This window comes from Cheilinus undulatus, linkage group 13, assembly GCF_018320785.1.
Source record: "Cheilinus undulatus linkage group 13, ASM1832078v1, whole genome shotgun sequence".
Classification (NCBI taxonomy): domain Eukaryota; kingdom Metazoa; phylum Chordata; class Actinopteri; order Labriformes; family Labridae; genus Cheilinus; species Cheilinus undulatus.
In genome coordinates this window covers 28,237,945-28,363,643 of record NC_054877.1, presented here as the reverse complement: position 1 = coordinate 28,363,643, position 125,699 = coordinate 28,237,945, and the positions used below count along the sequence as shown (strand labels likewise).

The following is a 125,699-nucleotide window of genomic DNA, read 5'->3' as shown; positions in this document are numbered from 1 at the left end:
TCAGTTCGCTTCCTGTTCGCTCCATCGAAATCTCATCTTGGGAAGATCTTGGAGAGATTCCCAATGAACTGTTTTCATCAGTTTACACTCTAATTCCAAGATTTCTGCCACATAAGTTTATCTTGCAGTTTGAAAATTTGCATACGTAAAGTATGGACACCCAACATTGTGACTTTATATTTATGTTTTAAAAATTGGAAAAGTAAAATATCCCCTCTTTAAACTCTCTTGAGCTTATGTTAACCACAGACCTTATTCATAACCTGACATGCCATCTGGGAAAGCTTCAATAAGAAATGTCTGAGAAAAGGCAGAGGATTTGAAAAGACTCGGAGTGTGATTGGATGAACGCATTTCTACGGGCCAATAAGAGCAACAAAACACGTGACGTAGCACCTATTGAGCTGTGTGTGCGCAGCCACTGAAGAATAATGCTAAACATGGTGATTATAAACATGTAAGTACTCAGCTTTTGTAATTTTTGAAAAGAAAACAACTCAGTGCTGTTCTTTGTTCTTCTTTTAACAAAGAAATGTGGTTAAGTTCTGACAAAACTGGCGCTTTAGCAGCATCCACACTAATCTCTTCCTCCATAACTGCACCAGCTCTTGCTGCTGCTTGTTAATGTCACAACTCTGCTGCGTCTGAAAGTACTGCCCCTCGTCGCTGATTGGTCCTGTCACTTTCTAACCAGGCCCAAACAGTTCAGATGGGAGCTTTGCAAGATGGATTTGCCAGTGAGAAACAAGGAAACGGGCGTATCCATCTGCTTTACAAGGTTACTTATTTCAGGCATTTAACCAAAAACTCGACTTTCAGAGGAACCGAAAGTGCTTAAATGCTAACTTACTTCTGCATTTTAGGACTCATTCCTGCACCTCTCTATGCCCATCACTGCCTGAAACAATCTAGTGAGGCATTTAATAATTTAATATTGTAGTAATTTCACATATAGCAATAATGCACAGTTTAGTTTGATTTGATTAATTTGCTTTCTTGCTGAGATTAATATAAGAACAACCCGATCCCACTACATTACATAAAATAACCATGCTTTTCAACACAAAATTCAGTTTGTAAAAATGTTACGCTACTATCGCAGATGAAAGGTCACTGAAGTCAGTGGGGATCCATTTGTTGGTCAGATTCATATATTAAGTTTTTTCCACACTACATTTTTTTCCACACTACTCTACTACAAGCACACCATGCATTAGGGACCCATGCTTAATGGTGTAACATTAATGTTTAATATCAGGTATGTCGGCCAGGGAGCGGATTTCATCCGGCCTGCAAGGTGTTTTGAAGAGACTGTACAGTTTGAAAAATAATTACATGATATTTTAATAATTTAAAAAAATGAGCATAGTTGGGATAAAATGCTTGTCCAAATATCACTCATTTGTCATGACATGCTAAATTTGGCAGGTCAGATGAAGCCAAACTGGTACTCAGATAAAGAGCCCACTCTTTTTGCTGGGTCAAGCCGAATGATCTGGATCACTGAAAAGAGTCGGAATTATCATCACTAGGTAGTACAAGTTTTGCTTAATTTTGTAGCTTAAATATCTTAATGAAAACAGTGCAGTTAGACTCAGAATACATAAAGTGTGATTAACATTGTAGACTTCTGTTAGTATACTGTATTACAGGACACTCACATGCAGTACAGAATACTCGATCACAGCAGGTTGGTATTGTCTCAAATCATGCTATGATTACAGGGACTGATGATTTTTTGACAGCCACGGTCTTCTTCTACTCCTTTTTTACAGCATGTTGTACACAGACATTAGCTCACATGCCAGATGGAGGGTTTTATTTAGCCGTTGCATGGATATATTCCACATTCATCTGAGAAATCTCCCATAGAAAGTGTTTGGGACTTTTCAAAAAAATTCTGTGAAGGTGATTAGACAAATGTTCTGTCATTTATGACAGTGACAAGACAAAATGTGGTAGTAGACATGTGCAGCATCAATGCTAACCTGAGCTATACAGACTAGTGCTACCATAGTGTTTGAATGACGAAGCATATGGATGGCTAATATTCATGCTGAAGCATATTGGGAGACATGCAAAAACATCTTCACGGCCAAGAGAAGGTTTTGGTGTGGCTCTTTTTGCTTGTTTTAACAAAGAAATGTGGTTAAGGTCTCATTTAACTGTTGCACTAACTGCTTTATGACAGCCTGGCAAATCCATCTGCATTGGATGGTCAGTAACCCACTGCATTTGAGCATTCTTCTCAGTGCACTTCACACATTTGTGCTCACAGAATAGTAGTAGTAGTATTTAGTACAGAAATATGTAATTTGGAGCACACTAATAAAGTTTTGATAAATGCGACACTGGCTGCAGATTGTACATCTCTAATGGCCCCTCTGACAGTTCATGTGAGACGCAGTCTCTATAAAAACCCAAGTGTTGTAATTTTCCGGCACATTTTATTTTCAGTTTAAGATTTAAAAAAGAAATCAAATATATTCATAAACAAAGTATGGCCGTTACATTCATGATATAACTGCATGGCAAACATTAAATACTGATCAACATTTAATAAATAAAAAAGAGAAAAAGGTCAGAGGTCTTATCCGAGATTAAAGTAAGTATCATCTAAAGCTAACATAGCTAAGCTAGCTATGTAATTATGTTACTACATAAGTCAAAGTATTGACGTTTTCTTTAGCAACCTAAGTTTTATCGAATATGGGTAAAGCTAACATACCTATGTAGATAGCATGGTTATGTAGCAATATACAGCTGCTTCATGAGCTGAGCTTTGTTAACTATGTAAGCTACTTTATCTACGTAGATTATGTGGCTAAAGGAGCTATGTAAGATGCATTTGTTGAATTTAGTTTTCATGGAGGACAAGCTTTTTCCTGTAAACAGACTATTTACTCAGCTTTATTAAACTTTTTCTAATCAGGTTTAGCAGTACAGGTTTTTACCTCTGGTATCTTAACCCTAACCTAACCGAAAATTTAACCAAAATTTTTTAAGTTTTTGTATTCATTGCTTTTCGACACATAAGGCATCTCACATGAATGGCCTGTGAGAGGAGACATCAGAGATGTATAGTCTACAGCCAGACTCCTCTGTATACATGAACCAGGAAAGAATTCTTTAAATGCTGAGCTAAGCTAATATATCCTAGCTTATGCATGATAGAAAATGTCCTCTAACTAATATATCCTAGCTAACATATCCTCGCTTAACCTTGCAAAGCAGATGGATACACCCGTTTCCTTGTTTTTCACTGGCAAATCCATCTTGTTCCGCTCCCATCTGAACTGTTTGGGCCCAGTTAGAAGTGACAGGACCAATCAGCGACGAGATTAGCATGGATGCTGCTAAATCCCCAGTTTTATCAGAACTTGACAACATTTCTTTGTTAAAGGAAGAACAAAGAACAGCAGTGAGTTGTTTTCTTTTCAAAAACGACAAAAATCGAGTACTTAAATGTCTATAGTCACCATGTTTTGCGTTATTCCTCAGTAGCGGCGCATGCGCAGCTCGATAGCAGCTACGTCACGTTTTGTTGCTCTGATTGGCCCGTAGAGATGTGACAGACAGAACGTTCATCCAATCATACTCTGAGTTTTTTTCAAAACCTCTGCCTTTTCTCAAACGTTTCCTATTGAAACTTTTCCAGATGGATGTGTGAAACACATCCATCTGGCGCGTCAGATTAATCCTTGCTAACATATCCTACAACATATCAGCCAACCTAGTATATCCCAGTCCATATGTATCTACCCTAAGATACAGCTTTCAGGCTTTTGGCATGTGTCTACTTGGGCACAATCTTGGTGATGGGTTGCTTTGGCTCAAAATGAATTTAAGTCTATCTGGGCAGTTTATCAACAATAGAAATGTGACACAAGAGGTAGACAAAGGCTCTATGTGTGTCTGGCATAAACTGTGCAAAAAGCCTGTGAAGTACTGAAACCTTAGTTTACTAACTCATACATCCTATTTTTCTCTGTGTTACTGTAATAATGGGTGAATTAAAATTTTTTCTTAATATTCTAACTCATGTATGTTTTTGGGGGATTACAAGGCTACTCTTCCCATGGCAACAATTTAATTCCTGAAAATCTCTGGAAAGTTGCCAAAATTTCCACGTTAGGCCTATGTGAAAGTTGAGTCAAGTGGATTTGTTAAGTCCTGTGCCTTTTTTTCAGTCATATGTTTTGTCCCATTTTAGATCCAAGCTTGACATTTTTTCCCATTTAATCAATATAAATGAAGGACAGTTGGGTCACAATGTGAAGTTAAGGGGAGTGTGGTAGCCACATTTGAGAACCTCTGCCAAAGAGGACTTTATTCTAGACTACTCTATGGTACATGTAGTACTGTCAGTGTATTGGAGCTCAAGTGAAACATCCACTTGAGAAAATATGGACATAGTAGTGTTTCTCCAGGATCAGCTGAGCCGATATAGCATGCTTCACGGATCATGTGCAGCTGTGAAGCTCTTAATAAAGTCTGAAATGCATTCATACTGGTGTTATGCTGACACCAGGGAAACTCTCCCTTAGTTCTGAAATAATCATCACCTTAATTGAGAAAGAAATTATATTCTTTTTACTTTTCTCATTTCAACTCTTCATTGTAACTCTTCTTGTAATTTCAGTTTATTGTCTGATTAATTCAGAGGGGTATTAAGTGCCATTTTAAATCGAGTATAAATGCAATACATTCTGCACATTTAAAAAAAGCTCATTATAATAGTCTATTATAATGAATTAAAAACACATGTAACTGTTTGTCTTTTTCAACTTGGGACTTTGTTCATTTTTCAGCAGATTATTTTTCCATGGCCTTAGATGTAAGCAAGAACATCCAGCGTATGACCTTGGTTGTGTCAATCCTCCTTCCCACCAAGTGGTGGCCTCAGGAGGGTTTACTCGCCACTACACGCCTTGCTTCAGTCTCAATTTTGGCCTAAACATGCCTTTAAGTTCTGCACAGTACTATAGGTATCTATGATCATAGCTAATGTGTCCTAGCCAACACATCTTAACAACTCCCAGCTAACATATCCTAACTAATGTATCTAAATTATGACTCCAAGCAAACATGTAGCCAATGTATCTTATTTAAGGACTCCTTGTTATTGCTTCCTATCTAACATACTAAAGGTAACGTATCTCAATTACAATTCCAAACAAACATGTCCTAGCTAATATATACCTAATGTACCTTGATTATGACTCAAAGCAAACATGTCCTAGCTAACATATCCTAATGTATCTAAATTACGACTCTAAGCAAACACGAAGCTAATGTATCTGGATTAACAACTCCAAGCTAATGTATCTGAAGTAGCACCTCTTAATGTGTCTTAATTACGACTCCAAGCAGACAACAGTGTTGCCAACTCCTCAGTAAGGAAAGTAGCTATTGGCTGTCCTAAAAGTCGCCAGAACTTGCTAAATGACGTCATCGCCTAATATTTGCATAATTGTCCACATGCATTTAATTGTAATGGACGCTGTCGGAGAGAGAAAAAACATCATGGGAGAGACAAAGTGAGTAAAAAGACCCTTAAGATGTGTAGAACTACAAATGAACTTGCTTCTGTCGATTCTTGTCCATATAATGTTACAATTCCAACCCCTCTCCTTTATCTGAGCTTGAGACAGGTAAAAATGACTGTAGAGATACTCTGGCAGAGTTACTTTAATTTTTATTTTTAGCTTCTTATTCTATTTATTATTGAATTTTTCTTAGAAGTTTAGTTTTCTTATGTTTGGTTTAATTTTAAACCTTGTAGTCCACTTAAAAGCCTACAATAAATCCCAGTGAAACATTAACGATTTTTTTACCATAACATGTAGGTCTATAATATGTTTTTTTTTTTTTTTTGGTATACGGTCTTCATAAACAATCTAAATGGACCAGAAAGAAACAATACAAAAAACTGTCAAGGCGCCTTCATGATTAATCTGCAGTCTGGACATGGAGGGGTGAACATCTCCTGCTCTGACTGCAGCTGAGGGGGACTGCTGCTCGAGGACTAGGTGACTGGGCTGCCTGTGAGTGCTTTGGGATGGGGAGGGGCCCACAGCAGCACCTACTGCTCACTGAGAGGAGCAACAACGATGTGTGGTCTCATGCCAGAGTCTCCTGAAGTCTCCAGTAACACTAGAAAAAGTCGCTAGATTTGTCACCAGTCACTTTTTTGAAAAAGAGTCGCTAGAGGGGTCTGAAAACTCGCTAAATATAGCGACAAAGTCGCTAAGTTGGCAACACTGGCAGACAAGTCCTTGCTTATGTATCCTTAAGCTTCTTTGATCAATGCCAGTTTTGCCCTTAATATTACGATTAATTTACTATCACTTCTTGATACTTCTTACTAGTTTCCTCCTTCCTGATTTACCCATTTAACTTTAAAATAAAATCTGTATTACTGTACCATTTAGCTGATTTGACTTAATTTGTTTACTTGAAAAGGTGTAAGCTGTGTTTTGTTTTGGCCAGTAACAATAATGGTTTCTAAAGTCATCCACCCATTTAAATGTGAAAAAGAAAAGAACAGGAGCAGAGAAAATAATACCAGCATTGTCCTAAACTAAAAAAAAAAATAAAATGCACCCAATCTGGCAGCACTTGGCGTTAAGATCACTGCCCATCCAAAAGCTTGTGCCCAATCCCCCATGTCACTTTTGTCCGTCTCCAAACCCTGCGGATGCTCGGCTTGTGTAGCAGATGCACATAACCAAAGGATGTGAGGCATGAAAGCAATGGGAAATTCATTACATATTCCTACCCCCCTCCGTTCACCATAATCACCACAATTAGCAGACATCTGCAGTGACTCCAAAGCTGGGAGTGTATTCAGGCAATCAGAGCGGCTTCAGCAACAGCACTGACTGCAGCCCCCTCTGTGATGGGCCTCATCCTGAAGGGAAGCATTCCATTAGAAACTCAGTGATTAATTGAGACAGAGAATTCGCTCCTGGCATCGAGCAAGAATGAAGCCTGACGGGGAGGCATCCATGATGGCAGAGTGTAGGCAGGGTTGGTGGATATGGACCGGGGTAACCGGGGACTGTGCCGTATGGTTGATATTGTCAGAAAGGGTGCTCAAAATGGGACTTGCATTGAACAGTATGAAAATGTTTGCCAAATAGCAACTGTCTTTCTAACCCATCAAGTAAATAAAATCTGTGTGTACAGTAATGATTATCCAGATGTAATAGCATAAATATTGCATGGAAAAAGCCTTTAGTGTTAATTGCCAACTGGACTCGTTTTCTTTCGAAATCCCTTTATATCTGGATAGATTCTAAAAGCTCTACTGTCTGTTGTTAGCCTTTAAATGAATAGAATTAATATGAAACTGCTAAAACTTGTTTTATTGGAAAAGGTTTTACTACTCTTATTTAATGAGAATAAAATGGGAAACTCTTTCTGTCTCTTCTGCAAATATGGCACTGCGGCTATCAGCTAACAGTCTGTCTTAGCACGATGTGTGACACAATATGAAGCAGTACTCTTACAACTGATTAATACACTTCCTATTGCTTTTTTTTCAGAACAAGTAACATCAAAAGTGAAAGCTAACACTGAGAAGGGGCTTGATTTTTTGAACAGCCTGTAGGATTGTATGTCCACTTTTGTATGATATAAAATCACAAAATAAATAATATAAATGCTTGTTCAGTTACTACGGAGTCATTTTTGTTCCAAAATGCAAGAGCACGTTGAAAGTTTTTGACAGTATCACTTACGGACTTCAGCTCAAAATCACCTATAAGTGCTTAGATTTTTTTGTTTGTACCCAAATTGTCTACTTGCTCTAAAATATTTAGTTGCTTGCTCAAATTTAATGCTCAGTATATTCTGTCATTCAGTGTCACAAGTAAGTTGCTTGCTTGTTAAACTGCTATTCAGATTTTTCTCAGTGTGACGTACGAAACTTTCTGTGTGCACCCTGAAATGTACTTTTTGCACGTACAAAACTTTCTCTGTGCATGCTGAAAAAGAATTTTGGCACATCTGAATCTTTCTCTGTGCATGCTGAAAATGTACCTTTGGCACATCTGAAACTTTCTCCTTGCATGCTGAAAATGAATTTTGGCACATACAAAACTTTTTCTGTACATGTGCAAAAACTGTCTGGGCCTGGTCAAATATTATCTGCTTATTCACAACATGCTTTTGCTCTTGAACCTTTTTATTAACCAACCAACAGGTTGCAATTCAAGGAAACAGTTAAACTTTTTCATCATTACCTCGTTTCATGTTAAACGAATGAGATGTCGAGTGCTAGCAAAGAACAGTGCTACTCTTAAGCTGCTCTCAAACAAGCATGGGATGATGATGATGATGATATTGCCTTAATGGAGGAGGAAGTAATGCTCAATGACTCGCGTCCAGCCAGAGAAGATACTCCCGTTAAAGAGCCCAAATCCAAAAAAGTCGAAGACGACCACCATACAGGATGAAGATTCATCTAGTAATGTCATCTTAAACGCCATTCCTAACCTATCATGAAAATTTGATACTCAAAGCATTTTTTCAAGCTTTGAAATGGCAACTGAAGGAAAACACAGAAGCAATAGTGAAGGTAAAAGATTCAGTTGAAGCCAATGCATCAGCTTGAAAGGAATAATAGAAGATGTGGGCAAATTAAAACAACAAATGGCTACTCTTTAGAAGGAGAATGGAGCACTTTGTGAATCATGCTTGGAGCAGGCAAGATACAAGCAGAGATTGTGGTTAAGGCTGAATGGCTTTCCTGAAAAAGAAGGTGAAAGCATCAGAGATGAAGTGGTCAAAATCCTGGCTAAAGTTGTGCCTCTGTCAACGGAAAAACTACAAAACACGGTGGACACTGTGCACAGACTTGGACAGAAAAGGAACACAGGCAGACTAAGGCAAATCATTCTACAGTTCCCTATGTGGACTATTTGTGATCAAGTTTGGAAGATGTCTAAAAATGCGAAGATCTGCAATGAGCTGAAAATCTGGTTCAGGGAGGACTTCTGCAAAGAGGACAGAGAAGCATGTGCGCAGATCTGGCCAAAGGTGGAGGAAGTGGGGAAAAGGGGCTCAAAGCTTACCTGCGGGATAGACATGCGGTCAAAGATGGCTGTCGTGTGGCTGGGTGAAAAAAAATCATCACTGTTTCTGACAAACTGGGTTGAGGAACACATTGACTGTATTATGTTAATTTTGTTCAATTTTTACAAATGCAGAGTACGTTTGACAATCATATATTTACATTTTATAATACTCTTTACAGTTCCAGATACTCTCATCAAGATGCTGAGGTATTTCTGAGAACCATCAAAGATTGGATCCCAAAAATAGATCAGGAATTTAAAGCTACAACAGAAGCTGAACTTACCTTAGAAGAACTTGACTCCGCCATTTCAAAAATGCCAAACGGAAAGTCACCTGGCCAAGATGGTCTCACAGCTGAGTTTTATAAACATTTTTGACCAGATATCAGGGATTTGATCTATAATGCTTTAAAAGAATACATAGGTAACTCAAACCTGTCAATAACTATGAAACAAGGTTTAATAACTCTCTTACCAAAACCAAGTAAAAATAGATTATCCACAGACAAATGGAGACCTATTACACTTCTTTGTGTAGATTATAAATTTTTAGCTCATGTTTATGCTAACAGACTGAAAACAGGTTTAGGGAAAATAGTTGATGAAACTCAATCAGCATTTATTAAAGGTAGACATAAAAACAATCACACTGGCTTGGTCTTAGTTATGCTTGATTGTAATTACCTGATCCCCCAAGATATCTTTATTTTCTTTTCAGATTTCTTTAAACCTTTTGACACCCTAGAACATCCTTGTCTATTTAAAATGTTAGAAATGATTGGTCAAAATTTTGCAATATCATACAAATGCTCTACAAAGACTTGTGTAGTAGTGTATCTATTGGTAGTGGCTGTTCAGGACAGTTCCCAATTCATAGAGGTATACGGCAAGGATGTCCAATTAGTCCTTTGTCATTTATTTTAGTGGTAGAGTTGTGTGCAATTTACCTTAAAAATGACACAGACATCCAAGGCATTGAAATTTTAGAAAGGGAATTCATAATTCAATTTGCTGATGATACAGCATTGGTTTTAAAAAATCAAGACATGGTCCCAAAAGTAATTGTTAAATTGGTCTTTTTTCTAAAGCATCAGGTTTGACATTGAACCTTAAAAAATGTGAACTCTTAGCTATTCACAATAGTAATGTAAATGTTCTAGCTAATGTCCATGTTAAAGAAGAAATAAAATATCTTGGTCTTGTAATGTTAAGAAATGTGTCCAGGAGAAATGAGTCAAACATTATTCCCAGGATGAAAGATATAGAGAAAATATTAAATCATTGGTTAACACGGGACACTAAACTTCTCTCTATTTGGCCGTATTCTCTTATCTAAAACTGAAGGGTTAACTAAGCTTATTTTTCCATGCCACTCTCTGTACACCTCTAAAATGATAAGATCTTTTAACTCCATAATATTTAAGTTCATCTGGAAGAATAAAACTCACTACCTACGAAAGTCACAGCTCGTCAAAAATTATGACAATGGAGGGTTAAAAGCCCGAGAATTTGAATCGATTATAGCAGCATTTAGAATGAAATGGTTAAAAGACTGTATCACTCATCCTCTTTCTATATGGTTCCACATTCCCAGTAAAACAACAAAAACATCAGTTTGTTTTTTAAACAGAAAAACATAGGGGGTTTCAGCTCTTGCTTTGAACAAAATGATATTGAGGCCACCTTGATAAAAAAGTCTCTCTCTTTTTACCTTTTTTGCTCTATAGCTCCTACAGTAAAAGAAACAAACTTTAAAATTGCCTCTGCAATTTACCCTGTGAATTATGTTTTGAACAAGAGATTTAATTTTGAGGTGGACTTTTGTACATTTTGTTCATTAGAGATGGAAACTATTGAGCATTTATTTTTCCACTGTTCTCGAACTAAATTGTTTTGGTCTGATGTCCACAGCTGGCTATCCTTGAAAATTGATGACATAGCCTCTTTCACTTGTAACAACATAATCTACTACATGGATGGTTTAAATGTGAATATCTCAGATTTGGTTAATCTTGTTATAGTACAGGGTAAATATCCATACCTGTAAATGGAAAAGCTTCAATCCTTCTTTCTCTGCCTTTATCTTTGATTTCACCCACTACTTTAAATTATTTAAATGTGTAGAAAAATAAGTAGAAAGGCTATTAAACTGTACAACTCTATATCAAAATCCTTGCTATTCTAACATGTCATGCCTTGGCTTAATTGTGCACTTATCTGAAAACTTAGATACCTCTTTTTTGTTCTTTTTATTTGCATTCTTGTTATTTCTTTTATCCCAATTTGCATTCCACCACTGAAGTCCTTACATTCAAAGTGACTGTTGTGATTCTATCCCTTTCTTGTCATGTAAATTCCTTTTTCATTCAATAAAGAAAGAAAGAAAGAAAGAATATATATATATTTATATATTTATTTATTTATTTATTTATTTTTAAATTGCTAGCCATATTTTTTAGAAGTATCCAAGTTGGACTTGACACGAGTTAAATGCAAGACAAATTTGAGACTGCTGAATGTTTTCTACATGCTCAGCGAAAGCTTTATGTGTGCACAGACAATGTTTTATTCCCAATCAGAGAAAGTTCTGTACGTTACAGAGAAAAATCAGAGAGTAGCAACTTCCCAAGTAAGCAGACGCAAGATGAATAAGTGGAGAATGTTTGAGCACATTTTGCATGAAATGTCAGCAAGCAACCTAAAGATGAGGGCAAGCAGGCATTATGAAAATCTTAGCACAAGGAGGTTGTTTTGAGTACATGGCCAGATTATGAGCCCAAAATCAAGTCCCACTATCAAACATTAAAATGCACTCTTGAGTTTTGCAACAATGACTTTATAAGTTACATAACTTGTTGGATTACAAAGCATAGACTTGAAGCTAATCAATGGCAGTAACCATATTGGGAATGCTAGCGCAGCCTGAATTTTAGTATTACTAGAAATGGACATAAGAGTAGGAGCTGAGGAGCCTGTCAGTCAACAGAACCATGCCCATAATTATGCATCATGATAAACCCTAGACTCTATGTTTTACATACCATCAACCTGCCGGGGACTACAGATGGAAATCAGCCTATGGCTACAATCTGGCACATTTACATGTCCATGTCCATGTCCATTATTGTGCATTGTCCCATGTTACAAATAAATAAATAAATAAATAAAGACATGAAGTGTTTAGACCTACCCCATTTTTTGAAAGTTTGTAGACATGTTTTTTCTTTTGCTGCCAAAATGGACATTGTTATTAAAAATAATAATAAACTTTATTTGCAAAGCACCTTTAAAAACAGGTTCACAAAGTGTTTGACAATAAGCAGAATCACAGTTAAATGGGTGTGTAAGTGACTTGGAGGGTTTTTGGCATCCAGATTCTTGTGGACACTTGAGGAATTGCACCTTTTTTATTTTCACATTTGCATTTCCACAGTTGTTGCTTTTAAATACATTGTTAAAACATTATTTATTAAAAATTTTTAGGTCTCCCCACTATTCACTGAAACACAGTGGAAAACAATATTGCTTTTTCATAGCTATCTGAGGGATGATAGAAACACAGATGTAATCAAAATCAGCCTAACTGATGACATTATGAACACTTTTCAATTAGTATTTTTTGAATCAACATATGAATTCTAATGTAAAATGATTATATATTTTCATCATTTTTTATGTCCCTAAGAATACCATCACATTGAAAATTGATTTTATCTCAAAGGTATAAATAAAGTTTGTTGGCAGAAGACAATGATTTTCCTAGCACCTACTATAAGAATATTTGAACTTTTATCCATGATGTTTTATTTTCATCTTTCTTAAATGCTAAGGAAGTTGAAAGTCTGAACTATTTCTTTCCCTGAGCATATATGACTCATTCAGGGACTCATTTTTCACACACTTATTGCTCTTTAGTAGAGATGCTTTCAAGGTTAAGATGATCATAACATTATTTTTTATGTGGATGTTATGTGATTTGATCATGAACTTTACAGGTGCTGCAAGTGGATTGTTGTTTAACAGCTGGTTCATTTCAAGTCTCTGTGCTAAACTGCTAACTAGCTTCTTTTACACATACAGAGTATGTTGGAGCTTTTCAACTCTCAACAAGAAAGTGAACAAGCATATTTCATAAAATATCAAAATATCCTTTAAACCTTTTAGACTGGATAAAATTCCCACTGTTGAGTGGCTTCTGTAGTATGGAGCCCATCTGTAGAGGATGACAGCACGTTAGACAGCTCATTACAGAAGCAGTTGGAGATGTCACTCTTGCTAAGCACAGTATGGCATGGCCGTGATTTTAAGCCTCAGCTTAATACGTTGTCATGGAAATCAACAGTAGCACATCGGACACTTTCCACTTGTGTTGAGTCCAGGGCTGGCTCGTGCTGGATCTCTCTCACACACACATATGGACATGAGTTTAAACACACAAATCAAACTAACGTACTCAGGCAGCTACACATTTGGCTAATACTAAAAACAGCACACCAACTTAGCAGACAGATATGATTTCAGAAAGACATTTTGTGATTAATAAAACTATATTAGGGTGCACTCAAGCCTCTTTGACCATCACAGTCCAGTTTGTTTAACTAGTGTGAATGCTCTATACATTGATCAAGAACGTTGCACATCTTTTGTCTTGGTATGGCTGGAAGAGGCACAGTTGCTCGTGCACAAGCATGGGTGAACAACGTGGACATGATGTATAATCAATGCAATTTTCACATAGGACGACTGCGCCACGCACAGAAGTGCCGCGGGTTTGGTCCAACCAAAGGCAAGCGACCTCTCCCACTGAAAGTGAGTCTAGAGTGCTGCGCCACGGCGCGCAGCCCTGATCAGCAGGAAGAGATCACAGGAGATCTGCGAGATCATGCAGGAATAGTATGTCAACAGTGGACTATTTTACCGTTTGGGCTTAATTTATCATCCTTTCCGGTATAAGTCCATGATATTATTGCTTCCGCCATTGCATGAATACATTAGAGTAGTTAAAAGGTTAATGTTTGCTTAAAGGATCTGTAGTTTTATGTAAAATTCTTTGGCTAGATATCCCCAAAAGTTAACTTTTCCTCGTCCATTGTAGCTCTGTGACCCACTGAACTCTCGTTGACCATCTCATCCTGATCTCTCTCCAGGATGAGATGTAATGCTGATATATATATATATAGTGATGATTTGCAATCGGGAGTCTGTGCATTGAGTTGTATTTTGAAAGAACTGGATATTCTACGTTTGTGACTTCCTCTTCTGGAGCACTCTAATCGATGGATATTAACACAGTTTGGCAGGGGCAGGCGATGAAAATAGACCTGCAGCGTATCTCGAACGAAGCAGAGTAAAGTGTTGGTCCAGGCACGTGTCGCTGCCAGTCTGGAGTGCTGGCTGTGGAAATGCTCTGATAGACTAGAGAGGGAGCGATATGCACTGCAGTACGATTTGCCGGCGGTTCGCGGGGATTTTGCTGTATGTGGAAATTGGAGGTTAAACAGCGGCAACGAAGGGTTCATGCTGGCCTGATGCAGAGGTCACGTTTTACTTGACATAAGGGCAGATGCGTATTATGACGTGATGTTTTTACAAGAGGTTACCATGCTCAGGCTTGATGGACTTGAAGCAGTGTGAGTGCAGGCCGGTAAGGGACAGGGGAGGAGGGGCAAGGGGCAGAGAATTCACCTCTACCACTGAGTGAGGTATTTGATTGATAATTCCCAGATAGTGTATGCATTTTGGCACACTAATTCAAAGTGAGTCCTTCTTAAATAATTCAAGTCACTTCTAGGATTAGGGTTAGAGGTTAGGGTAAAATACCACCTAAATCAGAGAACTGCCACACAATTACAAAGAATAACTTGATAATTAATACCTTATTACTAAGTAAATACTAGTGTTGTGCTCAAGACCACACTATCCTTGCCTGAGACCAGAGTGCACCGAGACCAAGACCAGACCAAGACATTCAAAACGTGTTCATGAGACCAAGACTGTTCTCAAATACTACAACACTAGTAAACAATTCTTTAATAAAACATATGTCTAAGTGTTTTACTTTTACTACTTAAGTAAGTTTTAACCAAGGTAACTGTACTTTTACTTGAGTATGATAATCTTGTACTTTTGCCACCACTTGCAGATATAGGTCACCTGTGGGTCATAGAGCAAATAATCTGGTCAAAGCACAGCTGCTTGGGATGAAATTTACTGTTTTCTGGTACAAATCTCTCCATTATGATACCTTTAATGACCTGTAGGCCACTGTGGCTGAAAGACTTGGGAAATTTACCTCACAGTGAAAAAAAACAGCATGAAGCTGGCTGTTAATGTTCAGTAAAGGCAATGACATCAGCTAACAACAGACTACTGAGATGAACTGGTTGGTGATTTTATATCATAGTACATTAGGGGGGCGGGGTAGTTCCCCTATCAAGACAGGTGATGTCATGGGCTCAGCTTGGCCCTTCTTAAAATAAATCAAACCAGGAAAAAGGTGAACAACTTTCAAACTGTCTATATAAAAAGTTCAGTCACACATAGATCAGTGTTCTCACGGTTTTACAGCAACCTTATTCCAACATATCTAGTGTGTTAAGACACAAAGTTTGGATTTCACTTCACAGAGAATTGATTTTATTTATCTCCACTCTTTATGAACAATTGGTTAAGCATTTGTTATAGATCAACTTATTTTCAACATAACAATACTGATGGTTTATAACCAAATGCACTAAATGGTTTTATTAACCATCCAAAAAGTTACATCTTACAGGCCTTTCATGAGTCTGCCTTATCCGAAACTTCCACCAAAATCTTTAAAACCCTGGGAGAACCTCAGTCCTCATTTAAAATAAAAACGGCGAATCTGGAATTATAAGGTTTTCACATGATAGCAGTCACACACAAACTCCCACACGGTTAGATTTGTGAAAGAGCTGTGATTGAAGCTGCAGCTAAATTAAGAGGAAAGACAGATTAGAAGCTTAAAGGAAATCAAGCCAAGGCTGTTGCTCTCATTTGGATGTTTGAAATTAGACTCAATACTGAATAACTCTAGGTGCTATACTTCTGAGAGCATCATTCCCACCAGCTATGCAAATTAGCCTTCAAATCCACACAATAATCAGATGATGTGCCGCTTTGTATGGATGTGAGTGTGCTGTTTTATCGGTTTAATGCAGACAAGAGCTTTCAAAAAAAGAGCTAATTTGCGGTCGACTGCCTCTTGACTGTCGTAAAATTGTAGAGTCACAATGAAATGGGCGTGCTCCTCCACTTGGTGCTTCCTTCCTTCGAGTCCGAGGGGTCTGGGCCCAATAAAGGCCTATGTGGTGCGGCACAGACGGACCGCCTTTCTGCTGTGTGGAGAAATGTGTTCAATCACCATGGCTACCGGTCAGAGAAGAGCCCCCGCTGTGGTTATTAGGATTTCTGTCTGCTCACACACCAAGGTGAATCTGTGTGTTTATCAGAAGACCTGCAGGTCAAGGGGGATTTCATCCTAATCACCCCTCAACGGAGGGAATATTTGGGTTTTTAATTTAAAGCTAGATATTACCCAAAAAGGGCGGTGATGGAGTTTGCGGCCTCCTAACAGCAGCACTGATGTGAGAAGGGGAACATGAGAAAGCTTTGAGCGCTATTGATTCAGCCGAGTACTCTCGGAGCGAGTACCAGAGGATCTGAAGAGAGAATTATCCATGCACCATTTCCTCCCTTACTCCTGTGTGGAAAATTCTGCAGTTCCAGCTTTCTCATAGCCTACATACAGCAGAAACGCACACGCAGACCAGGGATGCACTGAGACACTCAGAGGCAGGGAAAACAAGACTTTCTTCAGGTTTGATATTGCAAAATAAAGGTTGTTTGGTTATTTATAGCTGCCCCCTTACATTTTTAATACCACATATAAATTTGATGTTTCTTTTCCTTTAAGATATGACAATCTTGAAACAAACAGCGATAAGATGGAATAGTCATCCACACTGGTTTAAAGTGGATGGTTTTCTCTGTGTCACATCATTTTTTCTGCCATTTTGGAGTTTTTACAGTGATCCCTGAGCCTGTAATAAACACTTTAGGCTCATCATGAGCACTAATAGCCACCACAGACACTCCAGGGTTAACATGTGCTCCAATTTAGCTGTTAGTCCATATGAAGAGATTAATGGATAAATCCTCCAATGAAATCTGAATTTCTGAGACACTGGGTATTGTCTGCATATGCCGCTTTGCCCTGAGTATCCTCCTCCTCCTCCTCCTCTTCCACTACTCCCCACCCGGTTTTTCCTGAATAATACACGACAGCGCCCCCTCCCCGCTTCGCCCTCTCGGCCAATCGCAGACGCGCAATTTTATCAAGCTATCTCCTCTGAGCCAATCCCGGCCCTCACGGTGATCCCGTGTGAACCGGAGGGCCCTCCTTCCTGCCTCTCAAACAGACGTAATGTGTGGATCAGAGCAGAGAGGCTGACGCTCAGTCGGAGGAGAGTTGGCATCGGACGGAAGAATGTGAAAATAAACCTCTTGGGCACACTTTGACGATAGTATCGGTCAAGAACAGACAGGTGACTCGACAGTGAATGCTGCCCTTGTCAAGCAGGAGGTGGAGGAAATTTCGTAAGTATATCGGATCTTCATATAACACTAGCTAAAATAAGCGGAAAGTGTTTTAAATGTTTTCGAACTAGTGCTTTGTGCAGTTAGATGTGATTTTGTAACGTTTTAATGCGCACGTGGATTTGTGACATTTTGCAACGCGCTCTGCACTCGTTACGCGTCCAAAACGAGCGCAAGTGGATCAAAAAGCGTCTCTTTCATGGCACATTTCATAAGAGCATCTGAGGGTCTCGAGGAAAAACGTGATCCTCCACCGGTGTGGCCAACCTTCCTATGCACACTGCAACTTTTATACTGCTTAGCTAGACGCATCGATGGTACACAGTGTACAGACAGACGCTTTGGTTCCGTCGCTTGGAAAGTTTGAACTGCCGGTGCAAGCCCAGAGGAATCCATAGAGAGGAGCCTCCCAAACAATATAACTTTGATTCATTTCACTCAGCACACAGTCTCCTGTTTCTTTCGGGGCTCTGAAAGTCGGCGAACACTTGATAAATGGTGGCTATTATTTTTCAGCTGAACAATGCGCACCGGCTTTGTGCGGACCATCTGTCATTGTATCGACATTACAGCAGCCCTCCTGCCCTATAAGAATCCGAGCGAGGCACCTGAAGAGTAAGAAAAAAAAAATAAAACCCACTCACAGAGACAGACAGCGATCATTCAGAGCCGCCACCCGTCTCTCATCGCTCCGTGACTCATGATGAGATCCGTCTGCGTGAGTGTGAGCGCGTGGATGATGGGTGCGTAATGTAGCCGGTGATAAATAAATCAAGCTGTTGCCATTTAAATATTTCATAAGTGATTAAGCAAAAAATAATGCATGGAGATGTATGTTTAGTTTCTGATATGCAGAAATGAACATCAAATGCAGATTGCATGCGTTGCTTTACGCATCCTGAATTCTCGGAAACAGTCTTTGCGCATCTGACTTCCTCCCGGAATTTGGGCCTCCAGCACATGGCAAATCAGCCAGACTGCCATTTTTAGGATGGGCAGCGTGAGAGGTTGACCAAATCCACACATGCTTCAGGGCCTGATGTGGCACCCAGATCTGTCTCAGCAGGTAGTTAAATGCAGCTGAGACAGGCTGCTTTTTCAGGAGACTTCAGCTGCAGCATGCAGAGCCAAGCACTTATATGCCTTAAGGTTAATGAGGCAGTCTACATAAATTCTTCTACCATTTGGTTATTTGGCTAGACACTTAGTAAAGCACTACTTTGTAGTGGTAATGGATTGTACAGAGTGTGCTGTAGTGAAAAACAAACATTTGTCTAAAGATGACAGGCATTTAAAGCTCCTGTAAGAGAATTTTAAACAGGTTTTGAAACAGACTGAAATTAATACTGATGCCTTCATGTGATGTATAAAAGCAAAAGAAATCATCAGCCTTGAGATTGATTTTTCTTTTACACTAGTTTTAATGCCCGAAACCTCTGCTGTCAGGGGGTAGGTGTTGGAAAAAAATGTGTCACTGCTAACACAGCTTTTTTTTTTTTCATTTGCTGTGGGAAAATTCTTGGTGATTAATACATTTGACATTTAAAAGAAAGCAGGCTGTCATTTTTAAAAAAAATTGAAACAAACCAAAAGCTCCTCTCAGGGGCTTTAAACCCCCATACTCTTTATTTAATTTCAAAGTAAGGCAGTTCTGATAAGAGCTGATCTGTGGTAGCTTCCATCACTTTAGTTTTGTCCCCAATGGACAGAAACAGCAGCAACCTTCTGCTCCCTTGCAGCAACATTTCTCCATATCTCATAGAGCTTTAATGCAGTTTCCATTTGCTCTCCTAGAGGAGTCATGAGTATGGGCCCAATGAATGGAGCAAAGCCACTGTCCTGTGGGCACAGGGGTATGCTGGATGTTGCCTTATCTTATCTCCTTGCTGGAACTATGATCATCATTCCTGTGCAGCTCATTATCACATGTGAGAGTTTCATCAGCTGCACCCTACCATTACCCCGAGCAGCAACCTGCTATCACAGCGGAGAGGCTCTCCACCACAGATCAACATTATTCCTCCACAGTGGCACGTCACTTCTTTTAAAGCGGAGCAGATCAAATTAAAAAATAGTGTTCCCGTAGTTTTTGTTAGTGGAAATGTGATGTTAATGTTAGCAGCGGGAAGGCTCATCATACTTCTCAAATCGCATCACTTCCAGCAGAGGCCTGATCAGTTCTCTCATCCAACGCTGAAATGCGGAGGAAGAAAAATGCTTCCACGTGTGCTTCTGCTTCATTTAAACACAAAAATGCAAAATGCTAACTTTTTAACGCATTATTTCTGAAGACATAAATAGATCACATCTAAATGTTTTTTTTTTTTCACCAATTCTTTATTGGGGCAGCTATTTTAAGTGCAGCACATACTCTGTGTTTATGCTTTACAGGTGACTGGAGTCAGGGTGAACGGGTTCACAGCAGCAGCAGGAGCCTGTGTCCATATGTGCATGTTTGTGCTTTTGTGTGTGTTAGTGTGTGAGGTTTCGGTGTAGGGTAAAAAAGCAGAGGTTAGGTAATGCACACTGCCTTAGGCACAGCGACATACTGGCCCTTCTCGATGAGTGGAGCACCTCTGACCTCTCGTCTAGCCAAAGGCTCAGGTCTGCTCGGGTCAAACCAGGTGGTTTTCAAGAGCCTATTGGCTCGCTTGGGAGCACATGACACTTGAACTCTTTCCACTTCAGAAGCAAAGGCGTTCTTTAGGATAATTAAGGAACTCTTATGGCTTGTGTGTAGAAGTGTGGGTGTTTTTAACGTTATCACTTAAAGATCAAGGTGTAGAGGTATGGGAAACCATTAAAATCCTTTAAAGTCAGGACATCTGCTCTCTGGAACAATTAGATTGTACCCTTAAGAAGGTCTGATGTTTGTCCTAACAGTCTAAGCTTCTTTACTGGGAAATTTACACAACTTTCAACTTAATAGAATCCGGAAATGATAGATAATTCAGTGTATGGTTGAAGAAATGTTAAACTGTTCTTCAGCCATAAGCTAGTTACTACAAAACTATATCTGCAACAAAAAGGTGATTTTTTTTTTGTTTGTTTTAATAGCAGCTGAAAAGGGCAAGCAAAGTCCTACATGTTGGCTAAATAGCACAGATTCATTGACTGAAATCTTGCAACCTATATGTGCAATTCCTACAATTCTCTATCTTTATTTCACTTGTGAAAGACTTTGTTGAAAATATAACTACAGATCTGCAGTATTTGAAATTATTGATACATATTTGATACCATTGATCATTACAATAACCAAGGTTTTATTGTTTCAAAGTAGCTGGTATTGAAAAAAAGGCAAACACCAGTCATACAACTTTACACAATTCAGATATTCCAGTTAAGGAGTTGTACTGCTTCAGGAATTTCAAGTTTAAGTAAGATTTTTGTGAAAATCAGACAATTTTAATACTTGTCCTGATACCATTTGTGACAGAAATACATCTTTGGTGCCAAGTATTGGCTTAAAAAGACATGCGGGCACTGTGTAATAGTACAAGTATGTTTTTAGAATAAAATGGTACATTTGGATTTTATCTATCATTGAGCTAACGGAGATTTATTATTTTTGAAATCATTTTACATTGTGCTATCTGAAAGTTCTGAAGTTTTGGGTATTTTGACTATATTGTCCAGTGACTTGTGAAAAACATAATCTGCTCATCCAGAAGTACTCCCAGCTGTTTGAGAGGCCGCTTTAATCAGACAGTAAAGTAGCTGATACGTAAGACAAAAACGTTGCATTAGTCCCAGCTGAGAGAAAACAGCCTGTCTCAATTCTGTCCCAACATGCTCTCTATTGTATCGCTGTGGAAGAAAACTCCCCATGGAAATTTTGGAATCTTTCCCATTGTTCGTAAAGGGAAAGGGGGGCTTTCATATGGAAGTGGGGAACGCCAGGAAATGACAGGCATTCTTTGTGGAGTATTTGAAAATAAACTGCGTGTTTCCATCTCAAACAGCTAAGCAGAAACCAGAAATACGAAGAAAGGATTAAGAACCCCTCAATGCTGTTTCTACCTTTTTACATTTCCTGCTGCAATTTGTCCTAAAAGTATATTTTTTTATTCGGCACACTGGAGATGTGCCATCGCAGTTTCACCAAAATAAGAAAGAGCTTTTGTCCAGGGCTTTTCATTCCTTTCTTAACAGTTTCTTCAATGGCTGCTTTCTTATTTTCCTCCGTATTTGTCCTTATTTTGCCTTATCTCCCCCCCCTGGCTTTAAGCACAAACCTGTCGCTTGAGCTGGGCTTTATGAGGTGTGACAGTGAGGTCTGGATGCCGAGGCTGGAACCTAAAAGCTTTACATTCAGCTGGCTGTGGTCAGGTTTTCTGTTTTTTTGGTGTGGACTTAAACTCACTTCACCTCTATAAGGTACCTCGTATACAGGAACTGCCTTACTTCTGCTGAGCTGGCATGAAAATGCAGAATTGGAGGGAGGGAAAAAGAACGTCAGAGGGGCTTCCTTAACCTCAGAGTTTTTTAATTGCACACATGCAGGTTTTAGTTTTTTAATAAGGAGGAGAGGAAGATTTAAAGTTGAGAAAAGTAAAAACAGGTGGTGGATTTTAGGTCTCTGACATCACTTTAAGCGTTGAAGTGAAGTTTGGTGCCAGGTGTCCGTCTTCCTCCTCCTGTCTTTCTAGGTTTAATAACAGGTTTTAATTCAAAAGGCTCTTCTGTTTTAGCCGGTCAATCCTGCCATACGTCAGTTCAACACTCACACCTTACCCCCCCCCCCCCGTCTCTCTTCCTCCTCCTCCTCCTCCTCTTGTCGTTTTTCCCACCAGGCCAGCCGTAGTTCTCAGGTATTTGACCAGTGTAGCGTAGCCGGGAGGCTGGCTGCTCTGTCCTGTGTGAGACAAAGGCAGCGTGCCTGAAGGAGAAGGGATGAAAGGAAACGGGGCTGTGCAGCCACTCCTTTTTACAATGGGAAGCCTCTTTAGTTAGGTTGTAGAGCAAATAACAACCGTCTCTCTTCCTTTTTTTAACAAGCACTCAGACTGTGACAGTGTGTCTCTATCTTTTTGTAGTGGGACGAGCAAAGCGGCTGTGTGTATAGATGTGCGTGCACAAAGAAGAGGGTGTTGTGTATATGTTTTCAGGCGCTCTGTTCCTTACACCTGCTTGAGTAGACAGATGGTGCAGCTCTTGTTTAAAATACTTCCTGTATTGGATATTTGTTTTGTTGTGGTTAAACTGTTGGAATGATTAAAGAAATCCAGTGAGGAAACCTTAGAGAAAACTTTTAATCATGAAAACTATGCTAGAATTTATAATTTAATCTTTTCTTGAGGGAATTTGCTAAATCTAAAAAACACAAGAAAGCAAATGAAGCAGTAAAATAATGTAGTTTCAATTTGGGATTTTATGATGCATCACAATCCCTATTTGTATTAGAATATGTATCACTTTTTTATTTATTTATTTATTTATTTTTAAAAAGACATGAGACATCCTTTTTATTGTAAAGTTGTATGTTGGAAAAAAAAGCATAGTGCAGATTGCACCCTCTTCTGGTCAAAAAAGCTGTTGCGGTATATATTTTTGACATATATTTAAATTGTCCATATTTGTACCCAGTATCGATACATCTTTTCTGTTAAAATCTAACTTAGATAATCTTGAATAAACAAATGATCTCTGCTGTTGAGCCAAAACATTGTTATCTCCAAATACACCCCTTTTCGGGGCAATGGAAAAAGAAGGCTGTCATTTTCTATTAATTTGACACTAAATCGTCATAGTCTGCATCTTTTAACACATTTTATTGCTTTAACACCCACTGACAGATGTAAAGGGTTAACAATAGCACTGACTAAACTAAAAATAAAAGGGAAAATGGAGATATGAGGTTTTGGCCTGATACCAGCCTCATGAAGTTAGTTAGTTGCACTTTTGATTACACAACTTGTTCATACAATACAGTATATTGATTTTCCAAATGAGCATGTAGATTTAAGTTGAGGCAACCTTTTCTAGGGGTTCAACTTAAATAGTTGGTGCAACTACTGTAGTTGAGCCAACTAAATATATATATTTGTATTGGAAATAAAATTCTGCCAACTGACAAAAAGCATAAGTAGTTTTGAGCATGTTATGCCAACTAAATGGCGACATGAACTATTAGGTTGGGCACCTCATCTCAAAAAAGCTGTGAAACTTGATAATTATTTTTTGTTGCACCTCATATTTGTTTTTACAGTGTATACAAAACTCAAAACCACATTAAAGCACACTTATGAGCTTTTCCTGTCATTTTCATGTAAAAGATTTCAGAAGAAAATCTTGTTAGAAATATTTTCCCCCTAAATGTTGAAAAGGATGAGTTAAAAATGGCACAGAATGAAATTTGAAAGTGCCATGACCCTCTGAAACACTAGATTTATAGATCTTGACATAAAGTATTGGTTATTTAATTATTTGTAAACATAGATTTAATTTAATGGAATACTTAGATTTTTATACATGAGTTAAATTTCACACTCAGCTGTATTTTTTTGTATGTCTGCCTGCTGTAACCTAGTGTCACTCAGACTTGTCTTATCATCTCGGGTGGTAGCCAGGGGGAGGGAGCAGAAGCCGCAGGAGTCTCTTTTATGGCTCCTGCTCCAGAGACAACCTGTTCTCAGGCACCTCTCTTCTTCTGGCACTTTTTTATGACATCATAAATTCCTCCATTTCCTCTGACCAGCCCTAGGTGGGTATAAAGGACATACCTGGCCAGTAATTGTCTGTCTGGCCCTCTCATCTGTCCGTCTCCTTTTGACTGTTGGTGACTTCCTCCAGAGCCAGACTCTCAGACTGCCCGAAGATACTCTCCTGTGTTGTTAGGACCAATAAAAACATGTTTATTTGATGACTGACAAGCCAAAAAGGGGGAACTCTGGAGTGTCTTCGAAACCTTTAACTGAATCTTTGGTCACTTGGGTCAGCGAGGAGAGTCGACTTAGCACCCATACATTAGCAGTGCACTTTACTTGGACAATAACAAGAATGGCCTTCTCTCAGACCTGTTGATACCTTTTGTTTGTCCAAGTCTGATGATAAAGAGCAGAAAAAAAGGATTAGAGGAAGAAAGAGGACGGTTTTTGTAGGAGGGGCTTAAAGGAGAAGCCCTCAGGAACCTTCAGCGTTCACATACAGCTCGACTCCTCGGGGAGGCTCAAACAATACACGCACCAGCACGACAACATTCCTGGGGGTTAGAAAGATCAGGGGTCACCTACAGACCCCACCCTGCCAATCAGGGCCCAAGGCTCTGAGTCTGTGCCTTTTGTTTTTGCTATATGTCTTCGCACTTGTTGAACAGACTCTGCACCTTGTGTTACAATGTGCCCTTTGCTCTCTAACAGACCAGACAGGCATGAACACTTTCACTATTTTATAACATCTGCTGAACAAAATGTTAAGTTTTAAAGCTCCAGTAAGGCATTTTTAGCTGGTTGTGAAATTGACTGAAATTGAAATTGATGACTGCTTTTGAGCTCAAAAAGCAATCAAGACCATCAGTGTTTGGAGTAACTATTTCTCTTTGGGTCTTTTTTAATGCCGAAAATTTTAATGCAGCGAGGTAGGTGTCAGAGATGGAGACATCAACAGCATATTGAGCAAAGAATAACTGTACACTTTCCACTGCAAAGATCCAAAGTGAGAAATGCATATGACAGTGAAAAGAAAGCAGGAGTATATTTTTGTAATAAAACAAAGTACAAGATCAGCAACAAGATATGATTAGCCACAGGGGGTGACAAAATCAACACAACCTGTAGATTTCTAACTGTAGCAGTCTAAAAGATGCAGTGTGTCATATTTAGCTTAGTGGCACAGAGCAAAATAAACTTGGTAAAAATGAAACATAATTTTTAAAAGTAGGCTTATCTAAATTAATGTTTGATCACTTGATTATATAAAAATGTGTTACTATTATTGGTCTCTTCTGTGGTGCCATGTGAGATGCAAAAATCCAAGTTGGCAGAGTCCATGGAGGGGGCCCTCCTATTGTATGAATGAAAGGCTTATTCTAAGGTATAAAAATAAAACAATTTTATGTATTTAGGTGATTTAACACTAAAATTAGAGAGGCCTCTTTCTAAATATTATGTAATAAACATTTTGGTTATTTCTTGAGATTCTGACCTACTTTTGTTATCTAAGGATCAAAACAGCTTCTGGTTAAAGATGGTCCGAAATTAGCTTAAGGAAAAATTAAAATAATTGTTTTGAGTTAGCCACATAAGTTAAAAACCTTAAAATAAATCCAAAGAGATAATTCAATATCACGGGAGTAATATAAAAGCTATAGATGTATGTCCTTTAGGGCCTCTCTAACCAAAAGCCCACAAATAGAAGCTGCAGAGACGTTCAAATTAAGTTAGACTCTTTGGTCAGACAATAAACTTTTTTTTTAATAATGTCTGCAGCCAATGCCTTCTATAATAACCTGGCCAGATGTTTGGCAAACCCATTTGCTCGAAAAAGAACCTCACAAAGCAGCCAAACTGTAATTACCCATGTTTTATATAAATGGCCGCTTTATAAAAAAATGAACCCACCAGGGTCAAATATTAAACCAAGGGTCCCTAAAGTCATAGTTTTCCTCCCTTATGAAAATCAGGGCTCTTTTTTTCCTTTTTTTGGAAACGACGCAGCAGCACTTCAAATAAAGTCAGAAGACTGCTATTAAAGTGGAGCATATGCATGTGTAGGCATGTGAGTGGCGTGTGAGGAGGCCCCCGCAGGCAGGCAGGCAGACTGCTGGTCTGTTAGTCATTACGACTGAATGTACAGTATACACTGGAGTGGACATGCAGCTACATTAAAGCCTCGCCCACGGCCACATCGGACCACCCCAGAGACACACCACTGGCACTTCCTCCTTCATCGCTGTGCCTTTGGGGTCGAGGTTGGGTGGAGGCAGAGGGGGTTGAGATATCCGGAGGATGCGTCAGACATTAATCGCTGCTTGATTAGGAAGTTTCTTGTGACTTTACTCAAGAGTTCTACATGAAGTTTCTTTTCATGTTTTAAGTTTCTTTTGTTTTCTGTCTCTAGGTTTCACTTTGTGCCTCCTGATGTGACTCCATGAAGATAATTTCCATCAGGTAAACTTTCTCGCTCTTCCTTTCTCAATCTGTCAGGTTCTCTTTCCTCTTCCTTGGTGCTGAAGCATCACAGAAAGAGGACTATAAACCTCCAGAATTTTCTACCCCCAGCACTAAATCGGCTTACAGTTTGAGGAAGGAGATGTCGCTCCACAGCTAGAAATGAAAGCCTATATCCTGCTGCAGCTGTGGAGGAGCTTGGAAAGATGGGGACGTTTTATTGTCAGGAACAAATAGAGGCCTTTTAATTTTGTCTAGCAGCTGACGCCTCTCCCCACCCACTCTTCCAAAAAAGAAGAAAAAAACTACTTTTGTCAGGAAAGTAGAGCAAGCGACCATGAGAGTTTCATAGCAGGAAGATGGGGGAGAAAAAAAGTGCTTGATAGGCTCGGGGAGGAGAACTGGCCCCGGCTGTTTGCCATACGATGTAATTATCTGCTATTTCAGAAGATTATCTCCCTCCATCAATATAGTGTTTAAATGTGTGCATATGTACTGTATGCGTGTCTGAGACTTGATCTCCGGGTTGTACCCCCAGTGTAATGTTGAGACTCTGTCGCCTACTGCAGCTTGGCCCCGATTTAAGCTGGGGTTAGCTATGATCTCCCCCCCTTCTAACCCCAATCCCTCCCCCCGCCATGATCCCTCCCTGCCTCCCACACACACATATATATACAGAGTCTCTCAACACAAAAGAAATATTCAGCTGTAGAGAGCGGGGGTCCCTCAGAGGGCGCGACATTGAACTGGGGGGGATTAAGAAGAAATGGCTGGCTGACACTAGGGTTGCCATGGTGAAGCCTTGCCCCTACCCCCTTTTTTTTGCTCCTCTCCCTCGACCCTGTGCCTATTTTTCATTTTAGGTCTCATTGTGGGGTGAGGCCGGCTTATGAATTTAGTCCCTTATCTCTTCAGCTTCACCCTGAGAGACTTTTGGTTCACATGCTGCAGTTCAAACGTTCAATTTAAAGCACAGAACCCTTCAAAATAAAAGCCCTTTCTTCATGATACAGCCACTTCTTAGAGCTTTGTTATTTTCTAAGTGGCTGTAAATATTTTACAACATTTTTGACTACCTATTGCTAGCACATTGCTTCTCATATGATCTGACAAATTAATTTATGTTTTTTACATATTCATAAAGCATGCCATGAAAGAATTCTGAAGCAATCATTCAAATACTTTGCATGCTAACAAGACAAAGACCAAGCTGTCTGCTTTATGACCTTCTGAATTATAGCCGCAATAATAAACGTGATGCATTACTCATCCATTGTAGCTGCCGTGTTATCATGCTGGCCTGACGTCGGCCTCCCCTCAGCAGAGTAATGGATGCAGGTCTAGTCTGCTCGATGACATCAGCAGCCTGAGTCGATGAAACGGGGGGCGATGAATGACCATAGATCAGCATTTGCCATCATGACGTCAGCCCCCCCGTCGGTGCAGCAGCGCGGGGACACTGTCTGCAGTTGTTCCCTCAGTTATTCTGACAATGGGAGCTCTCAGCCTGTGGCCCGGCGGTGTGCAGGGGTCTGAAAAGACTTGGCTGCACAGTGGGACATCGCAGCATTGTTCTCTAGGCTGGATATACTGTGACAGGCTCGAATATGCATCTGTAATATTGTTTAGAGCTTTTTTAGAGCACAAAGAGGTTTAATTTGAATGTTTTAAAACACCAATATCATGTTTTTGGAGCTTAACTGCTAAATTTTAAGTTCCCCCCAAGTTCAAAAATGTAATCCCCAAAAGTTTATCTAAATACGCAAAAATAGTTTCGGTTCATTCACCCATAGTCTTCCTTCAACCCTAAAAAGTGACGGAAGATTTTTGGAAACATTGTCATGTATTATTTAGAGCAGTGGTTCTCAACTAGTCCAGCCTTTAATCCAACACTACCTACTCAACTGAGAATTGCCACCCAATTTTTTAAAACATTCCTTTTTTTTTAATGTAATGAAGAATGCTGCAGTTTGATGGAGCAAAACATGACCACACAAGCATGTTTAAAAGAACCCTGAGAGAACATGTACATGCTGTTATTTGACCCCATTTTATGTGATAACGTGTACATGTATAATGTTTTCTCAAAAACATTATCAGCATTGTCATCCCAAGATAATGAGATAAATCAATGGAGGGCTAAAGAAAACCAAATGAACTCTATATCAGTGGAAAATGGAGTTAAATAAAATGCATGGATATAATCTGCTTTGAGCCTTCATTCCTTACAGACATTTTGCCATGATTTGTTTTTTTCCTGCCTATATTCAGGACCCTCTTAAACAGCTCCATGACCCACTTTTGGGTCCCAACCCAGCAGCTGAGAACCACTTTGGGATCTTGGTTTTGAGAGACAAGTTGCTTAAATATTAATATGTTCTTCAATGTGGTCACCACAACAAGGTTTTTAAATTGGTAACATCAGAATCTTATAGAAAAATAACCAAAAACAGAGCATACATCCAATAACATTATAAAACATCATACAACATTATGATAACACTATACGACATTATAACATAACACACTGTACGCATAACATTTAAATGCATATTATAATATTATAGCACATATGCATTTATTATTTTAACACATTATTACACATATTGTAAAATTATAACATCACACATTATAACATGATAACAGAATATAATATAAGATAACATAACAAATGTTACATTATAACACAACACATAAGAACTGTAACATTTTAACACTTGCACATATTGTAATATTACACATTATATTATATTACAATATTATTTTACACCCTTACAGATATTATAACATATTTTACCATTATAACACATTATAGCATGTTTTACAACATTATAACACATAACATATAACACAACTTGATAGCACATGTTATTACATAATGCAATATAACAATTACGACATATTACAACAGAACATGGAGAAATGGTGTTTTCAGTACTAGCCCTTTAAGGAGAAAAACGCTGGATAGTACTAATACTCACAACTTCCTTTTCATCTGTGTTTCAGATGCCATTCTGGACAACTTTGCACCAAGGATGAAAGACTAGAAATCTTCTGATTAATAAGGTGGTGGTGATAAAATAAAGCAGGTCCATTTGGTGTGTGTTCCATGTTTAAACCACTGACTGCATAAAAAGATGAACAGAGCATCTTCACCTCCTCCAGTTGTACAAAAGTGAAGCCAAATTACCTCTACAGCTGGTGACGTCATTTGGAAATATAGTGGTACTGTAGAGACTCCTGCTAACGAAAGAACACATTTAATTTAGCACCAGTAAAATAATCCCTCAGTTTGGTACAGTACACAGCAGAACAGAGTCTTTGTGTTTTTGAAGCAAACACTAATTGTGTTTCCTCTCGCCAGGGTGATTTTGAGTGAAGGAACACTGCAGGAGCTACAGTTGCTAACAGAGCTGCAAGTCATAGTGTTATTTCCTGTTTTTGAAATATAGTAATTTTCTAGTAAAGACAGAAATGATGTGTGTTTTTAATTTAAAACTTTGACCTTTCTGCCATCTGTTAACATGGAGGAGGTGGAGCTTATAACCTATACTGCAGCTAGACAGTAAGGGGAGCTTCAGATGGTTTGGCTCCACTGTCATGTCATCCATCTTTTTACAGTCAGTGATTTAAACACACAATATGATTATGCATTATGTGAAGTGAGGACAAAGGACTCACTCTTTCACTGTCCCTGTGGTCTAAGAAACGTCCTCCAATGTCATCCAGTTCATCTCCCGGTCATGGCCGCTGTCCCCTGCCAGCTTCGGTGAACATTCAACGCTGTCGGTGAGTTTGGTATGGATCTCATAAAAACCATCGACCGTTGACTGTGCCCCGCGGCTTGCTCTGACTACGTCAAGAATGAACTGCACAAAAATAAGAACAAAAGTGCACGTGGGCGCAAGCAGATCCAAAGGCGAAGACCCACACATGTAGAAAAAGTGATACTCTGTTTCCACTGTACCCAAAAGACCAAAGGTCACAATCAACATTCATTGCTGTCGCTGGGTTGGTCTGTGTAGAAAAGCTCACTGAACAATGAGTGCAACTGTGGCCCAGATCTGCCTGACTCGTGTCTCAGACAATCAGCCGACCGGATGTGAAGCACTATGATTTCTTTATTTATATACTTCTTGTTTTTCACTTCTATTTTCTCCTCTCTTCCTCCCTCCCTGGCGCTGGGAGTCTTCAGGGGGAAAGAGAGAGAGAAAGACACAAATAGACTTCTGGCTGCTTTGCTTGTCCTCATCCTCCTCTTTTCTCCTCTAATTGGTGGTTATGTGTGCAGCAAGGGGGAAGGAAGCGGAGTGAATGTGTAATCATTTGGAGTCTCTTCTCCTTTAGATGTTTCATCCCTCTCTTTTTTGTTTGTCTAATTATACACCCAGCTCAGTTAACTCTGTGTTAACTGTGCCGGCAAGAATAAGTAAGCGACAAAGAAAAGGGCATACAAGGGAAACAAAAAACATGGGGAGATGAAACCACCAGCGAGAAGATGATCTAGATTTAAGTGTGTTTTGTAAAATATTCTCTGGTGTTGCTGCAAACGTTCCGGGATATAAGGTATTTTTAAAGGCAGAGAGGAACTTCACCTCTGAGTGTCTCATTGTTTGTGTGTGAGTTTTATGAGTGTGTGTTGTTGTGCACGTACGCCATGACAGAGGGTCTGTCTGCTGATCACAGGATGCAATATATTATTTTCTTTCTGTAGTGAGGCAGACTCCTCCCTCATGGGAAAACATGCAGTCTATAACCTTGTCTGCCTTCAGACAGTCTGGGACCGGCCTTGCTGCTGCCATTTCTCATTGTACTTGCGTGTAACGACAACTGTGTGTCAAATGTAAACATAAAGCTCATTTGTATGTGAATATGTATTCATTAAGTGTTATGTCTGCTTTCTTTATTAAATCAATAAAGTTTAGACAAAATCCACCCATTTGTGTCTGATGTGATTATTCAGAGGATGCATTACACAAGAAAGTTCATAATTCACAACAAAATATGTCCCTAACTCTGTCTAAGGCCTCAGTCACTCTCCTCTAACATTATTCACTTCCTCTGTCATTTAGTAACCAAGCCCCATGTCCATGTCCCCAGTCTCTCTGTATTATTCATAGAAAAGCACTTTGTACAGTGGTGCAGAACAGTGGAGGTGATGTAATCGTAGCTGTGAGCATGGCTCCACATTATGTTGAAGAGAGAAAAACACTAATTTCTCCAATTGTTCAGCTTACAAGCTACAGTGATGAGATTTAATGTAATACACAACTAAACTTATTCTCTCTAAGATAAATGTATACTGAAATTATATATATATATATATATATATATATATATTCAATATTATATATTCTTAAAACATCCATATTATATATTTTTTAACAAATTTTTGAAATGAGCTGTGTTACAATGCTGTAGCAGAACATCCATATCATTCTGTGATCTAGATTTAGACTAAAACACTGTGAGGGAAAACCTGGTCAGCAATCAGCTCTGAACCACTGACACTAATCAAAGTTTTGCTGAGGCATTATTTTACAACACATCTTTAAAGGAATTATACCGCCACCTAGTGTTCAGACAGTTTTGTATCACTTTATGTGCAAGAATACTGTACTTTTTTTGACTGATGTAGAAATTCTATAATGAAAGAGTTAATGCCAAACAATCTGCACAATCAGGCTATTTTCTTTGTTGCTATTTTTTGTTTTAGTGATTTTTACCATTAGTTTGATATTGAACCCATAAAACTATTTGTTTACTGTTACACGCTATGTAATCTTGGCTTTAGTCTTTGTTTATACAAAGTGCTTCAAAAGAAAAGTTTTCTTTTGAACTGCTAAATTGCTAATCTGAGAAATATCTCATCTCCACATATGCATGGTTATGGAAGTACATCAACAGAAAGTCCATGCATCCCTGTGGGAGTCTCCATGATGTCCGATGTTCGGAATGTGATCCTTAAATAATTGAACTTAAGCGGTAAATATCAGAGAGACCGTATGCCATCTGCTTACTGGTTAACAGATTATAACGAGTCATATTTATCAGCTTGATATCAAATACAGTCAAAATAATCACTTTGATATATATATAATAATATAATCAATATGAAGTGCTGTAAGATTGTTTAAGGTAGTACACTGAAGTGAAAAGTTAGGAAGGAATGATTAGATTAAAAATGGGTTGTTTAACTTTAAACAAACATTTACTGGCTTGGCAAATTAGCTTAGCTTAGCTCGTTTGGCCGTTCGTATGCCCATATATGAAATACAGTAGGCTATATGCCGCTTTATCTGGTTGGCCAGCTGCTTTAACTATTTCTTGACATGCAATATTAATCAAGTTTTTTCTCATTTATTCCAGTTAACACATTTCAAGCTTCTTGATGGTGAAAAGTCAGACAATTTCATCTCCCAAGTGGCTACAGGTATTTTATCAACTTTAATCAACCTGTAAAACATGCAGTTTCTTTGGGTTAGACACTAGGAAGCATTATCTTTATATTTACGACTGTTGGACATATAACCTTACAAAGCAGATAGATATGCCCGTTTCTGTGTTTCTCACTGGTGAATCCATCTTGCAAAGCTCCCGTCTGAACTGTTTGGGCTCGATTAGAAAGTGACAGGATGAGGGGCGGGACAGAGTCGTAACGTAAGCAAGCAGCAACAAGGGGCCGGTGCAATTATGGTGGAAGACATAAGCATGGATGCTGCTATAGTGTCAGTTTTATCATAAATTAGATATATATATATATATACTATATTGATCCCGAAGGAAATTCAATAGAAAAATTGATCATATCCATGGGATATATATAAACACACAGTTAAAAACTAGACCCACCCCAGTGGCAGGAAAAGCAATAAAAAAGCAAAAAACAAGGTCTCGTAAACACGGAGCAGCTGAATGCAGCTTGTTACCACAAGCCCCGGAAGTGACTTTCACAACATGTCACAACATGTCTTTGTTAAAAGAAGAACAAAGAATAGCAGTGATTTACTTTCTTTTCAACAAAACCAAAAGTCATATACTGACATTCCTTGGTTGCTGCGCACGCACACCTCGGTCGTGGCTACGTCATGTGTTTTGTTGCTCTGATTGGCCCTTAAAGATGTGACGGACAGAACATTCATCCAATCATACTCCGAGTTTTTTTTTTTTTCAAAGCTTCTGCCCTTTCTCAAACACTTAGTATTGAAGGTTTTCCAGGGTTTGTCAGGTTATAAATTTTAAGCATTAGGGTGCTAAGGATTCATGGGGCCCTACGTGCCACAACCTGGGGCTGAAGAGGACAGGGAAGGCAGCTAGGGTCAAGATTGATAGCATCACTGGCCTTTTCACCCCTGGTGATATGACTGGAGTCTGCCAACATTTTCCAGCCCTTGGGACATCCACAGCACAACCAGGGCCTCATGGCAACACCTTACCAGCAGGGACTGTACCTTAGACCAGTGGTTCTCAACTGGTGGGTCGTGACTAGGTGTCTGAAAAAAAAAAAGGTGGCAAAAGTCCTGAAGTCCTTATTGGACATGTATCCATGCCTTTTCTTTTACCCTGTTTTACTGTGAAATTCATTAAATTTTAATATTTGATCAATATTTCAACTAATTTATCTCCTCTCTTTGCAATAAATGGCTACTTTTTCCATGATAATGAAGTAATTCCACAAGTTCTCTGGAAAATTGGCAGAAATTAACACATAATGATGGGGAAAGAGGGTATAAAATTTGTCAGCTTTGTCCCTTTTTTTGTATATATATCAGGTGTTTTGGTCCAATCATGCTCCAAACTGCAACATATTCAATTAACTAAACATGTGTTGTGAACATTTTTTGGAAACTTGGGTCGTGATCTGTGATAAGACAGACTGATGGGTCCTGAGGCTGGACCAGTTGAGAACCACTGCCCTATACCACGCTTACTCGCCACATCAACTCCTTGCTACACCCTAAAAGTGTGAACTCAACAGATTATTCTCTTGAAAGAAAGATTGAAAGATTGGGGGCTTTTAAGAATACATTTTGGGCTCTAGCCCTGTAAGCCACCCCTAGCTCCACAGAAATTCCATCACCTGATGAAAGATCATTATAGCGCTCTAAAATGTAAACAAAGCAGTATGGCTTGTTCCAACACCATGCCACTGTCAACACCTGTCAAATGTTTTATGTAAACATGATCTGTCTCATGGCTTCCTCCTGCTGATGTCACAGGACTTTCACACTTTATGACGAATTATTTGCCTAATCTTGATCACGGGAGCAAAAACTCCAGAGCTGGAGTCATGTGGAAAGGTAAATAAGGAAGTTAAGATAAAATGCTGTCAGGGAGGTGTGGAGCGCACTTTCAAGAGGAACAGGAATGTACTCATTACACCTTTCACCTACAAGCATGACCTTATGTGATGTCACAAAATAGTCAAAATCTTTGATTGAAATAGAAATTTAATGTTTTTAATAACAAAACACAACATTTTTATCAAAAAATAAAAATATATAATACAACTTTTACTGTACAAGTGAACTGTAGGCTGCATTGCGAAACTCTTTTTAGAGAAAGTAAAGGAAACTGCACATTGGAGTTTACTTAAGTAGCTATTTAACTGTGGATCATCATACACTGTACGCATGTGGATGGCAGGAGAAGCCCAGATAGTCTGTTTGCTGCAGGCGGGTTGTCGTCTCTCTTCAAACATCAGAGGGACTTTTACTCCTTGAACAATGACTCTCTGTGAACCATTTGTGCTTTAGCCCTGCAATGAGGAATGACAGAGTTTAATTTTAGTGCTTACATTTGACATTATACTCTCTGAATATAAGTAAATAATAAAATATCTTTACCTTAAACGGTTGACGTAATCCATCACCCAGTCCAAAGCAGGATCGGTGCAAACTCTGCCCTTCTTTGTGTGGAAACTGTGAATTAAAAGGAATAAAATGCTCTCACTACAATATCTTATGTTTAATGTGTTTTTTATTCTCTACTTAAGGAAAAAAATATGTCACTTACATGATGGCACTAATGGGACATAACCCTATGTCAGATTGAACCGTGTACCCCTTGATTGGACGAAAAGGAAGCTTGGTTTTCATGTAACTTCGACAGCATCCATGATATTCTGTGAAACAAAACAAAAAAAAAACTTGATTACAAACTGGAAAGGATAAAGTCAAGATTCTTTTGAACAACAAAACTTAAAGTTCTTGTAAAAAACATTTAAAAGAGCAGGAGTACAGCGTCCAAGAGACAAGAAACAACAACAACAATGGTTCACAATACGAGACACAATCCACAAAATACATTAAAGCTGACATTTAAATGCCAAAACAAACATCGAAGATTAAAACTAAGTCATGATAAAGTGCTCTAGACGACATCAATTCAAAAATGATACTCTAAAAGTGCCGAAGTGCTTATGAAGGCTCTCTAAAATAATACAGATTCCTTTTCAGTTAAAGTGCATCATCTTGTGCTAATTTGGTTAAGAAGTGCAATAGCTGCAGGTACAAAAAGTGTTCCTGTAGCATTTTGTTCTCCCTTTAGGAGCAACAAAGCGACAACCTGAGCAAAGAAGTTGGAACTCTGAATTTAAAGGGTGAGAACAGTCATATCCTCTGTCATCCTGCTGTATATTTTAACTGTGGAAAATATAAACACGGCCTCCTCTGATAACTACCCTGCTGCAGAAGTTACAAGCATTAAAAATCACAGCCAAAAAAATCATCAACCTTGGGAGTAGGTGCCTAGTGGTTAAAGGCGCCCCCCCCCCATGTATATGCAGGCGGCCCGGGTTCGAATCCAGCCTGAGGCCCTTTACCGCATGTCTCTCCCCCACTCTTGACCCTGTTTCTGACTCTATCCACTGTCCTCCTCTATCTAATAAAGGCACAAAAGTGCCCAAAAATAAATCTTAAAAAATAAATAAGTAAAAAAATCATCAGCTTTGCCATTGCTGGTCCTGTTTGCTTCTACGTCATAAAAATCAATTCAAGGCTAAAGACTCAATCCATACCTGCAGTGTCCGTGGCCAGCACACAGACAGTGAGCAGCATGACCGCCATCACCGTTGCCTTGATTGATACCATGTCTTCGTCTGTGCAGAGCTGGTGTCTCGTCCGTCCTCAGGTGGAGTCTGAGAGCTTATTCTGACAAACTGTTGATCACTGCAACCTTATATATTCCTCACAGAGACAGGAAACTTCCAGTCAGAGGAGATAAGATCTGCCTACGGCACCACAAAAAAACCCTCTCACTCCCCCGGCAAAAAATAAATAAATAAAAAAAGGAAGAAGAAGGTAGGGGATATTTCTCACACACCCTGGTAGCAACATCTTATAACAATGTCAGTAGCTTGTGGGTGTGCTTACATTACGTATTAAAATTATGATCATAGCAATTAGAAAAGCTCAGCTATGTAGAAAAGCCAGGTTACACAAACTTTGACCACACATTCAAGAGAAAGTCCAAGAGAACCAAGCCAACGTGGGAAGTTCCAAAGGTGTGGCTCCTCTCTAAGTGGCGCGTCATGCCCTTCATGATATTAAAGGCAGAGTAAATGTCATCAAAATAAGACTTTTAAACTGAAATAATAAATGTTTAGAGAGGAGGAAGTTTGTCTGAAACCTTATTTGGACCCCAGAAGTAGGCTGCTCTGAGGTTTTACAAAGACTTTTTTCTAGGTCAGAGGAACACGGAGCGTGTACCCAAGAAGCAGAAAGAAGACCGTGGTAGGCTCTGAAATGGGTCACGATATATAAGATGTCTTTCGGGTTGCACAGCACAAACTTTCCAAAAAAACCACACGCTTGAATCTCATCTCTGATTTCCTGCAATGTGAATTATAAACCCTGTCATGATCATTACATTTCATTATTCGTTTCTTTATAATCAACCAAAAAAGTGCTGTGATATTACGCGATAGACTTAACATGATAGAATCTAGTTAACCCTATTCTTTGGATCATTCTCTAATTTTTTATAGACTGCAGTCAACAAAATAGTGTTAACTAAGTTAGCTTTAGGGTTTTATTACATTACCCAATATTAAAATTTGTGCAGAGCAAGCAAGTTACTGAGCCCAACACAATCCTGCTGTAGACTGTAGATCTCAGACAACACTTTTCTCAGACTGCCGCTCTGAGATGCTGCCTCTGTAAGGACAAAGTGTCATAATTTACCAGGAAATTGTATTTCCACTCTAAAAAATTTTTCTGAAATCAGATTTATTCATAAACAAAGTCTGGCAGTTACTCATAGTATAACCACATTGCAAACATTACAGATTGAGTGTATCCATCTGCTTTGCAAGGTTAATAATTAGCTTCACTGTGTAGGTCTGGGTTTGGTTGTTTTTATAAAGCAGATAGGAGAAATTGTGACAAGTTAGCCAATTAAACAGATATTTAAAAAATGTTTGACCATGCAATTGTGAGGAATTAGAATTGATCTTTGCATAAGTTATGGCTCATGGGCTAAGAGCTAGCATCTTTATGTCTAATGCCAATACTTTGCCAGCTGAATAGAGAAGGAGACCAAGTTCTGTTTGGCAATGTAGCATTGGAGTAGCCTCACTGTATTGTATGTACCTGTGGTTGGCTGCTTTGTAACGGGATAGAGAAAATTCACACATCCAGCTGGCCAAATATACTGCTTTATTAGCATAAACACAGAAGACACCATTTTTATACATCATGTGGCAGGCGAATAATCAACTTTAGCAAACAAGCTAACATTACGAAAGTTCCCTAACAAAGTTTTAGTCTAAAGTTAGTTTAACAATGCTTCTCAATAAAAAGTTGGGTGATTGTTTTCCAGCCATTTGTTGTACTTATGTTGAAGCTGGTACTGGTCTTTTGTTGACATTAGCTAACCCTTCCAAGGTAATGTTGATAATGTTGCTCTTTGTTCAGTAGACAGGAGGTCTCTGTTTTTTTTCAGGATGAAGCCTGTTCACAAAAGAGTGATAAATTGTTTAATGTAAAGTGCTAAACATCATATCTATCTTCTAAGGTTGAAGTCTATTTGATGTTTACCAGGCGCACAGTTCTTTTGAAGTTTATAGAAATGCGAACCTATCTGTTTTATTATAGGGTTTTCCTTTTTCTTTCTTTTTTTTCTTTTATTTGTGTGAGAAAATGACACTGAGTGACACCTACTCAAAGATAGATATTTCAGTGGGAGCTATGAATTTCAAACTGTCTTTTGCACAACCCACACTATCATCAGACAAGACGGGCAAAGAGGGGGGGTAAACTAGTTTTTCAAACTTTGCAGTAACCAAAGTTCAGGATGTCTATTTAGATTATCTGTATAGCAGTTAAAAGTAAAAAAAAAGATTTATCAAATGGAAAATGATTTTACATGCTTTTTAGAAACAATAAAAGAAGTCTTTCCATGATATAGACCTGTGAGATCTTTTTCACGTTTTAACTGATAAGAGACAAAAGGAGACTGATGTCAGTGTTTCTCTTCAGTTCAAAGTCATGAGAGTGCGCTGGCATGCAGATTAAAATTTTATTAGAACTTTTCTTAGATTTTTGCTAGTCATTATTTACATCCTCCTATTCAACAATTTCTATTTTGATGCTTTTCAGTGACTTGGATCAAAAGTATAATTGTTTTTTATTCTAGGAAATACTTTTTGAAAAAATCAAATCTGAAGAGGATCGCTTGACCTGTTCCCTTTCAGGTCCCATCTGCTCTATCTTTATTGCATGATTTTTTCAAATGCAATGGTTTCTGATTCTACAGATTGACAAAAATATCTATTTTGAAATAATAATTATCTGTGAGTAGCAACACGTGATCAGACATTTCTTGCCTTCATGGCCTCATTGTGCTGTCTGCGTGCTGCAAACAGGTCAAAAGGATGAACCCCTTTTGCACCGCATGTTTCTTGTTCTCAGGTAGCCTATCTATTTGCTGATCTCAGTAAGACTTGTCTGGTGTATGAAGATTGAAATATACTACACAACTTGAAAATGCTCCATCTGAAATTCAAGTGTTACATTTAAAATATTACTGATTGATTGATTGTTTTACTCTTTTGTCTGTTTTTGTTAAGTGTTTTACTTGTTTGTTGCCTTATTAATTGTTAATTTAAATATTGAGCTGTGGGGCAAACAATGGAATTAAGTTACTGCTATTTTTTTTTTTTTTTTTTTTTGCCCAAGCCTTTTAGGTTTGGATAAATATTGTATGTAATAGATTTTGTGATAATTGAATCATATCTGTAATACCTTACTTTGCCCAATAAACACATAGTTGCAAAATAAAATATTACTGATATAAAACTGTTCAAAGAGTCTCATATAAAGCACTCATCATTATGGCTATTGTCAGTGTTGAACTTTATAATAATAAAGGCAGTTTTTTAAGGTTTTTGGAGAAGGGGCAGGTGCTTCACAACTTACAGTTGAAACCAAAAATTTACATTCACTATATAAAAGTACATAACCTTTTTATCTCACTGCCTAACAATAAATCAGACCAAAATTTTCTTGTATCAAGTCAGTTAGGCTTACCAAATTAATTTCTGATTATTTAAACTTCTGGTTTAAATGGTATCTGCAATTTAGGAATTTAGTTTATAAGCTAATTAATATTTTCAAACTACTTGTAAATTTGAAGCAGCAAGGGAACAATAACCTACTCGTCAATGTGTATGTAGATCTTTGTAATATAACAAAACATACAGTCTTGACCAACTCTTTTATTAAAAGGCATAAGATAAGTATATAAATCTGTGCTTTACAATTAAAAAATAATTGATCGATCGATTGATAGCTCAACATAGAGCTCGAAAATGTCCCATTTAGCTTTCATGAATAAATAAAGCTACACTCTGCCTTGCTTATTATATAACAGTTAAAGTTGAACAGTATGTATTCATCACCAGTTTATATCATCAAAGAAGGATCTATTTTTGAATATGGGTCACACATTTAAACCACATCTCTCGATTCTTGTGAACCTAACCTCTGTGAAGAGGGTTTTGTGCCCCTTTTGTGGGTAAAATTATGCTGTAGTCACATTTCCCACTTGGCCCAAATACAAAATTGGGGTTTCCAGCTAGTGTTCTTCTTTTGAAGTAGAACATTTCCTTTCCATTAAATACCTGTTTGAAGAAGGCTAGGCAGATAGAGGTGCCGTTGGTGGGTGAAAGCAGTAAAATGACTCCAGAATATTTCTACATTTTGGCTGTTCCTTTTCATTTTGTTCCTTTGAAAAAATATAGATGTCTGTTGTTCCCTTGTCTTAAGATTTGCTCTCACATAGAAGCTGTTAAAGCTTAAAAGGAACCCTTCATGATCAGACAAGTTCATGTTGTTGGATAGATATTTGTATCTCTCATATGTATATTGAACAAAAAAAAAAAAAACTCACTAGATATCTGCATTTTGAGTATTTTGAGTTTATAAACTTGCCAGGAGGCCACCATGTTTTGGTCCATACTGGTAGTGTGATGTCACAGTTCCGCAGCGCTCCTCGCCGTTGCTATGCAGACTGGCAGTCAGTGTTAGGGCTGCATCGCAAAACAAAGCACGTCTCATGCATGGAGAATCTAAAATTTGAGGTCTCTTTTTTTGCCTTGCACCACGAGCAGTTATCGGTCAAACTAATCAGGAAAATGATAAATACAGAGCCATAGCTATTTACATTGTTGCTGTAAATATTTACATCCACATCGGTAGAATATGTTTGAAATCCGTTTCTTGATGAACCAGATGAAGGCCACAAGCTAAAATGCATCTGTTTAATAAAGTTGTTCCCCACACTTCTACTCTTTATGAAGCTTTATGTTTCCATGGGTTCAGGTGAAGATAAACACGTACGAAAACACTTATGGTTTGCACTTTTCAAAATAAAATCTAGCTTTAGCATTTCTTTGGAGAAACTTCCTTCGTATGTACAAAGTGCTTTTATTTTGAAAGGCTCCACTATATACTGAATCCAGTCAAGTCTAGGGAGTTTTATTGAAGTAAAACTTAGGAGGAATGACAGAGCTTTGACAGCAGGGAGACAAAACCAACATGCAGCAAACTCGTGGCTGGTATGAAAGATGTTATGGCAGCAACAGCTGTGAGCAGCAACACCGTCTGAATTATGGTTACTGCATAGCAATGGTGAGGAGCGCTGCAGCACTGTGACGTCACACTACCAGTGCGGACCAAAATATGGCGGTCTCCTGGTGAGTTCATGAGCTCAAATTTACTCTAAATTGAGGATATCTAGTGAGTTTTTTAGTTCAACATACTACATACTAGGGATACAAATATCTATCCGACATGATCATGCAGTGTACCTTTTAAAGCTCCTGTGAGGGACTTTCAGGTCGTGCAGGTAAAGATGAACATGTGCGAAACATAGACTGTAGAAAGAATTGGACAAACCCTGTGTGACGTCAGCTGTCTGCTTACAATAGGTCCACTCAAACAGCTCTTGAAGCCAATCCACAGTGGCTTTCACATTGTAATCACGGCCTCAATTGAACTTTGGATCAACCTAACGGCCCACCCAGCTAGCTAGCTAGCATTCTGGTTGACAGAAACTTCCTGTGGAGCTGTCTGTCATTTAATTGAGATGTTCCAGTTAGTCCACAGTGAGGTTTTTCCTAAATATAATGTAAACCATTGTGGTACAAAAAAATTCACGCCCCGTACCGTGAGAGCACATGAAGACATTAGCTAATGAGGCACGTTTGGGTTTTTGAACCAGGCTGTAAACCAGTGTATTTCCAGTGTTCCTGCAGCCAGCCTCAAGTGGACACTCGCGATATTGCAATTTTTTGCACTTCTGCACTGGCTTCATTTTGTAGGACCGGAGGTTGCTGCTTGGTACGAAAAACCTTTCAGTTTGCGCTTTTCAAAATAAAAGCCCACTTTAGCATTTCTTTGGAGAAACTTCTTTCATACGTACAAAATGCTGTTATTTTGAAAAGCTCCTGGCACGAAAAAAATCCTGGCACGCATTCACTATACACTGGTGCCCCTACAGGTGGTAACCTCTACTCTTTGCTGGCTTACTCCTGTGCATGTTAAGTGCTGGTATAAAATCTTATCCTGCTTTCTTGCAATAGTCAAAAGTTACATTACCAAAGGTCTTTGTCAAGGAAAATTCCAAAAAGACGCTGTAAATCATGACATCTACCATGTGCATGTAGACATCAAAAAGGACCTTATAAGAATAGTCTTTTTATGATGATTGTCTCATGTGACTTTTTAGGTAAAGAAAAGACATCAGTATTAATTTCAGTTTTTTTCATAAACAGGTCAAATTTCCCTATTGGAGCTTTAACATTTGTCTCCTGAACTGTTTTGCTTGTCTCTTTAAAGAAGACATAACGCTTCAATAGACGCATTTCTAGGAAAATGTATTCTTCACAAGTCTGAATATAGTGTAAGGACAGTGGAGTTTTTAACCAAAACCTGTTTTGTGTTCAGATGCAACCCATTATGTGTTCTTAATAAAAAAAAATTTCAGCAGCAAAGAGATCACCTGTGAAAATCAACCCAAGACACATTTAAATGAAGATTTGTATCCATTTGCTTTCATTGATTTCTTCAAACGCAAGAAGAATATTTTCCAATCATTTCTGTGATTTTGTGTTTGCTAGGTGTCCTGTTATAATATTTGATAGATATTATAAGAATAATATTTTAACTAACAGTGTTTTAATGTCTGAAACTTATGTTGCATTAGACACAGTATAGTAATACACTTATTGGCCTATATACTCTACATTTGATTGCTACAAAATTACTCCAATTCATCATCTTTTTACCACAATTCCTGATTCTTATAATGTTAGACTTGCCCTCCTTTAAAGCTCCTGCTGTCAGTGGAAGTCTGCCACTATGGGAAATACAGATCAGTTATAATAAAAAAAAAGACAGAAAGCTTTTTGAGAAACATAATAAAGAGAAAACTCCATATTTGGTAAAAGACATTGTATAGTAATTTATTTTTTACTATAATGCCCATAAAAAGTATTAACCCCCTTGGATGTCAATTTTAGAAATCAATCATGTTCTATATAATTTGGCTTTTTTGACCCATAAAGTTAAAAAAACTCTTTAATATCAAGTGAAACCAGATTAATACAAAGTAATGCCAAATAAACAAAAATATTTAATGTAAAATAAGTGTCTGCAAAAATATTCACCCCCCTTCAGGTGAGTATTTAGTAGGCTGCAATCACAGCACAGAGTCTGTGTGGATAGGTCTCACTCAGGCTTGCACATCTGGACACTGTAATTTTGACCCTGTCTTCTTTGCTCAAGATGTGTCAGGTTGCATGAGAATCGTGCCTGAACAGCTCTTTTCAAGACCAGTCACAAATTCTCTATGGGATTGAGGTCTGGGTTTTGACTCGGCCACTCCACAACCTTGTTGTCTTTAAACCATATCTGTGAAGCTTTCGATGTATACTTCAGGTAAATGTCTAGCTGGAAAATAAATCATCACTCAAGCTGTAGTTCTCTTGCAGACTTGCAGATTGTCCTCCAGAGTATTCCTTTATTTCACTGTATTTATTTGACCCTCTACCTTTACAAGCCTCCCAGGGCCCGCTGCTGAGAAGCATCCCCACAGCATGATGCTGCCACCACTGTGCTTGTGTTTTTATATCCATCCCCTGTGTTGTACTTTTCAATGACGTGTATTCTGAGTCACTTGGAGTGGTCTGTTGTCTTCATGGTGTAATGGCAGCCAGAAGTACTGATTAACTAGTGACTGGACCTTCCAGACAGAGGTGTCTATATACTACAATCACTTTGAGATTCTTTCACTGCACTCAGGGTACCCCTATTTCACTAGGGTTAGCACCAATTGGCTGGACCTCTGTTGAATTTGGACAATCTTTTATTTTAGATGATATGTTTTCATTTCATTGACATTACTTTATCCAAATCTGATTTTGCTTTGACATTTTTCTGGTAAATTTTCTTTTGTCTAAAAGCCAAATTAAATGGACCTTGATTTATTTATAAAATCAATAAAAGGGTAAAACATCCAAGGGGGTAAATACTTTTTATACTCTCTTTGTAAAGCCAAAAAAATATTAGTTAGGTATTTATTTATTTCTGCCAATGCTATTAACTTTTCTTTTTCTTTTTTTTTTACAACAAGTGCAAATACTTTTTACAACATCTATTCAAAAAACGTATACAAAGTATTCAGCGAGTGTCCAGCCAACCAAGCTGGTTGCTGAACTGCACAATCACACATCTTCAACAAAACTTGAAATAAAGTTGAATAAACAATAAAAGGACAGCAGACAGAGCTGGGATGGACGTCTGCTACACTGATGTCTTGATGTGAGCCGCTCTTGCTTTTGTCCTGTAATCAGAATTGACAGAGTCAAAATTTTTTCCTTTAAAAACATGTTTTACAGTATTAAATTTGATTTTATTTTGCTCAATCTCTCAGCTTTAAATTTCTATCTTTACCTTAAACGATTGATGTAGTTCATCAACCAGCCCGAAGCAAGATTGACACATAGGTGCTTTCCCTTCTTTGTATGGAAACTACAGATGAAAAGAAAAGCAATAAAATGAAAATTCACAGTATTGACTCATGACAGACACCAAATACTCTTGTTATATTTTTTATTTTAATGCTTTTTAAAATGTGATTTAGTGTCAGTTAATCAGCTGCATGTTTATCTCTTCTTTGACTCTCAGAGACATTTCCTGGTTAAATAAAATTTAAAATAAAGAAAAAGTGAAAAATAAGACTTATTCTGTAGTTGATACTCACATGATGGCATTAATAGGACACGCTGGAGTAGTCTGGATTGAGTAACCCTTGATTGCAGCAAATGGGATTTTGGTTTTAGTGTAACTGCGGCAACACATGCGATTGTCTGTGAAAGCAGATTTAAATAGGAAAAGTTAAACAACCTATCACAGTTAGACTTGTATAAAATCCTGAAACTAACACTAAAGCCAAAAAGAAGCAGATTGAAGCTGGTTTAAAGAAAACTCAGTCCATACCTGCAGATGTAGCCTGCACACAGACAGTGATCAACATGATCACCATCACTGTAGCTCCAGTGGACACCATGTCTTCTTCTATGCTCAGCTTGTGTCTTACCTGTCCTCAGCTGGAGTTTGTGAGTTCGGTGGCAAACTGTTGATAACGGTTGATCTTTTTATTCCTTAAAGAAACCAGGAACTTGGAGAAAATGAGATCTGTTCATATGTTAGTATAACCACCGTCACAAACATCAGCATTGTAATCAAAGATAAAGAGGAAGTAGGCCTCCAGCTTTCTCCCACAAACAATGATGTGGTATTGCTTTAATCCTGCAACGAGGCATACACAAGAGTAAATGCAGTGTTTGAAATGGGGAAGTGGTGAAAGAATAAACAGAGGAAGAAAATGGCTCTTCCTGATATATTGTTCTTGATTTATGGTTAAACAGACACACATTAAAACATCATAGAAAAATCTTTTAAGTCAGTGCAAAGATAGCCCCTCTGTCTGTGACTTTTACTGTGCAGACAGTTTATAAGTGTCACTAAACACCTCAGACTTAATGTGGGCTGCAACAAGCAGTTTACTTTTAAGTTATTATGAAATTAGTCATGAAACATCATGCCGGCTATTTGAACACTGCTCACTTTACATCAAAACTGCACCATGCTTGATGTCAGACATTTAACAGTGAGAAAAAAACGTTGCTTAGACTCGTGCACAGAAATGAGTTAGTGCAGTCTGACTATCAAACTAGGCCTGAAGTGATTTGATGTCAACACAATTTTTATTTCTAACCACTATTCAATGTTGAAAATTGATGTTGAGTAAATAATGGGGTGTAATGTTAACTAGAATTTCATTTGTCATCGAGAAGCATCATCATCCCAGTGTTTGAGCTGGCTGCTGTCTACTCAGGATTTTTGTTAATTTGGCTTCCATATTGGACATTGATGTCAACCCATTCTAGATTTTGAACACAGCGAGGTTTTAACTTTCAACCATAATTTTCTGTCTGTCTGTAAGAGTCCAACATCCTCCTGATAATGTGGTGACATTCATTTTGTTAACGTGTATGAAAACATGCAGTCTTGACCGTGAGATTGATCTTTGTGTGAACCACATCTTCAAACTGTAATAGCAGCTACTGATATGATAGATCTTGCTACCTCACCTCGATGTTTTGGCATTTCATTGATTTTGAAAAACAATCATGGTCAAAATAATTTGGGTTTTCTAAAAAAAAAAAAAAAAAAAAAAAAAAACTTCTTTACTGTCAAAGAGAAAACAGATCTCTGCAGAGTAATGTCAACTAAACAAAAATAAGTAAGGTAAAATAAGTGACAGCATTAATATTCACCCCCTTTAAAGTGACTGACCAAATTCATCTGAGTTTCAGCCAATTTATGCTAGTAGTCTTACAAAAAGGGAAATTGGGATCACCTGAGTGCAGAGACTGGAGAAAGTGGCAAACAGAAATCCATTTTTGAAGAAAAATCATATTCTGTTGTAACTAGAGTTCACCAAAAAAGCATGTGGGAGACTCCATGGTCAAGTGGATGAAGTTCTTTGGTCTGATGAGACCAAAATTTTTTATTTTTTAGCCATCAGACAAGACGGACACCAAACATTGCACATCACCACAAACACACCACCCCTACTGTGAAACACAGTGGTGGCAGCATCATGCTGTGGGGATGCTTCTCAGCAGCCAGCCCTGGAAGGCTTGTAAAGGTAGAGGGTAAAATATAAAACCTTGCAAATCAGATGGATACGCCCATTTCTGTTTCTCACTGGTGAATCCATCTTTCAAAGCTCCCGTCTGAACCGTTTGGGCCCGGTTAGAAAGTAACAGGACCAATCAGCGACAAGGAGCAGGACTTTCCGGCGTGGCGGAGTCGTGACCTAAGCAAGCAGCAACAGGAGGCTGGTGCAATTGTGGCGGAAGAGATTAGCAGGGATGCTGCCAAAGCACCTGTTTCATCAGAACTTGACGACATTTCTTTGTTAGAATAAGAACAAAGAACAGCATTGAGTTGCTTTCTTTTCAAAAAACAACAAAAGCTCTGTAGCAGCTACGTCACGTGTTTTGTTGCCCTGATTGGCCCATAAAGATGTGTCAGACAGAACGTTAATCCAATGAGTTTTTTTTTCAAAGGCTCTGCCCTTTCCTAAATGCTGTCTATGAGTGGTTTACCAGATGGATGTGTGACACACATCTGTGTGTCACACATCCATCTAGTGTGCCAGGTTACAAAATTAATTGTCTCTGTTAACATTACCTGGAATTAAAGTACTATAAAGAACAATGCAGAAGTCAACCCATCACTTTATATGATGTGATTCAAAACAGGGCATGCTGATGTGGCTCACAGGTCGGAGCCTCTGTTTCATATGCAGAGGCCGAGATGAAGTCGCCTTAGCTTTTACTCTGACTTTCAGCTCTGCTGCATTCCAGCAGCAACAGAACAACACTTAAACATTTGGATCATCTTAACAATCTTAATATATTGTAGCGACCTGTTATAATGTTGTGTTGTAATTTGTTCAGTAATGTACAAGTTCTGTGAATCCTCTTTCTCTGTTAGAGAGGAGTAGGAGGACTGAGGTAGCAGTTGGTTGTTGATTGCTTTGGAGTGGCCACGGCCGATAGTGATCGTAGTGCAGTTGATAATAAATGCACGGTTTGCAAACTCCTCTTCGCCCATCCTTCAAGCACCTGTCCTTCCGGGACGTTAAAATATTAAGATTAACATGAAATAAATACACATACGTCAGAATTACATTTAACTGCAGTACTTGTATGTGCTAAGTTATGTTAGTTACATCCCGGTCTGTTCTTGTGTTTCACCATGACATACACAGAAATGAAGAGCAGGGTGAAATAAATGCACCGTGTATGCCCCTTATATCCCCAGTAGGTGGCGCCTGTGTTCAGCAGCACAGGAAGGATTCACTTTATGAATGAACGGCTGAATGTCAGAGCAGAGCGGAAGAGACTTGACGTGTTTACGTCGATGCAGCCAGCAAGATGTTTTATATATTTTTCTGTTAGTCTCCAGGGAGTCGTGCATCTTGTTATAGAAAGGGTCTTTGTAACTAGGATGTTTTTCAAATCCTGAAAAAATGACGCGACGCAGAGATGCTTCATATGTACATTACAAGCTAGCTGAAGCTAACGGTTAGCTAGCTGCTTTGTTAATGTCATGAAGGATGGAGACAACAAGGGGAGAGACAGAATAGAGAAAGGTGAGATACAGAAACTCTTGGGAAGCCTGTTATTTACCCTTACTCTATGTGTAACGTTATACTGTAGTTCTGAGCCATGATGATTATGATTTTATTGTTGTTCGTCGATGTTTTGTTGGTTAAAAGGTAAATTAATGGCAACCGTTACTTTAGTCAAACAGCAATAATGTATCATTGGTCCATCCATGGTGTCCCTTGGGATGGGGTGGATGGGTGCTGGGTATAGCATGGGTATTAGGTGTGGGTGGGACGTGATGTATTTCTTGTATTTGCTTGATCATGTTTGTATTTGTGTTGTGATGATCAAGAGTAGAGAGACAATCCTGTATAGGGTTTACCTGCTATTTCTTTGGCCTGCCATCCATCTATCCTTTGTTTAATTTATTGTTCATGAGTGCAAATAATCCTTCTCTCCTGTATATTGGTTGCTAATGTGACTCAACATAATGTTCATCCTTAATGTGGATTTCAGTAAAAATAAGACGTGTGTAGCATTTCTAAAATCTCATACTGTAACTTTATTTATTTTTAGGAGTGGTAGCAGTGTGAACTGTTCCTGGAGGCTGTGAGGATGTCAGAGCTAGTTCATGATCACACACTGACCCAGCAGGTACTATCCAGGTAGACTTGAAGTGGGAACTATGAAAGGAGAAAGCACACCAGAATGTGAAGATGAGGCTTTGTTTGAGGATCGGGACTTCCCCCCTAAGGATACATCCCTTTTCTGTGACAGATCCACGCCCATTGCTAGGCTGCAGGGAGTTGTTACCTGGTTACGCCCACAGGTGAGGCCCAGTTCCAAGAGCAAATCTGAACCATCACAGTGAATTCTTCTTGTGTTTTAAATTGAAGGTTAATAATTTAGCATTTTTTAACATTGTGTGAGTTTTCAGCTTACAAACAAGTTTAACACCTGTCAGGTTAATCTGGGATTTCCCTCATCCGGTGATGGATTTTATTACAAAAGAGAACCTACAGGTTAAATTGGGTATCAGTGATTTCCAGACAGAATAAGTCCCACTAAATAATGTTCTGGTAGTCTTGCAACAATATCAAATTAAAAAGGCCAGCACAGTCAGTTTTTAATCTCTTCTAATAACGCACTTTTACTGAGAGATTTTTACGTAAATCATCTTTTAATGGGTTTTTATCCTCTTCTTATGATATATTTTAGCCAATATTTGTTGATGTGATTTTAGTTTCTTTTCTGAATCACACACAGATTACATAGTCTTTATTTTCTGTGTTGTTCTGTTTGTTTTCTGTCCTTTTATCACTCTACACCTTTTCTAACAATTCCCATCATTTCAGGTCAGTGTATCTCTATGATCCCCTTTGTCTGTTTCTCATTTCCAGGAGATCTGCAGTACTCCTGTTCTCTTTGCTGACAACATAAACCTTAGCCATTCAAAACAAGGCTTATTAGGTGACTGCTGGTTTCTCTGTGCTTGCTCCTTCTTACTGAAGAATAGACATCTACTGAACACGGTAGCAGCTCTGGTTTTGTTGGAAATTATAACAGCTAATAAACTTGTAAACTGTAGATCCCACACTGCTGAGTTAACTTGTTGTGATTTTTCTTGTAGGTGTTTCCTCCAGAACAGCCTCAGTGGGATGACAGCAGGTACAGGGGCTCTTTCAAGTTTCGTTTTTGGCAGCAGGGACATTGGACAGATGTTACCATCGATGACCGCCTACCCTGTATCAATTCCACCCTCTGTTTCTCACGCTGCCACTCCCCCACTGCTTTTTGGGTAGCCATGCTAGAGAAGGCTTATGCCAAGTAAGTAACCTGTAGACATTTACTTTTTATTTCTTGGTCAAACTTTGATTTGGGTGATTTGGTAGTGCGTGGGTAATATTTAGCAGTGTATTTCCAACTTGTTAAGTGAAGTTTGGTGTCCCATTTTCTTTCCCTTCTGCCCTCTTAAGGCTTCATGGCTCATATGAGCGACTGTGGGCAGGGCAGGTGTCTGAGGCTCTGGTGGATTTAACTGGGGGGCTCGCAGAGTGTTGGAGTTTGGGAGACAGGGGGTCAGAAGAGGAGCATAGACCAGAACAGGACAGTGACCAGGTCAAGAGAAAAAAGCTGGACCTTAAACTTCTGCAGCAAGTGAAAGATGAATGTGCGATCAGCTGCTCCACTCACGGCAGCCCTGGAGGTCAGAATGAAAACACTAGTAGTCGATGAATAAGAAAAGTAACCTTAATTATTGAAGCACTTTTAAAATTTGATTTAAAAAGTGACTCACAAAGAGGGTTTGAAAAGAAATATGTATCATTTAAGTTTTTAAAAGAGCATTGATAAATGTATGCAAGTTCACTTACAGGTACAAGTGGTTTTGATCCAGCAATACATCACATGATGATCTCTATGATGGTTCCAGGTGCTAGTGAGCTGGGTCAGTACCATGCGCTGGCTGTCATGGAGTGGTTGGATGTGAAGACAATGACAGGAAGTGATGTGCTGCTGCTTAGAATAAAAAACCCGTGGGGACGATGCTGCTGGGAAGGAGCCTGGACAGAGAGGTATGAATGTGGGTCACCTTATAGCTTCATATTTTGTCTTAGTAGAAACATGGCATCTCAAAGTTTCACTGCATCTAAAGTCTAACCTCCAGAGTTCTGAACTTAAATCCTCTTAAACTTCCCCAGATTGCCTGGAAACAGACGGGTCATTGTTATATCACAAAGCTCCCTTAGCCTGATAATACATAGGAGAAATTATTGCATCTAGAAAGCATTGTATAAAAAATCAAATAGGAAAAGTGACTGGACAGGGAACCACCATTAAAAAGGAACTGATCAGTGATAGCAGGGCCGGAGTGGAATTCTTTTTCAGCCCTGGAGTTTCATGGCTTAAGTTTAAGAATGTAAGAAAATTTTGCTCTACTCAATGACAGCCAGTTCCCACAATTAAAAAGAGCACAAGTTAGTTTTATTTAATCATCATTTCACTGCCATTACTGTACTCTTTTTCACATTAATATTGACTGAATACTACATGTTATTTGTTGTGGCTTGTGCTTGTTAGTGGTGAAGGCTCTTTTTTTTTTAGCAGCAGCAAACTGGTGCAGGGGCTGCAGCTGCAGAGGTGATGTTTAATACTTAGTCCTTGTTACACAGCTGCTATTTGCATAGAGCTTATTTGTGTGGTGTACTTATATGTTGTTGTATAGGCTATAAAAATGAACAATTCAATGTGTGATCTCCACCTGGTGCGTTTACATCAAGTTTTGAGCTTGTAATGACTAAATAAATGTGCATATTTGGCCGTGTAAGCTGCTAAAGCTCTGTCTTTTTTGCCTTGTGTTTTTGCCAAGTGCGCTATAGTTATCACCCATCTGTCTCTCTTCATTAACACTTTTACTGTCTTGGGTCGGAGGGATTAACCAGTGACAGGGTAAACATGGAACCAATATAACAGTTTTGTATCCAGTCAGATGGACACTGACAGTCTGCTCCGCTCGACCAAGCACAGAGAGGGAAAGAGAGAGAGCGAGAGCGTGAGTGAGTGGGGGGGGGGGGGGGGGGGGTTTTTGGGGAAACGTAACTCAAACAATAATTGCTCCTACCGGTCCTGAAAGCAGCCCAGCCCACTGGGAACTCTCCTGGCTCTCCAGATTAGCCACTCCGGGCCTGAGTGATAGGAAAGCATTACATGCATTTCTGATATGCAGGGACATTTTCTTTAGGGCTTGTTTAAAGATAAATTCTATGAGCACTGGTCCCAGTCGTTAAAGTATGGACATAGAAATGAACTAGAAAGATAAAAGATAATGATTAAATTTTTCTCACTTCCTCATTTTGTTTTTTCGCTTAAGTTGTCTGATTTGCTCAATGAGCTGACACTGGGCACTTGGTTTGTATGTAAATGTGCTCTGTAATTGTCATATAAGAGACAACCCTCTTAAATTTTCCCTGGGAATGGGTTGAACTTGGATATTTATACTTTGTTTCAACTCACTTCTTCTTCTTCAGGTTATAAGGGAAGGGGCCCTTAATGGAAAGCTAACAGATCTACAGTTTGTGTTGTGGTAACAGAAACTTTAAAAATTGAGTATATTGGAAAAATAAATAAATATGAAAATAATAAAATTACAATCAATAGACAAGAGTGAAATCTGCACATAGTGTAGATTCTCTTGATGTCCATCAAAGGTCCAAAGGAGCACTAAAGCACTGTGCAGACTTCAGTAGTTGTGAATTTAGACAGGATTTAGACAGGATTGCTGGCACTGACAAGCCTGCAGGAAGTCCGGACACTTGCATTAATGAGTGTCCACATTCATTCAGTCTTTTTCTCTCTGTAGTGGTGCTGGCTGGGGTTCTATCGACCCTGTTTCGGCTTTGGAGCTTCAAGCCAGGACGGCTGAGGGTGAGTTCTGGTTGGACGAGGATGAATTCATGTCCCAGTTTGATGATGTCACTGTTGGCTATCCCATCAGTGAAGAGGGCCACCTTAAAAACATCTATACAGGTAATTCCCTTGGTTTTCCAAAACCTTCTTTACTTACAGTCACTAATTAATGCTACATCAGAGCCACTTTTAAAGCTGTTCCTCTCTGACAGGAAATCTGCTGACTCACAGCCACCAGCTGGCTGGCCGGTGGATGAAAGGTCACTGCGCAGGTGGCTGCAGAAACAGCAGCAGCTACAGCAGCAACCCAAAGTATTGGCTCAAAGTGTGTGAAAGAGGAGAGGTGCTAATATCTTTACTGCAGCATAGGAAATTGAAACATACAGAGAAATACGCACAAACGCCACTGGAGGATGGCGAGAACACGAAACACCAGCATTACCAGGCTATCGCTCTACACATGTGGAAGGTTTGGGAATTATTTGAAAATAAGAATTTAAGTAGGTATCTTGGAACTGATATGATAAAATACATCAATATTTTTATTTCAAGGTGGAGAAGAAGCGTTTTAATCTGAGCCGGATGTTGAACAGACCTCCTTGTGCTTCTACTCACTGCCATGTCTACGACAGAGAAGTAGTCCTGCACGGCCAGCTGGAGCCCGGATTCTACCTGCTGATCCCCAGCACCTACCAGCCAGGAGCGGAGGCCCGCTTTCTCATCAGGGTCTTCTCCTCCTCTTCTACATCCCTTAGGTGAGCAGTTAAATGAAGAATGAGACCACTGTCACATTTCCCAAAAAAGTAGATGAAGGAATGTTTTTTTATTGTCTAAATTTGAACTCAAATGTTTAAGAGGTTTAATTTGAATATTTTTGTGTGAGTTTTTTTTTCTTTTTTAATTCTATGGAATTATTTTTGTTCCAGAGTCTGTTGTTATTGCAGTAACTCGTGACAAAAATGGGGTTACCACTTAAAAATGGTGTACTATTCCAGATCCATAGAAATTTAAAAGAAAAAGTAATCAAGAATGAGCAAACTGTGCCAAAATAGGGTCTTGACCAATCTATTAGTTCCCACAGACTTTATGGCTTTTTTTAACAGCCATTACATAGATGATGGAGGAGCGATACAAAGACACAGTTAAATAGTGAGTAAAAACTGAACTTAAAGGTGCAGTGTGTAATATTTAGATTATTAGCATTTAGCAAAACAAGCTTGGTTAAAATGAAATATAACATTTATAAGTAGACTGATTTAAATTAGTGTTGACATCTGATAACACATTTTTTAAATTTATGTTTTAAATTAACTCAGAATAAGCCTTTTATTCATACATAGGGAGGGTCCCCTCCAAGGAAGCTGCCATCTTGGATTTTTGCATTTTACCTGTTTCTATTGCACCATAGAAGGAACCAAATAACAGTTAAGCATATATTGATTTTTAAACTTCACTGGTTCCCACAGTTATCACCAGAAAAATGAGCATCACACTCTAGAATTGGCTGTTAAATGTTATTAGTCCCATTTTTACACACTGTACCTTTAACCAAAATGAACTACAGAGTTTTAACACATTGTCAAAGGGTAATACTCGACTAAGTCTCACTAGATTATTTAAGATGTACTGTAGGTTACACTTGACCTTGCAAAGCAGATGGATATGCCCGAGATCAGCTGATGTCACGCAAGCCCTCATCAGCTAATGGCGGGCTGATTTGCTCTAAACACGCTATTGGTTCATTTCACTCATGCTGCCACATTAAAACTGCTCTAGCCTGGCTATACTTTGCTGCTCTCGCTGTAAGCTGCTCTTTGCAACCCTCCTCCACCCCAGCTCCTCATTTTATTCTATCTTACTTAATCAATGTCATTCTGTTGTCATTGATGCCTGCCCTGCTCTGGGTTTATTTCAGCTTCTCTCTCTGCCTCAGGCTTTCCTTGTAGGCACACGAAGAGCAGGAACATGTGCTGTTCCTGCTTGATGCTTTCCACATAGGCTTGTGGAAGGGTAGGGGGATACCTGAACAGCCAAACATAAATGTAGCAATAAGAGCAAATTAATAATTGCTAAGAAAGAGAAACATTTATAACTGCAAATCATGTGTTTTTCTCAACAAACTGGTCCTCCTGACTGAACTGCTTATTAATGCAAATGTCTAATCAGCCAATGGCATGGCAGCAACCAATGCATTTACTGAGCATCAGTATAGGGAAGAAAGGGGATTTAAATTAACATTTCATGTCTTTTGGAAATGTAAGAAATGTAGATTTAAACTATCATAGTAATGATTTGAAAAAAGTCAAATTACAGTTTTGCTTTGCATTCTGGCGGATAATTACAATGAGGAATTTAGGAGTTAAAGAAAATGGATAAGAGAAATATATAAAAAGCAAAGGTAAAACAACAAGAGCAATTTTTTTAGTTAAACCTGGCAAGTGTCATGGAAGAAAATAAAGTTATACTTAGAATATCTTAATAATGAAGATAGTCAAACTAAAAATATATGATAATAAAAGTAGGTTGCATTTAACATACTTTTAAAAGATGAGGAAATAATTCTGTCCCATGTTTCATTTTATAATGAATTGTATCATCTGTTTTTCTCTCTTAAACAACAATCTTTGACGATCACTTAGTCATACATTGGAAAGTCAAAACAGTGAATTACTGTTCTGTAAAATCAATAAATCAATGTTTATTATACTGTATATTATTTAAGATGTCACCATGTTTCAGTTGTATGCTTCAATTGTACAGATGCATGCATATCTCTATGATTTACCTAAAAGGCTCCATAGTAGATACATAGTGACACCTGCTGTCCGTTCTGAGAATACATTTAAGAGAACCATTGAGAAAATCATACTTTCTGTCCTTTTTAACTGCAGCAAGAACCCTTGTGGATTTCCTTTATTCCTACAATGTTGGATTTCTTTTACAAAACGTTTTGTCACTGAATAGATCATGTGTGTCATTACGTTGCTGGTGTCCCCCCCCTCAGTGCCCTGAAAAGCCCAGCACCTTCACTGCCATTAACCAGCGATGGAGAGTGGGAGACGAGTTACTTCCGGGGCTCGTGGGTGGAGGGAAGAACAGCGGGAGGAAGTAGGAACTTCCTGTCGTACTGGCAGAACCCACACTTCCCTTTCACTGTGTGTGCTGAGTCAACCGAGACGCCAGAAGTTAATGTAAAGATTACCCTGCACCAAAGCCGCCCTGACACACAGCTGCACCCTATTGGCTTTCACATTTACAAGGTTGGTCAAAATGATGGGGAATTCCAGTGTCATTTAGAGTAATAGGCTGTTTCCTTCAATGTATGTTCCCCTCAAATGTTTTTAAGACAATCTGACACTGTGTTGTCATGGCCTTTAGATATGGACTTTCTTGGTTTTTTTCATCTTACTATTTTAGGGGGAAGTTTTTCCAATTTATTCATTGGTAGAAGTGAATTCAACCTCTGTCTGTGGGATGTTTAAAATGATATATTTATTTGCAGTTATCAACAGTCTGTCCTAGTTCACAATATGGGTACTTAGGTCTTGCCTGACCAACAAACCACACAGTGTGAGCACATAAATCATGAGTGTTGGTGGTGCGTCACCAACAATTCAGTCTTGCAGTGTGAACTGATATTCTTCCGTGGCTGTTATAGAACTGGTTTGATACAGCATTGTGTACACACAACTTTAGACATTATGCTCAATTTCAATTGTTAATATACTGTAGTTTTTGTATGAAACAGCCAATAATTTACATCCTCACTCTGAATCCAGATCCCAGAAGCTACACCAGAGGCTACATTACCCAAAGACCAGGATCCTGTGGCTAGTTGTGTCCCTCACTGTTACACTCAGGATGTCAGTCTGACCTGCTGTCTCCCTGCTGGAGCTTACACCATTGTGCCGTCCACCTATCAGCCAGACTGCTCAGCAAACTTCACCCTCAGCCTTGCACGCAGAATACACAGGTGAGTTTTCATTGTACTCTTTTAATCAGCTGGAAGCAGCGGTTTGAGTTGTCGATGCCGCTTTACTTTCAGAAATAATCATGGATGTTTGTCTCTTTTAGGAAAGTGGTGAAAAGCCAGGAGATGCTAGGAAGAGCCATTCAGGAGGTCAGTTTATTTGAGTTTGTATGAATTGGGATCTATAACACAGAAACAGTCATAGAATACCATAAAAATACTAAGGTAAAATTATGTGAGTATTTGAAAATACTATTAGAAAAGCATACAATGTAAATTCAACCGCAGTCAAAACATTAACAAAAGATGGCAAGTGTAGACGTGCTGCTTTGCTCTGCCCAGCTCACAAAAGGAACCAGGAAACCCACTTTTAACAGCTTTTCACCTTCATTATGTTAAATTCAAGAACAAAAGTGGTGGTTCACTGTCTAGTAAATACACCTTGTTGAGTGCATTTTTTATTGAACAGAGCCACTAATTCAAAATTCCGTCAGCAGCAGAGGTGGGGAGATGGAGCTACATGTCTACTCTATCTGACTCTAAGGATGGAGTTAAGGGTTTTGAGAAGGAGCTTGGAGGATAAAGACCAGCTGACAGCAGATGATAATCTCTGTACAAGTATGCAGCATAAAACAGTCTTTGATTTATATCAAGCATTTCCAGAGCAATGATAAACATGTTGAGTCTATTGTGGCAGCTAGCTATGGCAGCCACCATAACAAGACATGTCCTGTTATAGCTATAAAAATCACAGATTTCAGGCTTTTGAACACTTTTGGAATTATTTAAGGCAGTGTGAGTATGTAACCAAAAGTCTATGTAACATAGGAGTAGTCATTATCTAATTAATGTTTACATTTTGGTGGGAAAATCCTACACATTGCCCCTTTAATAAGGGTTGTAAATCTACAATATGTTCCAGAAAAGTGTAAAAGAAAACCTTATCATCAAGAACATATCCTGAAACAGTTTTTTAGGTTTTAATTAGAAGATTAAAGGTCTTGGGTTTTGTACACGAATCAGAGATGTTACTTGAGACATTTTCTATTATCTTCAGTTTTGTATACAAGCCCTGGTGTTCAGTTTAGTCCAGCAAGTAACTTCCTCATCATAAAGACATGAATCTTTCTTGTCATAACTTCTAAGGCAGCACCTGTTTTCTCTTGCCTCTAACAAAGTCAAAAAATTCCTAATAGCTTCTATATTTGGAAAGTATTGTGTGGATGAGAAAGACATAGTGGTAGACTGACAGTTGATTTGGTTGCAAGAACTAAAAAAACATCCTTCATCCCAGCTTTAAGTCACTCCTCTAAGTCTGTGATGTTGGTCAGAAGATGGCAGCACTGAGCAATGTCTGTATGTCTGTTGTATCTTTCTTGGCAGCAGATCTCTCACATCTCTGTGATGCAGAGCTAGTTCTTTCGGACTGTTGCTGCTCCACTGACGCCGGCTGTGCCTCTTGGCCCGTGATGAAAGAAGCGGTTCCCCCGTCCGCCCTCACTGTGGAGGCCATGTGTGTGTTCATGTATGTGTATGTACTGTATGTGTACCGTCAGAGACTGAGGAGGCAGGCGGGCAGATTCACTGGGAATGTGTGTGTCGGGAATCCTGGAAACCTCTTTATCCCTAACCGCTGAGGCTCAGGGCTGATGGGCAGCCACACACTCATCGGGCGATTAGGACATCAGAGGTTGTCGGTGGGATGGGCTGCTAATGAAGTATGACGGGACTGGCTGGTGTAAACAAACAGCCACCATTGAAGAGGGCCGCCGCTGCTCTTGCTCATTCACTCACTGGTGCGCCTGCCGGCCTGGAACAAAGAGTCCTCTCATGAAGGTCCTCACAGAGGCACAGGGGGCAAGGGGCGAGGGGATGGTCTCCGACAGTAGAACCAACCAAACCACACCACACCATACCATACCGTGCCATGCTATACCATGCCAGAGCCATCCTGTCCCTTACCAACCCCCCTGCAGACACTCATCTCTCTACTTAACTTGCATTATCTGTCAATACCTCATCACTTTTCATGGGCTGGAGCACAAAAAGTCCACTCAGTTTCTGACTGCATCCTCGCCTCCAGGCTCCCTTTCTGTCCCCCCTGACTTGGTCCACAGCTCTGCCCGGACCTGAACAGAGCTGCAGTCTGATGTCGCCGCACGAAAGGATGACAAGCGGGCAGATGAAGGGATGAAACAAGGGATGCGGCACATCAGAGGAAGCTGGTTCATATGAAGGAGCTGCCAGTCCTTTTTGTGCTGTGGTGTGTCTGCCGGCTTGCACCCATGTCTGTGTGGGGAAGTCACAGGGTTTATGATGATTCATTGGAGCCAGAGTTGACAATACGGAAGAGGATTAGGGCCATTTTCGAAGGAGAAAATCATTTTGGGCAGGTCAAGATTAAAGTGAAAAAGACAAGAATAAAGGTGAAATTTCACGAATAATGTTGAAACACAAAAAATCAAAATGACGAGAAAAAAAGTTGAAATTTTGAGAATAAAGTTGAAACACAATTTTGAGATTGAAGTAGAAATGACGAGAAAAAAGTTGAAACTTGCTATTATTAACAGTGGATCTTAGACGCATTGTTAATGTGCTAATGAGAGAGATTCTCTTTGTTGTTTTATCCAATAATAAGGTCTGCTTTCACATATTCATGGATATGAGGCATAAGACTAACCTGACACACCAGAGGGATTTGTTCAAACATCCATCTGGAAAACCTTAATAGGAAGCGTTTGAGAAATGGCAGAAGCTTTGAAAAAAAAAAAGAACTGGGAGCGTGATTGGATGAACTTTCTGTCCATCACATCTTTACGGGCCTATCAGAGCAACAACACACGTGACATAGCCGCAACTGAGATGCGCCTGCGCAGCTACCGAGGAATAACGCGAAACATGGCCACTGTAGACATGTCAGTATATTACTTTTGATGTTTTTGAAAAGAAAGCAACTCACTGCTGTTCTTTGTTCTTCTTTTAACAAAGAAATTTCAAGTTCAGACGGGAGCTTTGCAAGATTGATTCACCAGTGAGAAACATGGTGCTTTGCAAGGTTAGCATAAGGCATGATCCATTATTATTGTATTAAATACTCATAAATCAACAGGGAGGACATAACAGCCCTCCTTTATTTTTAAATTCCATACACAAATGTAATGTACATTGTTGACATAGCGTTTTTCAGGTGACATTTTCTTTATGTATCATAAGCAATACTGTTAACTAGAGTTTCCAATTGACAACGTGTAAAGTTTTCTTTTTTGCCTTTTTTACATTTTGTCCTTTGCTGCACCTTATCCATGATCACTAAAGGAGCGATCAATCTCGCTTCCCTCTCCCATTACTGTCAGGTTGAGTCTGTCACCTGTGCGTCTGTGCAGGTGATCAGACGGAAAGGAAGAGACACGAGCGCTGTTACGTCCCCCCTTATGATTTGTGAGTATTTAAGACGATAACAGTGAATCGTGCCTTATGCCTCATATCCATGAATATGTGAAACTAGACCTCATTATTGGATAAAACAACAAAGAGATTCTCACTCATTAGCACAAACACAGTATCTAGTAAGATCCGCTGTTAGTAATAGCAAGTTTCGACTTTCTCATCATTTCTACTTTAATCTCGAAATTGTGTTTTAACTTTATTCTCGTCATTTCGACTTTAATCTCAATTTGCCCCAAATTATTTTCTCCTTCTAAAATGGTCCTAATCCTCTTCCGTATGACAGAGACTTTGACAAAGCTATAATTAACTTTACAGCAGTATGGTACTTAATTTTGTGTAGGGATCAGCTGTGAGAGATGTGATTAATAAAATATTTAAATATAACTTTTTTATGATCTGATTTTTCAAAAACATTTTTAATCATGCGTGCATAATTCATGTGAATAAAACCATCTAAATAAAACCAGCTTGTAAAAACATGTAGAAACTTCTGTGTCACCCACGGCCTCCTGCACGCTCAATCATAACTCTAAAAACACTGCGTGCGCGTACATGTGTACTGCGCGCCACCGTTCCTGCGGAATTGAGGAGGCTGTGGTTGGACTCCGAAAGGCTCCCACCTAGAAAATAATGAATAACAAATTTGACGCGTGAGTAATCATGAGTTTCTTTGCAATATCAGCCAAAGAGTGGGCTCCCCGTCGTGACTGCAAATACACGGGTGATCGTTAATGTTAGTGAAGGCTGTTGCGTGTAGAGAGAGGTGTGTCAGCTTTATTGCATGGTCCTGCATGCTCTGTGGACGTTTGGAAACCCACATGAGATTTGGGTTCACATAGACAGCCTCATATTAACCTAAGGAAAGTAATAACGTTGATTAAATAGTGTTTTATAGCGGGGAATGCGCTGTGCTGCTAGCTTTAGCTTAGCTTGGCGGAAAGCTGGACAGGGCCAGAATCCTCGGTGTATGAGTTATGGAGAGGCCGACGAAGGGGCGTCTGCTCTCGGCCCAAACAAGAATGCACTGGCCGCTAAGTTAGGGCAGATCTGTTACAGCGCGTTGTAGCTTGTTTATGGGTCGCGTTGTTTACGTATAAGTATTTACGTTTGCATTATTTACTTACTTTACCTTTTTAGCTAACAGTAAAGCACTCAGTTGTCAGTTTATTAGCAATACTTTACGGTAGCTGGAATGAATTGCAACATCCCTGCAGCTTGTCCAGATTATAAAGCTTAAGTGCCCTTAATATTATGGCAACGTATTTATGAGTTAGAATGCATTGCAATGAAAACAACTATTATTCTAGCACAAAAAGGTAAGAAGCACCAAAATTTGATATTTATGCCCTCTCTCCACCATAAAGCATTATTTTAATGTAATGCATTGTTGTATTGGACAGCATTAGTTCTGCATGAAGTTTACCTTGTCAAAAAATTATTACAGAGTGAATTTAAATGTTGCTGCATGACAGACATTTCATTCCTTCTTTTCTCAAAACGTAGTCTGAAAGATGATGACAGTGGAGACCACGACCAGGACCAAGGCTCACCGAAAGACAGTGAGAAGGAGAAAGCCGAAGACGATGAAAAGGAACAGAACACCTCCAAGAAAAAGGCAAGGCCGTTAAAGAATGACATGTGTATTTTGAACCATTCAGGTTAATCGTAGGACTCAGTCACTGTCTTCTTGTTTCTGTAGATGGTGGTTCCAGGAGCAGGAGAGCACCCTCTTCAGTACAACTACACTTTCTGGTACTCCAGGCGCACCCCAGGGAGACCAGCCAGCACTCAGAGCTATGAGCAGAACATCAAACAGATCGGCAGCTTTGCTTCAGTATGTCGATGTTTATAACTTAAGTAGAGAGGGCACACTGGAGAGAGGGAGGGGTTGCTGCTGGCTTTTGTTTATCAGCCAGACCAAGACCACATCTTTCAGTTCAAGCTAACTCCCTTTATCACACAGCTGTTGATATAAATATTTCTGTTCTTTCTAAAGGTGGAACAATTCTGGCGTTTCTATAGTCACATGATCCGACCAGGCGATCTTACTGGCCATAGTGACTTCCACCTCTTCAAGGAGGGTATTAAACCCATGTGGGAGGTGGGTACTCATACTGTAGCAAATTTGTTTTTATTATTACTGTATTTGAACAGAACGCTCACCCTGAAGCTTTGCATGTGTCATGTTCAGGATGATGCCAATAAGATGGGAGGTAAATGGATCATCCGTCTACGGAAAGGCTTGGCATCACGGTGCTGGGAGAACCTGATCCTGGCCATGCTTGGGGAGCAGTTCATGGTTGGGGAGGAGATCTGTGGGGCTGTGGTGTCAGTACGCTTCCAGGTAAACCCACACACACATACACGCACACTCTCTGGTTAGCCTTAGTTATTCACTACTTAATTGAGTATTCACTAGGAATGAGATTTTTACTTATATTCATACTCTTTGCAATATTCTTTTTTGATCTTAGTCCTTATTGCTACATTTCTGTTGTCGGATGGAAAAACAAAACGTCAGTACATTTTCAACAGAAGTGGTATGAGATGAGTAGCGCTTAAGCTAATAAGTTATAAAAGTCGTCATTCCATCTGTTTATTTATATTGCCATAAACACAAAATGATCATCCTCACAACTACATCTATAGAAGTTTCTAACCAAAAACTGAATTTCATGAGGTTACATTTGAACAAATTGTGACATTTTATTTAGAAGTGCCTCATAGGGCTTGGAAATCTACATCATGAAGCTCTCAAATTAGCAGCTCTTTGGTTTCATGCTACTCACCTGGGGAACAAACTTCGGGAATACCTGAGGTCTGCTACAACCATGAGCTCACAAATTTAGGGCTAAAAACAGTTCTGTTTATTGTGCCTTGAGGAAAAGTTTGTCAATCAAAAAAAGAAAAATTGCTGTAAAATGTTAGTTTTTTTGGTATCACATTTGTTACATTAGGCATTTTTGGCAACCGATAATCCACTGGAGGGCATTTTTATCAGATTATATTCAAAAGATTTTTAAGTGTTTTGCTGATCATGTTGTTCAGATAGAGGTCTCATAAAAGTGTGTATCAAATTTGATACAGTAGGCTTTAAAGGGCTCTAAGTGTGTTGGAACCCTGATTTTTTTACTCAGATCATGTACTCTCAGCACCTGAATGAACTCGTCTACTGCATAAGTAAAAAGAAAATGGTAATTGTCTATTTTTGAATCTTTAGGTTCATATGAAGCGATGCTACACCCTGTCAGACAACAATATCTTACCCTTACTGTGGATTCTATGAATTCAAAACGCTAGAAAAGAAAATAATGTAAACATACAGAGAAAGCTTGCTACTGCCAATATACTGCTAATGGGATTGATGAACTGCACTAGCTACCAACATTGTGGGTCTTCCAGAGAGTGTGCGGCAGGACAACACAATCCCATTCCCTTTTCATGGCCATTTGTAGCAGATGAGGAGGATAACTGTCCTCGAGGTATCACATTTTGGTCTTATTGTTAAATGATGCTGATGTGCTTTGAGCTTATGGTCCCCCTTGCAAGAAACATAGATATCTTTTTGCATTTGAGATAAAATGGCCTTGCACCACAGAACATGTGAGACTTGATCTTCGCATTGATTAGCAAAAACATTATGATTTTCAGATTTTTAAATATGCAGGACTGGGTTTCGATTTCCAGCCCTGATATTCACAGATGTGCTTTCTTGCTTCTGCAGGAGGACATCATCTCCATCTGGAACAAGACAGCCAGTGATCAGGCCACCACTGCCCGCATCAGAGATACGCTGCGCCGAGTCCTCAACCTGCCACCCAACACCATCATGGAGTACAAGACACACACAGACAGCATTAAGTATGTATGTCTCCTCGTTTTATTATTTTCTCTTTAACCTCTCTCTCTCTTCCTCACACATTCAGATATGCATGCTCACAAAGTTAAAATTTTCTCACCCAGAAAATGCAGGATAAACTGCATTTTATGAATGTCCATTCAAAAAGTATGATGTTATAAAACACTGCTAACATGTGTCATTTTATACAGTAATTGTTTTCTTATTTTGCTGAGGGAAATAATGTTATTTGCTAGTCCTTTTTACTCAGGTGGGAAAGTTTGGTGCTGTCTGTGTTTTATCTTTGTCATCCTAAAAAGCATATGTGGTGTTTTGGACTTCATATTAAAGTGTTTGAAGGGGTGACATTGTGCTCTGAGAAAATAGACATTAGTGTTTAATGAAAAAATCTATAAAAATGCCTTTTACTGATAAAAAGAAAGTTCCGTATTGTGAAATGAAGTCTTACAGCTTTGTCAGAAAAAAAGAGACAATCTTAATGTTCTTGAAAAATTCCGTCTTGATGGTGATTCTTCAATTAAGGCAAAAATAATATCCCCAAAGAGTTTTTTACTGTGAAATACTGCATCCTTCTTTGTTTGCAGAGCCTGGGAAGACTTCCATGGTCTGGTGAATGCTAGCGGCGGACGTTAGCCCCTCACACAGTAAACCTCTGCAAGGGTAAGAACTGTTTCTACATAAGCTAGAAGTTTAGAAATCCCCCTTTTTTCTGTACTTTGTCTCATTTTAACACCTTTTGTCTCTGATTGTGATGTGTAGGTGTGCGAATACGAGATGTGCTGGGGGCTGACATGTCCAGGAAGGATACCTCCGTATGGACTGGCACTGTGTGACATGAAGACACGACTAGAAGACCTTTCATTCTCTGTGTCAAATTGGAAATGAACGGAGAAGTCTGTCAACAGAACACTGAACCAAGCCGAAGAGAGAAATGCGCGTTATTTTTAATCATCCAGAGACAAACGAAGCCTCAATTTTTTTTTACTTTATTCTTTTTTAATGCAGGTTGTACCATATTGTTAACTTGGGGGAGGCCATGTTTGACTGGTGACTGCTGATCTGAACATAGCTGAAACAAAGTGTACTTGAAAAAACACAGCAATCTGTTATAATCCTAGACTTCATTGCTTAACATACCATTACTCAATTCCTGCTGTTTAAATGCATTTGTGCTAATCTGTTTCAATGGGACTCAAACAGGGTTACAGGTGGATGTTATTTTATTACAGTGCTGTATTTTAACTACAGTTCCTATGGACATTTCGAACTAGAAAGATTACTATTATTGTGTACAATATATTTGTAAATACAGTCCACTTCAAAGATCACTCAGCTGAATTGACTGTGATTCCCCATCTTTGACATGGATTCTGAATTCCAAAGGATGAAGACCATCTTGTGTTGGGCAGAAGGTTGTTTAACCTGGATCTTCAGAAAGGACTGCCAAGCTGCCTCTATCACTGTGCCTGGCCTCGAGCCTGACCCGAACCAGTTTCCTTCTGTGCTTTTCCCCATCTTGAATGAATCTGAGGGACGTGCTCTGCTTTAACCTCCTCAGCAAAAGTGTACGAGTCCTCAAACACTGACCTTCACTCCTTTTAACATTTTGTAGTAAAAGAAATGAAACTGGGGTCGGGGTCTGTTACAGTTTTTATCAATTCTTGGGGAGCAGTTTTTGGAACGGTGTAAAGAAAGACAACATTGTTGAAAAACTGTAATGCTGCGCTATTTGGTGGTGTGATGATGGGTGCAGGTGTATATCAGAAGTGAAGAAGCACTGCTGGATGTACCCCTGATGGATTATAGCAATAAATGTCAAATATGCATCTGCTGCTAAAGCTGGTTCTGTCATTTTCTTTTATAAATCTAAAAAAAAAAGCCTGTACTAGATGAAATCAACTTGACTTCTCACATTATTTGGGAACCCACCTTCTAAGGATTCATGTTTGGGATCTAGGCCCCTTATCTCCATTGAAGGGCAGTCTTAATGCTTCAGCATATCAAGACATTTGGACAATGATACGCTTCCAACTTTGAGGCAACAGTTTGGGGAAGGCCTTTTTCTATTTCAACATGACTGTGCCCTAAGGCACAAAGCAAGCAAGTTTGGTGGGGAAGAACTTTACTGAGACCTGACCTCTACCCTATCGAGCACCTTTGGGATGAACTAGAACAGAGATTGTGAGCCAGGCCTTCTTGTTCAACATCAGTACCTGACCTCATAAAAATGCTCTACAGAATGAAAGGGTTTACAGTAAATTTCCACAAAACACTCCAAAATCTTGTGGCAAGCCTTCCAAGAAGAGTGGAGGCTGTTACAGATACAAAAGGGGGCCAACTCCATATTGAGATACTTAAATACAACGTTACTACAATACCTCTTGGTGTAATATTCAGTTGGATAAATACTTTTGTCCAGATAGTGTTAATCCTGTTGTCTTATTGCTGCTTCAAACATGCTTGTTGGTAGGTGCTCTTTAAGGACTGAGTCACTGTTGAGGCAAGCCTCAAGTGGATATAGGAGGAATTGCAGGTTTTTTTCTTTTCTTTTTTTTTTTTTTTTTTTTTTTTTTTGGCATTTTGCACTTTTATCTTGTTCTTGACTGATGCTTCTTATTGATCAGCTCATTTCAAAGAACATGTGATTCTGTAAAGAAATCAGTAAAACAGTTAAGTTTATTACAGTGATTCAATCACAAGCCTGTTTTCACAGAAGGCAAAGGTTTTACAATAGGACAAGAAACTGTAAAGCCATCTCACCAACAAAAAAGTAGCAGCCAGCAGCAGCAGTTTGGTGTGTGCTTCCATATTCAGTGGCACTAGAGGAGTTACATAGATGGAAAGAAAAAACATTAGGAGTTAGTTGTCAAGGCCATCCAAAAGGGGGGAATAAAAGGGAGATCTTTCTGGGGCCCAAGCCAAATTTGGAGCCCACCGGTGTCAGCAAAATCATGGTCCATTGTAAAGTTAAGCTGTGATATCTTTATCTTTTTAACCTGAATTATAATCACTCTTATCAAAGCCAAAAATATTTTTACAAATATAATACAAATATAGCCTTAAAAACCAGAAACACCTTTTCTTATAACAGTCTTACCTTTTTATTGGTGATGTTTACAATGTGGATGCACACTGAACTAAACCATTTAGGGGAAAGGACTTTAAAAGCTAAGCCATGATGTTCGAAAAGCATCAGGATGCAGGAGAATAAAGCAGAAAAAAACTGAGACAACTTTAATGAAAATAAATAAAAGAGGCAAAAACAGTGGTCTTAAAGTGACATTAATGGGATGAAAGTGGCCAAAAAGTGTCAAAAATGGTTCAAAACTGTCAACTTAGTTGCCGACAGGTGAAAAGTTGCAGATTGGATGCATCAAAACTAGGTAAAAATTCATTAAATAATGCAAAAAAGTGGCAAAAATGGGATAAAAGTGCCAAGAATGAGCAGCAAAATGGGCATAAAAACAGCTTAATGGTTGCAAAAATGGGTAAAAAGTGTCAAACCAATTTGGCAGAATTTGGCAAAGTGGGATTAAAGTGAAAACCAAAAGTGGGAAAAAGTGGTAAAAAGAGTGCAGATTTGCCAAAATGGGTGTTAAATGGTAAATCATGGGCGAAAAGGGAGAAAACAGCAAAAATTGATGTGAAGTGGCAAAAAAAGTTAAAAGTGGCAAAACGGAAAAAACAGCAACATGGGTTAATACTCTAAAGTGGCAAAACCGTGGCAAAAATGGGCTAAAAGTAGCAAAAATTGGTTAAAAGTAGCACTAATTGGCCAAATTTAGCAAAATGGGTTAGCGCCAAATAGACATCAACAACAGGCAAAATCAGCATACAGTGGCAAATGTGTACAGAGGCAAATGAGTGGCAAAAATCGGCAGGAAAAAACAAAAATTGGCATAAAGTGGTAAAACAGTGGTAAAAACAGTGAAAAACAGCTAAAACTGATGCTAAGTGTCACAAATGAGTTCAATGTGGCAAAAAAGGACAAAACACCCAAATAGATTTGGCACAACAGTGTTGAAAATGGGCTAAAAGTAGCAAAAATGTGTTAATGTGGCAAAAAGAATGAACAAAACCACCACACATTTTCAGCTCCAAAATGAGGTAACTGTTAGCCAGGATGTTAGCACCAGTGCTACTGTTAAAACACACATGCATTTATATCGATAAATCACAGCTGGAGAGGGCCCATTCTCTGGGTTATTCAGGGACCCGGCAAATTCTGTAGGCAGTCCTGTCTACAATGACATATTAATTTAACTAGACTTTGTTTTTGCCTCTAAGCTTCAATTCCCATTTTCTTACTCACCCTCCAACCCAAAATATTCATGGTCCATGTTGTGCTCCTCATTGAAGCCTCGCCACTTCTTCCATATTGTGCCAATTTTCTCACCGACACTGGACACAATCTAAGTTTAATTAAAACCACATTCAAAAAATGATGTAGTCTTCTAGATATACCTGTTTAGTTTTTGGTTTTCTTGAATGTGTTTACCTGGAATTGCTGGTTGGAGAGGCAACGGTTTGGACAGCATGATCCCTGAATACTGATGCCAGATGCTCCATCTGAATCACACAACTCCAGCAAAGGAGTGAACATGCTCCACCTTTAAAAAACAGCCAACACACAGCTTAATATAGTTTCTTACGTAATCACGCAACAACCAACCTATCAGATCCACTGGCCAGTTCTTCACACACTAGCCCAGCCCGGCCTTGATGCTTGGTTGATCACATTTTCAGCTGTCATGATTCTGCAGCACCAAAACCATTGTTAGCTTGGTGTCGGAGGAGTTCAAATTGGGGCATGCTTTATTCGAGCACAACTGAGAGAATATTTATACCAAGTAGATCTCTGGCCACCCAAACCTCTGCCAGGTCGGCTGTAATTGGACTTCATCGAGCGTTGCTTTTGGAGAACTCTAAATTTGAAACACAAAGGCACACCATCTAACCCCAGAGTCAGATTTAGGCCACACATAGAAGGAAGTATTTTGTTTTGTCATCCCTCCCATTAGCCAACATTCCCATCAGGAAAGACAGTACATTCCTTCCCTTCAGTCCTGGGCAGCTCTGCTGGCATGTCTCTGCGCAGACAGCTGTTTTGTGTTTTCAAACTGTCCCAGGTTTAGACTACACCCGACTGGGTGGAGCAATGAAGGCTCTTAGTGCTATTTACAGATAGACCCTGGCATTTTCAGCCAGGCTAAAGGTGGCCAGGGACTTATAAAGGAAAAAAATAATTCAGTCTGAGAATGTGGGGTATTAAAATTGTTGGTACAGTACTATGTTGTTGGAAATCAAAGGATTATCAGGCTTCATATATCCATATACCAAAAAACTTAAAAACTACATGTAAAAACTAAGACAACTTTTCCATCAGAACATAATGGAACACACCAGTGTCTGATTTTTTTCTGATTCTGTAAACAATACAAGCAAAATCTGTTGTCCATCTCTGATTTAATAGCCATATATCTCAGGAAAAGGGTCTCAGAGTGATAATGCAGTTTTGATGAATGATCTTCTCAGTGCCAAAAGATTAATTGTGGTGTTCCTCAGGGTTCAGATGTTGGTACTTCATTTTTTCCCTTGTACATATAGCTACAGGGAAATCTCGTTGAAGAATCAGCAAAAACATCTGTCACTATGCTGATGACACTCATCTTTATATGACTGATGATTCTGGCCCATTAGATAGCCTGTAAGTTGCATTCAGGATAACACACAAGTCATGTACTATTACACACTAATATTAACCAGCAAATATCGACAAGTGGAAAGGGTTTGAACCTGAACGATTCTTATAAACAAGGCTTACAAAGCTAGTGATAGAAAGAGACATACTGTGTTTGAACTTTTCAGTAGCATATTGTGCAAAATACACTTTTTCTACAAAAATATTTAGTTTAAGTCAATGAAGATATTTTAAATTATTTATTAGTAAGCAGGAATTATGCATGTTAAAATACTAATTTTATAAATCCTCCATGGTCAATATAGTTTGGCTTTTATGACCAAAAAATAAATAAATAAAAAATTTCAATGTTGAAGTAAAAATAGATTTCTACGGAGTAATGGCAATAAAAAAATTTGATAAAACAGATAACTTTGACCCAGTTTCCCACAGGCTTTATCTGATTTTGCACCAAAATAGATTTTAGATCAGAAGACAGCTCAATTGAAAGTGTTAATTTTAACTCTCAGCTCATTATTAACCAGAATGCATTTCACTGTGTTTGCAAATGAACTCTTCAAATATTTATCATGTAAAATAACAACTGCATAAATATTCACCCCCTGAACGTGGTCCAGTCCTAATAAAATTGTCACTATTCTGAAACTACATCTAAGCTGACCACCACACTAGGCAGCAGTCACTGCAGTCACTTATTCCCTAACCCGAGGTCCCTTCTCTCTACAGCTGAGAGGCAGAATAGCTACAGCTGCACTGTTTTTTTGACAGATTTACCCACAATGGAGAAATATCACGGATTGAATGTTTGATGAAAACTAGAATTTAGTCTAGTTTTAGTCATCTTGACTAAAAACTAAACTTAGTTTTTGGCAGTTTAGTCATCACAGATCTATTTTTTTAGTCTTAGTCTAATTTTTGTCATGGAAAAAAGGCTATCGACGAACATTTTTAGTCATAGTTTTAGTCGACTAAATTAACACTGGTCCAAACTCAAGTTTGGTTCAGAACAAACATTGTGGATTGGACCTTTTCAAGATGGATTAGCCTGATGACAGATATGTAATCAGGGCAATTCATCGGTGTTGCAATGTTAAATTAGTTCACCGGTTGCCTTAAAGATAAACAACTGTTTGTGTCTAACAGTGGAACTAAGTCTATGTGTCTTTCCATATTCTTGCTTATTTTTACACACTTTAATGACATCTCAGATAACTTGTCTGAAATACTTTATGCAGATGACACAAATGTCTTCAACTCTTGTAAACATCTCGGCACTGTTATGAATTTGAAAAATAAAGAAGTGGGTAAATTGTCTCATTGTTTAAAGTCTGGCAAGTTATCACTGAACATCAGAGAAACTTTAAACTTATTTTGGTCTTAGTTTAGAGATTTTTTTTACAGCACATCTAATATTGTAGTAGATGACATCCTTATAACTAATGTGCTTTCTACACAATTCATTCAGTTCAATTCTGATTAATTAATCCTTATCATTGAAACACCATATATGAGCTATTAACACAAAAATAGCCAGTACTGATATTATAAGTAAATTACCTAATTTTATTAATGCTAAAGTTGCTACCATGTTATATTACTTGAGGATCTGTCCATTAGTTATTGTAACATAGCCTTTTGTTCATTCAATACATTCACCCCAGTCTCTATTTTAAAAACTGTCCTCTGTCCTCAAGTGAATCACCTCCAGACTATTTTTTTCAGAATTCTTAAAAATTCCTCCATATCCTATTTAAGTACATTACTAGGAGATTCTATCAGTCTCACCTCTGATAAACAGTGCCAATGAGATGTTTCTGAGGCACGTAGGCCTTCATTTCCATCAGGCAGCAGCCCAGGCAGCAGGCGTCCACCCTGAGAGGCCTTTCAAAATTAAAGACTGGGTGGCCTTGGCAGTCAAAGCCTTGCAAGGTGCAAGCTCGAGCTGGACCGCAGCACTGGAGGCACACACAAGAACTCTCTGACAGGAGGGAGATATCAAAGACAGATAGTGGTGAGACATCAGAAAATTATTCACTTTTTAAATATTTGATGTAGATGGGATGATGATGTGTTGCTGAACAGGGACAGGTACCTTCCACAGCCACAAATAACTGTGACCTGCTGCCTCCTGTGGCGATGCTGTAGACTCTCCTGGGAACACACTGAGGACCTACAATGATGATGCATAGTCCTGTTAGACAGGCCTAACACAGGTACACACAGAAAACAAAAAGCAAGCCATCACTTCCCAGCTCACCTTGCAGCTCTGGTCTGGCGGTGATGTGAATGTGACTGACTGTTTCCAGCACAGACAGGATGTTCGATCCTGCAGCTCCTCCAGGACGCTGCTCTTCTACTTTACCCGGTGGCTGTATGAAGAAGATGTTCTCTACTTTCCTCCCTTGATTTAGACCTGATAGCTGCTCATCCCAGGCTGGAGGTGGTGGGTGGGGTTTGGGTCCAGGTGAGTGGGTGTGGCACTGACATGAGCGCTCACAACGGTTCTGGAAAGCTCTGAAGATCATCTGGATGTGCTTTTCCCGCTCAAGTCCACTGAAGGGAAGAGGCTGATTGGTCACGGCTGACATGGTACAAAACTGAGAATGTATAATACAAACGATAAATTAATGGGTAAAACATTAGACTGTTGCAAAGGCATGTTTTACACTTGCATCTAATCATGTTTTCAGTTTCAGGTGAAATTAACTGTAAATAAAAAAGTTCTTATTTTCTTTATGAACTCAGTTCAACAAATACGTATGCTATAGATATTTAGATAAGCAGATTAAATCATTAGCAGCTAAAAAAAAGGGCTGACTTTATCCTGGTCATAACAATCTTATCTCTGCATACAGGGGAGGCAGATTTTCTATTGATGGCCAAAATGACTTATATAGGGAAGACATGAAGTTTGTGTGGATAAACAAGTTAATGATAATTATTTATTTACCCTTTATTTCTCCATTAATTATATCTGTGATCTACTTAATGAGGCTTTTAATTTATCCCTTTGGGGCTTACCAATAAGTCATTTGTGGCAACAATTTGAAAACAGAACAACAAGAATGAAAATGAAATGAAATGAAAAGGCAGGTTAAAAAGGAAAATACACTAACACTGGACTCACAGATATATTGTGTTTGGATACACCAATACCCCATTTTTTACAGAAGAATAACAACTTACATCTGTATGGAAGCCTATTTACGCCACTTTAAAAAGAAAAATGTGGAAGTTAGGCAATAAAGAAAAAGAATGTGAAGTCATACTTATGAGATTCATAGTCGAAATAATGAGATCAAAAGTCGAAATAATGAGATAAAAAGTCATAATTATGAGACAAAAAAATCATAATTATGAGATAAAAAGTCAATTATGAGGAACAAAGTCGAAATAATGAGATAATAAAGTCCTAAATATGTGATAAAAAGTCTAATTATGAGAAACGCAGTCAAAATCATGAGATAAAAAGTCAAAATTATGAGATAAAAATAATAATTATGCCTTTTTAAAAAAAATGTATCTCATAATTTCGACTTTTATCACATTATTGTGATTTTTTTATCTCTTTTTTTTTACTTTTTATTTCATATTTTTGACTTCTTATCTCAGAATTAATTTCAACTTTTTTTTCCCATAATCAAGTTTTTTTATCTCATAATTTCAACTTTATATCTCATAATTAAGACTTAGAATTTCACATTTTTTTCTTTCTTTTTTGGCAGAAATGGGCTTCCATATATCTGGCTATACAACCAATGTGGAATTAAAACTTGATCTTAATAATACTATTACAGGCTCTGAAATTATTTTTGAAAGTTTGTTTAATTTCCATCTCTCTCTTTTCAACAGTTTAGCAGTGCATTGTTTACCCTACTTGTCAATATTTATGTTAAATGCCCCATCACTTTTTGGGGAACCAGCAAGGAAGCTATGTTGTACAGTGGTGTAATGGGTACAGATTCTCCCTGGAATTGAGCAGGTTTAAGGTTAAAAATGGGCCAAGAAAGAATGCTGGCTCTACTGTACACTCTATCAAAAGTTTTTGAAGTGTTTTTTTTTTTTTCACTCAGAAAGCCTCTGTGTTTGGCACTATTTTGCAAAGCAACATTCGACTGTGTGTTCTTCTACCTCAGCAAATCACAATCTTTGACCATCTGCTGGGACATGCAGCTTCCAGTCTGCATCCAGAATTTCCTCTCTCTAAATTCTGATGTTTTACTGACCTTCTTCAACTTTTTAAAAACAAACGGTCAGAAACCAACCTGACCAGCTGAATTTGTCACTCAAATTAAGTTTATGGCTTTATTCCTTCAATTACCAAGTAGTTTAGACAACCCAACTAAACAAAACACTAAACATTGCTTTAGCCATCATGAGGGGAAAATCTGGGAACGACTTGTTTCAGCACACATTTTCTGAAAGGTAGAGAAAGAGAGGGGGGAGGGAATGGATTTTTCTAATTCTTGGGAGGACTGTGGGCAGGCCAGGGGCACATAAATCAATTAGAAAACCCTGAAAAAGTGTATTTTGCCTAATATGTGACCTTTAAACATGTCAGTTACGCTGTTGTCCTCGAAGAGGGCAGCCTGGGTTCAGATCTGACCTGTGGCTCATTTCTAGTATGTAATTCACAGCACTCTCTACCTGATATCTGACTCTATCCATTGCCCTGTATCTCCAGTAAAGGCATAAAAAAGCCTTAAAGAAATCTTAAAAAAGGAAATGAGAATTAAATATCTAGCAGGTTGTCCAGGACAGCCAGAAATGTACATGTTTTAAGGAGAAGTTTTTTCAAAAGTTAAAATCTAAAAAATAGATAAATTGATGAATTTAAAAATCTTACCTTTCAGCTAGAAACAGTGTAAAAATACAGTTTAAAAAGTCAAGTAGTTATGCTGACCATCTTGTTTTAAACGTACCAAAAATCTGCATTGGGTCAATAACATTTTTCTTGTCTTGAATAACTATTATTGAAACAATATTAATAACACTTAAATAAGATGAAAAAAACAACTTTACTTTACAGACTCCTAGCAGCAGGTGCAATTCTGTGGTAATAATACAAACATCCAATGAATTCATAAACAATGAAGATGATACAGGGTCCACAGAGACCTCACTGTTTTTTCCCACAAAGGGTTAGGGTGTGAGTGCACATTTTCAAACTTCTGCATCATTAAACCTTTCTTATAAAACCAGAACCAGCAGAGCTTAGAGAGAAAAACAGAGCAGTAAATCTTAACTTGTGCTTACCATCAGTGGTCAACCTCCATGTACGATCAGACTGGTGATCTAAGGGTGAAGAGTACAGACAACATCCACGGGAGGCTCAAAGAGCAGACATCCATACCACCTCAGTGTGTTTGTGTGAATATTCACATAACGATTCTTGGCTTTTTAAGTGTGTTTGTGTCTGGACAGCTTGCCCCTCTGCCCCCCACCCCCCTCCTGAGTCTGTCTCTGCCCCTGTCTCTGTTTCCATCCCAACCAGCCGGATCTGCCTTTTGTTGGCTTAGAAAGGCAGCGCTCAGCCATGTAATTGAAATCCCGCTTCCAGAGGTGGGGGACCAAGCAGCGGGTCTGTGTTTTGGTGGTAGCTTTGGGAGTGTTGGTGCTCTCTCTATGAGTCCAAAAAAGATTTTTTTTTTCTTTAATACAATTTTGGTATTTTAGTCAAATTGTGTTAACAATATAATCACTCCAGCAGTGAAACAGTATTCCATCAAATGAACAGGGAAAGTGATTTAATGATAATAAGTAAAATTAAGGTGTTAAATTGATGACACAAGACAGAAACGTTACAAATTCTGTTAATAGTCTTTGTTTTTATTGAACATCACCAAACTTTTATTTAAAAAACACAGATATCTCAATAAAGTCTCAGGTTTCCTTTAATAATGTACCAATCCAGATTCCAAGAAACATTTGGATGTGTTTTAAAATATGAATAAATAAAAGTACAGATATTTTCTAATTTTGTTCTGCCTACAGTGCTTAACAAATTTATTAGACCACCTGTCATATTTGTCTCAGAGACCATCCAGCATCATGAAGTGCTTTAATGCGGACTCTTTCATTTTCAGTGAGCTCTCCACCTTTTACCATTTTGAACAGGAATGAGGAATTTCAAACTGAATTCACCTTTTTATACCCAAATTTGAGCCGGCTCACTGGGCTTTTCTGAGAAGTCAGAAATTAATCAAGCATAACATTCAACCACTCAAACTCATTTTTCTGTTCAGTAATGCAAGTAAATAACTATAATTTGACATATTAGTCAAGAAATAATAATGTGCTTTACTATTTTTTCAGTTTTTTTGTAAATCAGTAAATTTGAAAATTCATGGATAACAATAATGATTATATTTTAGCATTAAAAATATCACTTGGGTTAAAGAGCTTCTACATATTGGTGTATTAACCATTGCAGAAACATAAAAAAAAGATTTTGGTGATTACCAATGCTGTTAACTTAGGGCAGCTGTGGCATAAACCTTACTTTTGGTGGGGGTCTAATAAATTTGTTAAGCACTGTATATTCAATTGAAAACAGCAGCAGTTAGTCCCCCAGTGTTGTTAGAGGAAAAGCTAATGTGCTTCAGTCCCAACCTTTTTGTAATGTGTTACTGGCATCAAATTCAAAATGTGTGTATATAATCAATTTGATCAAAATCAGTTTGAATGTTAAAAATCTTGACCTCTATGTACTCAATTTAATATATAATATATTGGAAAGGATTTGATGGAGTTGGTGGTTGGTGTCAGAACTGTTGGTGGTGAGAGCCATTTCAAACGAGACAAAGTGTGTGCAGAGCTGCAACAGAGCATTGTATAGAGCTCAGTCTTCTTTTGTTTTCACATTTTTCCTTCTTTTTGCAAGTTTTAAGCATTATATTTTTCTCGAGGCCTGTACTGTAAATACTACTGCACATTTTACATTGTAAATTAATTCACCTGGACTGCATTTTTTTTGGAGCGTTTGACTCCCTTTTGAGCCTAACCCACTGAGCCATCCTTACAATTGCCTTTAATTTAATAGAAAAAAAAAAACATTAACACAGTGACCTTGGAGCAAACAGTGAACTGTTAGAAGAAGCAGCAATGAATTTTTGTTAAACACAACATTTAAAACCTCTACCATTAGCCACAGATGATTCCTAAAAAGTGTTACCACAGAGCAAATGTGGCGTCCACACAGCCGTACAGCTGATTCTTTATCAGCCAGGTCAGGCTTTTAGTTTCTTTGTTTTATTGGGTTATTCCAAAGATCCACTTGACCAGAAGATAAAACACACAGCTGCATCTTCTCTCTGTGTGGCAAACATCCGTGAAAGATCACTGACAGATTTTCACTTGAGTTAAAGGCATTCATCTGAGGACTCTCACCACAAAAACTCTGCTCCAGTGCCCCTCTGGGTTGGGTCAGTTAGATTGTCCATGGGAGGGAGATATTTCCTAGGATCTCCAGGGAACGGCAAGAGTGGAGGGTTGTTAAAATGACCCATCAGGAAGATCCCAATGGTGCCGATGAAAAACACCAATGACATGACGATAAAACAGGCCCTGTCTATCACCCGGGCAACCAGGAACCACTCTTCATTCTCCTGGGGTGAAAAAAAATGGAGATTATAGATGCTGATTTAGACACAGTATGAAAGAATTGAAATCAAGGGAGTTTTCACAGAATTTGTTTGAAGATCTCTGCATTTAGGATTTTAGGAATATGTTGACTCAGTTTTGTCCCCTTAATGTGACCCTGATACTCCTTTGAGCTTCCTTTATCTGATGACTTTTCTATGGGACTCTAAAGCTTCTTGTAATTGGTATTATTTTTCAGTTATTCCTGTTTTGTTTTGTTTTTTTGTTTTTTTTTTAGATTTTTTTTCTTATGTTATATGGTCCCTGACATCTTGTTAAATCCAATAAAATGTAGAGAAAGCTTACATTCTGGAAGTTGTTTTGCTGCCTTGCAGTCTCAGCGATGTGTTTACAGGAGGCCACACACTGCCTCAGCTGTGGAGATGCCTTCGCCAGACTGGCAGTGATCTGCTCAGGTGTGCCCCCATCCAGCCCGTCATCTGTGAGCAAGACAGACCAGATATCTCTGGTTACAACGGCAAACACAATTTAAACTGCACTCAGCATACAGTGCAGTCAGAAAGTATTCAGACACCATTCTCTCTTTTCAATGTTGTCATGCTGCAGCCTCTTTACTCTCTGTAATCTGCACTCGGTACCTCATAATGTTTTGCAAATTTATTATTATAAAAAGAAAAAAACTGTCCCAGTCTAAGGTCCTGAGTTCTGCAAAACAGGTTTTCATCAATGATATCTCTGTACTTTCCATTGAGTTTTCCCTCAACTCTGACCAGTCTCCCAGTCCCTGCTGGTGAAAAACACCCCCACAGCATGATGCTGCCACCACCATGCTTCACTGTTGTGATGGTATTGGCAGGTGATGAGAATCCCATTCCTCACAGTCTGCAAGTCCTTCAGGTACTTTTTTTAGGTGTAAACTCCAAGTGGGCTTACACATGTTTTGCACTGAGGAGTGGCTTCTTTTGAGCCACTCTGTCGTAAGCCCAGATTGGTGGAGGGCTGCAGTGATGGTTGTCCTTCTTGAAATTGACCCATCTCCACACAGGATCTCTGGAGGAAAGTCAGACCATCAGGTTCTTGGTCACCTCTCTTACAAAGGCCCTTCTCCCCTGATTGTTCAGTTTTGCAACATAATAAAACTGAAAAAAATGAAGGGTGTCTGAACACTTCCTGAGTGCATTGTAAAAGACAGAATTAAGAATCTTACACAGCTTCTCTAACACTGTTTTCATCAGTCCATTTCTTTCTTTGAGTTTGGAGAACATGAGTTCAGACCGAGCTGTTCTCATGCAATACTCCTCTGCCTTGTTGATGAGGCTCATGGAGCTACGCCGTCTGCAGGGGACCAGAAACAAGCTGTTCCTGTCTGTAGCCTGAGGGTCACCGTTTCCTATTGATTCTGAGGTTTTGTCACTGTTTGGTGTCCACGGTTTCATCTGCATTCTCAGCATCCGAGGCAGGATGTTGAGGAGGATCTAAAGAGGACATGAGGTCAGAGGGTAATCCAGCAGCAAGCAGACCCATGTTGACTTCATATTTGTTTAATTTGGTTTGTGCTGACCAACTGCCTCACCTTTCGCACTTTGTCTGTCAATATGTGAGTGTTTGGGGTCCTGAGGGAGACGTTAAGGACGATCACGCAGTTCATCACCACCATGGTGGTCACTGACATCACAAACATCAAATACCTGTAGCCAGAAGTTCAGAAATCACATCTCTTTTTGCTCTTTGGTACAAATCTCTGATTTGAAATTTTCAGATTTCATTCACTTACTTCCCAATAAGAGGTACCGCCTTTGAAGTCTCTGGAACCTTCTTAGCAATGAGGAAGAGGAACACAGTCTGACCCAGAAGAGTGGCAATAGACATCGTGCACTTCTGACCACCAGCTGCAACATTAAAAGCAGGATTCAGACTGAGTGTGATGAGAGTGTTGAGGTATGAAAACAGATCATATTCAGACCTCATGGGACAAGTACTCTACTTTTCATGAAAGTCTGGAGAAAATTTTCATATTTTCTTTCACAGTTTGTATGGTTTACTCGATATATGTCTTACTATTAAAGATGATGGTTAGATACTCATAGAGGAGAAAAAGACCTTTAGCAGGTAAATAGAAGACAAGCAGGCAGAGGGAGGAGAAGAGCACACATGGTGCGATGATGTTAATGATGTAGAAGAGGGGCTTCCTCTGAATGATGAGGAAAAAGATGACCTCCTGATGCTCCAGCTCATCTTTAGTGAACTGACTGTTGATCACCTTCTTAGCCGGCCGGTGCTTGATGACCCACTCTCCGTTTTCTATCAACAAAACAGATACATTTCATTCAGTTTTGATTTCAGAAAGACATTATATCCAAACAATTTTAGGTGTGTTACTGTGCCTGTGAAAGCCTCTGGGTCGATATCCACCCACTCCAGTGTGTGGTTGTCCTCCTCTTTGAGAACCAGCTCAATCTCGTTGGCACTGTAAGTCCGAGAGCTGAACACAGGAGAGCACAAACAGTCCGTCACCACAACAAACACGACCATCTATTCACTTTACATGACAGCACAGTGAATAGAGACCATTCATTAAAAGCAGCTTTGTTCCTGTTTTAGAAACCATGGATTCTTTTTATAGGTTTAGAAGGAAAACACACTTTTGCCTCCCTTTTATTTTTAGCTACAATAAGCATGAACAAGACCTTATGGTTCTTTAAGACTACATCCCTACAACATTAAAATGATAGTGCTAAAATATCATGATACATTGTAGAACCATCATTGATTTCTACGTAAATGTCATGTTACTGGTTAGAGCTAGTCATGTCTGCATTCTACAGTAGATATCTCCACCATACATTTACACATTTTTGATGATTTAATTTCAGATCATTCACAGAATTTGGGGACTGAAGTTAAGAACCATAGTGTCCGATGCACTGATGTCTTGAAAGCAAGACTTCCACTCACCGGAAGATCATGGTGCAGTTTTGCCAGTCGAAGGGGAAGTAGTTGACAGTGATGGTACAAGCGCTGCGGTAGATGGCAGGAGGCAGCCAGTACACACAGCCGTCAGGAGACACCAGGGCATTGCAGAAAAGTGCAACCTCAAATTGTCCGTCCACACTGACAAAACAGAAAGTTGCCAATTAAAGTCTCTATGATCCAGAGTCTACTAAATAAATGTATGAAACGTACTGGAATATGGAAACAACATTAGAAAATCAATTACTTGATTAAAGGTGTCCCATAAGGGTTCATATTGGGTCTTATTTTACTTATTATAATTGTAATTAATTCATGTCTTTCAGCAACCCAGTGAGTCTGCTTCAAACTGACTTAAGAAGCTATTCTGCCAAAAACTAATAGATCAAGAGGGCAGTTTGCTGAAGCATATCACAGAGGTATTTTGGCTTCAGTTTTGTACACAAAGGGAGACAGGGCATGTCATCCTTGCTTATGTAGAGTGTCATGAGAAAGTATTTACCCATCCTGATTTCTATTTTTTTGCATGTGTCAAACGTAAATTTTTCAGATCATCTAACACATTTTGATATTAGACAATGATAACCTGAGTAAATACAAAATGCAGTTTTTAAATGATGATGTAATTTATTAAGTGAAAAAGCCATCCAAACCTATCTGGTCCAATGTGAAAAAGTTAAAAGTTAAATCATAAATTCCTGTGATTAACCACATTTTTTGGAAAGCTGAGTTCAGTTTCACTAACCACACCCAGACCTGATTACCGTCAGAGTTGCTGAATCAGGAAATCACCTAATAGAACCTGTCTGACAAAGTGAAATTGGCTAAAAGATCTAAAAATGCAACACATCATGACGGGATCTAAAAAAAATCAAGAACAGATGACAAACAAATACACTGAAATCCATTAGTCTGGAAATGGTAACCAAGTTGTTTCTAAGGCTTTAGGACTCCAGCTAACCATGCTGAGAGTCACTGTCCACAAATGGAGAAAACTATGAGCATCTGTGAATCTTCCCAGGAGTGGCTGACCTACCAACATTATTCCAAGAGCGCATCGACAACATCCAGGAGGTCATTAAAGAACCCAGAACAACATCCAAAGACCTGCAGGCCTCACTGGCCTCAGTTAAGGTCAGAGTTCATAAGTCAACAATAAAAAGAGATTGGGCAAAAATGGAATCCATGGGAGAATTCCAAGGCCAACATCACTGCTGACCAAAATTACACAAAGCCTCATCTCACATTTGCCAAAACTTATCTCGATGACGCCCAAGACTTCTGGGAAAATATTCTCTGGACTAACAAATACACATGTTAAACTTTTTAGAAGGTGTTTATCGTTATATCTGGTGTAAAACTAGCACAGCATTTTGTAAAAAGGACATCATACCAACAGTCAAACATGGCAGGAATAGTGCGATGGTCTACTTTGCTGCTTCAGGATCTGGACAACTTAACTGAATTGACTGAACTAATAACTCTGCTCTCGACTAGAAGATCCTGACGGAGAATGTCTGGCCATCAGTTTGTGACCTCAAGCTCATGCACACTTGAGTTATGCTGCAAGACAAAAATCAGGAATGGACAAATATTTTTTTCACAGCACTGTAGTCAATGTTTCACACTCACTTGTTCTCCAGGATGATATCTGGTAACCAGATGCTTTTAGACGGGACCCGTAACTGAGAGGTGATGTTCCCATACAGAGCAGACCTGGGCGGCTGATCCCATCTGAGCCTGTAGTCACACCATTGCTACACATACAGTAGAACTCTGTGGGTTTAGCTTTACATGTTTCTAATAAAAACCTACCAAATCATCATCAACAACATTCCAGCAGAAAAGATGTGTGAGGTTACCAATTCTATCCAGACGCTGGTTGTAAGGGCTTCCTCCTTCTCGTTCTGAGGAGAGACAGTCTGTTGGTAAATGTTATTCCTGAGACAGGATCAATTCAGCTGACTGACCCTCACTCACTCACCAGAGAGATGAGGTTGGTGAGCGTCATCTTGATGTCGACCTTAGTGATGTCACCGCTATTTTCCATTGGCCGCACATTCTTATTGTAACCTTTCATTAAATCTTTGAAAAGTTCCCCTTCAAGGTTGAGAGCCGATGCTGCAGAGGAAAAACTCAGGTCAGGAAAAGTCTCATGAAAACAGCTGACTAATGTATGCTCGTGTTTTTTTTAAAACTTCAAGCACCAATGGGGGAACTCTCTTCCCGTCCAAGTCCCCAAATGCAATCGATCAATGCTCTTCCTGTTTCGGGGTCATGGGAGGCTGGGGCCTACATCCCAGCTGTCATCAAACAAAAGTCAGGGTAAACCCTGAACTAGATGCCATTCAATCACAGGCCCAAAATACAGAGACAATTAAAGAAGTCACACTTATGGGCAATTTAGAGTCACTAGTTTATTTGAAAATAGTGCTGTTACTTGATTTAAAAAATTAATCAAGTTAATCACATCACTATGTTGTGATTAATCATGATTAATCACAGCATTTAAAAAAATTGTTTAGTATATTTTTATGTTTTTAGATTTTTAAAGGTTGTTATTGTCAAGTGTTTTATTTTTATTTTTTAAATTCTATGTACAGCATATTGAAAGTGCTGATCTGAGTCCTTATCGATACCACTGTCGATACTTTCTATAGTTTGGTGGAAAGACAAAATAAGGGCAAATAATTAAACTACAAGTGGTCTTAGCGGAGTGGTGCTTGAGTTAAAAAGCTATGAATCAGTCTGTCACATCTACTGTATATCTCTCAAATATAAACACATATTCACACTATTCATTGAAGTTCCTCATCAAAAACAAAATTTTACCATTTTTATGTGACATGTGAACATATCACAACATAGAATACAGTCGTCTAATTTACTGAGGTTACCTGAACGCATCATATTTTTCGTCTTCAGCTGGTCAAGTTCCTAATTAACTTCAATTTTTCCAATTCCATTGTGGATTTCTACACTGGGCCAATATTGTTAACAAACATGACTTGCTCAAAGTTCGAAGAAAACTGTCCTAAAGCAGATAAAGAGAGTGGTATGACCATGGCTTGATTCTGTGTTGTTGTTAGCAACAACACAGATTTTATTGACTGATGACAAAAGTAGACTCTCTAAGTCTGGTGTGATCATAATGACTGTTTGATTGTGCTAAATGTTGATTTAAAATAGTCTTGATTAACAGGACATAATTACAGTAGGGGCTATATTATCCTTAAAGCTCCTGTGGGTACTTTTTGCAGGTAAGAATATTGATAAAAAGGCATTTTCTTCAGAGTTAGACACTTGGTTTGACACCTACCCCATGGCAACACTTTCTAGAAAAAAACAAATAGATTAAAAGAAATGATCAATTTTTTCATTTATTGTCAGGTTTTGCTTTTTCAACATCATCTGTTTGCATTAATGATGGTTCAATTACATTATATATTTCCTAAATGGAGCTTTAAAATGTTTGTTCAAGTTTGAAATAATAGAGCAGTTAGACGAGTGTTGTGTATTTGCTTAAGGTAATTTATGAGGCACTAAATCAAATATAAATGTGATTATGCCCTCACACATTCAAAGCACACCATGCAAATCTCCATAACCAAACAAGCTACAGTATAATATCTGCTTTGTGAGCGAGCAATCCTACCTGTAGCAGAAATCATAACCACCCTGAAGAAGAGTGACAGGGAGAGCGGAGCTCCACAATCCATTAGTGTGTGCGTTTATGCTGCGCTGTCCGACACAAAGCTGTGATCACTAATCTGATACACATGGACACAGCTTGATGGAGCTGCTGGCACCTAGCCTGTGTTTGTGTGTCTGTGGTTGTGTGTGTGCTTCCCAGCAAAGTCAGGGCTCGGACTGACGGGAGGGTTGAGGTTTAGGGGAATGGTTGGGGGCTGGTGGTTGATGATTGTTTGAGTTAAATCCAAGAGAGTATTTCCAGTTCTGCATAGCCAGCTGTCACAATACACACATTGGGCACATGACATGCCCTTAGTTTAGGCATTGTACTCTGTGAATGGCTGCCCCTCGTATTAAATCCAACGTCAAAACACCAACTGTACTGAGAGATAGCTCAGTGCATCTGGCTGTTGTCATTCAGACAAAGAAAGTAAAAACAGAAACTCTTTGAGGGCAAAATTAGCCAGACACTGATCTATAATAAGAAAGTTTGTTCCAGTAGTTAAATGGCTCCTTTACAGTAAAAGGGGGAGAGATCAAACATCAAAACATGCACTAACACCTAAAAAGATCAGCATGTCTGCAGGTTTACGGTCAAAAGGCCATGCAGTTAAGAAAGAACAGGTGTTAAGTCTTGTTCATTTACAGCACATATCCCCCTCTGAGGACTGATCAGGCTCTGTGCATGTGTGGCACGTCATTACTTTGTGTGTGTGCTTGTCAAAAATACTTGTTCATGCCATGCTTTGGCCCCCTTCCCACACTCACATAAACACATGCCAGAGGCAGGAGTTGATGTGTCGCAACAGAAGTATGTGTTTACTCAGCTGTTTCACTCATATCCCCGTCAATCCCTCATTTAGCACTTAGACTGAGCTGAAAACTATAATAGTCTAGTGGGTACAGACTTCTAGAGATAGTTTGGCCTTATATTGACTCATTCAGCAGATCAGACTCACTTTTAAGCACAAGCTGTGACTTGGCAAGTGATGACTGAGAAAGAACAGCTTGTCAACTAGTCTTACTTCCTCTAGCAGCAGGTGTCTTTTCTAGAAGTGCTCTGACTCACAATAAGAGATTTTAAAGGTCAGCTTCCACTTTTAGGTTCACATACTGGAAATGAGGAGTGAACACAGGGTAGATGGGATGTCTTGGTCTCCAGCAGCTGTGGTGTTGACGGGAAAGATTACCACTTGAGGGGTCAAAGGGCTGGGGTCATCTTAGGGCCAAAAAAAAGGAGCCAGACAGAAACAAATCCTGACTTAAGGGAGTACAGGGTGTCCTACATTGCCAGATCAAGGCAAAAAAATGTAAGTCCCCTTAGCACATCATCTTTGAAAGCAAATGTCACAAAGGTGTGATGGTGTGAACATGATGGTTATAATGTCATCTGAGGTAGAAACAGGCATTAAAGAGAGGTTATGGTTCCGTAACAGTGCAAACATATTGTGAAATCCCACTCTGGGATGCCAATATTACACTGATTCATTACATATAGGGTTATGATGGAAGGGTTTCATGTTTGCTGACTTATAAGTGGTAAATGGACTGTTTTCACCTGAATGCTTCTATCAGTTTTAGTTAATCCCATTCAAACAGACTAACAGACTCTAGCTGGGAGCGATTCCAGTTGGATTAGCAGCAGGTTTGATAATCTCATGGATTACATTTGATTCTAAATTAATTTAGACTACCACCATCATAGCATTGATAACATTTTTATTTATATAAAGATTTTTTTTTACAAAAATACAAATGTTTTCTCTATACAAATAAATATAGTAAGAATAAGGTAAGAATATGAATAATATTTACAGTCTGTGTGCTTCACAAGAGGCTCAACCTTTGCAAAAGACAGAATGAATAACTTATCATTTGTACATATTCATAAGTTAGACAAGGCTGCGTCTTCAACCACATAAAAAAATCCTGCAGCATGATGGGTGCTTGATAGTTGGGTTGATACATTCATGGTTGTGTTTGACTTTAGAGTCTAAATCAGCCGCTCAGATCGGGGTGATACTACTTTCACTGAAAACAGCAGGTGTGTGGCTGGGTGTGCATTTATGTGCGTCTCTGTCACATGAAGAGGCTTTTCTGGTGCTTTTTAAACACATAGGTTTGAGAGTCTTTGTCCATCATCTCAGTCTTTCTTTCACTGTTCATTTCTATTTCGATTAAGTCAAGTCTTGAGCGCGTCCAGTGCCAGTGCAATGATCCTCGGCACACTGCGGTAAAAAGACTCGTTTTCCAGGCCGACCAGGCTGTAGAACGTCAGCGGCCGTCCTCCTACAACTGCTCTAACCCGCGCCTGGTAGAGTCCTCGCTCGTTCTTGGAGCTTAGATCGACTAACACCTGGAGACCCGAGAGAAAAATAAATCATACACAAGTTAACAAGGCCCCTCTTACTGGCTGACATTTGTTTCTCTGTACATCTTTGTCTTGATAATTTACCTCTTGGAAGCTCATGCGTAGGTTCTTATTTGGGATATTTAGCACCCAACTGTACGAGTCTCTGACTTGGCTGACTTGTTGTGAGGATTCTCTCACTCCAGGACAAACTACAAGAAACCAACAAAATCAGTCAATTTTAGAGAAAATGTACAAATGAGCAAATAATGCTTTTTTTTTCTAAAATTTTATATATAACTGGGTATTTGACTTACTTTTTCCAGTTGTTCCAGGTATCTGCCTTTTATGAAGCAGACTCCTGTATTTCCTATGAAGACTTTTCACAGCATGCACATTTTGTCTGGGGTCAGCAGTTGTCTCTGCATAAGTAGTGACTGGCTGAACCACAGTGGTTGACTGCTCATGAAGCGGTAACGCTGAAGATTTTAGTTCTGCCTTGTCTGCATTTTCAACAAAAGTAAAATCCTCAGACGTAGTGCTCCAGTTTTCATCAGAAGTGTCACTTTGGGAGGCATCCTCTGTCCCTGTTTCATCTTGGGAGCTTAATTTTTCCATTTCATTCATCAGGGCTGTAAGAAGGGACCAGGGCTGCTTCTGGGGCCCCTTGGATGAGGAGGAGGGATTAGGATGGTCTGGTGTTCCGGTGAAAGATGTAGGAAAAGGAGAGTTGTTTGGAGAGTCATCTTGGAGGTAGACTGTGTCCAAGTGCATGATGGGAGGAGCAGCTCTTGAGTCCAATTTGGAGCGCAGATTTGAGATAATAGATCGAAATTTTCCTTCAAGCAGATGGACTGAGGAGTCATCCGTCTGGAGATAACATTTAAAATAAAACAACAAAACATCAAGTTTAGCTTAAAAAATTAATCTCAACACAAGTTTAGTAAATTGCCATCCATTTTCCACGATTTTTATTTTTTCATAAATCAGCGCTTTTAGTTGCTCTTTACATCTGCCAGTGGGTTTCAACAAATTTTAAAGTAATAAAAGTGTCAAAAAGAAGGTAATTATGAAAATTCTGTGTCAAAATTACTTGAGAAATAGTTTTTATTCATTCCCTGAAAAGTGGTGAATTTGGAGATTGGAGGTTTTTGCCCAACGGCATGGACATGTTTTTATATATTAAGGTTAATCCTTTTTATAGGGTAGAAAAACACCAAAATAATCACCTGTAGGAAAAGTCTGTTCTCCTGTCTCGTTGGTTTGGAGGAAATGTCTGTAGAAGCATCAGAGTGTTGTTTGTCCAGCTCTTCAGCCATGTTTCTCAGGTATTTCTCCCAGTCATCCACTGACGGTCCCACCTCTCTGAACAAGGATGGGAGAGTGAGAGAAGGACCCTGCTCTGTTGGTACCACAGCTCCACCTAGCTGTTCTGAAAGTAATAAAACACCTGTTACAACACTGAACACCTCATCTCTCCACATATCAATGCACTTAAAAACTCCTTTAGTAATTCATGATTTTCATCTGTAATTACTGATGTAGTTTTTTAAGCTTGAAAAGAAGATAAAGAAAATCTTTCAGAAATCAGAAATCTTTCTATGCTGTACCTTTAATCTGAGTGAGACCATGATTTAAGTCTCTCCTCTCTCTGGTGTGAGCAAAAGCTGTGCTGTAGATGTGCTCCACCAACTGTGGAAGAGTCTGAGTGAAGAAGGTCAGGTCCACTTTGTCCCTGATGTAGTCCTCGGCCCTCTGGAGCAGGTCCAGCAGGGTCTGCAGAAAGGAGCGCAGCTCTAGGCGGCAGAGAGTGGAGAAAAGTGTCAGAAATCTCTAAGCTCAAACAAAATAAGAGCGCTCATCAACCGGGTGTTTTGAATAAGAATACTTACGGCATTTCTTGAAGCGGGTCAGGCACTTGTCCTCGGCCATTCGGTTGCAAGTGCTGACGGACTGACCAGCGGGGCAGGTCAGTGTGTAGAAGCGACAAAGAGAGCTGAACTCTGCCCTCTGCTCCTCCTCTGTCATTTCTGTTGTCTTTAGAAGCTCCGGACATGTCGGCTCCCGGCTCCCAAATGACTCTAACAATTAAAACGTAGATTTAAGTATCATAGATTCTTCATTTTTTTTTAAAACTTCTATTGTTTCTCTTTGTTGTTTTTATCATGCTTCATTGCTGTTTGAAACTCACTCTGTATCTCAGCCTGAATCCAGTCAGAGAAAGCAGACACTCGTGTGTAGACTCCAGGTTTGCCCTTCTCACCACAGCCATCCCCCCAGGAGGTGATACCGTAGAGCTGGAACCGACCAGAGATTCTGTCCTGGTAGATCAGGGGGCCTCCGGAATCTCCCTACAGATGACACAAAAAAATAGATAAATCTGTTATGTAGTGTTTTATTTTCTATGTACTTGGATTGTTCAGGAACCAAAATTCATTAAAACAGAAGATAAGATGTCTCTAACTTGAAAATGTAAGTCTACCCACCTGACAGGAGTCTATGCCTCCGGCGAGATATCCGGCACACAGCATAGTATTGGTGACCAGTTCTTTGCCAAGTGCACTCTTACAGGTACTTTGAGGCAGCAGGGGCACTTTGGCCTCCATCACCACATCAGCAGATGGGCCATCTGAAGAAAAAATGACAGGCATGTTAAATAACTTGATAGCTTTAAAATGAGCTGCCTTTGTTGATTACACATAGGCATAAAAGGAACCAAAAAGTATCCAAACATGCTCCCAGACTAGGATTAAAATACTTTTAATGTGTATCTCACTCACCCTCATAGAGGGAGCCCCAGCCTGCCACCAAACAAGGACTGCCTGTAGGAGGGTCCATGCTCGAGGGGAGACACACCGGAGTGACATGTTCAGATAAAACCACTGGAGTCGTCAGCTCAACCAGAGCTATGTCATTGTTAAAGGTCTTGGGGTTGAACTGTAGAAAGAAGGAAACATTCAGTGATGACTAACAGATTAATCTGGTGTTGAATGGCTGTCCAGAGAGGTCAAATAAGAGAGATATTAAAATTTCATCTTTGGATTGTTACCTTAGGATGAGGGATGATGCGGTTCACTTTGAGGACCTGCTCATCAGGGTCAGTCTTGGTGATATCAAACTCTCCCACCACGGCGGTCCAGTAGCTCTCACTGCGGCTGCTGCAGAGGTCAGAACCAGAAATTGTGAGTGAAAGGCCAAAAATAATACAATGATCTTCAAGCTTAACACAAATCAAAGCTCTTTTTTAACAGTAATTACCCAGCAAAGCAGTGAGCAGCAGTGACCACCCAGGAGCTGTCCACCAGGACTCCTCCGCACATCAGGCCCCCATCTAGCTGCAGGTTGACCAGCCAGGGCCAGCTGCCCAGAGGAGCAGGAGAGCCACCGACGATCCTAGAGCGGGGCTGTGTGATGTTTTGAACCCTGGTCGATCTCTGACCACACACTGCTGCTAGGACACAAAGACATTCGCAGTCAAGAAAATGAAACTTTTTGAGGACTAAAACTGAAATCTTCAAAATTATTGACTTCACAGACAATATTACCCCCTCACCCTGTGCATGTGTCTGTGTAGCAGGCTCCAGGTTCTGCATGGTGTTAAGCAGGCTGCACTGGAGGACACGAGCGCTGCAGCTCTCACCCATAATCCTGATGCAGCTCTCCTTGTCCAGTTCCCCTGCCGGGCAGCGATGCTGATAGTAAGCACAGGCCTGACTCAGAGCCCAGCTCCGCTCGGCTTCATCCTGAAGCTTCTGGGCCTTACTGATGACATCACAGCTAGGCTCTGACAACGCGTTGGAAGGAGACGCTGTTAAATCAGAGAAAGAGATCACATAACTATAAACACTGGTATGCATTGTTAATATATGAACAAAATTATCTCACTTAAGACGATTAAATGGGACAGAAACAGTATTTTTTGACTTACAACAGGAGCCGGACAGCTGTCCACAGTCCTGAAACAAACAGGGAACACAGCCTCGACATCCGGCTTCCGCTCGACTCCTCTCAGATGAAGCACGATCGAGAGCGGACAGAGCGCTGGTCATGGCTGCCTCAAGAACCACAGTGCCACGGTCAGACAGAGCTACAGGAGAGACAGGAAAAATAATCATAAAAGAAGGACAGACACTTGAAATTTGTTATTCATAGAGTTAGATGCAGACAGAGGTGTGCATTGAGGTGGTGAATGCGGGATATGTGTCTCCTAATTCATCAAAGACACAGCATCACAACTTCTTCAGAAACTTTTCCTACCAGTTTCTAGAATAGATGCTAGCTTATAAAATAGTCAGTCACAGACTTTAAAGTCAGAGGTCACAGGTGATCTCTCTTTTCAGAGCAGCAGATTTCTGACGATGGATACATCAAATAACTGCAAAATGACTTTTTTTAGGGAAAAGTTGCAAAAGACAGACTCTTGTTATGACATGGAAGCCTTTATTTGCTGTGAGAACACTATGTGAGCCTTTCCTTTGAACAGGTTCAGCTCTCTGGTATCTGTGAGAGCCGCCCCCTTTTTTCTCATGCTTCTCTTTGAGCTCATTTGCAGCATGTTATGGAAGCTAGCTCACGCTCAGCGCGCTGGTGAGGCTTCTGCAGACACACATCAATTGGACCGCCGGCCCTGCAGCCCCCCTCTGTGCCGCACCACATCACAGGATAGGCCACTAACAACAACAATGCTGATTGAAGACTTAATTAGAAGGCCAGGGCTGAGCTGGCAGAGGCTGGCGGGCAGGGACAGGCCGTAGGGGCATGGGCTGGCAGCCCTGGGGCGGCTGGGACCCCAAATCCCTTGTTCTGAACACTCGAAACACACACTGCCATCACCAGCCATTTGTATGAAGGCTCTGCTGTACTCAGTGCTGCAGCCACAGAAGGCCAGAGGTCCCTTAGGGAACTTTTCCTGCGGAATTTCACAAGGTTCTCTGACATTTATCCCTGATAAACCTGCATGGAACGTGCAAAAATTAAGATAGTGAGAGAGCCAGTGCTGTGATATTTCTTAGTTTTACTTTCTTTATAAACAGACAACAGCTGCTCATCAGCAAAAGCATAAACTATATCCCAGTAAATTGAATTGATACAAGTAGGTTGAAAACAAAAGTTTGCAGTAGCTGTTAACAAAGGTACACCAACTTGTGTTAAATAATGTGTATGACATTGAAAATCAAAGCTGTTGGGCTTTGTGATTGTAACTGAAAGTACCACCAGACATTTGTGATCACAGTCAAAGACAGTTACGGTTCTTATTAGAATGAATACTACAGGAAAAGATCAATTTAAAATTCAGTTTTTCCCCAGGTAGTTTTTGAATTATAAGCACCACACCTGGAAATGTTTGCATGCTTGAAACATAGCAAACAGCTCTCCAAACTTTAGACACTGACAGGTACTGCTGCCATTCCTGCAACACTACTAAAAAAACAGAGTAAGTTTGGTAAATTACCTTTGAGTGCACTCTGAGGCATCCTGTACACCTCTCGACCTGCTGGAGCTCCCAGCAAGCAGTCGAGTCCCATAAGCAGCAGTGATATAAGCAGCGACATGGTGTCAGAACATCAGACCTCTACTCAGCAGTGACAACAAGCAGGAAGACAGGAGACGCTCGTACAGACAGAGGAGGATGCAGAGGAGCTAGGGATGAGGGCTGCCTGCAGTGTTTCCAGGTCCTGATTGTCTGGTTTCTCTCTAACAGTCTCCCTCCTCCTGACTCTCTGGGCTCTCTCCCACACTGCCGTGCAGGGCATCTGTCTGTAAGTTTACTTAGAGGAACAATAGGTGCCTGGAGTGGTCCCTGGTATATATAGAGTCCCCAGGGGAACACCACTAAGAGGGAGGGGGGAGAGGATAGGAAAGAGAGAGAGAGGGAGGAGGGAGAGATGCTCCCATGGCCAATACACAAACAGATGAATTCATTAAGACTGTGACAGCAAATCGGGTGCAACTTGCCAAGGCTGGACATTACAAAGAGGTTTGGTTCTATGAAAGGAGACAGAGGGAGGGAGAGAGAGAGATACAGATAGGGAGGGGGGACAGTGAGAAGGCGGAGTGATTGGCTGGGCAGTAGGAAAGGGGGTGTTGTTTGAATTAATTAATGTGAGAGGAAGAAAGTTACACAGATAAGGATATGTGCCGTTGTCATACTGGACCAGTGGAATGCAGAGCCAGATAGATGTCAGCGAGCGTCTGATCCGAGGAGCTACAGCGTGATCGGAGCAAGCGGGACATGGAGCGGGATGCTGAATGACAGCGTGCGAGAGAGAGGGAGAGGGATGTGTCTGCCATTTTGCATGCCTCTCAAAGAGGGCATTGTCCCCGGTGTCCCTCTGAGGATGCCCACATCAAAGGCGTCCCCCGGGCATCACTTGGCCGCCGCTTCCATTGATCACTTACAGTCTTTTATCTTCCCCATTAAAATATTGTCAGTTCACATCACTTTTGTCTTTATCTGCTGAACTCTGCTTTTGTTACATAAAGATACAGTAAAAAAGTGCCTTTGAGTGGGGTTTATTTTTAAAGTTCAGAAAGAATCTTTCATTGAGTGAATAAAAATATTTTCATTTAGTATCTCATATCTAATATAAACCTGAAACAGAGGATGAAATGGAAAACTGACTTTCAGACGAAATCTTTCAGTCCTATTATTCCAGAGAAAATGAACATCTCCTTTGTTAAGTTGTTCATACTTACTTTCCTTAAAGAAAGGTGAAAAGGCCAAACAATGAATGGGATAAACCCTTTAACATGTCTAAAAAAACCTATTGCCATAGCTTCTTACATTAAGATTTGCAGCAGTAAGTGACAGAAAAGTTTATCAAACTGTTCAATAAATCAAAAGCACACAGATTTAATAAAACTAAACTTAAAAGGATAGAAGGGACTAAAATGTGACTACAACTAAAATGCAATTCATTTGAAGACTAAAACCAAGACTAAAATTAAAAATAGCTGTCAAAATTAACACTGGTTGCAAGACGCTGACTTGACATCATCAACAGTAAGGATGAGTGCAGATTTACATGAGGTAGATGAGATCATTTACTACAGGTAATCTGTTAAAGTTTGCATGAGAAGTAAGGAAGTTTAATATTAAATCAAATTAGTGATTAGTACAGTAAATAGATTCATTAGTGCAAATATGAGATGTGGTATTTTACCACAGAGAGCCTTCTTACAGTATTCCAGTTACAGTGAATAGATTAATTACTCATAGTATTTGAGTAGGTTCAAAAAATAAATTAGTAATTAGTAGGCTAAATGGATTGATTAGTGCAAATATGCATATGAGGTGAGGCATTTACCACAATGAGTTCCTTATCTGAGATACAGTAAAGCAGTCAGAGACAGTGCAGTATGAGACAGTATTTTACACTACACACGGCTAAGGTGATTGTTAAAGGCTCTATTTTCTGGCACTCTGTGACTTTATAATCCGTAGGGATAATGAAGGGAAAGAAAGGGAAGACACCACAAATGCAACAGTGTATTTTTGCCTGAGCACACTTTCTGAATTAGACTAATCTGCTGGGGGAAGGAAGAATTTCTGTAGTTATTTGTAACATATCTCCCCATTTATAATTCCCTAATGTTGCCTTTAACACTGTTATTGTTTCATTTTGAATTTCTGTACTGTCTTTAACTAAGTGGAATTAACTTCATGTTTGGATCCTTATATTACGGAATATAAGGAGCTTCTGTTAGATTGAAGATTAAGGCATGAACTTTAGCACTGAAAATGGGACTTGTTATGGATTTAAAAGAAAAATGGAGGAAAAAGGGAAAGGCAGACGACTTTTGGCTTGTCCACTGAGCTGTTGGTGAGTTTATTCAACTGAAATGAATTAAGGAGCAGTGGGAAACTTATTTACATCACTGTGGTTGCAAAGATGCTGCAGTGGCTTAACCAAAGTGTGCTGACAGGGACTATTGAGGATGCATTTAATTGTGATTTAATTAAAAAAAACTAGAAAAGCACATAGAGAGCGCAGACCTCCGCCATTAGCCCTATCTCCCAATAGTAAATAATCCTTTTAAAAATGCCTGGATCAGATGGTGATCTGGATCACTCCCAAAATCTAATCAGTTCTTCCTTATGCCATTTCTGACATTTCCTGAAAATTTCATCAAAATCTGTCTATTACTTTTTGAATTATGTTGCTAACAAACAAACTAACAAAAAAATTAACTAACAAACCCTGCTGATCACATAACCTCCTTGGTGGAGTTAAAAATCAATGTCCTTATTATGGACCTTAGTCAGTTGCAGTTAATACATGAATGCTGACAGTCCTAGGTCTAACTAAAGATAAAAATGTCAAACCGCTCTGTTTGTATGCATATTTACGATATACAACGAGTCAAATTCGTATCTAAAAGTTCAGCTGTGACTGTAATTTCGTATATCAAAGACCCAAGTAAAAACTGATAAAAATAAAATGTTCTGTATGTCTCAAGCAAAAAAGAAGCATTAGCATGGTCTACAGTGACTCAGAAAGGAGTCTGTTCCGACCAGTAGACCAAACTGGAAGCACAAATTGGAGTCAACATTGAGCCAACTAACTGGCCAAATGATAAAAAGAGTGGCGGCTGAATCTAGCAAGGCATTATCAAAGAGAGCCGTCCACTGTTGCCACAAGCCAGCAATGACGGCAGAGTTCACACTGACAACAACGTACAGTATGTGTTAGCGACTGTGTGACTGTGTTTATGTTTCAGTCGAAGTTTGTGCAGCCAGCCTTGATGAACTCATATGGTTTGATGCGGACAAAAACTGCAAGAGACCAAACAAGGAGGGGGGACGGGGCTAGATATTGTAAGCAAAACTTTGAGACACAAAAAATAGAAGAACATATTTGTATTCATTTGCAGTGCTTGCTTTTAGACATTTTTGTGTGTTTGTGCATGTTTTGTTGTGTACATTGTGCCCCAGCCCCCTCCATGCACCCGTGCGGCACAATGGCCTCGAGATCTGAGAGCAGGATCAGGCGGAGCGGAGCGAGGACGGCATGGGACAAATGGGCGGCAGTCTTTCAACCCTTTCCTCCTCCAGTTCATTTGCCTTTGATGTCCTGTGATTAATTTGCCTTCTGCTAACTACTCCTTCATTTATCCACCAAGCATAGAGCAGCTTCTTTTCTCTTCTGCCTGCAGGTTTCTCTCTCTGTCTACTGTGCTTTCTAAGCTTAGCTACCATTTTCTAACAGTGCATTCATCTAGCCATTAACATTTTAAGACATTTGATGACATAAATGTTGGATTTGAATATTTTTGATTACAACCTAAGTACCAGAAGTGTACATCTGTTATCAGTGTTCCAAACTTTTGAGGGCTTAGTGAGCTAAGAAATGTTTATCAGTTTATCAATTATTTAGCAATATACACTGCTAAAAAAATATTGTTCAGTTATTTACTAGAATGTTCTAAGTGTTCTAAGTCTGTTCTGATGAAGTGCAGATTAAGATGTACCTGTAGAAGTTATTGGAAACACTCTACAGCCTACAAATCTAAGATTTGCTGGATAAAAATGGCTCTATATATAATCACATACTTAGAAAGCTGTCATTTGTTGTTACCTTGAGCCAGAACAATATAGCTTTTAGTTACTGTCAGGGCTGGACTGGCAGTCTGGCATGCAAGGCATTTTCCAGGTGGGCCAATGCACTTTGGGGTCAGTATGATTGGATCTTTCTGGTTTTAATATTCCACCATGTTCACCTCTGACAATAATAGAGTCAGTGAAAAAGACAATACACGTCAATTTATTTGTCAATGTAATTTGCTACTCAGCTTTATAGTTTGGGGAACTGATGTGCCTGACATACTGAAGGGCATGAAGAGACAGTGTAGTTACATCATGTACGACCAGGGTAGAGGGCTGGCTCGCACCAAAAGATGCCAATGCCAAATTTCTTTTATAGTCCCGCACTGGTTACTGTGTTGCACACTTAGAATCTAACTCATGATGGCTTTCAACTAGGGCTGTCAAGCGTAATTGTATTGATCACGATTAACTACGATCCACAATTAGCATACTAATTTCTTTTTAATTGTGATTAGACTTTAGGCTTTATTGCCGCTTTCCAAAAACTTTGTAAAGCCAGGTCAGCATCTCCTTGCAGCCACAGTGGTGTAAAAAGTCCACCACAGCTCCTTGATGTTTTATTCTTTAAAAACTTACAGACAGCTCAGTGGACAAGTCTAAAGTCATCTGAACCATCTGTTATCAAACATTGACTTTTCTACTGATCACTTATTTCCTATGTCAGTCCATAACAAGAAGATTTTTCTGTGGTAAAGTTCACGTTAGAATGTTTAATCTACCCATAAAGTCAAGTCTGTATCCAACATGGAAGTTTGGTTTAAGACCGTAGAAAAATCCAAAATGACACAAACCAGTTTTGAATGCAAAATAGTGGAATTTTAAAATGCTATAAATAGAGTGTGATTAATCACGATTAACTTCAGAAATCCTGAGATTAATGGTGATTAAAAATTGTAATCTTTTGAAAGCCCTACTTTCAATACACCCCACTTTTTTTTTGCCAGTTCTAGATCCAGTTCAAGCTGACTTTGTAATATTTCAACATTTGTCATAATTCATATCTCATTTTTGAACAGTCCTTTTGGGGTTCCATATTAATGTGAGCTTTTTATGTTATTTCTGACATTAAATTTATAATTTTGTCTGTTGACTTTCATTGGAAAACTGTTAATTTTGTCAACTAAAAATATAACTAAAAATGTCTGTCCAGCCTTTTTTCTATGGGGAGTACGAAACTGAGACACTCTAAAATACATCTTTGATAATAAAAACTCTATAAAAAAAGGGAACTAAAATTAGCTCAGAGAAAAAAACTACTTTGACCAAATTCAAGACTAAAATGAAAAGACACTTTCCTAGAACAATCTAATCACATGTAATTACCCTAAATCTAATTTCACTGTTCATTGATGCACCTGAGCTGATGAAAATCCTCCTAAAACTGATCTAAAACTGAATGGACAGTGTTGGAAAACATATATAAGGACTGCCATAGCCCCCAGCTTGCAGATTATTTGGGTAAAGGATTTATTGTTCTAGCAGTTAACTATTAGAATTTTCAGCCGTCAGTTGTTTATCCAAAGGTACAACCTCCTCTGTATCAAGTGGCCTTTAAGCGAGGAAGGAACATCGGTAAATTCATGTGAAAATTGAGCTTCTATTTGAATCAGTGGTGATTGGACTGGCTGGGTTACAAAAATTCAGTGAATGCACAATCATCTAGAAGAGATTTTACTGTGGGGAACACAGGCTTGTCACCGACTGGCTGCTCCAGCAGGTTACATAAAGAAAACACACAATGCTCAAAACAAAATCACACCACCATCATGAGAACCTTAGTAACAATCGTGTTGAATAACACCCAGGTATTGTGTTCAGTTATGAAACCATTTCTCCTATTGTCTCCTGCTGAAAACAATTGAAATCTAGGTCAGTGGGGTACGCAAGAGAGAAGAGGTTCCCAACATTTCAGCACAGACAGACACTTGAACCCCCTCACAATAGTCAAGCACAAGCAGCTCGTCTGCACAGGCCTGTATTGGGTCATTGTTAGACATGTTGTTAATTAGATCTATTATGACCTCAACAATCACATTAACTGCCATTAAATGCACATTTAGCAGCAACAGTTCTACAAAAATATCCACTTTACCTAAATGCAGTGATAATGATAATAGATGATATGTAAACACTGCTCAGATCATTTATTTCAATCCTTATGACCTACACAGGCCTTCTCTGTTTAGTCAAAAAGTTTATTCACTTAAAGAGAGAGTAGCATGACAAGCTTAGATTTCAAAATTAAAATTAACCAGCATCAGATTTGGGTTTTGTATAGAAATTATGATCTATAAACAAATGAAGAGGTCAGCTGTCTCCAGATGGGATGTGAATGGGGGAAATGAGGTCTGTGGGATGAAAACTTCCACTGTATCTCCTGGTTGCCCACCTTTTTTGACATTCAATTTACAGTAGCCCAGCACTCTTACTGTATTAAACTGCAATGACCAACTAAATAAGTGGATCTTGTGTTTGTTTTGTAGAAAATACATGAGAGGAGGGGTTGAGGCAGATTGTAAGGGTGTATAAAGGGGAGGGCTTTCTGGGGCCCAGCCCAACTGGGTCCTATGGAGGTCAGCAAAATCATGGTCTCTCATAAATTTAAAGCTGCAGTAAGCGATTTATTTTTAGTGTCATATGCCCACAAAAACAACACAACCCGTCAGGGTCTTCTTATTGAAGCCATCTAAAAGAATAACACACTTCTGCAACGCCTCCTCGCGCTGCACTCTCACTTGAGGAAAACCAACAAGGGACGAGGCTCCAGCCAATGAGGAGGCTAGTACTCGCAGCCAATCATGGCTCAGGATGGAGGGAGCATTCCTATTGGCTGCTGTAGTAGGTGCGCTTGCGCCTCAGCTCAGTGAGAAGTTGATACAATGGCGGAGTTACCAGCGGTGTTCGGTCCTGTGTAGAATTTGTTCATGCTGAGACGAAGTGTTTTCTAACCTGTAATTCAGCCATTGATTTCAGTGGAAAAGCCGAGCAAAATCACTCCACGAGAGTTTTGCCACTGTCAGTATTCGATTCAGCGGGCATGCACATTCACAAGGAGGTATGTGAGAAGAGGGGCGGAGCTACGGAGCCCAGACATGGAGAGGAACAGGAAGGGAGGGGAGGTAAAGTTGATTCTACACAGTTCTCATTGAATGTTACATACTCCCCCTTTAAGATGTGATTACCGTATTTACTTTTTTTCACCTGATTGATAACCACTCTTATCAAAGCAACAAATATTTGTTTTAATTATTAATGCCAGAGTATGTAGCCTTCTTCAGAATGTAAACTTGTAAATGGCTAACCCTACACGCCAGAACGACTCATATATTAATATGCATTTATATAATTCACATTCATCTGGGAAAGCTCCCATAGAAAGCGTTTGGGAAGGACAGGACTTTTCAAAAGATTCTCCAAAGGTAATGAAGGAATGTCCTGTCTGTCACATTCATGATGGGGCCAATCAGAGCAACAAATGATGTGTGCATGACGTGCTACTGCTGCCAAGCTACCGCTGTCTTAGAATATTAATGGCGGAGCTTCTCGGTGAATAAAATTGATGCTAAGGCTGGTCAGGGGTGTGCTAAAACATCTTCTCTGCTAACATAATCTTTTGACATGGCCTATGCTCTTGTTTTAAAAATAAATGTGGTCTAGTTCCGATTAAACTGCTGTTTTTCTACAGTTACATCTGAGCTAACAGCCACTTGGATGCACAGGCAGGCCCCAGCTGTAATGATTGCAAACCTATTGCAAATCTGGGTGACCCATGAAAGCTTTTAGGGTTGTTTTTATCCTTTATTTCAAACAGAATGATCAAACTCACATACATTTTTACGGTCAATAAATTATAACAGAACAGTGTTGGGGGTAACGTGTTACAAAGTAATCCATTAGAGTACTCAGATTACTTTTTTGTTGTAACGATTAACGTAATGCGTCAGTTTTACAATTCAAGTAATCCCCTTATTAGTTACATTTTCATAAAAGTAATCCGTTACTGAAAGAAAAATCCCAAATTTCCTCTCTCTACCGTGGCTTCAAAAGAGAGAAAGAGAAAAAGGGAAGCTCCTTGAGGCATCTGCTCTGTTTGTCCTTCTCTCATCCTGTAGTCACGTTGGCAAGTAGCGCCGTGCCAGCAGAAAGTAAACATTCTGTGCCATTACATGTGCACTGTTAGCTTGTTGAACCAGCGAGATGACAGAGAGGACAGCAGATCACTGTGGAATTATTCCCATTATGTTGGATTTTTGGATAAAAGGGACAAGAACAGCATCATGGTGAAATGCAAGTTTAAAAGCTCTGTTTGCTTTCATTGAATTAGCTGTGTAGCCGCTCCAATTATGCGCCGTTACTACGCACTGCGTTCAAGTGATTCTTTCTGCCTCTCCTCAGCTTGTTGTCAGATTGTGAGCATGTTAAAGATAATGCTGTATATTGGCATTAGAGCTGCACATTCAAATGCAGACCTGTAGTCGCTATCTGTCGTTTTTACAACCAGCGAGTGGAACAAGTGGCTAAAGGCGTTAGTTTTAGAAATAGGTAACGCAGTAACAAATTAACATAACAAATTACTTTTTTCTCAGTATGTAACACAGTAATCTAATGACGTAGTTTAAAAAGTAACGCTACCCAAAACTGACTGGGACGGGTCCATTCTCTGGGTTTGTCCAAGTCATGTGAAATCTGTGGGCAGTCCAGGGAGTTAAGCGCACTGTTAATACATGTAATATTAAAGATCACATATTTTACCCCTTTAAGACAAGTTTATATTGGTCTCAGAGGTCCCCAAAACGTGTGTGTTTTTTTGCTGAAAAAACACTCCAGTATTGGATTCCTGCATGTCTAAAAAAAACCCTCTGTTTCAGCCCTGTTTAGAATCAGCTGTTTCTGTGTCAGTGGCTTCAAATGTTACTGAGCTGTCTGACTGATTTCCCTCTCAGGAAATGGATGGGGCCTAATGCATAAACATTACGAAGACGCCTCATTGACTGGCTGGCTGTATGTTGGCACCATATTGCGAGAGCCAAGTCCACTATGTAAGGCAATATAAGATCAGGAAAAGTTGGCAGAACTTTCTCCCAAGCGGGGAGGGCCAACTAAACCCACATGACATCATGAGGGGAAAATCTGAGAATGGCTTGTTTCAGGACACATTTTCTGAAAAGTGTGTGTGTGTGTGTGGGGGGGGGTCTGATTCTTGGGGAGGATTGTGGACAGGCCAGGGGCACATACTGTATTCTTGTTAGAAAAGCCTGAAAAAGTGTATTTTGCATAATATGTGACCTTTAAGGAAGTGCAACAGTTTTACCATATGCATTGCCTTAACACTGCATGGCAGTGCCTGCATCCAAATGGACTTGAAGCACTTACTGATGTTGTTTCTTCTTGTCTAGATCTTTACTTGTGTTGTACTTAATCTTGAATGTATTTCGCTTTAGACAAAAGTGTCTGCTAAATGACATTGTAACATTGTAACTCAGTCTAACACAGCTTGAACTGCAGTGTGTGTGTGTGTGTCTTCTTTGAAACCTATCCACAAGATCCTACAAGTGAAATATAACAGTTGCAAACATTCAAGCTTAAGTAAGAAAGTAGCTTACTTCGATACAATGTCCTTGCTGCAGCAGCTTGTCCAGATAGTGTCATCTGTCATCCAGACTCCGTGGATAAACACCAAATCGTTCACTCCTCAAACTATGACCAGTCCACTGGATCTCATGAGAGTGGGAAAACCTGAAAAGAGATTTGTTTAATTCAGGTGGTATGAAGGCACAGTTGGGAACAGTGAAAAATGAAAGTGAAATGAAAATGGATACAGTTAACACAATACTTATATATTGGTCAAAACTAAAAAAATACTCTACATAGTGGATCCAGATACATAATACCCCCTCAGCTGCAAATTAAAAAGAAAAGACAGAAAAGTGTAATTCTGGTACAGTATATTGAGGAGAGATGAAGAATGAAAGATTCAAAAGCCTCCTGTTGTTTTTGGTGAATGACAAAAAGAAAGAAATGTTAACAAGTGATTCAGCTCAGCACTGGCACTCACCAGCTAACTGGAAAAGTCTGACACCTTGTGTCACAAAATTGAAACTACTCTTCACAGAAATGCACAAGAATGACTGCAGTGTTCAGTTTGAACTGAGCTCACTGTAGTTTGCTGAATCCTGGGATGTCTAACAAAGTAAAAACGGTTGGTATTTAGCTCTCTTCACAACTTCACATGACAAAGCTCTTGGCAGCCTTAAACCTGTGATTCCCAAACGTTTCTGTCAAGCTCTTCTTTAGCAGGTATGCACTCAAGTTCCCCAAAACCATCACCAAACACATCACACACTACAGTAGTCATAATGTCAGCCTCACCTTTTGCTCACTAGTTCCAATTTTTGGGGGATTTATCTTATAAGTCGTCTGCAAGAAGCACTAAATAGCAACATTAGTGTATGATTAAAAAAAAGAAAGGGAAAAATCAACTGAAGCTTTTACAGAGGAAGTGCAGAAAAGGGTTATGGCAATAACATCAACAGAGAAAAAAAATATTTTTTTAACAAGATTTAATAATAGACATTACCCTAAACATTTTTCAAACCCGACTCTTTAAAAAATAAATCCCTAAAAGGATAATAAATATTTTCTTTCCAAGTTCTTTTCTAGCTCTTAAATAATTGTAATGACAACTTTGGGCTTATTTTGAGGTGAGGAACTTCTTAAATCAAGGGTGCAAGCTGTCAGGCTTTGACTGACTGCTTTTTGTGTCAAACTTTGATTTGTAGTTTGTCTTTTCAACCTGCCTGTAGTTAGATGGACAAAGGCTGTTGTACTCGATGAGAGTGGCCCAGGTCAAAATCTGTGGTTTCTTTCCCACAGCAAGGTCTAAAAATAGGTCTTTAAAAATCTGAAGTTCATGCTCACCTGTTAGCACTTGTTACTATCGAGAGCCCGTTTGAACAGCCCTGGCCTCTGGTGGCTTCAGGTGGATATCCGGTGTTGAGTTGACGACCCAGTCTGCATCCGGGTAAATGGATCCGTCTCGCCAAGTCGCATTTACAACTCGTGAAGCTTACTTGAGCTTACGCACGTGCGTCAATGCCGTTAGCTATCGAGCGTTAGGGGTTGCGTGAGAAACCTGCGTCAGCTGGAAGGCGAAAGTCCTTAAAATGCCTGGTATTATAAATCTTTTAAAAAATAAATAAATAAAAAATAAATAATAAAAAACCGATATGATTGAATATTCATGGAACCTTCTGAAACGTGCTGGGCGGATCGAGATTTATGCAGACATTTAGGGACTTTATTAATTCTGAGGGAAATTCAAGATATGCAACAAACCCCAACACAAAAGTGAAAACCTTAACAAATGAAATTTATATTTAAATCTAAAATTGTATAGTTTACTACAACCAAAAGTTGAATAGAAACATTAAAAAGCCCTTGTAAAGGAACGCAAATTAACCTGAGTACTATTAAAAAATAATACGTTTTAGCCTGTACAGAACAAAAACCGTGAAAAAGGTAAGACAAAGTACAGCAGTGTTTTATGGAAATTTTTTTTTTTAAATGTGTTAAATCTCTAATTAGGTATTTTTTCTAGCATATACAAGTCCGTATGCTTTGATAGTATGGTTCCAAGATGTGCAGATGGTGCAAGAATGCTGACTAGACATGATCAGAAGCATAAAATATGCAGGGATGTGGGCAGAGTGCAAATGAAGTGAAGCATTTTACCACAGGGAGCCTTCTTACAGTATTTGAGTTACAGTAAATAGATTAATTACTTATAACACAAATTGCATTAAATTAGTAATTAGTATGGTAAATAGGTGAACATATTCATACCTAAACACAAGTTAGAAATTTGTTCACATTAAAAATCAATAAGATTGTGTATTATCTGAGAGGAGGAGAAGAGCAGTTCATCTTCCAGCAAAAGTAATCAATCTCAAAAATATCTCTTGGATCAACACAATTTATGTAGATAAGTGTGACAGGTGGCTGCCCACACATAATTACAAAACATGAGATTAGGATAAATTGAACTATAGTAAAAAGTTAAAATGCATGAATGATTTATCAGTAAACAAACTCTACTCAAAACATTTAAATCCATAGTATTTTTCACACAAAATCAACAAGATACTTTCATGTTATTTTTTCTTTCACTAGGATTCCTAAGAAATTATGATTCAGTTATTGCAATGGAAGTTTTCTTTCTTTTTCTCATTTTATAAAATAGCATCTTAAAATAAAGTATGGTATAAAAGTCATCATTTGTATTGACCTTATATACAAAGCCTTATAAGGACACCATGATAAACTGACACAAATCAAGTAAACAGATTTGCCACACGGAGGCAGTATGGGACGCTGGCTGAGAAATACGTGACCCCAACCCTGAAACATTTTATAACCCACAGAGACTGAGAATTTGCTGATGTTGAAATTAGTAGACACTATTAAAATCAACAGCGTACATACAATTTGGCCATTGCTTAATTCATATCACACAATAAAAGCTTGAGGCACAACATGTGATCAAACAAAAAATATTTTCAACAGGGAAATATGAAAATGGAGATATTTTACTATTCTGACCTTCCCTAACTCATTTTTCTCTATGCCTCAAATCTTCTCATTAGTAAAGACACCTGTAAGTACTCTGCTGAATACTGGTGTTGTATGCAGTCCTGTACCCATCAGACTATACTCCCTCTTGGATAAAGGAGTTGAGTTATTGCCTATGTACAAAATATGTGTTGCAACACTCAAAATATATCTTAAACATCCCCGTCTCTGTCAAGCATTGCCATTAAATCTTACTGCCTGATGGTGATGTGCTGAAATCAAGACCAGCGTTATCTACAAAAAATAAAGAGTCCCCTGCACCAATACACTAGAACAAGCAACTACTTCATTGACTCTTGAACTTCAGTTCCTTATTGTATGAAAACTGCAACTTAAGAAAAAAACACAGAAGTAAAATCAGCCATGATCAGTTGTGTGTTCCCTTCATTAAAAAAAGTATGACTCAAAGTTAAAGGTCAAACAGCTCACTGTTGCATGTAATGCTGTAATATAATGTGATCATAAACACACTTTAATTTTAACATTTTATTGGTTGGTATCTGAACACTGTCTATAATTGAGACAACTTGGATAAGAGGTAATAATAACATGCAAAATTAACATACCAAAACTCAGCATCATTTTTAAAAATACAAGATGATAAAATTAACCTGTGCTGTGCAGTTAACAGTGGTTGGGCACTATCATCTTAGTACTTGCTTACAACTCAATTTTTTTTAAACCTTTGTAAACAGGGTTAAACCCCCTAAAAAAGGAAGAAAACACGTCAAAAAGCTCTCACACTTCCCCATGGCTGCTTCTACTGCTGTCGGACTGACTGACCTGTAGAGAGAAGCAGAACACTCCCCCCTCCCTCTTCTCTGAAGCCGAGCCATTAGCCATGAATTATGGTGCTGCTACCATCACGGCCAATTGTCTGGATGAAAAGCAGGCTCTGCCTCACTTACCTCTGTGTGTTAGCTTGTGCCTCACCAGCAGGTTCAGGATCACTGTTACTGATCAGCCCTGCGGTTCGGGTCAAAGCAGGTAAGTGGATGACAATTCACTTAAAAGGAGGTTAGTGCACAGCTGCAATTTGAACTGCAATCAGGAAAAAAATCTGTACATTTATCATGCAGCTATTGAAGATCTTTTATTGGATGTCTCTAACACAAATAATCATCTTTATGTGCATTAAGATTGTTGCTAATGGAAATACTTTTTGGACCACATTTGCAACACATTTCTGAATATTTGACTCTCCTCTGTGAAATGTTTTCTCTGTAGATCAACTTTAGGAGGAGAGGGAGGGAGAGGGACTGAGAGAAAGAGAGACAGGAGAGAGAGAGAGAGAAAGAGCAGAGTCTCTTACCAGGAAAACTCCTCATGGTGTATCAGAGGGAAACCCGCGAGCAGACGTGATGCTGGAGTGATGCAGAGGCTGGACACAGACTTGCATTGTCAGACACTGCATTGAACAGCACAGTAAGTGTTCTGGATCATTATTTTGCTTGTTATCTGGAGCTTGTAACTGACATAAGGGACTGCAGCACTGGCCAAAGCTAACTGGTGGCCAGCTTTGCTGCTGCAAACACTCAGCAGAATTGCCACAGAAAAAAATGCAGAGCTTTCACTCTAAGAGTATGAATTAATAATTCATTTTCTTTAGATTACATTTTGGTACTAACTAAATTTGAGCTTCAGGGAAACTGTACAATGTAAATATCTGCATGAGTACACAACTTCTTTTCTGTTCATGCACTGTGATTAAATCCATACATGCAGACATGGGCATTCATGCATTATATATATATATATTTTAATTTGTCAACCTTTTTTGAATATCATATTAACTACAGAGGGGTCTATATTGTACTTTTTTATGTGTTTGTATCCTGACAGCACCCCACTTCAACAAACCAGGCATTTATTTGCCTGTTATGACCTGAGAGCACGGTAGCCAGATGGAGGCTGTTGATCTTGTTAGAAAGGTAGATGTGAAAAGGCCATTACCTGGACCACAGCAAACACAGACACGCACACAAATGCACACATGTGTGTGCTAACAAACACCGTTTTGTGTAGTCTACCATTCACTTAACTATGATTTGCACACTGGTCTCTGCACCTGATGCACTTAAAGTGATTAAGTAGTCAGTCATGAAGATTTATTGCATACAACTTAAGCTACATAAAGAGGTACACTGAGGGTAACTAGGATCAGTTTGTTTCTTCATAGTTTTTGTGAAACAGAAAGGTAAAGTCTTATCATTTTTGTCATGCTGCCCTTTGTTCAGAGTGAAGTTTAGTTTGGAGTAGTAAGTCCATTTGGATTTGCATATACGTAGGTTATCTTCTAGACACAGTGTGTTAGGCTTGATGCAGAGTGTTGTAAGAGCTGACTTACAATGTTAATGATTGACTAACCCTTATACACTTAAACTATCACATTTGGTTGCTAAGTGACTGAGGAGCATAGATATCTTAGATACATGCCCAGGAGCTGATGTTTAGAAATGAATAAATATCTGTCTGGAATACATTCATAGGAGATGTGGAAATTTTAGATGCTTTTAATAAATGCAACAAAAACCAGGGCTGCTCTAAAAAGATTAGTGTGATTGGGCTGTGAATAGAAAATGAAGGCATTAAAATGCACACTCACACATAGCTTTTCCTGTAATTTCAGACTACTTCCCTGGCCTGTGGACCCTTCTCTTCTCATGCAGCCAGAAGAGTAGATGCTTGTTGATGTCCTGAGAAAATGGTGGGACTGAGAAACTGCTCTACATGGGAACCATTGCTACTCAAGGCCTCCAGCATCAAGTCCTGTGCCAGTGGCTGCTCTTTGGGCATCACTGCACACCTCACTTATGCTAATGCAGACATGGAGTCTGTAGAAGGTGAGTGGTAGGGTAACACAATTTAAGCACAAGTAATGATCTACTTTACTTCTACTCCATATCATAAAAGGAAGGAAACTTTTACCCGATATCCAAATCACATTGAGTGTTAACAAATGTTATAAAAGTAAACTGCAGAGAACTCACAGTTTCCCTCAAACAAGGATGAAACAACAATCCCATTAGAGCTGTCATAAATTTTAAATCAAGAACAAAGCATTTCAGCTTAATCTAGAATTGTTTGAAGTATGAAGTCAGATCTGTATGAGGGCTGTTACATAAGAAGGTTTTAAGTTGGACGACTATCACAAACATCAACTAATGAGGTACTATTTAGCATCCTCTGATACAGCAGCATTTACCCTTTTTACTTTTTAGGTCCAGAGATAAACTATGGCATGATTACAGAAAACCCTAAGAAGTAACAGTGTTGCTGTGACACTAAAATGTAGAAGAGCACTTTTGACCAAAGAAAGACAGAAATTAAAAGTTGTAAATCTTGGCTGATAGAAAAGCAGAATAGGCATCACGCTCTAACTTGTTGTTTGGCTTATTATATGCTGTTTATTTCTTGGTCTAGTTACTTTCTCAATACATTAAAAGGTTTAAAATTGTTTTCCTGTGTTCCACATTTTCTTTTTTAGGTGTTTTTGTGTACCCTCTTGGGGAGAAGGAGGTGGTGGTGGGCTTTGAAGCTATGATTGCGGGGCGGCTGGTGGGAGTCCAGATCCAGAGCCGAGGGAAGCTGAAGGACTGCTGTTTGGATTGCTGCCATGCCTCTGGTCTCGAAGGCTACTGTGTGAATGGCCGGGAATGGGGCTGCTGTGGGAGCTCCAGTCTAGACATGCAATGCACCAATGGTGAGGATGGCAGGATGAACAGTGAAATTGCAATGATAAAAATCTCATATTAAAGAACTATTATTATTTTCCATGAATTCACACACAGCATGGTGTATAAAGATTTCTCCTCTGCTTTAGAGGCATAGCTTCTCTGCTCTACAAGCACCCTAGCTCAGCAGAGACCAAATAATATCCAACATTTTAACTCCATTCAAACTTGCTGTAATTCTTTCAAAATATGCAATACTTAATTGAACTGAATTGAAACAGAACACACCAACCACTGCTCAAACTGATAGACTGTTGCAGCTTTTGCTGCTCTGCTTTTTATAATTAAAAATATACATGGAGTTGATATTTCAGCCTCAGTGAGGATCAGAAGGACAGATTTATGAGGCAGAAAGATTCAGCTGCCTACCAAATGGTTAAATGATATTCCACTGAAACATAACTGCATAATATTTCATTTGGAACATTGATAGTTTAGGTTGGTTTTTGATGGTTTGTGCTATTTTTTTTTTTGGGTGTAAATGACTTTATATTTACATTTTGTACACAAGATGATGTTTTTTTCTCATCCTATAAATGAATCTAATTTGTATCATTTTTAATTTACTTGGCAAATATTTCCTCTACATCATCAATTATTGGTTTGTTTATTACAGATATTCAAGAATGTCTCAAAAAACATGTAATTGATATTCTCATTAATTGTGGTAGATTGAAGGAAGGTCCTTGTTTTTTTGAAATTTGCAAATCAAAGATGATATTCAGCCCTACTCTGTGCTTCAGGTCCTCATGTCTGATTAAATTGTTTTATGATTTACTGTTTTCTGCTCTAGGACATCTCATCCTAGACGAAGACCTTGAAAGAACCACCTTCATCGTAGGCACAGGAGTCATTGGTCCCATGGATATTGTGTCTGTTGTCATAAGCACCACACTTGAGCTTTCCACTTTGGAAAATGGAGCCATACGCATCATCTACCCCAGTCTGTTAACTCCCATTGTCAATAGCCAGATGACACAGAGCAAGAGTGAAAATGGGGCAAAATCAGAAGAAACAGGGTATTCATATCAACATCTTCTACATAAATATATGTGAGATGTAAATCAGATGGACTGCTTCATATTTCCCACATAAATACTCTGCTTCACTCTCCTCCAGACCAACCAGCTGTTTTGGTGCCACCTCAGGGAAACAGGACCGGGCCCTGGACTCTGAGCAGCAGTGTGCCCACGCCATCTTCACCAGTCCTGCTGCAAACCTGGCACCATATGAGCTTAACTTCCAGCTGCTGGTCAGAGGGGCCTGCTTATTGGCTGGTACTAACTTCCTCCTTCAAAAACACCAATTTTACACCTATTGAAACTTTCATTTGCAGGGGAGCAGGTGGCCTAGTGGTTAGGGGTGCTCCCCACATGTGCGGGTGGCCTGGGTTCGAGTCCGGCCTAGGGCCCTTTGCTGCATGTCTCTCCCCCACTCTTGACCCTGTTTCCAACTCTATCTACTGTCCTCCTCTGTCTAATAAAGGCACAAAAATGCCCAAAAATAAATCTTAAAAAAAAGAAACTTTCATTTGTCTTTCCTTAATTTATCCTTGACTTATTTATAGGCTTGGAAAGCCCCACTCATGCTCTGAGGGCCGATGCAGACCCAAGTGCCCAAAGTGCCTCTGCTACCTACATCACCTTGGCCCAGGAGCATCCGTATGACAGACACATAGAGATCATCTTGCACCTCAGTGGTAAGATACTGAAATTTGTTTCTAATTTTCTTCCTTACTGCACTTTCATTCTGATCAATATCTAAATGAAAATCTCTCCATAGAACCTCACAGCCCACTGGTCATACTAGAAAAAGGTCGCCTCTCCTTCAGTCAGTATGAACAGCAGATCCACGCACGCCGGGATTTCATCCGTTTCACTCGTAAAGATTCAGATCCTGAGAGGAAGGTCGGCAGTGTCGCTTCCACTCTTTTTCAACTTTGTGGCCTGACTTTGTTGGTGCATAAAAAAGTGACATGTTGATGTTCCTCTTGGCCTGCAGCTGGAGTTTGTGAGGAAGCGCTACCACAAAGACATCCCGAGCAGCCCCGTCTTGATGCTAAACTTCTGCCCTGACCTGCTGCGTGAACCTCTGGAATTGCACAAAGCCACCAGAGAACTGCTGTTCCTCGTGGATCGCAGTGGCAGCATGAGTGGAACCAACATCCAGCGTGTAAAAGTAAAAAAAATATATACTAGTGAAGAATAGAAAGGTTTTTAGTTTAAGGCATGAAAATCGATAAGTGAGGAGACCCTAAGGACATGCAACTACACATCTTACTTACTTGTTGAATTGCAAAAGCACCAACCAAACAGAAACAAACTATTAACTACTAGTGTAGGCAATGGCAGCATGTCATGTTATGTGCTGGCCTCTTGTAGTCACCAGCCCATTGTTTTGTTTTCTAGATTTTGAGAAAATTATCCTGTTATTGGGAGAAAATAAGCTTCATTACTATGAGATGACTAGAAAAACAAGATTGTAGAAAAATAATTGAAAATAACTGGTCATTATGAAATAATCAGCTGTATCATCACAAGCTATCAAGATAAGTAATTGCCAAGAAAGTATAATGTTTGTTATTCAGGGTGTCAGCATGGTCTTACAAAGCATTAAAGGTGAATAAATCAATTCATCCAAAATTATGGCTTTGAAAAAAGCATTGAAAAGGCTTAAATGCAGGACTTTACTGTCTTAATTTTTTATTTTTATAGCCTGTTATCTAAACAGGTTGTAGGCTAGTGTTTCTGCTTTTGTTTTTTTATATTTAGACTAAATCACACATGAGATTTTTGAAACTCTGTCTGATCTGACATGAATTCTTCCCAGACTTAAAATGTTACAATGTTACAGTATCATTTAGCAGATGCTTTTATCCAAAGTGATGTACATTTGAGAGCAAGAACAAGACAAGCAAAGATCTAGACAAGAAGAAACACATCAGTAAGTGCCACAAAGTGCTTCAAGTCCAATTGGGTGCAGGAGTTAAAGGCAAAGCACATAATGTATACAAGTTTTTTTTTTTTTTAATATTTTTCTTAATAAACATCAACAATGAAACTACCAAAATGTGAGATCTCTCCTCCTCCCCATCCATTAAATTGTCTTCACAACACTAATGACCCAAGTATCAAGTGCTGGGTAGACTTATGGTGATAAAGTATTGAAATGAATACAACTCAATTATCATGAGGTATGGCCAATTAGCTGCAACAGTAAAGTGATCAATGACACATCAATGCTATAAAAACAGACTTAAAGATCATAAGTGTCCGGAATAGGCAATTATACCTTGTTTTTTTTTGTTGTTGTTGTTTTTTTTACTTAATACCTAATTCTAGACTGTTCAGTTTTAAGAGCAGTGTTTTCAAATAGATACTTGTAGATTTAAGAATAGCTACTTTTGGACCATTAAATTAAAAAATAAGAGCTTCCATTCAGCTACATCATGGTATCTGTTTTTTCCCTCATAGTTTAATCTCAAAATGCTTCAAGAAAGCTTAATTTACATAATACAATGAAAACCATACAGGGAGTTTATTTTATTTTTGTTATAATATTGTGTTACTATCAGCACAAAACATATATGTAGTTGTGTCATTAACGTAACTGGTTTGAAACTGAAGATATAATAGGTCTTAAAATGTATGCAGAGGGTTTTAAGAAAGGTTTTGTTAAATGCAATGTCAAATTATCTGTATAAACCCTACGTATTGTGTTGAGACAGAGTTATCCAATACATAGTTGCATGTCTGCCCTGGGCTGCTTTAGCTATGGTCGATGACGTCTATGTCTTCATGTTTCCACAGGAGGCCATGGTGGTGGCCTTGAAGAGTATCCCTGCAGGCACTGTGCTCAACATTGTGGGCTTTGGCACCACCATCAAGCCTTTGTTCACCTCCAGCAAAGTCTGCAGTGATGTAAGCTTTGGCAAATACAAAACAACATGTTACAAAATCGTATGTTTTATTGTAAGTTGTCTCAGGGTCTGCAAACATTGAGCTAAAATAACAGCCTACATAAAAACAAGGGGGACATGCCAATGCAAAAAAAATCACAAATAATGTGCATTTATCATTTACCAATATTGCACTAGTTCTCACGAAAAGACAACATAAATAGCAATAAAATATAAGAACACTACTACTGCTACTGCACAGCTTTATTTTCCACCCATAAACTAAAATCTACTTTGTTCATCATATTTTTACAGAAGAAAGTGTCTCGTTGTACCTCGTGATTTCCCAGAGTTATTTGGCTCATGTTTCCAGAAGCAGATGTTTTACAGCAACGTAGGACAGATAGTTCGATGTTTCCCTCTCTCTAATCTGGCAATAGGTCAGTGTCTTAGGTTGCCTTAGCAACAGAGTATCAGGTTTTATCCGGACCTGCAAGGACAAGAAACCTCTGCACATATTCAAGACCATATGGTGACCTTTTATGAATTTTAACCAGGGCAGGACAGGTCCTTCCATGTCCTCTCCTCTCAGACTTGTTTGCTCACAATGTGATTTGAGGTAGTTTAAAGCAGGTGCTATTGTGTATATGTTTGCACTCTCTTTATTGGAAACTTATCGATTCAATTCTCTGCCACCCACACAGAGTAACTAGGACATCCGATATCAAACAGTAAATTCATCTTGATAACACATGTGATGTTTGCACAGGTGACGCCATGCAGTTGGACAGGTGTTGTTGTTTAATGCCAGCTTCTCTCGCCTTTATCTGATTGCATCTTTCCTGTTTTTTATTCTGTTTCCCTGCTTGCAGGTCACTCTTATGCAGGCTAATGAGTATGTGCAGAGGATGAGAGCCGATATGCGAGGTACCAACCTGCTGGGGGCGCTCTCCTGGGTGTACCAACAGCCCATGCAGCGCTCATACCCTCGCCAGGTCTTTATCATCACTGACGGGTCTATCAGCAATGTGGCCAAAGTGCTAGAGTTGGTCCGCAGGAACACATGCATGGGCAGGTACTGACCTCATGGTAGCGTGTTAACAGCATATTTAAAGCTTGGTGATGACTTTGGTACCTCTTCGGTGAAAGTGGTACCTCTTACCTCTTTTGTCCTGTACATACTAGAACAGAGTTTTCTTACCAAAAAATCTCATCCTACTGTCTGTCAACAATTACATGGGTTTCCCATTGTGAATATTAAAAAAAATCAGTTTGTTCATCTTGTGTTAAGCATAAAGTCTCTCACCTTCAAGTTATGCTGATGGTCTAGTTTACTTTTGCAGCTCAAATAGAGGCATCATATTTAATTTCAGTCTGTTTAATAATTGTTTAAAAATAATCCTTCCTAGAGCTTATCCCATTGAAATAATATATGAAGGATAGTAGACAGAAATATCAATGGAAATCCAATATGAAGCATAAAAAGACATAATTTTATATAACTAGTTAATAAAGGACATTTATTTTGCTCCTTTAGAGTGATCAAACATTAAACCCCCATGCCTTACTTAGTAGTAGATAGAAATATCATATGATAAATGCAGACAGAGGGAAGTTATAAATACAACAGACACAACTTGTGGAAAATAGGAAAGAAAATGACAAAAGAGGCACAAACAAGCTGTGATCTCTGAGAACTGAGACCAAATCACAGGGAAATATTAAAAAAATAACGGGCTGAGGTATTTTTCAGCCCCGCCCAGTAATCCCGTTAAGTGCTCTCCTCTGCAGTGAGAGTCACGCCCCTCTAGTTTTCCTCAGACCCTTCAGCAATGCACAATAACTCCACTTATGCCTCATTAGTATTCCCCTGTTGGAGTGACTTTCTCCACTGTATTCTCTCTCTGCCCCTCACACACATAACTGTTCTTCATTAATTTAATGCATCAATTTTCAGTGAATGTTCATCTAATATCAATTAATGAAAATGTGAGTTATTAATTGGTTTTATTGCATGAACCAGACAAACACACTGGTTTTAAAACAGCCCTCAAGATCCCAGTGTTTTCAATTATTCTGCCTCTGCTCTTTTCAAACTCTCAATTAGCCAAATGGCATGAGATCCCCCGAAGAGTCTAAATAACAGTTCTGTCCCAGTTTTCTCTTTCTGGAGACAAATTGAAGACTCTGTATGCCATTAGCATTCCACAAATAGATACTTGTATCAGCCTGAGTTCATACTTGATATGTTAAAACAGTAAAGCCAAGTGACTGAGCAAAGTGTTCAGGAAACACAATAGCCACAGCAGAATTATTGTTTGATTATTGTATCATAGCAAATAATTGAATCTGCTTTTTCTATCACCTGTGCAGATGCTTTGGTCTGGGTCTTGGTCCACGAGCCTGTAGGAGACTCCTGCAGGGCGTTGCCAAACTGACAGGAGGGACAACAGAGTTCTTGGATGATGAGGAGAGACTTCAGCCAAAGGTAAACAGCAAAGTAGTGCTACCACCTAATGGAGAAAGAGAGAGTTGCAGATAAATTATAAGCACAACATTTGAGAGATAAATACATAAAACTTTATCAGCTTACGTGTGCTGTAAGTATTTCACAAACCATTAGTGAAAAGTCATTACATTTGTTAAGTTAAGCGCTCAAAATGTGAGTCCTAGGATTTTGTATTTAAGAAGTTCTGCCTCTAAGAATATCTTATTTTAGATTACACCAATGGATCCTGTCTTTTAAGGTATTGGTTCCCAACCCGGGGTCCAGGACCCCCAGTGAGGGTGCCAAAGATCTTAGGAGGGCGCGAAGCTTCTGCTCTGAGTATGCCAAAATTGGATTTACAAATATTGATTAAAACCTTGACATATCAGTTATTAAGTTGTTTATGCAAAGGTCTTTTGATAAGAGAAGCATACATAGGCCTTTTTCAGGGTTTTATCACTGAAACAATTAAAATCTACATTGTTTTTGATGGCATGAGTCACTTTTTCTTCTCTCTTTGGTCCTGGGGGGGCTCCACTTTTCTTAGGTACATGTAGGGGGTGCGCCGAGGAAAAATGGTTGGGAAACACTCTTTTATGGCCTCTGACTTCTGACAAACAGGTCAATGTTCTGTCACTGGTTTTGTAACCAGATCCTCCTTAAGACAATTATGCTATATGGAAAAAGGACCAAAATCAAGTCTAGAATAATGCAACCCTAACCCTTTTTTTTTTTGTAGCAAAATGGCCTTTTGGAAGTGGCCTGATTTAGAGTTTTGGTAAAAAAAAAAAAGGAAAAATAGAGACTACATCACTGTATACAAATTTTAAAACACGTGTTTTAATAAAAAGAATTGAATAAATATCTAAGTATATACAGAGAAGTTATTATTACCCAATGATGAGACATAAAATTACATTTAAAGACCTTAATGCTGAGGTCACGGCATTCTGACGAGCACTCCTATCACAGCCTGCGCAGCTTTTTTACATTTACTGTAATCTATCTTGACCTGTGCAGGTTCTCTTGTCTTAATGGTAGTAACATGTGGCGCTACCCAGCCAATCAGATGCGTCACTCAGACAAGGAACAACACAAGTGAAGAGAAAAGACTGCACTATGTGAGCAGCCCGCAGCTGCAGACACAGAAGTTGGGGACATCTCTGAAACAAGGCAAAGAAAGTGAGTTAGGGAGAGTAGACATGCTTTGCTTCGAAATAAGAAAAGATGGCTATGAAAAGAGGTTTTTCAATCGAAAATTGATGGACTTGTATGTTTTTTTTTAACAGGTGGTTTAACACCAGTCCTGTATGTTTCATTACACTCACAATGATTAAATCTGCTATCAAACATTACTACAAGTCAAAGCGTGTCTTTCAGCAAAGACACTGACACTTGATCTGAGGACCAAAATTAAAGAAATAAGAGCTTGAAATGATCAGTGACACAATCATTCTCTGACCAGGGTTGAGCGATAAAGGCCTGGTTTTAGCTGAGATTTAAACTTTTAAAAGGATGGGAAGAGGGAGAGACAGGGAAAAGCGCATGTTGAAGCAGTGACACAATCATTCTCAAGCTGTTGTTACTTTTAAACTTTAAAATTGGCTTTTTGAATCAGTATGTAACAAAACAAGAAAGGGGGAAACTAACACTTCACATTTATTTCATTTTGTAAAATTAAACCTTTTTTATTTGAATTTTTCACTTCTAAGAGCTGTCAGGTAGCTTATTTTATTCTTAAATAACTTACAAAGCTGATTTGACTTTAAATGAAAAATCTTATTTATTTAGATATTTTACTTGTATTGTTTTATCACTATTTTATCATTACCTGCAGTTCATGAAAATATTGTTGTTTTCAGTGTTTTTTTTTATAAACAGGACTGAATCATACTACAGGTTAGATGAATTGATTATGAAGAATTTAATTGAAAATCCTTGCTTTTGGGGTTCACTCAATAGGTTTCTTTAAAGTATATTAAGAAATATTACTAAAATGACATTTCATTAGTAATAGTTCTCTATTATTACTGATCCAGATATGAAAAGTAAGACTTTTGTTGTTTGGTTTTACCTTTATAAAGTAAAACTGCCAGCTTTTCAGATGTACTAACAGGTTGGAGAACATTTACCCTTGATTTACTGTTACCACTTTCTCTTTGTAGTTGATCAAGTCTCTGAAGAAGGCCTTTGAACCTGTGCTGACTGACGTACGGATCGACTGGTACCTACCAGAAAACATGGAAGCTTTCCTTTCACCCAATGAAATCCCTCCACTTTACCCTGGAAATTGTCTTATAGGATATTGCACTCTCTTTGATATGACAAATTTCAAAGCAAAAAAGACAGAAGTATGCATTACAATACTCTTCAAAAGTATTAATTTGTAAGTCTGCAAAGTGAACCATTCCTCATACTGCTGTCTTATTTCTAAGTCTCAGGGACGGGGTTATAAAGGTGTACATCGTGACTCAGCTGGTTCAGTTTTCGGCCAATCAAATGATGAGCTCTCACCTCCTCCTGCCTCTGAGTTAATGCCTGTTGTGACATGTGCAGATGGCACTGACTTAGAGGAGGCACTGAGGGTGATTTCTCGAGAAATTTCCTCTGAGTTTTCCTGCGCCAGAGAGACAGACCCTGCCACAAGCCCAGGTAAGCCACTGGGCCACTGGAAATTGTCATCAATATGTCACAGATATCTTTATATGAGAGTCCAAAACTGTATTTCTTCCTCCACAGGTGGGGAACTTGACTGGTCCTCCAGTGATGTGAGGAGGAGAATCCAGCAGAGTTCTTATATCCAGGAGCAGTACATCCTCACCCGCTGCTCCCTCAGTACTGAGCCTACAAACTCAATAGCAAGCCTACAAACACAATCACGCTCACTCACACATGCCTCGTGCAACTCAGACTCTGCAGGTGGGGTCTTTCTGCCCGACCCTCACTCCTCTGGTTCAGTGCTGGATACAAGGTCTCTACCTCAGGGCCTTGAGAAGATGCCTCCTCCAGAACAGAGATCTTCGCTGTCACGTTGGGCCGACTCTGCATGGCAACAAAACCTCTCAGCGGAAACACCTGATGATGGAGCAAACAAGGTAAGAAACAGCACTGTCAGAGAGAAGTTTAACAGCAGGAAATCTTCAGGAATGAATGAATCACATAAGTTGAAACATTAAAAATGCTGGTGAAAGTGTTGTGCAAGGAACAAAAGAATCAGTGAATAATCAGTGTATCAGTACACTGAAAAAAAACAATTATTTTTCAACATAAGTATTGCAGAAAAAAAGTAATGCTTATGTTTTCCCTCATGTATGATCAGAGCGGGGGTCTGGATGGAGGTGAAGAGTCCCTTAAAAGACAGAAGGCCCTGGCCCGTTCAACCATGGCTGCACGGAGTTTCTCATCCCCTCAGGGGGAGCTGGAGATGCATCGCCTGAGGAGAGCTTTAGAGAGAGTCTCCTTCGACCAGACTCTGGGAGGGAGGCTGGAGGAAAGTGATGGAGAGACAAAGCCTCCATCAAGGGGGACTTTTTCACGCAGAAGCCTCACTGACTCCAGTAAGATGATTTGCTGAGAAAAGCTTGATTGTATTTCCTGTTTAACCTCTTTCAAATATCTCCTCTTTATCACTCAGATGGACTCCTGTTCCCTGCCTCTCCTCTGGACTGGGACAGTTTCACAGACCCAGAGTACCTCTTTACAGCTGCTCCACCCGAGGATCCCCCACCAGGCCAGTGCCGCTTACTTATTCACGGCATGTTGGGTGGCAGACAGGTGTCCTGGGAGGTCACTGTGGATTTAGGACACCTCTGTACCTCTGAGGGCCAGGAGACACCAGAGGCTGATGTGAGTCCAGGAGGAGGAGAGGAGGGAGGAAGAGAAGGAGAACCATGGGAGGGGATCATTCACCAACTAACTGCTCGTTCAGTTATACGAGACTTTGAGAAAATGGCGGAAAAGGAGGTTGATGGTAGACATGGTGAGGCTCAACACTATCAAATATATCCTCGTGGGTTGACTGACAACAAGCTTTGATGACCTTTCTGACTTTTTGTTTCACAGGTTCAGCTAAACGATACCGCACAAAGGCGATCCAGACCAGTAAGCACTGCAACATCATCTGCATGTACACAGCCTTCACTACCACTGATAGCAACAATGAGAAAGGCCTAAAGGGAAACATGGACATCCAAAACACAGGTGTGGCTTACTCAGACTTGAACACAGTTATTCTATACTTCAGGTGGGACTTAGACCCAAAAATTGAGGCTTCATTAAGGCATGGATGTGGGGAATAAGCTGTGTTAGGGCACCATGGGGCGTGAAGGAGAATTGACACAACCCTGGTCATGCTCTGGATGTCCTTGCACATCACCAGGTGCATGGGACAATAATTGTTAAAAAAATAAAGTCTACACCTTTAGGGTGGTGTGCGGAATGGATGTGGCAAGTAAGCACAGCCTAGGGTACCGGGTTCCAGGGGTCCTAAAAAGGCCAGTGGCCTCTGGCCGTATCACCAGGGTGAAAAGGCCTGGAAAAGAAATGATGCTGATTTTGACCTTGGCTTCTGAGTGATAGACGTCTGTGTCAAAATGTGTCAAGCATGACTCTAGCAGCCCTTCCCTCTGTCTCTAGCCCTGGGTAGGGGCACATTGGGCCCTTTGATGAATCCTTAGCACCCTACGTGTCTGAAACTGTACATGACTGTAAATACAGAGCATGTTCATTCATGTGTGATGTCTAACAAAATACCCTTATTGTGATTTTTTTTATGGTTATGCAAGAAAAAGGTTGAGAAGTTTTAAAGAAAAGTCTGTCTCATAAACTTATGTATGTTGCCTTTGGCAGGGAGTGTCTAATTAGGGGTGATATTTTAAAGCATATGTGTATTTTGTTAATTTGACCAAAAGTTTGATAGTCATGATATCTTAGTCATAAGTAATTGGGTTCTGACAGTGCTTCTTTTTATCTTTTTTTGGCAACTCCCCAACTTAAAATGTAATGATCAATCCCTGGTTGCATCTCTGATATACAAACATGGCTTTAATCTATGAAGGTAGGTACCACACTTCTATGGATAATGGATGGATGGATTTCTGATATAAAAGTTTACTCATGTGATATACACCACAGTGTGAAAAAAGTTCGCAGAGCATATTCATGCAAAAATGTGTAGAAAAAAAATGATACCATGACTTTTATACCATGATCTGTACTGTTTGTACTTCTTGTGTACATGTGTTTGTAGGGATGCATGTAGGGGACAGGAGGACTTCTCAGTCAGGCAGTCGCAGACAGAGAACTTATTCTGTAGGTTTGGGCAGACAGCGTAAAAATAGAGTCGGTGAAGAGGTCGAGGACACCTGGAACTCCACAGGTAGACACACTGAATGATATCAGTATACATTTTTATCAACAACACTCCATAATCATCAATCTCTGTATCCTTCAGACAGAGATGACACCCCTGCCTCACCCTGTAGCCTTACATCCTGGGACTCTAGTAAGTATACCTGTAGATCTGATTCATAAAAATACATTAGTGCTTGACCAGTTCAGAGGAGAATACAGACATCTGACTAGACAGTTTAAATCTCTGGTAGGAGGAGAAGCAGAGGGGTCCTCCCCATCTTCCTAGACATGTTGGACAATGTTAACTCTTCAAAAATAATTCTTCAAGGGGAACTTTAACTCAGAAAAATCTTTCTCTGCTCCTTTACAGAGAAAGTGATCCCACATAAAAAATGCATAAAACGCTATGTAAATATTTTAAAGGATACCATTTTATTGGCAGAAAAACTGAAAGCCATTTTAATTAAGGGGACGTTTTTTTGCACATATATGTGGGGTATTCCAAGGATCTCATGACCCACAAAATTTGATAAAAGCTGACCCAGTCCTTTGTTCATGGTGCATCTAGGTAAGACAACACAAAATCTGATGGTCTGTTCAGAATTTGTGCAAATTGTGACATGATACTGAGTCATGTTGTGTAATACTTGCCCTTAGCTTGGCATATCAATCTCTACCCACAGCCACGGAAGCACACAGCTGTAGTTGCGCTGGCTCACCACATGGAAGTGAGGGGTTTGGGAGAGAAGGGGCTCTTTTAGGGAGAAAAAAAAACAGACCACTCTATGAAAAATTGTTTTGAGCTGGTTAATAACCCCCTTTAGTGCTTGATCCTTTATGCAAAATTTGACCAGAGCATGGCAGAGACATTTTACTGAGATGAGAGATGCACCGATTGTGAAAATTAGAGCTGACAAACAACAAAGTGAATGTGACAGACAGAAGCTCAGTATGTTTATCCCCAATACTAAAGAGCAGTCTGATAACAAGCCAAACATCACCCATTTGTGTCCATGTGATAAATGTAAAGCACAGCAATAAGGAAAAAGGTGTGCTCACTACTCCTGAAGATTGGTGTCTGTAATAACAGCAACATGAAGCAAGTCAGCCTGTGTGGGCTTTGACACACACTGGCTCAAGACAAACCATCTTGAGCCCAGCGGTGCAGCGACTCATATTACAACATCCTAAACAACTGTTTAAAGGTGTGTTGAAACTGAGGATTTGCTTATTTTGCCATGATGATTCAAAGAAGCTAGCTGTTGCATAAAACGAGGTCAGAGAAGCATCTCTGAACATCACCATTAAAGGAAAGTTAAATCAGTGTTAACCATGGTACTGCTGACAAATCCTTCACAAAAGCGTCTGCAATCGTTGTTTTTCGCAGAATTGCTTTTATTGTTAATCAGGAAATATGACGTTTTCAGTAGCAATTTGACACACCTCAGCAGAAGGGGGATGAAACTTAAAACTTCTAAAAAAGTGAACACAGTACACTTAAACACACTTACAAAAACTTTTTCTGTGATCTTATGTTCAGACATGACTTTAGTATGCTATCACAGGTTTGTTTTAAGGGAGACGCGGTTGTAACCCCTGAATATTTATTTAAATGCGTTATCTCTTTAAGTTTGTGATACTGTGATCTGTTACAGCAAAGCGCAACAAAATACTGTGATTGTATATTTAGGCCAGGTTATTTGGCTGATGGCTGATGTTTGTAAAGGGCCAATATCAGCCTATACAAATGTTAAACCAATGTACCTATGCATCCCTACTTTAGACCACAGGGGACTGTTAAGACAGACACGTTTTAAATAGTTAATTTTCCCATTTTAAATAGATGGTAAACTTTGAACATGGAAAGTTGACTTTTCAGCTGCGCTAAAATTCTGATTTAATTTTATGCTGCTGTCTTAGGTGTTGGAGGCAGTCCATACTCTGCCACAGCTCCATCAATAGCAGGTGCCTCGTGCAACCGTTCACAGAGATCTATTGAGAGCAAGTCAATGGAGAGCTTCTTTGGCAACAGGTAATACTTTAACATTACAGTTTTTTATGATGCTGAGATTGAGGGGATCAATAGAAACGTCAATGCAGGAATGGACAGCGCCATTAAACTAAAATAAGAGACATTTTAGATTACAAAAAATGAAGTAAAAAGCCCATCAACCTTATTTTTGGAAATATTGTAGGATACTGATCTGGCATCTTTGGAGCCAGTCGTAACATTAATGTTGTTGCTTCAAAAGGCATGCACCTCCATTTGAGCTTGGACATTTTTGTTTGATTTGTCTCAGTGTGTTGTTCTCATACTGTTTGAGGTTATTTCACTACTGAGTTTATATCAATTTTATAAGAAATGGATATATAAGTCTTAGTAAGTATCTAAATTCCATAAATCACACCTATTTTTATTTTGCATGTTACAGATTTCCTCTGGGCAGACTCAGGTCCTCTATTTCATCAGGAAAGCAGGTTCCCCTGAAGTCCCACTGTCTGTCTGCAGAGACTGAGAAACAACCTGAAACTGAAATGCCAGACTACCTGCCCCTGGTGAACCACCACAACACTTCAAACATGCATACTTACCTTAGTTTTTTGAAGTTTTTAGTAATTTGTGTCTGTGTGGTGTTTCATCAGGTGCGTTTGCAGCTTGCATCAGGAGCATTTCTTCTCACAGAGATTTACTCTGACTGTGTTCAGATCCCTCTGGACCGCCTTAAGAGAGCTTCACCCTACAGCCTCCACCGACGCAGTCTCAGTCCTCCCTTCCGCTGCACATCTCCCAGCGCTCCATCATTATCCACCTCCACCAAGCCGCCAGGTGCTCCCACTGGCCACCATGTTACCTTTTCTCCTTCCTCCTGCTCCCTTGTCAAACCAGCTGCACCTCCTTTCCACCACACTCCAGATGACACGCCCCTGATGCTGGAACCAAGACTTCGTCGCAGACACTTGTCCGACCGAGACCCTGTCACCTCACCTCCTGACCTCCCCAGCTCAGAGGAAGGCTCCCTGGAGCTCCCTGTCAGCCCCTCTCAGAGCCAGAACCACGGCCAGGCAGACAGTGGTCGTGGTTCAGAGACAGATGTGTGTGAGGGCTCTGCATTCGAGCCTGCTGATCTCCAGGGGAGCAGCCTTTTGGCTCAGGAAGATCTGGAAGGCTCCAGCTGGGCCACCGCTGTGGCTCTGGCCTGGTTTGAACACCGCTGTGCCGGCTACTTTATGGAGTGGGAGCTAGTGGCAGCAAAAGCTGACTTCTGGCTGCGCTGCCAGGAGCTGCCTGAGGGAGTGGACCTGGCGGGGCTGAAAGGAGCCGCCAGACAGCTGTTTTTGCTGCTACGCCACTGGGACGAGAACATCAAGCTAAACATGCTGTGTTACAACCCCAACAACATGTGAGGTTAATGTGAGAGACGCTGAGTCAGATCTGCTGATTCACTTAATCAGTGTCTCCCTATGATGGTGACTGCTAAAACCTGATTCATACTCGTGTAATGAATTAATGCAAAGCCTTCAAAGGGGTGTATGGCCTTTTGATAAGGATGATAGGACCTTTAAAAATATGTTTAAAATTATATGAATGCAGACCATGCCTGCATCACTTTAAAAAGCTTTAAAGTTTTGTTTCACTTTTTATGTTCAGCCATGCAGAGATGTAAACTGCTGTATGAAACTGGTTAGGAAAAAAGTAAGAAAATAGATTTTGTGCATTGGAAAAGGCAGGGGAAAAAAATCAAATGGCCATACAGCAAATACATTTGCACCATTCTAAGCAGCAAATGAGGTGAAAGGAAAATTTTTAAGTGACAAAGTATGTCCATGTTGTCTTGGTGGTGTAGTATGGTTCAATCATTATTCAGCCAAGGATGCCTTATTTTCTACACTTCATTTTTAAATATCGCAATATCATATATGTTATTGCCTAATTTTCTCAGAATAAAATGACTACTTTAAGAAGTAGGGTAATTGGTAAAGGAAGGAAAAATGAAGAAAATACCCCTAACATGTGTACACCATAGCTGTACTAAAACAGTCTTTTAAAAATTCAGTTTATAAATTTAAATGCAAAAATACTTTGCCTAAAAATTATATTTAAAATTGTAATTTTATTTTATAAACTACTTGTTGGTTAACATCATGGGATGGCTAATTTTTTGTTGGCAATATCAGTGAAGGGGTGATCTGGGGAACTCGGCAAAAGATTAAGAATCCAATATTTCTTTTCTGAATTCTCATATTTTTAAATGCCAATTTGTGCTTTCTTCACTTTTTTATTATTTTAGAATCCATCTGGCACATTTGAAATACAAACATGGGCTTTTTTTGAAGATTTATTTTTGTGCCTTTATCAGACAGAGGAGGACAGTGGACAGACTTGGAAACATGGGCGATGAGTGGGGAGAGACATGTAGCAAAGGGCCACATGCCAGACTTGAACCCAGGCTGCCCGCGCACATGGGGTGCGCCCCAAACCACTTGGCCATCGGCGCGCCCCACTGACATGTGGCTTTTACTGTTTCTGTCTTTATGCACTGTTCTAGCTCTGCAGAATCTCCGAACCTGCCAAACATGTAGCTTAAGTTAACGTTACATGTAATTTTTTCTTAGGTTTATTTATGCCCTCATAATGGCAAGTTAAGAAAACTTGAGTCCAGGTTGCTATTAATCCAGCAATAGCCAACTAAGAATTTAAAATTAAAAGTATTAATACAATTGCAATGATTGTATCTTTTGAGCCATGCTGCTAGAAAGTTACAGTTTCACTATGTACGTCTTTCGGCAATCCTCATTCAAGACTCCCCTCACTCAGAAGCAAACAGACTCAAACAAGTGGTGTCCTTTTACAGGTTCAGTGCAGGGCGACAAAGCTGACCAATAAAAGCTGTTGCTGATTGCACTGCTGAGACATTTGTTTCATTATAAAAAGCCAAACAGGCAGAAATCCAACTCTTTTTTCCAGTAAATAAACACTTGCAACTGTGAGTT

At 39.2% G+C, this 125,699-nt stretch overlaps 8 protein-coding genes across 12 annotated transcripts; 3 read left to right on the top strand and 5 right to left on the bottom strand.

Annotated features, from left to right (window-relative positions):
• Positions 1-35,359: 35,359 nt before the first annotated feature.
• On the bottom strand, positions 35,360-36,958 carry LOC121520665 (C-C motif chemokine 20-like). The gene is made up of 4 exons (XM_041804224.1): positions 36,834-36,958; positions 35,831-35,939; positions 35,662-35,736; positions 35,360-35,573 (listed from the first exon to the last, which is right to left on the bottom strand). The coding sequence occupies exons 1-4, from the start codon at positions 36,904-36,906 to the stop codon at positions 35,528-35,530; spliced, it is 303 nt and encodes a 100-aa protein (XP_041660158.1). The 5' UTR covers positions 36,907-36,958; the 3' UTR covers positions 35,360-35,527.
• Positions 36,959-44,894: 7,936 nt separating this feature from the next.
• On the bottom strand, positions 44,895-46,079 carry LOC121520782 (C-C motif chemokine 20-like). The gene is made up of 4 exons (XM_041804398.1): positions 45,817-46,079; positions 45,581-45,686; positions 45,271-45,348; positions 44,895-45,160 (listed from the first exon to the last, which is right to left on the bottom strand). The coding sequence occupies exons 1-4, from the start codon at positions 45,884-45,886 to the stop codon at positions 45,121-45,123; spliced, it is 294 nt and encodes a 97-aa protein (XP_041660332.1). The 5' UTR covers positions 45,887-46,079; the 3' UTR covers positions 44,895-45,120.
• A 2,697-nt stretch (positions 46,080-48,776) lies between these two features.
• Positions 48,777-60,240, top strand: capn10 (calpain 10). Of its 2 annotated transcripts, none has more exons than XM_041802440.1 (13): positions 48,777-49,048; positions 49,581-49,833; positions 50,405-50,536; positions 50,635-50,831; positions 50,981-51,210; positions 51,436-51,577; positions 53,362-53,528; positions 53,621-53,877; positions 53,961-54,163; positions 56,413-56,668; positions 57,188-57,381; positions 57,483-57,528; positions 58,765-60,240. In XM_041802440.1, the coding sequence occupies exons 2-13, from the start codon at positions 49,690-49,692 to the stop codon at positions 58,792-58,794; spliced, it is 1,998 nt and encodes a 665-aa protein (XP_041658374.1). In that variant the 5' UTR covers positions 48,777-49,048; positions 49,581-49,689; the 3' UTR covers positions 58,795-60,240. The 2 variants fall into 2 exon arrangements, with proteins under 2 accessions (XP_041658374.1, XP_041658373.1); XM_041802439.1 differs by having other exon boundaries at positions 58,762-60,240.
• Positions 60,241-60,368: 128 nt separating this feature from the next.
• Positions 60,369-66,012, top strand: eif4e2 (eukaryotic translation initiation factor 4E family member 2). 2 transcript variants are annotated; one of them, XM_041804210.1, is made up of 8 exons: positions 60,369-61,475; positions 62,329-62,440; positions 62,525-62,659; positions 62,822-62,926; positions 63,017-63,169; positions 64,550-64,690; positions 65,269-65,344; positions 65,444-66,012. In XM_041804210.1, exons 1-7 carry the CDS (start codon positions 61,456-61,458, stop codon positions 65,302-65,304), a joined length of 702 nt encoding a protein of 233 aa, XP_041660144.1. In that variant the 5' UTR covers positions 60,369-61,455; the 3' UTR covers positions 65,305-65,344; positions 65,444-66,012. The 2 variants fall into 2 exon arrangements, with proteins under 2 accessions (XP_041660144.1, XP_041660143.1); XM_041804209.1 differs by having other exon boundaries at positions 60,370-61,475; positions 64,550-64,686.
• A 154-nt stretch (positions 66,013-66,166) lies between these two features.
• On the bottom strand, positions 66,167-75,737 carry LOC121520653 (phospholipid scramblase 1). The gene is made up of 8 exons (XM_041804211.1): positions 75,642-75,737; positions 72,643-72,982; positions 72,478-72,555; positions 72,171-72,363; positions 69,183-69,294; positions 68,997-69,096; positions 67,445-67,503; positions 66,167-67,331 (listed from the first exon to the last, which is right to left on the bottom strand). The coding sequence occupies exons 2-8, from the start codon at positions 72,971-72,973 to the stop codon at positions 67,305-67,307; spliced, it is 900 nt and encodes a 299-aa protein (XP_041660145.1). The 5' UTR covers positions 72,974-72,982; positions 75,642-75,737; the 3' UTR covers positions 66,167-67,304.
• Positions 75,738-76,837: 1,100 nt separating this feature from the next.
• Positions 76,838-84,808, bottom strand: chrng (cholinergic receptor, nicotinic, gamma). 2 transcript variants are annotated; one of them, XM_041803790.1, is made up of 13 exons: positions 84,613-84,808; positions 82,942-83,078; positions 82,820-82,864; positions 82,590-82,714; positions 80,943-81,098; positions 80,372-80,469; positions 80,088-80,288; positions 79,762-79,876; positions 79,561-79,675; positions 79,195-79,462; positions 78,333-78,466; positions 77,775-77,992; positions 76,838-77,698 (listed from the first exon to the last, which is right to left on the bottom strand). In XM_041803790.1, coding segments are annotated over exons 1-13 (1,677 nt in total). In that variant the 5' UTR covers positions 84,677-84,808; the 3' UTR covers positions 76,838-77,697. The 2 variants fall into 2 exon arrangements, with proteins under 2 accessions (XP_041659724.1, XP_041659723.1); XM_041803789.1 differs by having other exon boundaries at positions 76,838-77,992.
• A 1,558-nt stretch (positions 84,809-86,366) lies between these two features.
• prss56 (serine protease 56) lies at positions 86,367-103,616 on the bottom strand. Of its 2 annotated transcripts, none has more exons than XM_041802579.1 (15): positions 103,526-103,616; positions 102,211-102,343; positions 90,929-91,087; positions 90,554-90,808; positions 90,259-90,448; positions 90,050-90,158; positions 89,781-89,937; positions 89,487-89,629; positions 89,192-89,351; positions 88,893-89,081; positions 88,611-88,796; positions 88,230-88,432; positions 87,318-87,870; positions 87,106-87,212; positions 86,367-87,006 (listed from the first exon to the last, which is right to left on the bottom strand). In XM_041802579.1, the coding sequence occupies exons 2-15, from the start codon at positions 102,254-102,256 to the stop codon at positions 86,833-86,835; spliced, it is 2,631 nt and encodes an 876-aa protein (XP_041658513.1). In that variant the 5' UTR covers positions 102,257-102,343; positions 103,526-103,616; the 3' UTR covers positions 86,367-86,832. The 2 variants fall into 2 exon arrangements, with proteins under 2 accessions (XP_041658513.1, XP_041658512.1); XM_041802578.1 differs by lacking the exon at positions 103,526-103,616 and adding an exon at positions 102,977-103,022.
• A 2,900-nt stretch (positions 103,617-106,516) lies between these two features.
• vwa5b2 (von Willebrand factor A domain containing 5B2) lies at positions 106,517-124,158 on the top strand. The gene is made up of 22 exons (XM_041803579.1): positions 106,517-106,660; positions 107,865-108,078; positions 108,723-108,938; positions 109,763-109,988; positions 110,089-110,246; positions 110,537-110,668; positions 110,752-110,876; positions 110,971-111,147; positions 112,779-112,889; positions 113,740-113,942; positions 115,241-115,355; positions 117,521-117,706; positions 117,791-118,007; positions 118,095-118,450; positions 118,675-118,849; positions 118,990-119,334; positions 119,418-119,555; positions 120,604-120,732; positions 120,808-120,858; positions 122,628-122,739; positions 123,140-123,263; positions 123,351-124,158. The coding sequence occupies exons 2-22, from the start codon at positions 107,940-107,942 to the stop codon at positions 124,110-124,112; spliced, it is 4,197 nt and encodes a 1,398-aa protein (XP_041659513.1). The 5' UTR covers positions 106,517-106,660; positions 107,865-107,939; the 3' UTR covers positions 124,113-124,158.
• Positions 124,159-125,699: the final 1,541 nt, after the last annotated feature.

Bases quoted from the DNA above. Each gene is read 5' to 3' on its own strand.
- LOC121520665 (XM_041804224.1), bottom strand. From the start codon at position 36,906: ATGGTATCAATCAAGGCAACGGTGATGGCGGTCATGCTGCTCACTGTC. The intron at 35,940-36,833 runs GTATGGATTGAG...TTTGTTTCACAG, and splicing joins GCTGGCCACGGACACTGCAG to AATATCATGGATGCTGTCGA. The intron at 35,737-35,830 runs GTAAGTGACATA...TTTAATTCACAG, and splicing joins TGTCCCATTAGTGCCATCAT to TTTCCACACAAAGAAGGGCA.
- LOC121520782 (XM_041804398.1), bottom strand. From the start codon at position 45,886: ATGGTGTCCACTGGAGCTACAGTGATGGTGATCATGTTGATCACTGTC. The intron at 45,687-45,816 runs GTATGGACTGAG...CTGCTTTCACAG, and splicing joins TGTGCAGGCTACATCTGCAG to ACAATCGCATGTGTTGCCGC. The intron at 45,161-45,270 runs GTAAAGATAGAA...TTCTGATTACAG, and splicing joins AACTACATCAATCGTTTAAG to GACAAAAGCAAGAGCGGCTC.
- capn10 (XM_041802439.1), top strand. From the start codon at position 49,690: ATGAAAGGAGAAAGCACACCAGAATGTGAAGATGAGGCTTTGTTTGAG. The intron at 51,578-53,361 runs GTATGAATGTGG...TTCTCTCTGTAG, and splicing joins GAAGGAGCCTGGACAGAGAG to TGGTGCTGGCTGGGGTTCTA. The intron at 56,669-57,187 runs GTTGGTCAAAAT...CTCTGAATCCAG, and splicing joins TTGGCTTTCACATTTACAAG to ATCCCAGAAGCTACACCAGA.
- eif4e2 (XM_041804209.1), top strand. From the start codon at position 61,456: ATGAATAACAAATTTGACGC. The intron at 61,476-62,328 runs GTGAGTAATCAT...CTCAAAACGTAG, and splicing joins ATGAATAACAAATTTGACGC to TCTGAAAGATGATGACAGTG. The intron at 62,927-63,016 runs GTGGGTACTCAT...TGTCATGTTCAG, and splicing joins GTATTAAACCCATGTGGGAG to GATGATGCCAATAAGATGGG.
- LOC121520653 (XM_041804211.1), bottom strand. From the start codon at position 72,973: ATGTCAGCCGTGACCAATCAGCCTCTTCCCTTCAGTGGACTTGAGCGG. The intron at 72,556-72,642 runs GTGAGCTGGGAA...TCATCATTGTAG, and splicing joins CGCCAGACCAGAGCTGCAAG to GTCCTCAGTGTGTTCCCAGG. The intron at 69,097-69,182 runs GTAAACACATTC...AATTAAACTTAG, and splicing joins TCTCCAACCAGCAATTCCAG to ATTGTGTCCAGTGTCGGTGA.
- chrng (XM_041803789.1), bottom strand. From the start codon at position 84,676: ATGGATTGTGGAGCTCCGCTCTCCCTGTCACTCTTCTTCAGGGTGGTT. The intron at 82,865-82,941 runs GTGAGTGAGTGA...GTCTCTCCTCAG, and splicing joins TCACCAACCTCATCTCTCTG to AACGAGAAGGAGGAAGCCCT. The intron at 78,467-79,194 runs GTAAGATTCTTA...TCTTGCTCACAG, and splicing joins AACAGTGTTAGAGAAGCTGT to ATGACGGGCTGGATGGGGGC.
- prss56 (XM_041802579.1), bottom strand. From the start codon at position 102,256: ATGACACTATCTGGACAAGCTGCTGCAGCAAGGACATTGTATCGAA. The intron at 90,809-90,928 runs GTAAGTCAAAAA...CTGATTTAACAG, and splicing joins ACAGCTGTCCGGCTCCTGTT to CGTCTCCTTCCAACGCGTTG. The intron at 87,007-87,105 runs GTAAATTATCAA...TCGGGTCTCCAG, and splicing joins TACGCATGAGCTTCCAAGAG to GTGTTAGTCGATCTAAGCTC.
- vwa5b2 (XM_041803579.1), top strand. From the start codon at position 107,940: ATGGTGGGACTGAGAAACTGCTCTACATGGGAACCATTGCTACTCAAG. The intron at 110,247-110,536 runs GTACTAACTTCC...ACTTATTTATAG, and splicing joins AGGGGCCTGCTTATTGGCTG to GCTTGGAAAGCCCCACTCAT. The intron at 112,890-113,739 runs GTAAGCTTTGGC...CCCTGCTTGCAG, and splicing joins CCAGCAAAGTCTGCAGTGAT to GTCACTCTTATGCAGGCTAA.